Consider the following 142132-nt stretch of genomic DNA (forward strand, 5'->3'; position numbering starts at 1 on the left):
CAGAAACAGGTTTAAAGGTGATAGACAAATTAGTAAATGGAAAAAATAGAAATAAATCTAAAACTAAAAACATTTTTTTTATTTTCTTTTATTTCTGGTAGACTATATAGCTAGTCAGTAAACTGTAATATATGACGTGAGAACTAAGACTTGTGTAATCAATACATTTTTCTATATTTGCTTTTCTGAAGCTAATTCTCTCCGTATCTTAATTTGTTTAAAAAAAAAAAAAAAAAAATCTCATAGATTCTCATTTTTTGAAGTTGAAAAATGATACTATAATTTGAAAGTTTAAAATAACGTGTTTGAACATGTATTTTACATGAAAAACTCAAAATTTTGTAAGCGGATTCATTAAAGAAAAATCAAAAAATCAATCTAATATAGTACTATAACTAAATAATATTTTACGTTGAAGAAGATCTCTTAGTTACAATTAATGTGCATGACAACAACATAACATACTGAATGTCATTTCACAAGTAAGATCTGAACATGATGGAATATATATACAGACTTTACCCTTATCTAAGCCAACTTCGACAAATTCTCAACTAAGAAAACTTAACAATATATTAAAATGCAAATGTCTATAATTTCATCAAAAAGGGAAGTACAAAAACATAGAATATAGGGTTTCAAACAAATGTTTTAAAAAATAGCACTTAATTAAAAGACACATAACATGTAATAAGAAAAAAATATTGATAGTTCCAATATTTGCAAAGAGTGACCATAAAATAGTGACAGTTCAAAGAGAAGTGTCAACATCCCCTTCCCTAAAAAGGGATTTTAATCAGTCAATAAAGGAGCTAGCTACTACTATTATTATTTTTTTTAAATGTGGTCACTTTCTGCAAAAATACAGAGAATAGTACTTTTAAAAATGGTCCATATAATTAATTAAAGATAATTAATTGACATATATTTAAGATGATTGAATGATTTGTGACATGCTATAGTAACCTAATTCTGAAAAACCTAAACCCTAATTCAATAGGAGTCTATGAAAATGGTGTAGCTTTTTAGAGTAGTGTCTAATTTGACTTGTAACTTCATGTGTTGGAAGGGACAATTTGCTATAGTAGTGGTTATCCTTTCAAGTTTCATCTTGTTTGCTTATTGGACTTTTTTTAGAAAAATATTAGTAGTGGTAGGTTATTACGTAAAGTTTATTGACTCGATTAATTTAGATAGGTGTTGTATATGACTTATTAAAGAGGAAGTGTGTTTTTTGCTTGGAGTTTGTCTATTCTCGGACTTCATAACACAACCCAACTCAAGACTCGATCTGTGACCTAACCATGTGTTCTAACGCTCATAAGGTCTTCCTACACCTAGGACCTGACCCTGAATTTTTCAACCCGAACCCTGACTCGAGACTCGAAACGGGACTCTACCCTGAATTGAAACAGGGCCAATGCCCTAACCTCGACCCGAGACTCGATCTTGAATCAAGATAGAGTTGGTGTTAGGTTTAGGTCTTGGAGCTGGGTCTCTGGATCAAGTTCATGTCTTGGGGTAGGGCCTAGTGTTGGGGTTGGCTCTCGGGTGGAGGTCAAGTCAAGGTTGGGTCTCAAGGTCGGGGTTAGGATCTCAAGCTCGATCTTGGTATCGAGTTTTTAAGTCTCAAGTCGGATCTTAGGTTAGGGTTAGGATTGTGTCCGAGGTCAGTCTTGGGTTGGCATCTAACTATAAAGGTGAGGTCCTGCGTTGTGTCGTTACATGGGTTAGGGTCTAGAGTTATAGTGTTTGTTTAGATTATATACCTAAATGCCCTTGGGACTATATATTTTTCCTTTATTACTGAACACAAGAAAATAACTTGAAAAAATACTTATTTTCAAGAAAAACACTTTTTGTGGAATTTTTTTTATCTTCCTTTGTACCGACCATTGTCTAATATAATTTAAAAGAAAAACTAACTATTATAGTATATATTTTTTAATACAAAACTCAAACTGGTATAGTTTCTAACATCAATGTGCTTTAAGGAAAAGTATCTGAAATATACTCTAACTTTGGACGAAATTAATATTACGATATCAAACTTTATGGAGGACCTTTTACCTCCTGCACTATTTAATAGTGTATTTTAAAGGTATATATGTGTCCACTTGGACACATTAATATTTATAATGACACAATATTTATGATGTCCATGTGGGGCACATATACACTTTTAAATAGTGTAGAGGGGTAAAAGGTCATTTCCAAAGTTTGGTATTGTTATAACAAGTTCGGTCAAAGTTTAGATATATTTTAGACTTTTTTCCATTTTTTTTATTTAGAGAGATTATAACTTAATTAAATAATATTTCAATTTTCAAGTATCTTGATTTATTTTTTATTGTTGGATTCACCTAAGTAAAGTTTCACAAAGATATGCCAAATATCAATGACAAGACATGACATTGGCCTAAAATAAATTTGAGAATGATGTTACGTTGTATGTATTTCACGTACATGTCATAATGCATATATTCCTACTCATTACTCCCTCCGTCCCTATTTACTTGTCCATATTTCCTTTTTTGGTTGTCCCTATTTAGTTGTCCATTTTGACAAATCAAGAAAGGACAACAAATTTTTTCCTATTATACTCTTATTTACACTTCTTGAAAATTGTAAAAGTGTATGTTGTTTCCCTCCAATTTATTTCACTTTAATTCAAATAAGTGGTTGTAATTTTGAAGTGAAAAGTTGTCATAAGGGTAAAATTGTAACTTCACTGTGCTAATCATTGTTGTCTTAATCTGTGTGCTATTTCTAAAGTGGACAACTAAAAAGGGACGGAGGGAGTATTTCTAGGTCAATTGTGCTGTATAAATTATTCATTTCACTGTGACGTTTTTATTAAAGGGTGAACGATAAATGCGAGTTAAAAGAGAAAAAAAAACTTCTAGGTTGATCAGGTTCGTAAGAAGGCGTGTAGTCGTACACACATGAACACTTTATTGTAGCACAAATTCATATGATACTCCCATTTTTCAACTCGATCGAAGAGACAAATCTATGAAGTATGTTACTATGAGCATGTAATAATTGAACCAACTAAAGCAACACGAGATCAATTTCACTTACTTAAATATTTTCATAGTCTCTTTTTTTTTTTCAAATTTAACTCGTAATAAAATTTACAATATTTTTCAAACAACAAAGATTATAACATGTTGGTTGAAATTAATTATTTCTTTTTGTGAATACTCAAAACAAATCATTTCCCTACTATTAAGAACATCATAGGCCCATTCATAATCTGTGAAATGGGTTGGGCTCTAAATTTTGTTAGGCCCATATAGTAGTGGACCCATTTGGTGGCCCAAAAGAAAAGTACCAAAAAGTCAGCCCATTAACATAAGGAAGCCCAAAATATTATCTGGCCCACCACAAACAGTATGCCTGTCTCATACCTATATATTAGAAGTTTAATTTTAGACTCACAAATCTAAATTTAATTGCTAAACTTACAAATATTATAACTTTTGTTAGAGATATTCTCGTTGATATCGTCTTCTCTCATCGTTAAAATCGATGCAAGGCATTCAACTAGAAGGAGTGGACGTTAGGCACGAATAAAAGACGTGTACCTAATAGGTTAGTGGATGTCAAAAAGAACTACTAGATGCCCATTCTTGCATATATATTTTTTTTCATTTGCTTCACAAACATTTTATTTTATTTAGTAAATAAATTAAGAATTTTTAATAATCATATTCTTTTAGCAGAAAATGCAGAATCTACTTTTAAAAGTTTTTGGAATAATATGAAACAACAACTTGTCATTATTTGGCAAATAATTCAAATTCTCAAATACTAGAAAAATCTAGTATTTGGACCAAATCTCATTATTTGTGAGCTTTTAAAAATTCAAATTCTACACCAATTTTTTGCATGTGCAGTGGCGGAGCCAGGATTTTCAATAAGGAGATTTAAAATCTGAAAAAATTGACACACGAAGTAGCCGAAGGGGGTTCGACATCTACTATATATACCTAAAAAGTTATTTTAACCATGTATAAATTAATATAATTTTTCATCGAAGGGGGTTTCGGATGAACCCTTTATCTATAAGGTGTCTCCGCCACTGGTCATGTGTTTCGTCTACTTCATGATATATGGAATGATACTTGTTGCACTCACTCCAAACTACCACATTGCTCTAGTTTCATGGACACTACTTGTTATTTGTTGCAACGAAGATCCAATAGATTTGTTGTGAAAGTACTGATAGTTTTTAAAACTTATGGGTATAAATCATATTTCTTAAAAAAATGAAATATGTTTTTCAAATACTATGATCAATCACATGGTGAAATTTCATCCAAATTTTCACTCAAATAATATTTGCCAAAAATATTTGGAAATCTATGATCGAACGCTAGCCAAGGATGGGAAAAAATGGAAAATCCAAATAAACTAACATTTAAATAAAGTTTTAAATTTTAATATATTTTAAACAGTATGCCAATTTTATTTGTGAATAATAATATAAAACTTTAATTCAGCCAAAATTAAATAGGTATGAATTAATTGAAATAGGGTTGTACCATGAAATGACAGCCTACTAAAAGATCACTACAAGGAGTACAAAAATTTCTGATGTATCATGTGTGGTGTTTTAGTAACACTATACTGTTCTGTTTTTTTTTTTTTTTTTAATTATTCGTTTGATGTTCGATATTTTATTGATAATTTGATTTCAGATTCTGAATTTATATATAATATCGTTTATTAGTTAAAATGGAAGAATTATATTCATCTCATTACACTCCTAATTTTAACATGTACGCTCTTAATTCCAAAAAAAAAAGTTTGTTGGAATTAAATGATTTTAAGAAGGTGGAGTAATATGTATTAACTATATGATTAAATGAATATAAATTTATGTGTTTTATGTATATAAATATTGAACGTGGTAAGTATTTATCATAAGAATTAAGAATGTGTTTAGATATTTTGTTACACCTGATATTGATATCAAACTGTTTCAATTCACTATGATGATTACTTAATTATAATTAAGAAAGTAATCTTTTTTATGATCATGTACTATATATTTGATATGAAAATTGAATGCGACATATTTGCAATATCGAGCTTACCGATGACATGATTTTAAATAAAAGTTTATGAAATCAAAGATTATAATAAAAGATTAGGTAGATAATCAAGTACTTTTTTCCTTTCTCGTGGAAGAGACATGATAATAGTTTAAGGGAAAAATGATAAATATACCTCCGAACTATCGTAAATGGTATGCAGATACCCTCCGTCATACTTTTGGGACATTGATTCCCCTGTCGTCAAAAAACTAGAGCATATATATCCTTTATACTAACGGACAAACACGTGTCATAATCTTATCCATCGACCCGACATTTATTAAATATTGAATCGACGAATAAGATTGTGACATGTATCCCTGTTTAGTCTTCTGTTAGAGTGAAAGGTATATTATGCTCTAGTTTTTGGACGGCAAGGACATCAATGTCCCAAAAGTACGACGGATGATATCTGCATACCATTTACGATAGTTCGAGGTATATTTATCCTTTTTTCCATAGTTTAATTTGAAATATACCTTACATGTCCCTTCTTTTTCATATTAGTATTATTATTACTTTTTTGCTATCTTATTTTTTATTTTTGTTATTAAATGTTATTTTTATTTTGATTATAATTATTTTATTATTTTTGTGTGCATTTTTTAATTATTTTCAACATAACTTTTTAACTACTATATTTCCTTTTCAAATATGTTTTTTGTGTGTCTCTTAATTATTTTCAACATAACTTTTTAACTACTATATTTCCTTTTCAAATCTGCTTTAAAAGTCTTTTACTTGAACTAAGAATTTTATCAAATCGACTTCTCTGTCTATTTTTACACGATAAAAATAAGATCTTTATACATACGATGTTCGGAGAACGTTAACAAATCCCACAACAAAAAAGACTAACTTTTTAGAGTCACAATCAATGTTTCAGCTTTATTATCAGTATACATAACTACTCTTTTTCCCATACAGTTTCTTAACTCACTTCCACACTCAATGCACAAACCAAACATAGAATTGATAAAGAAAGAAAAAAGAAGATACAACCATCTAGTAATTAATGAAGTGAGAAGGGGAGGTTCGATATTCGATTTGATATTTAAAAAGTTTGATTTTGATAATTTAATAATGTAATAATTAAAATAAATATCAAATATTAATTTTTGAAAGTTTGATATGGTATTATAAATAAAATTTTAATTCGATAATTGTATAATGGGAAAAAATAATATATTTATAATTTGGAGTATTACATTTGACCTGTTAGCTTTTGAAAAAGTCACATGCTCTTTAAACCACTCATTAATGTTACTCGATCATATGTTAATGTTGTTGTTGTTATTACTATTATTATTATTATTATTATTATTATTATTATTATTATCATTGGGGAAAAGGGTTAAAAATCCCTTTAAACTATGTGAAAGGAATAAAAATGTCATCCGTTTATAGTTTGGCTCAAAAATATCCTTATCGTTAATACTTTGGTTCAAAAATGCCCCTGTAATCAATACTTTGGTCCAAAATTTCCCCTATAGTTACTAAATGGTCAAAAATGCCATTTTTCAAATACATGTATTATTTTTTTCCTTTTTAAACACATCTTCTTCATAATTAAAATATTATTAAAAAACCATGTTCTTGTTTTCTTTCTTTTAAAATCACTTTAACAAATAAAAAATGTAAGAAATATTTTTTTCTTCTTAATATCATTTTATCAATTAAAATAGAATAATTTCATATACCCTTTCGACATATTATATATGTCATATATATAAGATCATAGTATATCCATCATTGATTTATATTTATACAATGATAAAAAAAAATAAGAATTTTTTTATTTTTTATTTTATTTTCTGCATTGAAGTAAGATAAACATTTGCTAATTTTAAAAAATATTATTAGAAAAAAATGTGTTAAAAAGATAATAAACTATATATTTATTTGAAAGATGAGTATTTTTTACCTATTAAATAACAATAAGGGCTTTTTGGATCAAAGTATTGACAGTAAAGACATTTTTGAACCAAACTATAAATGGAGAACATTTTTATTCTTTTCTCATAGTTTAAGGGTATTTTTGACCCTTTTACATTATTGTTGTTGTTGTATATGACATGACCATTATTTATCATAAACAAAAGACAATTTTTTTAAAGGTAACATTTGATATTTGATTTAATATTTTAAAAGTGTGATAGTAGCTATTAAAGACAAATCACTCATTAATGTTATCCGGTCATATGTTAATGTTGTTATTATTATTATTAGTATATATGAAAAAGAAAATAGGGAAAATGCATAAATTCTCACTAAATTTGTATCGAAAAGTCAGTTACACACTTAAATTACCATGACGATCTATTACACACCAATGTTATTTAAAAGTGAATTTAATACCACCCTGTTATATGCAACACCACTCTCATAGTATGCGGTATATTACACTCGCTCCCACATCAGCGCTACGTCAGAAATTGTATTTTTTAATATCTTTTTTACTTTCTTTTCTTTATTAGTTAACTTTTATTTTATTAATTATATTTTACACTAATTAATTCCTAATCAATTATTAAAATTCTCTAATAATTATATCTTCTTCATTGCAAAATGGTAAAGAAGAGACTTTTAGCAATGACCGCCAAGGAAATTGCCCGCAATCTAGAGTTGATTCGTGGAGTGGAAGAATTCTTCCATTCCAAAATGTATCCATAAAAAGGTTGCTTCAGTTTCTTCCATTGATTGGCCATGAAAACTAAGCTTTCATTGTTATTTGTTGCGGCTTGTAGTTGTATTAGGTATACATTCTTTGTTATTTTTTCATGTTCTTCCCATTTTCAATCGATCACTCAATACTCAAAAGTGTCCACCGAAGCCTCACTGATTGAAACCTCCCAAATTTTTACTCCTTTTGGAAGTAATTATTTCTTGGTTGCTTCTTGTTATTGATTTGTTTTAAGCTTAATGGGGTGTGAAGAAGATGAGGAGGGTGGGGTGTGAAGAAGAAGAGATGTGGGGATGGGGTTTATAAGAAATATTATTTTTTTTAATTTTTTTTTTTTTACTTTAATAACTAGCTGGTGCGCATGTTTTTTTTTTAATTATTATTATTTTTCCATGTCAACTTTAGGGATAAATAAATTCACTTTTAAATAACAAATGTGTGTAATAGGTCGTCATGATAGTTTAAGCGTATAACTGACATTTCGGTACAAATTCAGGGGAAATCTATGCCTTTTCCCAAGAAAATATATGACATGACAATTGTTATCATAAATAAAAGATAATTTTTTTAAAGGTAATCTTTGATATTAGATTCGATATTTTTAAAGTATGATAGTCATTATTAAATGTACATATTTAAGCATTTTTTAGTTTTGAGTAAAATTTTAAAATTTAATTCTAAGTCAAAATAATAAATAAGCTAAAACCTAAAAATCAAAAGTTAATTCAAATAGACTATAAATATTGTACTTTGAATATTTGACCGGTTAATAAATCAAACTTAGTATGATAAATTCTAATTAATTTGATTCGATAATTTATAATCAAATTAAAATACAAAAAATTAGTAACTCATTTAATTTTTAACTAACTAATACAAGTTGCCGTAAAATAATTGAAGTACTTATAAAATCTGTCCAAATACAAGAAAAGACAAAAATAAAGGAGGGAAAAAAGTAATATCTTTACTAGTACTATGCTCTTTTTACATTCAAGCTGCTGCAATAATTTGATCTTAAAATATTTTTTTCGTTTTAAATTTATCTGATATAATTTATTTAAGTATGAAATTAAAAAATATATATATTTTTTAATAATATTTCAAAATAAATAATTTCTTTAATAGAAAAATATATCTTTGTGGATATTTTTTGCCAAATAGATCTAATATGAGTAAAATATTAATAATGTCTTTTAAGATTCATCAAATTAGATAATGTGTCTCTTTTTTTTAAGACAGACCAAAAAAATGATATCAATAAATTGGAAAAAAAGAAATAATAATCTGTCTTTACTCTTTTTATGTAAGTTAAGAATTTATTGTAATTTTTTTTTTTTTTTACACGAGTAAGATTGTCGTTTATATTCATAAAGTACTATACAAATATTAACTTGTAAAATTACATTGAGTATGTTATTTTATTATAATATTTTGTATAATTGTTTATATTTAGACTTAAATTTGATTTGAGACTTTTCTACTCAACTGACTTTTAAATTATTACATTTATTATTGATGTTGCACTAGTCCATAGTATATAATTTGGCATCTTATCAAGTGAAAATGACTGACTCTCAAGGAGGTACGCAACCAAATTCCAAAATATACCAAAAAGAAATGGTATACAATTAAGAGTCGTTTATTAGCGGGTTAAAGTTACATAAATATTAGTATTGAAAATTATTTATAAAAAATAAAAAATTATGTATTGTTTTATATAAACTTTCGTTATTCATTTATTAATGGTTAATGTTTTATTCTATATAAAATAATATATAGATTTCTTAATAACTTGTACATATATTGTTATTTCATTTTTTATTTCGTAAACAATAATTTTTCCTTATAAGTTATACATATATAATAGTTATGAGACAACAACAACATATTCAGTGAAATTTCATAAATGAGATCTGAAGATGATAGAATATAGGCAGACCTTACCACTACTTCTTGGAGATAGAGAGATTGTTTCGAAAGACCCTCAGTCCAGATACAATGAATTCAGGTACAAAGAAGAAGGACATATAATAGTTATACGAGTTTCTAAATTACCAATAGTAATTTCATATATAAATAACTTATCTCCTAACCAAATCAATAAACATGATATTATTAGTTAAGTAAAATTCAACACTTACCTAACTCACCTTCAAATCAATTACCAAACGGATACTTCTATTTCCTCAAACTTATATTTTTTGTTTTTCCATCTGATGTTTTGTATCTATATTGAAGTGTGATTAAATTCGAATTTTATACATCAGGGATACAACATTTTCTAACAAAAAAATAATTTTATATTCAGGAAAATGCGAACTCGAACATCTGATTAAGGATTAACAAATCCATTTGCTCAATCTTTTTTCAAACTTCACATGTTTATTTATTTATAAATTTATTATTTCTGTCTGAGTAATCAAAATCTTGTTCCTTTTTGTTTCTCTTCTTGTTTCTTTCTTACATACTTTAGCTTCTCTCTTTTCTTTCCCTCAAAAACTTGCAACCCCACAAAAGCTAAAAAGGGTACTGAGGTACTGAAGCTCCTCATATTACCCTTCATTTCAGGCGGATAAACCGGTGGTTTTTTCACAGATCCAAACTTTAGCTAATCTTTTTTTGAGGTCTTGTCTCTTTTAAAGACATGGGGTTTCTAATTTGTACATTTTCTTGAATGTTTATGTTCTGAATGTTACATTTCAGCTGAGTTGCAGCAAGATTATTGGTTTTTTCAACAAGGGTGTTTGGGAAATTTCTTGAAATGACTTATCTTGAAAGATTTTACCTTTTGGGAAACTAGTAATTGTTGTGCTGGTGTAAAGAACTAAACTTTCTTGATTTGTATATTGAGATTTATGTACAGCTGCAAAGAGGGTGGTTTTGAAATGAGTTTTTCTAAAAGATTTTAACTTTTGGGAAACTTATAGTAATTGTTGTGCTGGTGTAAAGGACTTGCCTTTCTTGATTTGTGTATTGAGATTTATGTACTGCTACAAGAATTTTCCACAAGGGTGTTTGGGAAGATTAGAAATGACTTTTCTTGAAAGGTTTTACCTTTTGGGAAACTAATTGTTGTGTTCGTGTAAAAAACTTACCTTTCTTGATTACTGTAGTGCTGGAAGAATTTTCATAATGGTATTTGGGAAGCTTAGAAATGACTTTTCTTGAAAGGTTTTACCTTTTGAGAAACTAATTGTTGTGCTGGTGCAAAAAAAATAAAAAAATCCTTTCTTGATTTGTGTATTGGGATTTTTCAAAATGTAAGGGTGTTTGGGAGTTTTGAAATGACTTTTCTTGAAAGATATCACCTTTTGGTATAGTAATTAAAACTGTTGTAGATTTTTTTTTCCCCTTGATTTGTGTATATTGAGATTTCCAAAGTCTATTTGGTTTCATAAGGGTGTTTGGGAAGTCTTGAAATGACTTTTCTTGAAAGATTTTTTAACTTTTGGGAAAGTAATTTTTGCTAGTGTAATTTTCTTTGAGATTTCCAAGATTTACTTGTTTATGGGGTTATTTAGAATTTTCATATAAGGATGTTTTGAGAAGTTTTGAAATGACTTTTCTTGGTTTTCTGGTTTTATTTAGATGTTTGTATCCTGATTTGAGCATTTCCATCAACAGGGTGTTGGTTAGTCTTGAGTGATGCTGATCTGTGTAGCCATTTGAATCTGTGGATTGTTTTGCTGGTGGCAATATGGTTGTGTAAAGGTATGTTCTTTATCTTTGTATGTTCTTGATACTTGATATTTTTCGATTACTTTGTTTCTCTTGTAAAGATTGTGACTTTCTGTTGTTATGTTACCAATTTCATTTGTATGGATAAATCTCTTCTTTTGTGAGTATGGGGATGTTTTTATCTTTTCAAGATTCAATTTTTATGGTTATTGTTAGCTCATTGAGTTGATTTTTCTTTGGTTTTGTACTAGATTGCTATGTTTTCACTACTTTTTCATCCTTTATACTATGTTGGGAAGATTTTGTGGATATAACTACTCCAGTCTTTTAGCTCCCGTTCGGCCATATATTTCGAAGTTGAAACTAGAAATTTGAGTTTTTGAAGTTGAATTGAAGTTTTGTGAGTGGAAGTTGGCCAGTTTTTGGAAACTTGAAAATATTTGAAGATTCAGATTTTCAAAATCTGATCAAATTTCATGGCCAAACAAATAGTTGAAGAAAAAAAATCAAAATCTATGGCCAAACGCTAGCTTAGTAGCTAAATTCTTGAACTTGCTTGAATTCTATTAGTTTTTGGTCATGTGTTTCAAATATGGAAATTTGGAATAACATGGGTGAATTGTATCAAACTTTGTGAGCTGTGGAACTTCTGTTCTCAACGTTTTTCATTATTATAGGAGAGAATCAAGAATTGAAATGGAGGAAGGATTCGAGTTTAGGCCGTGGGATGAATTGTTACCCGATGCACTCGGGCTAATATTTAGAAACCTCTCTCTTCAAGAGGTGCTAACTGTAGTTCCAAGGGTTTGCAAGTCATGGGGAAAAGCAGTAAAAGGACCTTATTGTTGGCAAGAGATTGACATTGAGGAATGGAGCAAAAATCGCTGCCCTGAAAACCTTGATCGGATGCTTCGCTTGCTTATTCCAAGAAGCTGTGGTTCCCTTCGTAAACTCTGTGTCTCTGGTCTATCGGACAAATCGAGCTTCGAATTCATTGCAAACAAGTTAGTATATCATCTTATTGCAGTTATATATACATCAGTTAAAGATACTATGCCTCATGTAGATTGTAATAATGCATTATGTAGAAGTTCAATTTCTTTCAACTCATTTTGTATAAATTTACCGTGTCAATGTACTGGATATGAGTCTCCATAAGGAAAGACAAATCCTTGGATGATAACAAAGAGTACATTTTGAATTTTTTTAAAAAAAAGAGGAAATATGGAAGTTCTATTGCATTCGAGTTTGTTGCTGATCTAATTGGAATTCAGTAGACTTGTCGTATAGCAATAAAGAACACTTTCTTATCCCCTCCCGTGTTTGTAAATATTTACTTGAAGTGAACGTAAACTTCTCTGTTTTGGTTGCTAGTGCCAAATCTCTGCAGACATTGCGGTTGCCAAAGTGTGAATTAAGCGACTCCGTAGTGGAACAGGTTGCAGGAACATTTTCCAACATTACGTTTTTGGATGTAAGCTACTGCATAAAAATAGGTGCAAGAGCCCTGGAAGCCATTGGGAAGCATTGTAAATGTCTGACTGGTTTGCGTCGAACTATGCACCCACTCGAGGTTATCGACAAGCTCTCACAAGACGATGAAGCCCTTGCAATTGCTACATCGATGCCTAAGCTCAAACAACTGGAAATTGCTTACATGCTGGTTGGTACATTGAGCATATCAGAGGTTCTTCAGAACTGCAGGCAGCTCGAGCTGTTAGACGTAAGGGGTTGTTGGAATGTGAACCTTGATGAGAACTTTGTCAAGAAATTCAATAAGCTAAAGGTTGTCGGACCCCTTGTCGTGGATTACTATGATAAGAATGGCTGGGACAACTGCTCGGACTATTCAGGTTCTTCTGGTTATATACCATGGGACTTTGTGGCTGGTGACATTGATGATGACTTTGACGATGATGAGATGTCTGATGGCTACTGGGAAGACGAGGAACATGTGGAGGATGTGGAAATGTGGTTTTACGATGACTTAAATGCTGTGGATGCTGGATATGATTGGCCCCAATCTCCTTGAGGTTTGATGAACTAAGTTCTGATTCAATTTCCAGTAGTTTTTCGTATACTATATCTTGTATCTGCTAATGACTCTGCTTATACTACTATCTAAATGAAAGTTTGCTTGCTTTCGAAGATGTAAATGTGATTTCTGTGTTCATCAGATTATATGTACTCCGCGGAATCATATAATAAAAAGTTGTCATTGTATCAATTGATTGAGTTCAACTATATACTTTTCAGCTTTCTCTTTGTTGTGTTCCTTGATGAATCCATAAACTTAACGCCTTATCAGGGCGATCTTAGTTGAAACACTCATCAGGATTGTCTCGAGTTGTTCCATACATTTTTCGTATGGGAAGCTATTGTTGAACTCATGTTACTTTGATACGTTACAAGGTGTTCTGCTATTGATCTTCCTTGTTCTATTATGTGTACATTGAATGTCACAAGTCCATGTTTTACCCATGTTTGAAGTTCATCCATTCCTTATCAATGGCTACAACTAATTGTAGAAGATGAAAAAAGAGCTTGAATTTTGGTCTCTTGTGTGGGATTCTCAACTTTCATTAGCTTAGGCCAAAAGATATGTTGCTCTGACTCTTCAAAAATGTTGACAGACATGTCCGATCCTCCAAAAATAGTGCATTTTTTGAGTATACGTTGTTGGTGCAGCTAGTGGCGTAGTTAGGAATTTGGCAAAGGGTATGCAAAACTAAATATGCTATCAAAATAGCTAACCATTAAACTCGTACACCACAATTTCCTGATGAAGGATTTGCACTGGACCACCTAGGGGCTTCGCCCATATGTGCAGCAACATTTTTGGAGTGTTTGAGCAATATCGACCAAAAGTACCTTGCTTTGGGAAGCAAAAATCTCAGTGACACTTGATGAGGAAATAAAGCACTTAAAAGAAGACTATTTTGAGTTGGTAAAAAGAAAACAAAGGAAAAAGGTGGTTTCTCAACTAATCCCAACACCAAAAGGAAAACATAGAGAAAGTTAAAATCTAACTTTGGTATAGTGAAAGAAAGATATAATTGAGATGGAAATTTTTCCTCCCAATTCCACCAAGAAAAAAGCAAAAATTGACCAAAGTGAAAGAGTGAACTTAAAGCCAAAAATACCAACAAAATATTTGACATCTTAAAGTTATTTTCATGGGCCCTCAAATGAGACATCTAAGGACAAACATGAAAAATAATACAATTGACTTTGTGTTAATAAAAGCATGTCTACTTTTTTTTTTTTATGTTTACTTAATGGACCACACAACATCTTACATCTTATTGAAGTGTTAGCTTGACTTTTTGTTTTCAAACATTTTATTATGTTAATGACACTTTTTTTTCGATGATCGAGAAATTCGTCTGGAGCTGAACGTAGTCTTTGAAACCTGGAAACGATGAATCTGACCCTCTATCCTTCTCTATTTTGACGCAAAGCTGAAACTTATGACTTAACTTTGTATAAGTTGATGATCAACGTAAATATTATCTAGCTATGATTAGAGAAAAAAATGAATTCAAAGAAGTGATATAACATATCCTGATTAATTTAGGATTAAGATATGGTTAATTATTGATTGATTGATCAAATGATATTTTTTTGTCAATCTTATAATAATTAGTGATTGATGGGAAGGGAATAAAAGAACTAATTGGATTTTCTTTTTGGATGGAAAAAGGAATTTCTACATTTGGGAATCGAATGTAACTATCATATTATCCCAATTGATTCTTGGACTCACTTTATTCTCTTATTGATGCCACTTATCTCCTCCTTTGGTGTCATTTTTTATTCCGGTCGCGTTCGAATCAATTTACACACATTTTATTTATTTCATTGAATATATGCTTTCTTTCGCTAGCAAAAGTATCAGATACATCTGTCTATTAAGGCTTAGGCATCTTAGAAAAGAATCATCTAATACTTTTTTTTATCTCGAATTATATGAATCTTGAAATACTCCCTTTGTACTACAGTAATAATTTAATTTAAAATTAATGTGATAGATGTATAGGACAGATTAAAACAGAAACTATAGGTCAATAATTTTTTGTATAAATTTTAGGAATCACATAGTTTTAATATGAAATTACAATCTATCCCTATTTAGTTTGTAATTACATTAATTCCTGAAAAAGTAAAACAAATCGGATACATAATATGTAGCTCGGATACATTATAAAATAAGCCGGATACATAATATGTAGATCGAATACATTAAAAACTAGCTCAGATACATTATAAAATAATTTAGAATTAGGAGAGAAATAAGGAATTTTAGAGGTTTTTAGAAATAGAAGGAAATATTAGAAATAAGGGAAACATAAGACGTGTATTTCAGTAATTTTTCCTAATTGGTATGGAGGGAGAAATTTTGTTTTGCTAAATAAAGATTAAGGCCAAAAATGAAACAAATACTACATGAAATTGACCATATTTCTAAATTATTAATAGTTTTTGGCAAATATAGAATGTAAAATGCCCTTTATGATTAATTGACATGAATGTCCAACAATGACTTTATTTTTTTCATGTTTTAATTTGAAAATCTCTTAAACAAACAATCTTTTATAGAAATGCATTTACTATTTATTTCCATCATGTATTTATAATTTACTTTATTTGTCATTTGATGTGAATGATGTGTATGTTGAACTGTTATTTTTGATAGATCATCGATTCAGGTAAATCATTACAAAATATGTTAGATCTTTAAAAAAAAACCTCTTTTTTAATCACCATACACGAAAAAGTTTTATAATAAATTATTAGATATTAAGGCATTGTCCGACCCTAAAATCAGGAATTATTGATCATGTCTTTTCTATAGAAAAAGGGAATCTCTGTGGTCCAATAAAAGTGATGTGAATTATTCAATAATTGATTTCGATTTGCTTCGTAAAAAAGAAATATCAAAAGAAAAGTTATTAATTTCAACACTAATGTTGAATATAAATTAACCAACCAACCAATTCCTCAGGGTAAATACTCCATCTTTAATGAGAGATCTTGAGTCTGAGACTTTGAGTCTTGAATATGAAATTGTCTTTGTTAAAAAACGCTTCACATCCATTGTGAAACTTCCCATCACGAATCCTAATCCTAATCCTAATTTAACCGACCTCAATGCGAATACCAGATGAAAAAAAATAAAATTAACCAGTCTAGAAGAAGTGAATAAACCAATGTAAATATGAAACCATAGTCAATATTGGTGTGAATTATTGTCATTACCCCCCCCCCCCGCCAAACAAAGTGATGTGAATTATTCAATAATCGAGATCGATTTGCTCCCCCCCCTCCCCCTCCACACACAAACAAATTAAATATGATATCTCCTTCGTTAAAAAGCATTTTACCCCCATTGTGTACTTTTCCAACACGAATCTGAACATAATCGATCTCGATGTGAATACCGAACACTAGATAGGAAAAAACTTTAAAAACTAAACCCTGCCAAATTTCTATGAAAAGTTCTTTAATCAAAAGTCTTAAGTTTGAATGGAGCTTGAATATGACAAATCACCCTTAGTCATAAATCTCATGTTTGAATTATGAATATGATATTGCCTTTATTAAAAAGTGTTTTACCTTCAATGTGTACCTTTTCAACACGAATCCAAAACTAAATCGACCTCAATGTGAGTACCGAACACCAAATAGAAACAAAAATAATAGAATAAACCAGTCTAGAAGAAGTGAATAAACCAATGTAAATGTGAAACCATTGTCAAAATTTCTATGAATTATTGTCATCACACATAGAAGTCAAACAAAAAAACATGAATTTTACAGAAATGGGGTAGCCACCCCATGTTAGAAAAAGGTGAAAAAAAGATTCCTTTTAATTGACTCATACTAAAGAAGAAGACAATAATTAAAAGCCCCACACCAAAAAAAAGATTTGTTTCAATACATTTGGTTTTTCTTTCTTGGCTTATTACTATTGCAGTGTGTGTAGCAGAAGCTGTAGGTAAGACTCTGAAGATGCTTTTTTGATAAAATGCCAATTCATGTCAGATCTTCAAAGAATATTTTGCATAAAAACATAAATTTTACATCTTCACTCACATGTTGAGTGTCCTCATTTTCACACCAGCACCAGTGTTGTTCCCAAATCCAAATAAATAACGTACAACGACAATAACATATCCAGTGTAGTTCCATAAGAAGGGTCTCGGGAGGGTAGAGTGAACACAAACTTACCCTTATCTTGAGAGGTAGAGAGGTTGTTTCCGATAGAGAAAATGCATATCAAAACAGGTCAGAAATACCGGAAGTGAAGAAACCATGACAAAGCATTTTGTAACCTTGTACCATAATCTGTGTCCACCACAACGAAATAAGTAATGTACAACAGTGCAAGAAAACAACCCTTAAAAAGAAAAAATGTTCAAAATACCATAACTCCTAGTTTTAGAACATGAAGTAGCAATCTTTTTTCACCTTTTTTGATCAATAAATGTAATCTTTTTTTCTTCAGATGGTGGTGTCTTGGTCAGCTTGTCGTGCACCTTGACTATTCTACCGGGTACATGTTACAGGTACTTGGTGACTCCGTCGCCAAGGCTTAGGCAGAAGGGAGGAAGAAATGACATAGTGTTTTTTTCTTTTTTGATAAAGAGTTGTAGAACATAAGTCACTCGTAGGATTACACTAGGTTTGTTGTTGTTTAGAAGTAGAACATAAAGTAACAATCTTGAATAATACTACCCAGCTAGCTAATCAGACGCGAGCCCCTCTTCGAGTGGAATGAGGGATCAAGAGACAAATAGGGAGGCTTCTATGATGGTAGATGGGGAGGATTAGATGCTAACCTCCAGATCGTCTTTTTTTGTTTTCGTTTATGCAGATTTACATTGTTTCAGCTGCCATTTTAGTGGTTTCTGGCTGGTAGGGCTTGAATGTTGTCGAGTATTCTGTGATGGCTTCGAATTCAAAACATCAGATCGATATAGTTCCTCGTCTTCAATAACAGAAGGTATACTCCATGTTCCAAGAGATGGACCTGACGTTTTCCCGCCTAACAATAAAAGGAAGCTAGTTAAAATTTGGGCAAATTCTAAAGGAATAAAGCAAAATCCTGATAATAAAGATCATAGGTTGAAGGGTCAAATAGTTGAAGGATTCGTAAAAAAAATTAATAGGCGAAAATATTACCTTCTTTAGTAGCTTCTTCACATCTCTTCTGATACTTCAGAGAGAGCTCGGGATCAAGAGCTTTCAAAAGACTATCATACTTCTCTTCAGCTTCAGTTATAACATTTGCCTGGAATTCGCTTCAGTTAGCTTCTACATTGAGAAAAAAACAAATCTCGAGCATTCTTTCTTTCACGGTTCAAGTACTTATTGCAACATTTTGTTGCAGTATGGTTAAATCTTAACAGTTAGCATCCCCTTGGAAGATTTAATCCGACATTTCTAAAACTAAATAGGTCAAATGTCCCCGACTCTCCTAAATACTTCACAAGTAGATGTTTTAATTGAAGGAAATACAAGAATATGTGATCGAAAACAACATCCCAAATGCACTCTTCACGAACCAGTCATGGACATTAAAGTCCCTATAGAAGGAACAGAAGCTCCAAAACGGATTATTTGTTTTGAAGACTCAAACCGGCCCATGTTCATAGCATTTATCAGAACAAACGCGGTTACTTACCAGCATGGTTGGTGCTGCAGAAGCCCCATAAATTCCGTTGAACATGCGCAGAATATTGAAACTATTCTCTAGTACATCGTCCTATGAAAAAGAAAAAGGAATAACTCATCTTCCCGCATGAATGACTTAAGAGGGTAAACAAACCATTGAAATTAAATGATTCACCTCATAATCAAACCTGGCATAATCCGGTCATTTAAGATCATCCAAATTTATCACATCAAGAAAACCAGAGAACCCGCATTAATTGGGAAGCACAAAAACTTTTCTCTATCAGAATGGAAATAATTAGCATAATTTACCGGATACTTACAAGTCATCGGATATCTCCACAAGGAACTCCGATATTGTCAAAAATTCCATATGCATATCATTGACCTGCAGAACAGTTTCAAAAGAAACACATGAACACAAAATCACAACATAAAACGATTAATGCATATGACTAAAAGCATTGTCAACTTATCGTTGAGAAAATTATATACATGAAATCAAGAACACGAACTACAACGTAAAACAATTGATTACTACACTACTCATTAAGAAATTCTACTGGGAATACTATGCATGGAGTACTTCACAACTAGTAACTCTTCTTGCCTTTTGCCTACACACCACCCTCCCCAGACCCATTGGTGAGATTACACTTGCTGTTGTCATCTCAAGAACCAATAGTTTGATATGAAAATGGTAAATTATAAACAATTTTAGCAACTCTTAATATACTTCAATTTATAGAGGAGGAAAATTATATTGAAGTTACATTTCAAAGATAAAGATATCAGAATGTTTCTAGTCAAAGCAAAATGTTAAAGAAACCAATGACCACTTCTTCCTAATGAGATATACCTTTTCATCTCTCAGTTGATACAACAGAAGATTCAGCACCCGGTAATCAAAGGACTTCAGATGAATTGCCTTCATGACATCTTCAACTGAAATCTGTTCACAGAATCATTGATCAAAACCATCCATGGAAATAAGATAGGGGCTCAGATAGGACATGAGTCACAGTTTAAAGGAAAGATCATAAGTCATAGCTAATCCTGCGACATAAAAATCAAAAGTACGCATTTCAGGCACTACAGGATTTCAGTTAAGTAATCTAGTAACTGAAACTGCTTTTTTTAACGTCCCAAAACACACGAAAGGATTATGACTCCATTGTTTAGTACACTTATCAAGACAATCTATCCCACAAATTTTCAGCTTTGGGTCACATAGGAACTTCGCCGACAATATGCTAGAATCCATAAAGGTATTTTATACAGCATGGATCTGGCAAATGAGTCTGTATATTGTATGTCTTTCTAAGAATTGCTTTGACGCCCTAATTCATGCATAGGTTAGAATTATTACTCTAATTCACAACCTAATGAAAATCAAGTAAAGAAAAGACCACAATTAATGTCTGTAAGAGGTCCATGGCATTGGAATAATTAGATTCAAGAAGACTATCCCCCGATAAATCTTAATCAGAAAGGAATATTAGATAAGAAACTTGTGAGAATTTGATCAATTTGTTCAGAATATGGAATCAATACCTCTTGTTTACTCCCAAGTGCATGACACAGCTTTCTCTCCAGAGACCAATATTCTGTTCCACTACTAAACTCTTCTCTTACCCTGAACAAAGTGAATAAACACTTAAAGGTCACAGCATAAGAACCACCTCACGCCATGGAAAGTTGACCAGCAAAGTATCTATAGAGTATTTTACCCTAGAAAAGAACTACCTTTAGCACAAAAACAGAAATCAAACTTCAAAGAGCATATACACAAAACGAGGCAAAGAAAAAGGAGAAGAGAGAAAAAGATGTGTTGTAGACAGATTCTGCCCTCTTTCTTTTGTCATTCCTGTGCAATCACCTTCTTCTGAACTTTCTATAGGGAGGACTACACGGGTGAGTAAGCAAGGTAGACAAATGACTTACTGATTGATAAAAAAGAACAAAAAGGAAATGTAAACAGTACAATGGATGTAACAAAGACAACAGTACAAGAAAGAAGTCAGAAAGATATTCTATGAGTGAAATGGTCTTCAAAAGATTTTTTGGAGAAGTTGTCAGTGAAAGTGAAGTAAGCAAAGTTCTTATTAAAATATTCCTAAGGAGATAAATAATTCTAGCATGGTTTGGAGCTTCACAAACAGAATGGAAAAGGATGAAAAGGAAAATAGCTATATGAAGTTAGACCTGTCTGTCAAAAGCCCATGCTGCTGAAGTAAAATAGAAAGAGGTCTAAACGGATCATTGGTCATCATTCTCACATATGTAAGCTCCCAGCTTTCTTCCTGCACATAATAAAACACACAGAAATAAGGAATTGGATTCAACTATAAGCAAGTAAAAACTCAAATGTTCCTAAAATATTATTTATGAGAATCTTATGTGCCTGTAGTACTACCACACTGTATTCACGATATGACAATTGAACCTTCCTCACTGATGGCTGCAGCAGTTTCTCATTTAAATTATCCAACTGCATCAAGAAAGATATACGAATTAGAAAGAGGTTGGGATGTTTCCCTTCTTACCTACCCAAGGGGAAAGAAATAGATCTTTACCCTGTAGTATCCTTTTTACCCAAACAAAGCAAAGGGGGACAAAAAGGAGTGAACAGCAGAGGAAAGAAGTCACGGTTGTTAATAAGGAAAGTATCTCCTGTCGAGAGCGATGCGTATTTTAACGAAATTCCATGATGTGTCATGTGCAACAAGATTTTATTGAAATGCTTCAACCCAAAATGATCAGCAGCCTGTTAATCTCCTTACCTGATAAATGTAACTTTCAGTAAATGAAAGTATTGGTAGGTATCTGAACATAGACTGAGGTTGGTGAGGATCCATTTTGTGAAACATAAAATAAGACCTGCACTGGCACACGAAACTAACATCAGCTTATTATTTCTACAAGGTCCTAGAGCAATAAAAAAACAGAAAACTTGGTCAGCCAACATCAATAATTTGATGCATGGTGTTAGAGAGAAAATAACCCAGTCTTGCAAGTCAGCAAATATGCATAATTTTCCAATATGATTTCAGAGTAAGGGCAATGGATGAATTTACAACAAGATAATTGAGAAATTAAGTAAATTTGGACGACTGAAACACAAGAGTTTAACTCAAGAGTGAGAGTTAAGAATTATAGTGGTTAAGAACATTACACCATTCTCAGTTCTTACAAGCTAGAAGGGGATAAATGACCTGCGGCAGGTATTATTAAGGTTAAGAACATAAGATCATTCTAAGTTATTCCAAGCTAGAAGGGTCTAGCATAAAGAAAGAAGAGAATTGCCTTCAATATATGCTTAAAAAGGTAGTCACCAATGCGAGAAGCCAGTTTGTTGGATTATCAATAATAGCTTACAGGGTAAAGTTCAAGTGCTCCTTTGGTTAAGGAATGTGAAGACATCAAGATGACTTACGGCAGTCATCCTGCCTATGGATGTAAAAGTGCAGGACAAGATGAATGAAATATTCTTCATTTCCATAGTTAATTTTCTTTTTCGTACAGTTCTTCTTATCAGATGTTGGTAAAAGGTTATTCTTGATTAGAATAAGAAAATAATGAGTAATAGTAGGAATTTGATTCCACATTGCATTTGGTGGACAGTGTGGAAGGAGAGGAATAGTAGGAATTTTGAAGATATATCCAATTCCATTCACAAGGTTAAATGGAATTGCATTGTATCTCTATATTTTTGGTGTAAAGAGATAGGATTAGAAGATTCAGATCAACTTTTAGAACTCTTAGGATCCTTGTAAGTATTATGCTTTTTGTTCTTTTCTGAATTTTTTAAAGGTCCCCAACATACCCTTAATGCTGAAGAATACAATGTTTACCAATTCTCAAAAATAAGAAAATAATGAGTACTTATCTTTTTTTCTTAGAAAGGTAATATTTTACTGGTTTTATTTATCCTTGATAATGTTATATATATCACTTATCAGCACTCATTTTTCCAGCAAGCTTCATACAATTCCTCCATTTCAACATTAATGCATGGGATATTTTAGTCAGCTGTCTTTATTAATCTTTATCCCATTTTAGCCAATATGAATGTAGGATAATTAGTAAGATGATATCCTTCACCTAGAGTCTCATCAGGCATTTACCACAACTAGGACAAATATTTATTTGATGAAGACCCATTTGCTTTATCCTGTTCATCAACCCAACATGCACTACAGTTAAAGCCGCCATCTTTTCATTTGTCCACCTTTTATTACTAAAATGAAGATAGTAACAAAGATGAGTTTGAAAACTACCAAATCACCCTATCTTAAGTCCTAAGCAGCATAACTTGTTCAGAGATGAGAACTACAATTGATACGACATCATAAGAAGTAGTGGAGTAATGTGAATCGAAAAAAAAGATGCTCCAACATGCAAACTACTTAGTCCTAGATTGATGAGATGTTCACTCGATAATCGAATATCAACTTGCCAAAAAGCTGATTACGCTGTTTTCCCCAACATACAAAAAGACAGCAAAAACCTTTGCGAATTTAATCATCAAAATCCTGTGTTGTTTGCCAGCAATATACAGAGACACGTCCAGAGACCAAAAATGGTATGATAAACAGCAATCCTTAAGATCCACAAGGAAAATAAATACTCACAAAATCTTCTAATGTAGAATTAGCTCGTTGCATAGCATCAAGTCCAATCATTGGCATATCTTCGGATCCCATTTTAGATGGATCCGGTATAATCTTATCACCACAATCAAGTGGACCGGTATTTTCCATTTGTTCAACACCTGCAAGAAAGTTAAAGGTGGAAACAAGCTAATTCCCTCTGCTCGGGTAAAAAGAAAAAGCAAGCTAATTCCAGGAAAGACAATACACTTCTAACATGAATACAGGCGAACTGGAAAATCTCATATATTTTTATTACTTCTGAAATGCCACCAGCTGATATGACAAGTTTGTGGTATTTTGGCTCATCGGATTTCAAAGTATTTGACAACCCCGTCTCCCAATTCCCACTACGTTTTCTCATTTGTGCTCATTTCATTAGCGAGTTATTAATGTAGGTTTATCATAAATCAACTATGATAGAAACCTCATGGTTCTGTAAGACATGACCAACTTTTTGAGAAATTATGGGGAGAAAGAGAGCAATAGATACAGATGTAAGGGGAAGGTCAAAGATTGACTTGTACTAGTAGCACCTGGAAATTGTAAGCAAATAAATTAACAAACTAATCCCATATTTGAACATGATATGTGTCATGTTGTGTGGGAGATCACCAAGGAAAAGGTATCAAAAGCCCACCACATTTCCATAAAAGTACATCATTTAGCAAGTAAGATGGAAACAAAATGATCAGATCTTTTGAACTCCCCTTTTTTTTTGGCTTTTTGGATCAGTAAGTTTCAGCATCTAGTCAATACAAGTCCTTTTATCAAAATTCCAAGGAAGAATCAATTACACAAATAAAAGGAACCAAATCTCAAGGGACGGAACAAAGAGAAGAATAACCAAAGAAAATGTATTGTGCATGACTCTGTCATCACTTCTGTAGAACACACCTTGCTCACTAGCACACTGCAATGCTTCCTCAAGGAAAGCATGTGAAAACTGCCAAAGAAACAACATGTATGTTCACTGCAGCCTCTCACACAATTGAAAGAGCTTCTAAATTTCGATGCAAACCTTTGGCACATGGTCAATAATCAATTGGCACTTGGCACCAATGTCAAGTTCACAGCATCGCGATACCTTCAGTGATATATGAATAATATTAGAAAGTGACTAGAAAGTAGAGAACAACTCTTAGTGTACATCCTGATGTAGCAATACCCATATATACCAACCAATTCAAAATCAGTACAAAGGATCAAAGAAAAGAGAAACACAACCAATTGACTGTACCACCAAATAATCAGCCCTGAAATATATCTGAAGGTATTAAAATGAAGGTTGCTCGTTGTTTAAGCCTTCTTTAGTTCTTTAGGGTTATAGGGTGAGAAGTAATTACTATTTCTCCTTCAGAGTCTTCATATTCCTCCCGCAGTCGGTAATTATCACTATCTACATCTTGAATTGATTTGAGTATGTATCAATTATCCTAGCTCCATAATGATTTGGTAGCTTACAAACCGCGTACAAAAGCACTCTTCTGCTGAAGAGTTACAAAGTCAATAATAATCAATCATAGCTACCAAGTTAGCCACATTTGGGGGAAGAATATATAGGGTCACTCTGTGTGCAGCTAAAATGGAACCCATAACCTCAATTGCTCTTCTTCTATGAAATGGCCTCAAATGGGCAATAAGCAACATACCACGATCTTGGCTTACTAGATAACTTTCTTGGTGAAGGAGAAAGAGTTAAACAAACTAAGAAAGTCTCATTGAAAGCAGGAACTCAAATTGTGACAAAGATTTTCACTAGAAGGGCTGAAGCTATTGGAGGTTACTTAGGCCTGCTATAACTTAATATCTAGCTGTAGAAGAAATGATCTCCCTGAAAACAGGAGGTTTTAGACATTAGTTCCCTTTACTTGATATTGAATTAGTAAAGTAACACCTAGCTAAAGGAGCCTGCTTTGGTGATCCTATAAGGAAGTGTTGCATAACTAAAAATAATAAAATGGTTTTAACGAGAACTCTGAGAGGGTGTAGAAATTTTGAACTCAGTACAAAGTAACCACATCAAAGCTCCTTTCTTTATTCACTTTGCAACTCCCAAATCCCTTCTTCAGTTTTTGTTACTGTCACTGATTGTCAGCATGTCTCAAAACACATCAATCTTGTTCCTACTCCTAACAACAACCGCCTCAATCAAAAACTAATTGGGATAGGTTGTTTTAATTCTCTATATCCATTCCACTTCATTTGGACAAGTTTCATGCTAATACAAGAAAATACACACTCCCTCCAATCTCCATTCCAATTTGATTGTCTAGTTTTGACTTGGCATGAAGTTTAAGAAAGGAAAGAATACTTATGAATCTTATGGTCTTAAACATACCACGTGTAAAGTTGAAAGTAAAGAGTTACTAAGAAATAGAAAGATACATTCTTTATGGAACGGACTAAAAAGGAAATTAAGACAATCAAATTGAAATGGAGGAACTACATACACACTAAAAAATCCGGTTTCAGTTTTTCATTACTGCCAAGCATCAAAACCCACATCAATCTTGATCCTAACAACAACAACGCCTCAATCCCGAACAAATTGGGGTCGACTATTTCAATTCTCTATACCCATTCCACTTCATTCAAACAATTTTCATCCCCATACAAAAAATAATATACACACATACTTAAAATTGAGCCTAAAAACTAATTCAAGAATCAAAAAAGAATGAAGCTTTACCAAAAGAAGGACTACATCAGCAAGAAAACGAAGAGAGCTGGCATTATGGGTGTTGCTAGAAGAACTAACGATACCGTGAGACTCCATCATTTGTATAATTTTCTGTACATTTTCTAGCTTCCTCAGTCCATCCATTCTTAGTTTTTGCTCTGTTCGTCTTCTTCACCCTTCTGGTTTACTGATTAAAGAACACCTCCAACACACAGAAGCACAGCAACGAGTGTGAATTGAGTATTTATTTGTTGTCTTAAAAAAGAAATCACAAAAACGGTCTTTCGTTTTTAGAGTAGGTTAAAAATAGTATTTTTAAGTACTTATTTTTTTTATGGTTTTTCATCTGGTGTCCGCTTTAAAACCCGATTAATCCGAATTCGCGCTGCCTAGGCTCCATTTGGTGGAAGCACTTTTGTACCTAGGCTCAAATATGTCATCGAACTTTGAAAAAAGACTCATTTATGTCATTGTCGTTTGAGAAAAGACTCATCTATTTTTTTTTCTGGTTTTTCATCCGGTGTTCATACCTATATTGAAACCTGATTAATCCGAATTCGCGTTGTCTAGGCCCCATTCGGGGAAAGCACTTTCATACAGCAAGTTTTCCGAAAGTGAACTGAATGGAATTGTTACTTTCCAAAAATCTTGCTTCAAATTAAAGAAAGAAGATTTATTTTCCCACGTAGTCGTCGGTCAAACCAACGATTCTCTTCTCAAAGTAATAAAGAGAGTCTTTTTCTAGTTAGACTTCTATCAATGGAATGAAAGAATCATCGGGTATTGTTTTATTTCCGTCAAATATTTACTGAACCCTTATTAGTGAGATTTCAATACTGATATCGATTGGTCTTAAGGTGGAGAATAAAAAAAAAAATGATTTACCATACATTGCAATATGTTAAGAGTCGAATCTAATCATATATATTCATAACTTTCAAGTGTAAGTTATTCTTTTGTGATGAGAAAAAAGATCTCATATAATCAAGTTAGCAAAATATTTACTATGTTTCTTGAAAATATTGTACTTTGTTCTTGAGTAATTGTTTAGCATACTTCTTTTAGCACATCATTTCAAAGATTAGAGAAACAAGTGGGATCTGGAGAAGGTAGTGTTCACGCAGAGCTTACCTCAAGTAAAAGCATTTCAAAGCAGTTCGAGAGGGAAAAAAAGTAAGTGAAGAAGCGACAAAACGCTAAAGAAAACATGCCAGAGCATTCTTGGCATTGCAATACCAGAACAAAATTTGACAACTAATGACCCTTTAGCAGCAGAACTGCAGGAGATAGAATGATCAATTGTGTTTTCTGAATACACAACGTTACGTTGTCAAATAAACGTGAACAAGAACATCGAATTTCACCTTTCTCCTCTCCCTCCCTACAGAGATATTGCTCAAAAAAACCCAGGAGAAAAGAATCTGCACAAGGATATAAGATTCCTCAAATATCTGTCAATCTTCAGCCATTTAAGTGAGACCATGCATATCAACCCTTTCGTCGTTTGAAGAAATCTTACTGGTCTATACTGAAAGAAACTAGATTCTGTCATTATTGGTTTCCCGCTGTCTCTTCAAAGCTTGAATTTGATTCACTCCCAACTGTGGAAATTCATCCGCGGCTGTATTAGACACATCATTTGTTTTTTTATTTGGTTCTTGACTAAGTCCTCGCTTGTTCTCAAATAACTTTCCAGTTTTCCCAATTGCAAGAATTAATTCAAGCTGTTTGTGTTGCTGGTCCTGTAGATGAGTAAATAACAAATAGGAGTCAGGTGAAGAAAACTAACACAACTTCTATGTAAATTATTGATGCTTAGAAATTCATATTAGCTCTATTTTTCATTACAATACTTTTACTGTCAAGATGCCATTTTAAATTTGGCAAGAGTATGCATATGCTAGATTAACACCAAATAAAAGACACACCCAGTGAAATCCCACAAGTAGGGTCTGGGAGGGTAGAGTGTACGTAGAATTATCCCAAATTCTTGGAGGTAGAGAGGCTATTTCTGAAGGGCCCTCAGATCAAGTTTAGCAAATCAAAGTAGTGATGAAAAGGAAAAACAATAGTGAACATGGTGACTAATAGGAAAGCAGTGCATTCAGGAAGGAACAGTAACATCAGCAAAATAGTGTGATCACCGAAACCTAATATACAACAGAGGATAACAGATAACAAAAGCAAGAAACTACATGAATAAGGCTAATACTACGACAGATACGGTGCTCCAGATTAGCACCAAGCCTAATCCCATTGAAAAGAAAGACAACGTTCTACTACCTACCAACTTTCTACCCTAATATGCGACCTCCATACCCTCCTATCTAAGGTTATGTCCTCAGGAAGCTGAAGTTGCACCATGTCCATGCTCGGGATGTCATTTTAAAAAGCTATCAAGAACACAGTTGAAATTATGGTCATTAACACTCCATGCTCATTGTTTTGACCCTCTCCATCATGTTTGGTATCATATTTGAATTAGGGACTCAACTCTCCTTATCCAATTTCACTCACTTTCCCGACAGCAACTACAACAATAAAATAAACTAATAGTAACGACTAATATGAAACGAAAAAACAAAGAGAGAAGGAAATAAAAGCAAGATCTATCTGAAAACTTGTTTCATTTCTAATTATACAACTGCAATGAACAGATATCATATTGGTTGGCAATGCTAGAACATATTCCCTTGCACCTTTGATATCATTCCTAACTAATAGCAACTTTCAATTCATAATATCTTAATAATCTAAAAGAAGGGGTGCAGATATGAAAACTTTCTTCAATAGCGCTTGTATTCTTCTTTTCTTGTTTCGAATAGAAGACTTGGATCAAACTATCAGAAAAAGTATGCAGGAACAGAAGGAAGATGGATAACACAAGGAGATAAGAGAAAAAGGATGCAAGTTTAATTAGACTTTGCAAGTAAAACAATGAATAGAAAACCTTCCATTCCAATATTTTCCTACCAGACTCGAAACATATTATTCCATATTTTAAGCAAAACTATGAACAGATGACCTTTTCTGGTTTGGATTGAGATTCTGCGTGCAATGGAAATCTACACCTGCTTAGGTGCGTGTCTGGAAGATCTTTGAGTAACTATACTTCCCTTTTATTTCTGAAGTTTTCTTCTTTATCTTTCCTGTTTATTATGTCAACGACACACCTTCACCATATATCAGTTCAATCAATATCATAGTTACCAACCCAACTTCTCTAGAGTTCTACTATACTAAGACCCACGGTTGAGATATAATATTTATTAAGTAATTAAAAGTGTGCTCTCTCTAATAGCTTGAACTTTTAGATAAGATGGTCATAAACTTCAACATGGACTAGAGCAGACAGAGGTCCTGGTTTCAAATCTCTACGCCACCCCAAAGAAAAGGCAAAAAGAAAAATGTTTCACGTGTTTGGCTTAGGAAAAAGAATCAAGCCCACGCGTGAGAAGGCGTGTTGACACATAACATTAATTAAGTAATTAAAAGAGTGCTTCCATTTTAAAAAAACTATTTCAAAGTGTGCTCTTGCTAACAGTTTCAACTTTTAGATGAGACGGTCACAAACTTAAATAGTAAAGAAATGAACCTTGGACTAACTCAATCCTAAAAGCTAGCTCATGAGGTGAGGATTTCCCAAGACCAAATAGAGCAAATCTACATCCCACAACCAATGTGGGACAACTTAACACCCCCACATGCCCAGGATTGCCAACTCGAGCATGGACAACATAATATGGGGGCTCAACATCTAGTTAACCAAGGGTTGAGATGGGTTTGCCTCGATACCGTGTAAAGAAATTGACATTCGACCTAATTCAACCTCAAAAGCTAGCTCATAAGCTGAGGATTTTCCAAGACCAAAATCCACATGTCACAACCGATGCGGGACAACTTACCAATCATCATGCACAATACTGTGTTGAACATATCATGAGTTGCATCTAAATGGGTTAACCTTTAGAATCAGACAAAAATGGAGATGTAAAATGGACCTAAAAGTAAACCCTCACATCTTATGCTAGACACAACCTAAAAAAAAATTGTCTGACGGAAGCATTCTTTTATCATCTTGAAGATGTAAATCCACCACAGAAAATTTTCCTGTAAAAAACAATGCCCCTTGGAAATTGGAATAAGCACGTGAATCTTGGAAAAGTAGTTAAACAACAGTTTACCTGCATTGCCAGCAGAACCTTTTGTATTTCACCAAGCTCCTTCTCCAGACGCTCGCCTTGCAATGCCAATGCTAGAGTGGCCTCAGAGTTCTTTTGGGCCAACATTGCAGCCTGGATAGAAAGAAAATGGAATCACAAGAAGGAAGGCTAGAGTATAAGATTACACAAAAATAGTATCTGCAAGAACTGACTCAGAAACTACAAGGCACTCAAGGCTTTAAGCGAAAAGTGAGAGGCAAAACCCATATTTTTCCAAGATGAAGTGTATAATTTACCCAAATACAAAATTACTTGTGAATTTGTTACTTATAAAGTCAACTTGCAATTAAAATTCCGGATTCATTAATTTCAATTAATCGGAAAAAGAATCAATTTGTAGCTCAGAATCAGAAGTGGCAAAAGAAAAGGGAGAGCACTCATATACTAGAAGAAGAAACGGTAGCTAAAAGAGAAAGTATAAGAAGAAAGAAATAAATCAAAAGTAGCAGAGAAACATAATAGTAGAAGAAGTAATTATGCACGGGCATAGTGCAAGTTCATCTACAAAATCTCTAATTACTTGTAACAAAAATAATAGTTGATGAAAAGGCGTGACATATACTAGAAGAAAAGGAAGACACTGACGACAAGAGAATGCTGAAATGTAAATGGAAAGGAGTCCTAATACTCAAATAGCAAAAAGGCCCTATATTTCCTCCTCTCTTTTTTCCCCTTTTAAAGTTAGATTTAAAAAAAAAAGTGATCGCTTCTTTATAGATGATTTTACGCCTTTGCACTTCATCGTCTAAAGAGAGGATCTCTAAAGCACATCACTTCACCCGTCAAGGTAGGCAAAGCATGCCCTTCTGAGGGAGCTTCATCTCTCTCTTAAATGCAAGCTAACCTTGTTTGGGAACGACGTCTGAGTATAGTTTGGGATACCCCTCAATAAGTTGTCTGTACTTTGTTCATATTTCCATAAACTATTCTATGGTTTCAATGGTCAATTAGTGTGTGTGTGTGTGTGGTGGGGGGGGGGGGGGGGGGGGGNGGGGGGACGGACTTTCAAATGGAAGAGCTCCAAGTAAGCTTGTTGGACAAAGTTACAGAATATGTAATCAATAAAATATGCCTCAATCCCACTTTTGATGGGGTCGGGTATGTGCTTTAGAGGTTAAGTTGTTAAATGAGGCAACTCTTAGTGAAAGGAAAAAAAAAGGTTAAGTTGTTATCATGATTAGAAAAAAAAAGAGGTTAACTTGAAACTTCAGTTTCAAAAATAAATAAATTATTATCATGATAAAGCACAAAATCCTTATTACGACTTTACAACTAGCATATGCCAAGTCTCTGAGTCAATTATTTTCTCAGGTTTTACGTTTTCCAAGTCTACTCTGATGTTCAGGTTGTTGTTGGTCCTACTTTATAGAATTGAGACACACTACTACAAATGGTTGTTTCACCTAATAATTTGATGGCTTACAAGTTCAGTAAGCAAGGAGCATTACATTACCTTTTCTAAAGAAAGTTCAGTAAACAAACAAACAGAAATACAAATGGTTTACAAGTAAGTTTCATCAGCAAACAGACAGATATACGATGAAGTCAACTTTTGATCGTTGCGAGAAAGATAATGTAGATTTCATTTTCTTGATAAGGTTATCATATCATCCAAGATAAAGCAAAGAATTTTATGAGTTTCAGGTTAACTTATTTAGATTTTATGAATTATATCAAATAAGAACATTGCAAACGTAAGTTCCCTAAATTTATTTTTTTTGCAAATAATCTCCAATCTGCTAGTATGGTTTTTTGATTCATTTTTCTACATATATGTATATAGTCACTTCTAACATTTATAGATCCAACCAAAGCATCCACCTTTAAATTCAAGCATCCACAAAGTTCTTTGCACTTCAGAATCGTTCATCTATTGATCAATCAAACTTCAAAATAAGAGAACTTTCTAGCACGCACGATGCTTATTAGAGATGACATCATGGAAACATCACAATCCTCAATTTATAGGATAATACTAACTACATTCATAAGATTAAAATGTTTTACTGATTAACAGATAAGTAAAACTTGCTCCAAATCCATTTCCCCTCATCATATGCTTAAAACAACATTATTACCTCAGTAATTGGATCTTTGAGAGTTTTTCTAGTAACCCGAAATCGAATTCCCAGTTTCTCAAGCTGTCTCGTTAGAACCCGAATAATTGTAGCTGAACTCCTCAAATCTTCCTCTACCTTCTCAATTCTTTCCAACAAATTAACCCCTTTTAAATCACTCCCAGACCTGGAAAACTTATTCATACAAATCCTCCTCCATTGCCTTCTCCTAATCACAGAACCAATGATCACTCCACCAACCAACACAACACACTGTGCAGCTAATACCCTATTCCCCAACCACTTCTGAGACCCCAAAACCCAAGAATTCACAGCAAAACCAATAGCTACCACAGCTGAAGATAACAAACACAAAAACTCAAGAATCGAAAGAAACCCATCAAAATTAAACTCATACTCAGCTGAAACTTGACCATTTACAGTTCCCTCTGAATCAAAGCTCTTAACTTTCCATTGATGACATTGCAAAAACTCAATTTTGTCCAAATGGGGTTTTTGTGAACGGAAAATTAAAGGGGTTTTCAAAGGTTTTAGATGTAATGGGGTTGAAATTTTTGGGTTCTTCAAGCAAAACAAATTGATACGAGTGTGTGGAGCTGTGAAAAAGTTTTGGGATACGATTGACATTATTTGGGGTTCCAAGAACTTCCCAAAAACTGATTTTTTTCAATATTTTGATATTTTAACTTTCAAGATTGATGAATTCATGGCTATGGAAGAACCCCAATTGAGAAAATTAATCAAATTCAGGTAGATGAGAACACTCACTCTGAGAATACGAGGATGTTAATTTACGCAGTCAGCGTACGTTAGTTTTCATTAGTGGTTTTGAGTTTAAAATGCGCCTAAAATATGAAATGTTACATTGTCATCCCATTTTTTAGAGTCAAAAGACATTATAGTACCTTTAACTTTCTTAATGAGCCAATATAATCCCCAAACTTTGGGTTTTTGCACAAAAGAAATGTCCCAAAAATATATCCCACTAACTTTATAGGGTTATTACTGATGGAGATAATTAGTCTAGTCCAGTTGCTTTCCTTCCAATCGTTTGCTAAAATTTTGAATAGGCGCTATTTTTTGTCTATCTATTGAGTTTCTTAGTATTGACCAAAAACATATCACTGTTAACTTTTTCATTTTTTTTTCTAACAATTTTTTTTTCTCCCACATGTATTTTACATATTTGTCTAGATACGAACAAGCCTCAAGCTTGAATGAGCTCTCTAATCGAAAATTTCTTTCACATTTTCAAAAATTCGAGTTTAAACATACATGATTTATTAATCAAACTATGGTTTGACTTTATTTTTGTCGGTTATGCCCGTATCTTTGACCTTAATTAATATATATATTATAACTTAATTATGATGACTAGTTAATCTATGATTTGACTTTATTTTTGTCGGTTATGCCATATCTTTGACCTTAATATATATATATATATATATATTATTTGCTTACCTTGCTTGATTTTAGGTATACAACAACTTACCTTTTTAACATGATTTTCCCCCTATAAATACGATTGATATATTTTTAGTTTCTCACAAAATCACATTGAAAAATAGCTTATTTTCAACTACTACCCTCTTTATGGTGCTTAAAGAAAACATTCATTAGTAAATAAAGTTGTGTGAATCAGTTTTTAGCGTTATAGTTGCAAGATATGTGGTCGAGTTTTCACATCAAACCAAGGCCATATAGGTACTAATGGTTCCACTAGTATATGACCTTGGTTCGACATAATATTTTGATGACATATTGTGCACCTATAACACCAAATACCTGAATATCACACAATTTTATTTTATCAATGAATGCTTTTTATAGGGGCAACAATAGAAGATTTATAGAGTAAGTACTTCTTTACTTTATTGATTTAACCAAAACTTGAAAAATATTATCAAAATTACATAATAGAAAAATATATAAAACGATAACGATGTTTGTATACTTGAAAATGCGAGCAAGGTAAGCTAGATGTATTGATTAGGGTTAGGGTAATATTGAATTTGTATTTTAATATTGCTCTTAAAATTTGATATCTATTACTTTTATAATTATTATTGTCTAATTTGATATAAAGATCGAATATGCAGATAGCAAACAAGTTCATGCAATTTAGGAGATTACTACCTTCATGGAACCTTCAAGGATCATTTGGAGTAAAGATAAATTGTGCAAAAATTAATATGTGTTATAGAGATTGATGATGTAAAAATTGTAATGTTTGAGATTAATAATATATAAATTGCAATTATTATAAGAATTGTTTTGTTTGCTTATTTTCAAAATGTTTAATACATGAGAGATAATTTGGCCATTTTGATTACTTAATACATAAACTTTATTAATTTTTGTATTTGTATTTGTATTTCACCTTTGTGTCGCCTAAAGATTAAAACGCGTATTCTTATATAATTTGTATAAATATTATTTATACGGATACTAAAAGTAATAACCATATATAATTAATATATTATGTATTGCTAAACTTATGCAAGTATCAAAAGGTAGCCAAGCATAGTATCATTAATGTGAAATTGTATGAAAGTAATATAACATTTTATATTCTTAATCAAACAAGTCCTTAGGTGTATAACATTATATTTTTATCCCAAATACTAATTTACTGCCACAAATAAAAAATCTTGCAATTATTTTACAGTGATATATTATTTTTATTGAAAATAATATAATATGATTTAAAAAAATCTAGTATCACTAAATGTCTCTTTTGTTATAACGATATAGCTAAAAAAAATTTATTATGACCCAAACTAGATAAGTTAAAAGGTGAGACTTAAAGTCTATATACGTAAAGGTGTGAGGTGGATTTCACATTATTTTCTTTTATTTTTCCTCTGGTGTTCGGAGTCTATGTTGGAGCTCTGATTAAATTTGAATCGCATACTGTAGGACTCATTCGGGGGTGATGCGATCCCAACAAGATTTTCTCCATACCAGTGCTCGAATCTAAAACCTCAGATTGAGAGTGAAACAATCTTACCACTACACCACAATTAATGTTGTTTTGATTTCACATGCTTGTGAGTTAAAAAGAAGCCTCACACAATTGTTGTCAAGAATACTCCTATTATCAATTGTACGAGGCACAAATTTAGAAAATTCAAAATTATTTTCTTATTTATTTTTACATTTGTAGTAGTATTAATAGAACACAATCCTTAAGGAACAATAAATAAAATGGCAATTTTAATTGTTTCACTCTTTGTATATAAAAATATAATGTTTTGAAAAATGCATTTTAAGAAATAAATATAGTTAATAATAAGAATAATAAATTAGAAACTAAGAGATAAATTATATTGTAATTTTTCAGACGAACAAAAGTAAATGTAAATCTATAATTTCTACGATTAACAACGATTGAGGTCACTATGACGCTCATATCATGAATTTTCTTATTGGACTTAATATTATAATAACTAGGGTCATAGGATATAAATCTATCGGATCTTTGTAAATTTAACTTATTAGTATTTGACACATTTGATATGGGTAGATTGAATATACGGTATAATGATATTAAATTTTCGGATATCTAGAAATTCGTAGTGCTAAATTTGATATCCAATTCAAAATTGATATATTTAAAAAATAAAATTCAAAGTTAAAAAATCCCATTTTTAAAAGTCAAAAGACATTATAATACCTTTAACTTTCTTAATGAGCCAATATAATCCCCAAACTTTGGATTTTTGCACAAAAAAAAAAGTCCCAAAAATATATACCACTAACTTTATAGGTTATTGACGGAGATAATTAGTCTAGTTCAGTTGCTTCCCTTTCAATCGCTTGCTAAAAATTTGAATCATGCTCTTTTTTGTCTATCTGCTGAGTTTCTTAGTATTGACCAAAATTGTCTAGATACTATACACGTGTTTAAACGTATATGATTATTAATTAATTAATGATTTGACTTTATTTTTGTCGGTTACGCCCATATCTTTGACCTTAATCATGATTGTTAATTAATCTATGGTTTGACTTTATTTTTGTCGGTTACTCCCATATCTTTGACCTTAATTAATATATATAACTTGCTTACCTTGCTTGATTTTAGGTGTACAACAACTTACCTTTTTAACATGTGTTTTTTCTCCTATAAATTCAATTGACATATTTTTAGTTTCTGACAAAATCACATTGAAAAATAGCTTCATTTTCAACTGTTTCCCCCTTTATGGCGCTTAGAGAAAACATTCATTAATAAATAAAGTTGTGTGAATCGAATTTTGGTGTTATATATGCAAGACTTGTTGTTAAGTTTTCACATCGAACTAAGGCCTTATAGGTACTAAGGCCTTATAGCATATGACCTTGGTTCGACATAATACTTTGATGACAGGCTTTGCATCTGTAACACCAAATACCTGAATATCACATAATTTTATTTTATCGATGAATGTTTTTTACTGGACAGGAAAATATAATAAAATGATAAAGATGTTTGCATACTTGAACGTGCGAGCAAGGTAAGCTAGATGTATTGATTAGGGTTAGGTAATATATTAATTTGATTTTTCATATTGCTCTTAAAATTTGATATTTATTACTCTTATAATTATTTTTGTCTAATTTGATATAAAGATCGAGTGCAAATATTTTAACATATAACAAGTCCAAATCTATATCCAATGAACATTGGACATAGAGATTGCAAACAAGTTCATGCAATTTAGAAGATTACCACCTTCATGGATCATTTGGATTAAAGATAAATTGTGCATAAATTAATGTGTATTGTAGAGATTGATGGTGTAAAAATTGTGATGTTTGAGATTAATAATATATAAATGCAATTATTACAAGAATTGTTTTGTTTACTTATTTTCAAAATGTTTAATACATGATAGTTAATTTGGCCATTTTAGTTACTTAATACATAAAATTTAGTATTAATTTTTGTATTTGTATTTCACCTTTTGTCTCGCCTAAGAATAAAACGCATATTCATGTATAACTTATACAAATATTATTTATGCAGACACTAAAAGTAACAACTATATAATCAATGCATTGTGTATTGCTAAATTTATGCAAGTACAAAAGGTAGTCAAGCCTACGCTAAATTGTATGGAAGTATTATAACTATAGTCAATAATAAAAGATTAATTATTAAGTAAATTTTCAAACAGAATAAATAAATATAAATATTTATATTTAATATAATGAACAAGTAAAAGTGAAGGTGAGTAATAATTACTTTATTACTAGTACTACAAATAATCACTATAGGAAGGAAATTTTCTAATTTAGGAAAATGTAATCAAGGATGTAAAATTTCTTATATTTTACTTGAAGTATATTTTAATTTCCTATTTTAGAAATTATGTAGATTTTAAAATATGCACGTAATTATATTTTTTTTAATTAAAAAAATGGCTTTACCAAATACCTTTTCATTGTCAGCATCCAAATCCCTAGTTAACTTTTCTTCATGTCAGCCCCATTTCTCCCTTTTTCCCGACCACCGATATGGGCGGCGCCACCGCATCTCCGCCGTACACGCGGCGGCGGAGCAAGAAAAATGGAGTCTTGGAAGTTGGAAAAACAAGAAGGCTCTGCAACTTCCTGAATACCCAAATGAAGAAAATCTTGAAATTGTGCTTAAGATTCTTGAATCAAACCCACCCCTTGTGTTTGCTGGTGAAGCAAGGAGTTTGGAGAAGAAGCTTGGTGAGGCTGCATTGGGGAAAGCTTTTTTGTTACAAGGTGGAGATTGTGCTGAGAGTTTTAAGGAATTTAATGCTAATAATATTCGTGATACTTTTAGGATTTTGCTTCAGATGAGTGTTGTTCTCATGTTTGGTGGAGAAGTTCCTGTGATTAAGGTAATAAAGATTTGATTTTTATGAACCCCATTTTCAAATTTTGTGTTTTGATGGACTTATATGTGTGTTATGATGTTTCTTAGTTCTCTTTTTTGTGTATTTGTGTGAAAATTGTATGTTTTGTATGCGTGTGTATATATATGTTGTGTGTGTGAGAGAGAGAGACTTTGAGTTAAGTGTTGCTTAGTGGTCAATGACGTGGTTGAGGGCTATGAGTATTTATGTTACAAAAATACTAGGTGATTCTTTCGATCTGTCCTAGTCTTAGTGGACAGAGTTACCTGGTACATGTTGCTGGTGGAAGGTGGAAGGTGGCAGGTATCTCCTGGAATTAGTGGATATGAGCGAAAGCTGGCCCGGACTCCACATTCGTAAAAAAAGAAGACGAGTGTATGAGACTTGTGAGTTGTGTAGATACATACATGTATTTGCTTTACTCAAGTGTTTTGAGTGTATGAGTTGTGGAATATCTAGGATCTTGAATAGGTGGAATGCATGTCATTATGATGAGTTTCTTGGTTGAAAAAAGATCATGACTGTAAGATTAAATTGTTTTATGGTTAATTGTAGGTTGGAAGAATGGCGGGTCAGTTTGCAAAACCAAGATCAGATCCGTTCGAGGAGATAAATGGAGTGAAGTTACCAAGTTACAAGGGTGACAATATCAATGGCGATACATTTGATGAGAAGTCAAGAATTCCAGATCCTCGTAGGCTTATTAGGGCCTACATGCAATCTGCTACGACTCTTAATCTTCTTAGAGCTTTTGCTACTGGAGGTTATGCTGCAATGCAGAGGGTTACTGAATGGAATCTTGATTTTGTGGAGAACAGTAAGCAAGGCGATAGGTATGAATATTGTAATCTTTAATGAAGGTCTACACAGATTCTATGTATTTTTTTGGACATTAAAATGCGATATTCGGAAAAAAAGTTGAAAAAAGGTGTTTGGAAATTGATATGTGTTTCGACATGCAATCAACTTGAAAAAAGTTGAAAGTTTATGAGTAGAAAAAGAAAATTCACTTGAAGATTTGGTCGAAATCACTTTTTAAACTCGAAACTTATGTTCAAAAAGGTTTTCAAAATATGAGTTCACTGGATAACCAAACATTGTTTTGAGTTTTTTTTTTTTAAAAAGCAAGTGAACATTTTGCACGGACAAACGTATCCTATGTCTTTTTCCGAGATGAAAATTTGGAAAGAGTTCCACGGTTATGCTTGATCTGTAGTACTTTTAACTCTATTCATTTTAATGACTTCTCAATTGTACTTGGGCCTGAAGTGCCAAGTTTTTGTCGTTACAACTTCAAATGTCAAATATTCTGCCGTGTAGTTTTGAGTCAAATATGTTGATATTGGGGAATGTTTTGCAGGTACCAAGAACTAGCTCATAGGGTTGATGAAGCCTTAGGATTCATGACTGCTGCTGGACTCACAGTTGACCACCCTATCATGTCAACAATTGATTTCTGGACATCCCATGAGTGCTTGCTTCTTCCTTACGAACAAGCACTTACAAGGGAGGATTCAACTTCTGGTCTTTTCTATGATTGTTCTGCTCACATGGTTTGGGTTGGGGAACGAACCAGGCAATTAGACGGTGCTCATGTCGAGTTTTTGAGAGGAGTAGCAAATCCGCTTGGCATAAAGGTATGGATAGCTGAAAGCAGTAAGTATTACTGATTAGCTTATTCGTTGCTCAGTGCAGTAGGTTCGACTTGTCTAAATACGAAATAAGAAGTAAAAGGAAAACAAAAATTTAGAACTTATGAATCTCCAATAATTCCATCGGTTATTATATATGTATATTTACCATTATAAATACAATTTCAGCTCCTTTTAACTCATTTGTGCTAATTTTGAGATCTTACGAGTTGTCTCAGCCAATGCTGTTTTGCCTGTTTATATGAGTTGCCTAAAGATGGAAGTTTTATTGCAGGTGAGCCAAAAGATGGATCCAAATGAACTAATTAAGCTCATTGACATCTTGAACCCTGCCAATAAGCCTGGAAGAATAACTGTAATTGCAAGAATGGGTGCTGAGAACACGAGAGTGAAACTTCCTCCCTTGGTCAGGGCAGTACGAGGAGCTGGTCAGACTGTGACGTGGGTTTGTGATCCAATGCACGGGAACACCATCAAGGCACCATGTGGACTGAAAACTCGTGCTTTCGATACAATCCTGGTATGTTTCATCTGTGCATCCTCTCTATGATTCTTGGGTAAAATCACTTTGGACAATGAAAGTTTTCTCAAGACTTGGGGTCTCCATTCATAGTGAAATAGATAGAAGTTGATGCTTCCCATGAAAATGAGAGATGCTTTTTGCTAGATATTAATCTGTTCAACAGCGTTTAGTAATAGATATTTGATTCCGTATAGTTTGAGGTTTAACTGGAAATGGTTTTATGAGGTTGAAACTTGAAAGTGTAATGTATTTTTCAGGCAGACTGCAATTTCAGTAGTTACTGTTTTTCGATCTCAAAGTTCAAAGCTTGTATCTGAATGTTATATTGTACTAAACTGGCAGGCTGAGGTCCTAGCTTTCTTCGATGTGCATGAGCAAGAAGGGAGCCATCCTGGTGGTATTCATCTAGAAATGACAGGGCAAAATGTGACTGAATGCATTGGCGGATCAAGAACAGTAACCTACGATGATTTGGGTTCACGCTACCACACACATTGTGATCCGAGACTGAATGCTTCTCAATCTCTTGAACTTTCCTTCAATGTAGCTGAACGACTAAGAAGACGAAGAATGACTACTCAACGCGTGTAGGCGTTTAGTCTGCAGTCTTGATCTCTTAGTATCCAATAAACTGAGTTACCATCCATCCCCTCATAGTAGTTTGAGTAGTGTTACTAGAACTTAAGTCTGAATAAATATAAGTGATTTTGATTAATGTTTTTATACACTTTTACTAATCTTTTTGACTTAGAAACTTGAAAAAGAAAATGAAGAGTTATTATATTTTCTGTTTTATATACCCTATGTGAATCCCACATATACAGAATACGAGAGACGTGTTGGGTATATAAGGAAGCAAGCCTTACAAGTTACACCCTTCCCCCTCTTTGTGTATATGTGGTTTCTCTCTAAAAGTAAAATATTGAAAATACTAGTAGTTGATAATAATTAGCTTAACAAATATTTTGTAGGTACTTATTACAAAAATGTGAATATCAGATTAATTTAGTTAAACATAATTATCTCCATAGTCACATGTATTTGGTCACATTATTGGTTAATGAAGTGACTAATATCCACTTATCTAAGTCCTAATCACATGATCACTAACCTAAGTATTTTTAGGTGTTAACTAATTTGCAAATGCCAGTTTTCTATTTTCTTGTGTTTGGAGAACATAACTTTATTTGATACGTGTTGCTTGTGATAGATAATACGTATCCTGTAAAATTAATCGGCGTATCCGTAAGCCGGCTCATACATATTGAAACCTTTTCAATGATTGAAAAGCCAAATAATTTAAAAGGGTAGTTAGATGATATATTCTTGGGATTATTCCAGATATGAGGACCATGACTCAACTGGTCCAAAAGACCTATCAACCACAAAGATACCTTATCAATCTTTATGATTTTATACTTTTTTTTTTTTTTAATATAATATGAATTAGGAGAATATTCGTAAATTGTCATTATAATAAATTTGATTATGCTTTATAGATATAGTTTGCATATTTATGGGTTGTAGCTATAGTTTAAGTTATCTCATTTATATAATTCGCGGGTGAATTTGTATAATTGAGCTATTTTTGTATAAATTCGAAATAAAGAACTGATACAAACACAAATAACTGAACTTTAAAACAGTTATACAAATTACATTATATAACAGTTATACACATTATACTATACAAATTTCGAATTATACAAATTCGAAACTTCAGCCCACATAATTATCATTAAATATTGATCGTGAGTGATAATTAGCAAAATATATATCTATGATAATTAATTAACTAGTATATGTTTGCCTAATCACGTAATTTTCACTATGAATTATGAAGGCAACTTTCTTGGTTTTAAGCAAAAAAATTTATTATGATTATTAATAATATAATAATAATAATTCAACATTGGAGAAATCTTCTTTATAGGACTGGCAAAATTTCATGCCAAAAAAAAAACGTGCTAATTATGACCCATTGGGGTGTAAAGTTTTGTCAGCACTATATTAACGAAAGATTTTTTCGGATTTTGCCTAAATTTAAATTTACTTTTCACAATCAAGAACGAAATACTTTTTTTTAAAAAAAGACATTATTTAAAATTCGAATTTGAAACCTCTAATTAAGGATGAATACATATTTATTATTCTATTACAATCCACATTGGTGGAGAATAAATATTCTAAATTCAAACAAATCTTAAGAAATACATACTTATTATATTCTCCAATCTCACTCCTTATATATTGTTCGAAAAATTATTTTATATAATAATTATATAGACATAAAATTTTAATAGAAATGATTGAATTTTCAAAAATTCACACTCGATACGATAGATTCACCCCTACCTACCTACCCTGTCCAAAAAATCTATGGAACTAATTATTACAACGTTGCAATATATTTAATCAATCAAATGTTTAGCTCAAAATGAAGGACACAATTCGTTGTCTTCTCTGGCAATGAAAAAGATGGGAGACACAAAAAGGACAAGAAAATTTGGACATCAACCACACTTCATTTTTTCGTATTCGTTTTGAGATTTAATTAATTTATATTTATTTTGTAAAATTTTATTTTGAAGAATAAACGTTTTCTTTATCAAAGATAACTATAATTTTATAAAACCTGAATTCAAGATCTTTAATTAAGATAAAAAGAAAACATATTTATCATTCTACTATAACTTTTTGGTATTCCTATAAAAACTCATAACCTAAAATCAACCTAAATATTCTATTGAACTAATTTAAGACTAACTATACCTAATGGAACATGTTCATAAAGATGATTGAATTGACGCAATATGTGATATTCATAAAAAAAAAACACTAGAGAGTAATTCTCTCTGCTATAACGTCTTTTCATTCAAACTTATCGTACTAGACTTGTATAGTAAGATTTATATTTCTTGTATGATTTGCAAGCTATTGCTTAAAAGCGAGTTTATCTAATACACAACCGATAATTAACGACTTGACAATATTATTAGAATCAAAACTAATATTTATTAATAATTGAGGTACCAAAAGTGAAATTATCACAAATGAGTTAAACAAAATACCAAACCGACTCTCCTATCTTTTGTGGTCCAATTTCACAACTTATTTACCAAAATGCCTCTCACAACTACCAATTCTACACCTACTCACCATAATCTCACTTGCAAAATAAAAAAAATACAATTTGATACACTAAGCTTTCGTTATGCATCGCTTAAAAAATGGTCGAAAAATAAGTATTTAAAATATTTCGTATCTAATCTTACTTATATTTTTGAAGAGCTTATTTTCACAATTTAAAACTCACGATATTCTAATCAATTACGTTAAGACTTTCGATAAATTATACTCACTCATTTCCTGAAAAGTTAGGTATATAAATATAAGCTTTCATTATGCATGTAATTTAGAAAATGATCGAAACATAGTAATTTATACCTAATCTTACTTAATTGATGAAAAGGATTATCAAATATATATTTTTATGATTACAGGACATTAACTTTATCAATTGCATCAAGACTGTCGATGGAATGTACACTCAAATTGCCCAAAAAGTTAGGAGTATAAATAATCCTAAAATGCCCCTTTAGATCTCCTCCTCCATTGATACCTCTTCCCCTTTCTCTCTCTAAAAAAGTTTGTCTTTTTTATAGTGAGAGAAAAAAGAGGATTCAAGAATCATCAAAAGCTAAAAAATAATCATGGCTTTATCAAACACCTTATCATTGTCATCATCAAAATCCCTTGTTCAATCTCATCTTCTCCATAACCCATTACCCCAACCTCGTCTTTCCCTTTTTCCGACCACCCAACATGGGCGGCGCCACCCCATCTCCGCCGTACATGCGGCGGAGACATCCAAGACTACAGTTAAGCAAGGAAAATGGAGTCTTGATAGCTGGAAAACCAAGAAAGCTTTGCAACTTCCTGAATACCCAGATGGGAAAGAGCTTGAATCTGTGCTTAAAACACTTGAAATGAATCCACCACTTGTGTTTGCTGGTGAGGCAAGGAGCTTGGAAGAGAAGCTTGGTGAGGCTGCATTGGGGAAAGCTTTTTTGTTACAAGGTGGAGATTGTGCTGAGAGTTTTAAGGAATTTAATGCCAATAATATTCGTGATACTTTTAGGATTTTGCTTCAGATGAGTGTTGTTCTTATGTTTGGTGGACAAGTTCCTGTGATTAAGGTAATAAATATTTGATTTTTATGAACCCCATTTTCAAATTCTGTGTTTTGATGTGCTAATATGCGTGTTTTGCTGATTGTTCCTGTGATTAAGGTGATAAAGATTTGATTTTTAAGACCCCAATTCCAAATTCTGTGTTTTGATGTGCTAATATGTGTGTTCTGCTGATTCTTGATTCTTATTTTTATGGGTCTGTGTGAAAATTGTGCTCCTATTGTACCTGTCATAGTGTAGTTTATGCTATATATTCTATGTCAAGCTAGAGTTCTGTTTGATATCTAGAGATTGTACAACTATAGTTGTTCCTACATAACTTGGTTCGTAAACTAAAGAAAACTCATACAGTTTTGATCTGAATGTGCATATATTTGCTATACTCAAGTGGATTGAGTTGTAGATTATTTAGGATCTTGAATAGATAAAACACAGATCATTATAATGAGCTTCTTGATTGAAAAAAGATCACGGCTTTAAGCTTAAATTGTTACATGGTTAATTGTAGGTTGGAAGAATGGCGGGTCAGTTTGCAAAACCAAGATCAGATCCGTTTGAGGAGATAAATGGAGTGAAGCTACCAAGTTACAAGGGTGACAATATCAATGGTGATACATTTGATGAGAAGTCAAGAATTCCGGATCCTCATAGGCTTATTAGGGCATACATGCAATCTGCTGCGACTCTTAATCTTCTTAGAGCTTTTGCTACTGGAGGTTATGCTGCAATGCAGCGGGTCACCGAATGGAATCTTGATTTTGTGGAGAACTGTGAGCAGGGAGATAGGTATGACAAATCACAATCTTTAATTAAGTTTTACTGCAGATTCTTTGCTTCAGCAGTCAATCTTGTTTTATGTTGCTGCCAAATGGCTTTTAGGAGATGAAAAATTGGAATGAGTTCCATGGTTATGCTTGGTGTATCATTTTAAAGACTTCGCCTGAAGTGTCCGGCTTTGTCGTGACGACATCGAGTGTCAATTTCAGTTGCATATTCAGCCATGAAGATTGGATTAATCAGACAATTTTAAGTCTAATATGTTTTATATTGGGGAATGATTTGCAGGTATCAGGAACTAGCTCACAGGGTTGATGAAGCCTTAGGATTCATGGCTGCTGCTGGACTCACTGTTGACCACCCTATCATGTCAACAACTGATTTCTGGACATCCCACGAGTGCTTGCTTCTTCCTTATGAACAAGCACTTACAAGGGAGGATTCAACTTCTGGTCTTTTCTATGATTGTTCTGCTCACATGGTTTGGGTTGGGGAAAGAACCAGGCAACTAGACGGTGCTCATGTTGAGTTTTTGAGAGGAGTTGCAAACCCTCTTGGCATAAAGGTATGGATAGCTTAAAGCAGTTGTAGTGCGATAGGCTAACATGAGTATTACTAATCAGCTTATTCATTGCTCAACGCATTAGGCTGCTCGACTTATCTAACAATGAAGGAAAATCTTAGTAGAGGAAAACAAAATTTAGAATTTATGCATCTCTAATCATTCCTTTTACTTTCTGATTTCCCCTTATCTTCTTGGCGCATAGATTTGAACTCACCAATTTTCACTCTTAAGCAAGAATCTTACCATTAAACCAAAATGTGAGACCCATTTCCATGCGTAACCTTCTAAAGCACACCACATTTATGTTTTATAAAATTCTTAATTGTGCCTTGGAGTTGGACATCTATGGTGACTGAGAAATATAAGCTGTGGCTATGATTTCTTCATTTATGCCTGATGTATCTATCTAAGCACCATTTTATGTTTACCTCTCGTAATATTAATCAAAATGATTTACCTGTTATTGTACATATGTATATTTACCATTATAAATGCATTTTCAGCTCCTTTTAACTCAGTTGTGCTAATTTTGAGATCTTACCCAGTTTCCTTAGCCAATGCTGTTTATGTTAGTTGCCTAAAGATGGAGGTTTTGTTGCAGGTGAGTCAAAAAATGGATCCAAATGAGCTAATTAAGCTCATTGACATCCTGAACCCTGCCAATAAGCCTGGAAGAATAACTGTAATTGTTAGAATGGGTGCTGAGAACATGAGAGTGAAACTTTCCCACTTGGTCAGGGCAGTACGAGGAGCTGGTCAGATTGTGACATGGGTTTGTGATCCAATGCACGGGAATACCATCAAGGCACCATGTGGACTCAAAACCCGTGCTTTCGATTCAATCCTGGTATGTTTCATCTCTGCATCCTTTTTATGATTCTTAGAAGTTATATGGATAGAGGTGGCTGCTTCCCCATGAAACGAGAGATGTTTCTGCTAGATATTGACCTGTTCAGAGACTCTTAGTAGAAAGTGTATGTACATGTGCTTGCCTGGTGGTAGATTGTTTGAGGCTTAATGCCACAATAAAAACTGAAAATAATTTTATGTGGTTGAAAGTGTCTTGTTTTAGACAGACTGAGATTTCAGTAGTTTCTATTTTTTCATCTAAAAGTTTAATGTTCATATCTGAATGTCATGATGTGCTAAACTGTCAGGCTGAGGTCCGAGCTTTCTTCGATGTGCATGAGCAAGAAGGAAGCTACCCTGGTGGTATTCACCTAGAAATGACAGGGCAAAATGTGACTGAGTGCATTGGTGGATCACGAACAGTAACCTATGACGATTTGGGCTCTCGCTACCACACTCATTGTGACCCAAGATTGAATGCTTCTCAGTCTCTTGAACTTTCCTTCATCGTAGCTGAGAGACTAAGAAGACGAAGAATGTCCACTCAACGTCTGTAGGCTTATCTATTTTACCTGTACTTTTTTAGTATGGATTCTTGTTCTCTTGGTATCCAATAACTTATATATGTGGCCTCTGGCCATTTGAGCTGCTGTTTGGATCCAATGTTGAACATGTTAACTAATAAACATGGCAGAGCAACTTGCCTATGAGGTAAATAGGTTTCCCGCAGAGATCAAAGGGGAAATGAACATCAAGTAATTAGTCGATTTATCCGGTATCTGTTCTGTTTATTTTAGTTTGGATTGTAAGTCGAGGGTATAAGGGTGTTCTTTTTCTTTCCTTGATGTATGAATGATACTTTGAGATACTGGTTTTGCTGTTTTAGTCTAATGTGTTTGCCTACCTTGTCTGTTTTAGTCTAATGTGTTTGCCTACCTTGTCAAGTTTTTCTCATCTTACTGTGATTTAGATTATACTTAACAATTTCTTCCCTAATTGTTGATGGCCAATTAAGTTTGCTACACAGCAATATAGATACCATATGAACATAAATTACTAATACAACAACAAACTCAATACAATCTCATAGGTGGATTTGGAGAGGATAGCGTGTACGTACACCTTAGTCCTATAGCTCTCAAGTCGTTTAGTTTATGAACCAAGTTATGTGGGAACACACGACTCTTCAGAAGGTAATTTTAATGTGGTCGATTTCCCTTCTTGTGCAATCAGTTTCACGAGTTATCTTTCATGTACAACCAACCAAACGTTGAGCATGTGTGTACACTTTACCTTCCTCAAACCTCACATGTGAGATTACACTGGGTTTGTTGTTGTTTGTACAACCAACCAAACATTGAACCATAACATACGCGGAATGTTATGCTGTGAATATCATTTTTTGTTAATATGGTAAACTGAATAACCTCTCAACATCCAGCAGGATCATTCTAGTGTTGAGCAAGAGATTTTGACCAAGTTCAAATGCAAATAGGAAGCATAAACTTATGCTAGATAAGCTACTACAATGTCTCAACCAAAACCTAAATGATACATTAGAAAAAAAATTTGAAATGGGTGGTCTCCAGATGATAGCATCAGTATTTAATTATGATTCTAGTGTCTGCATTCATCAGATTTTGGCATCTTTTAATAGTAAGACATGAATCTCCCAGGCCTCCTGAACCTTGGAACTTTTCTGCAAACACGCGAAATAGTAAAAAAGAGGTTGTATAACAGGGCTGTGAAAGGTTTTGAGATAATCAAAATTCTCACCCGTATCCATATGGAGAGTAGAAAATGGGGGCTGCATAAGGCCTTCTAGATCTGTAACCTCCTAAGTATGGATTGAAGCGCCCTGGGCGGAATTGCTTCATCCCTGGAACATTAGTCCTCTTGGGCATTACCTGTAAATTTGAAAGAGCAGCAGCATTAGAAGCTATGCACCACAAACACAAATACCAGAGGTATGATGAAGAACTGGGCATAAAGACGATATTTTTTAATTGGGAGGGGAAATACACCATACAACAGGATCATTTTACTATATGACCAAAAATATGCCAATAATGTACTCCCTCATGCGTCTCAACTGTTGCAATATATATATGCTACCTCCCACCAACAGATATACTAGGTAACTCTGCCGCCTAGGCTTATGCAGAAAGGGAAAAAATCACCTTATGTTTCTTGTAGCCGGTTGGAATTTGAACCCTAGTCTCCCAGAGTTCTCGTCCCATTTCATTACCTCAAATTTTATAAGCCATAAATGTAACTCGATGAAAAGATGACTTGAATATCTAAAAATATCATAACTATGTACATCAGAGTCTCAATTTTTTATTTTTTTTTGGAAGGGAGTTTAAATCTACCACAATATAAAGAAGTTCAACATGATTTTTCTTAGGATCGGAGCCAACTTATCTTTGAATTCCTTATAGAAGTCTCATGCTCCTCTTCTTGAAGTATTTCAAACGAATTTTTGAAGGATAGTCATTTTAAGATATAAACAACATAATGCAAACATCAGCAAGACACCTCAACAAATAACAGCAAGATCTTTTTAACTTGATTAACATTACACATAATAAACAGATAGGCCAGTTCAAGTTTCTTGCAAATCGTTGCTCCTGATTTTCCTGTTTTTGTATGTTTTCACTGCTTTATCTTCTTTTCCCATTTTGATCAGATGAAGAAATTCTATCCACGTAAAAGAAACGAATTTTACCTTCAACTGACGTCCATGCAGTTCAGACTCATTCAGCTGGAGTGCCTCCTGGATAGCTTCTTGTTCAATGAATTCCACATATGCAAAACCTTTGGGTTGGCCAAATTTATCAGTAAGAATGGTAACCCGATTGACAGTACCACATGCCTGGAAATGCTGCTGAACTTCCTCTGGAGTGCATGCATAGTCAACCTGTCAAATCAACATGAAGTACAAGCTCGTTAGAAACATTAGTCGTTATTGCATCAGACATTGTTGAGTAGGGACTTGACAACTTAAGCAACGGAAAGCTAATTTTTTTGCAAGGTTTGAATATTGTAAAAACTAATTCTCTAATCTTTAAGCAGCAGCAAACAAAAATTGGATCAGTGACATCCTTCGTGGAAGAAAATAATTGTTTTGAGCTCCAGGGCATTCTAAGTTTTAACTACAAAGAGAATGTCCATCCAGCACAATAAACCCCCTACCTTGGCTGTGCAACAACTCTTATGCTTCACGCTATCTATTGGGACACTATCCGAAAAAATTATCTGTCATAGCAACATCTACACCCGATAAAGCCCAATCAGACTGAATAGAAAGTAAGGCTGAATACAAAGTAATGACACCTCACCAAAACAGGCTTAATCAGCCAGTCAGACCTGAATACCACCATCCACCAGCTGCCAGCAGCAATCAGACTCGGCAACTAGAATTTGCATGGCAGTGACTAGGCTCTGCGACTTACAGAAAAATAGTCTTCTCGCTAGAGTTGAATCTAATGTACAAATACTCCAGAACAAAGTGATTTTCAGAATTCTTTCATATTACAACCCCATATATTTTTTTCCATGTTCTGTCTTTTTCTTTTTCTATGCCTCAAAGGGTTTTTCCAATTCTATCTTTTTTCAATGGGGACTTCGCTTTTTTTTTTTTTTTTTTTTTGGTAATCTATTTTCATGACTTTTCATCTTTCTTTCTTTTTTTCATTCTTTTTTCGATTAAAACTTTTCCACAAGTCAAACATGCAGTTACAAATGCTGCCTAAGTGAAACATATGTAAGATCTGAACTACTCTTGTCCACCATCAAAAAAATTGGTAAGAATGCCACTGCATTCAGAACACTGAATGTCCCTGCGATCATAGTGAGAGAAAGTCAAAGCTGGCTCTCAGAAGTATCAAAACCAAACCAAGATGAAGACAGCATTAAGAGAAGAACTGAACTTCCCAATAACAAGAAAATAAAATGAGAAGGAAAAATAAAACAAAAAAAGATAATGATACCGTTATTGCGCACAACAAATTTCTCTTGTATCCGGTAGAATCCCAACAACTTAAGGGTCGTTGAGTTCACATACTAGTTGTGCAGAGCTTATAGTGTCGGAATTATTTATGTGTTGATTAATAATGAAATGATTGTTATGAAGGATTAATAATGAGGAGATTGTTATACATGACTTATACTTTTAACGGGGCCTTTTTATCTTTAAATAGCTTAATCCTGTAATTGCTACTACATGTTTTGTTATTCCACATTTTATCCAACATAACATAATATAGAGATTTCTGCATAAATACACCAACCAGACGACCCCTTCGGTTAGTCTAAGATATATCAATGAAAAGGATAAGAGGTGCATGAAAAAAGGTCCAGATGAAGTTAGATAATTCATAATTTCATGCAATTATGGTGTTGAACCACACAGGTAATATACAGTAATTTCACGCAATAATGAACTCGCTCCATTAGAAAATCAAACAGATAAATAACTAACAAGCATAGATCAAGTTCTACAGAAACATGTTCAGCATAGCATGTCTGAAACATCAATCAGCAGTTGAACATTACGGATTTCTGGTTCTTACATTGCCAACAAATATTGATCTTGAATCAACTTCCTCCCGGTTTTCCTGTGAAGCAGCTGTACTTGCAGGATCTGCTAATCCAATGATTGGCAAAAAGGATCCCATTAGAATAGGACAAAGTAAAAATACACCTTTCAATTTTTTTCTAAAAACAATACAGTGATAACTAAGAACATTATTAACAGACTAGCCAACAAATCATAGGTTAAAAAAGGACAGAATGAAATACGTCGATTTATATTGCATGCATAAAATTGGTTAAACAAAAAACTTACAAATGGAAGAATCCATTTAATGCTATTTACATGGAAACACAATTGAAATGCTGAAATTTGGCTAGAGTCAAATAAAACAAGACATAATTTTTAGCAAAAGCCTACTGGCAACAGATGCCCCATGTTCTTCATGGATCTAGGAGTTCCACCCTCCCCCACAGTTCATTTGTGGGTAGAGGTGGAGTTGTCACTGAAACCATAGCTGTCATAGTTACCGGGTTCACAATTTATATATGTGTGTGTGTGTGTGTGTGTGTGTGTGTGTGTGTGTGTGTGTTTGTATGTGTATATATTTAATGGATTTCCTAATACAAATACATAATTTAACAAAACTACTGGGTTCATCCGAAGTACGAACTCATAACTAATATTCTCCCTCCGCCCTTGGGTAGGGTGGTCAATTTAGAGGGTGTCAACATAGCTCCAATGTGACCCTGCCCGAAGAAAACTTTAAGATATTGAAGTACCCTCTTGTCCATGCTACTAGTTTTCTCACTGATACTAAGATTTTAAAAAGTCCCATCAAGATAAATTGAATTGATAACCGACAAATATCCTACAGAGACCTGCATTTTAAGCACTTATATGTTAAACATTGATACTTTAACAAGTTATTAGGTCAAGGAAGAAGCACATCCAACCATACAGCAAGAATAGACAAAGAATCTTCAGAGGCAGAGGCGGTGGATGCTACCGCAGCCACAGGAATTTTTTAACACCCTATATATAAACCCCACACACTCCAACCAAATCCACATTCAAGGATCAGCTGATCCTCTAGATTTAACAAGTGTCATCAATAAGCGACAACAATAGTCACTTATAGTATCGTCTGCTTCATTTTATATGAAACTTAAAATTCTCAGTCATGTTTCTAAATTTGGAAGCTCTTTTAGATTTAAACTTCTTATTTTTTACACAATGATATACTCTCTTATAACCATAGAAATGTCATGGCATGTTTAAGACCATAAGTTCTAAGGTAACTTATGTTATATGCCAAAAGGCCTTGAAAATCCAATAAATGTTCAAACAGCAGAAACACAAGTTCTCCTCCGAAACCAAGAAAGACAAAAGCTCCCTGATCAATTAAGATAACAATACCTAAAAGATCACAACTTTGGTTAAAAAGAGCAAAACAATGTTCAATTTCTGAAAACCCAATGAAATTTCAGATAGCAAGAACTCGAAGCAAAGACGAAAGATCATTGGATCAATTAAGATGTCAAATATTCCAAAGATCAAAACTTTCTACTACAAGAACAAAATAACATCCATAGCTTAAAAATCCAATAAACATTTAGATTAGAGAAACACAACTACTCCTACCAAAACAAGAAAAACAATTTTTTTAGTTCAATTAAGATGGCAATTGGCAAAAACCCAAAGATAACAACTTCGCCAAAAACAGCAAAACAATATCCAACTGTTAAGAACCCAATAAAAGTTCAAATACCACTATACCAGAAACACAAGTTCTCCAGAAAAACCAAGAAAGACAAAAGATTTATGATCAATTATGATGGCAATAACCCAAAGATAAGAACTTCGTCAAAAACAGCGAAACAATATCCAATTATTGACAAACTCATTGAAGTTCAAATACCACTATACCAGCAACACAAATACCTCAATTGCAATTGCATAATACCTCAAAGATCACAACTTTTATCAACAAAAGCAAAAACAATATCCAACACTTGAGAACCAATAAACTTAACATAAATACTAATCAAATAGAAAGAAATTTCAAAACAGAAGACCTTGGACAGCACATAACACAATATCCAATTGTTGAAAGACTCATTTAAAGTTCAAATACCACTATAACAGAAACACAAATACCTCAAAGATCACAACTTTAGCAAAACAAAATCCAACACTTGAAAACCCAATAAACATAACATCAATACTCATCAAAAACCCAAAAACACAATTGTGAAAAACTAATAAAAAAACAAGAAATTTCAAAAAAGGACAACCTTGAACAGAACCCATCTCCTTCTCAACCTTAGCCTGCATCTCCCTAAGAGCTGCAGCTTCATCTTCCATCTCCTTCAATCTCTTCTTCATCTCATCCAATTCCTTCAATACCCCACACAATAAAACAAAAACCCCATCATCAATAACATCCCAAAATTCATATCAAATGCTTCTATCTACCCTCCACTTTTATCAACAAATTAAGAAAATACAGTAACAAGAACTGTCAGAGAACAACCTTAACAGCGTCATCATCGGCGGTGGCCATGTCCACGTCAGCACCGTGAGGTTCCATGTCACCTTCAATGGGGATTTCACCACCATAAACTTCATGCTCTTCTTCATCCATTCTCTCCGGGGGAATTCCGGCAGAACAGATTATACGACGCCGTTTTATATGCTTTGTCCCAAATCCCTCCAATGGGCTTAATTTTTACAATTGGACCTTGTTGGGCCAATTAAGTGCATTATTTAAGTTTTTGTCACTATATTTCGATAAACCGACTTCGATGCCTTTATTGAAGTGATAAACTTTGATGATGTATTTTTTTTCGTTGGAATTATTTGATTGAATCCTTAATGATGGTAAAACAATAATCGAATTAATTAGCATTGTAATTGATCTAAGATAGATAGAACTGACTAAGACTTGTTTCGACTCAATTAATAGAATTGTTACTGAAGAGTTATTGATGGTGAAATTACAATTGTTACTGAATATGAAAGAGGTTAAATGAAATGGAATCAAATTAATAGGATTAGATTCATCTTTTAATGATTGTTGAAGTGAAAGAACGAAATTAAGGATTGATTCGCTACTGATTTCACATCTCTATAGATGCTTTGTTTTAAAACTCTTTTCTAGGAGCTTCCACCACTTTTTGCTTCCTTGATGATTTTAACCTACAATCTCAAGGTTGGAGGTGGAGTGTGTTTACTATCCGACGTTCCTTCAATCTTGTGTTGATATATTTTTTCGAAAAGAAGGATAATGACAAAAAAAAGACTATTAATCGAGAATCAAGGTTAATTTTACGTATGATCACTTAAAAAATATTATATACAGAGTGAATTTTTAAAAGTACAATGAATTCAATAATAAAAATTTATATTTGTTCATTGTTTGGACTAGAAGGGGAAAAAACATAAATAACATAAATAGTATTCTCTTCAAAGAGTGCTTCCACAATAGCCAGGAAAAAAAAAGATTGTATCAATCCTCACTAAATAAGTTTAGTTTTATTTTGAGTCGAGTGTCTGTTGAAATAACTTCTTTATTCTTAAAAGTAAAAATATAATTTGCATAGATTTTATCTTTTCCGAGGATAGATGGCTGTTGGTGTTGTGACTAACCACGTTTAGTTATTTTAATTTTTAAGTCGAAAATATATTACATTAAAAATGATTTTTAGCGGCAATTAACTAACGGCGATAGCTTAATTGCCACTAAATATGTACTTTTAGAGGTAATTAGCACTCTTTGTATATGTTCCTAAAGCCTTTAGCGACATTAGATCCAATGACAATTAACTAATACTAATAAAGACTTTAACACTCATTGTTAATGTGTATATTTATTGCCGCTAAAAAGTGTTTTTATTGTAGTGATAAGGCATATATACAAGTTATCCCATAGGTGGTTATTTTTAGGTAAACTACCTTTACGTGCAGTTATAATTCAAAATTTCAAACATATATATAACAATATATTTCTGAGTATTTTTCTGTTTTATTTTGTTTGTACAATAGTGTGATGAACACATGTAGTTGAATCATGTGTTCGATGCGTTTGAGTTTTGCTTTTATATATGAGAGAGAGTTTGAGGTTGAAGCAAGCACGTCTTTGTTGACGTGTCTGCTTCAACACAATGATAAAAATTATTTCTTCTATTATATTTTAATATAATTAGTGTATAATTTTTTTGAAATTATGAGACCCGCTTTACTTTTATAAATCCTTCTTTTAGTTGAATTTATCTTTTTTTTTTCTTTTTAATATCATAAATTGTCCAACTAAATAAAATAAAGTTTAAAAAATTTCATGGCTTATAAGTTATCACAATTATTATTCTTATGTCTTAATTGCCCCCACGCTCTTAATAAACTATGTTATTGCCAATTTGCCAACATTTAACTATTTTCTCAGTATCAATTTATATGATGTAGTTTAACTATAAGAAAGAGAGATCCTTAAAATTTGTGGTCTAATATAAGTCATATATATTCGTGTAACTATAAATCATTTCTTTACATATAAAAATGTATCATTCTTTGAAACTGACTAAAAAGAAAAATGTTATATAAATTGAGATAAAAATTATATTTTTGCCTTCACCATATATTATGTTAAACCAAATTCCATCACTCTCCCTCTTCCTTAGAGTACACCTCATAAGCCTTCAAAATTCTTGAAATGGAAGAATATAACTACAAAAAAAAGTTGTAACAAGAAGGTTTTTTTCCCTCAGTGTTCAGTACCTACATTGGAGCCCGACTATTCTGAATTTGCACCAGGTAAGGCTCCATTCAAGGAAAAACGCTCCTTACCAAGGATTTTTCTATACACAGGACTCGAATCGAGACCGAAAGAGCAACCCATTGCATCACATTCTTTTTTCAACACAAACTAGTACTAACTTAAAATAAACCTTTGCATAAACACATAATATTTTGTATAATATTTAAGTATATCATAAAATATCTTAGACACACTTCCTCGTTTCTCTAACAACTATTCCCATTCTTTAATTTTCTTTCCTACCTCTCAACCTCCCACACATATAATCACCAAAAAATATTATATGTATATATATATACAACACACATACTTAATTATAGTGCCAACACACACACACAAAAAAAACTTAAAACATGGATTCTCCTATTGATGAAGTTCCAAAAAATATGTCAAAAAAGAAAGAAAGTGATCCATTAATTATGGCCACAAAAATTAATATTTCATCTGATTATAATGATAATAATGATGGAATTTATTTAAGTTGGAAGGATTTATGGGTAAGTGTGCCAGATAAAAAAGTTGGAAGGAGGCCAATACTTGAAGGGATAAGTGGATATGCTCAACCTGGTGAAGTTTTGGCTATTATGGGACCTTCTGGTTGTGGCAAATCTACACTTCTTGATGCATTGGCAGGTAATACTCCGTCTGTCTCTAATTATTTGTTCATTTCGACAAATCAAGAAAAAATAAATTTCTTTTTACCTATTATACTATCAATTAATTACTTTAAAAAAAATACAACTTCTTGAAAATTTTAAATTTTTAATTCATCAACTTCATAATTAATAGGGATAAATGGTAAACTTACTATGCCAATCATTGTTTTCTTAATATGTGTGCCAATTTAAAAGTGGACAAGTACGACTTTATATTGACAGAATAGATTGGGACTTTTCTAAACTTGTCGAGTTTTATTTAGTGCATAATTAAATTTTAGGTTGGTCAAACTAATTATTTTGAATTTGATAATTTGATAGTCTTGATCGATCTTTTTAAATGATGATGTGATAAAGAGCGTGAATATACTTTCTTGTAAGCGCATAAGAGAAAGGAAAATGGATTATTTCAGAATGTGTTTTTTGTTTTGGCCAAATTAGTTCTTAATATACATTGCTTATTTTATTCATAATGTGTTTTTATTATTTGTTTCAACAATGTTATGTTTCTTTTCTTTTTCTGGATTATGAAATTTAGTTGGAACTTATTTTAATTTAGCCAAATTAAGAGAAGGTCTAGCCAAAAAAAAAAAATGAAGTTCTAACATGGTATTTTCTATATATATATATATATAAGACAAACAAATTAAATTGTGCATTTTATTTTTAATGGAACGGCTATTTAAATTGGCACAAAATAACCAACTAACAAAAACAACACATTTTAAGGGATGAATGTTTTTATTCTCCAATTTAAGTATTTATATAAATCTATTAAAATCTTAACAAATAATAGATGTGAATTCATAACTTTAAAAGTAATGAGTTTGTTGATAAGAATTTTAAAAGTTGAACCTATTAAATTTAAATTTTAAATATGCTTTTGAAATGTAAAATATTTTGCGCATCAAACTATCTTTTTTTATTGATCTAAAATGAGCTTAAATGGAGTTATATGATCAGTAAGCTCGAGATAGTTGTGTGTAGTAGTAGTAGTAATTACGTTGTTGTTGTAGTCCAAATTCTTGATTGGAATATACTCAATGGTCCGACTAATATGAATTTTCACCGATTGTGTAGGCCTAACTAACAAGTAATTGAAATACTCTTCACTATGAGATTTTAAGTTATATATTTAGTAACGAGGTTATTCTTATCGAAAGAAAGTCAATTAACACCCTTTTATCGAACACATTAAACAATATGCTTAGTTGAAATGTATATATTTTAATCTCCTTAAAATGTATCAATTTGACAATCCGTCTAGTTAAAATAATGGCTCCACCATTATGTCCATTTCCAAAAAAAAGTTTTTATTTTCCCACCATATATTTATATAAGTGAAATTTGAATTAGTTTCTCTCCCTAGTATTAAGCATCTTTATTTTAAATCTTAATTAAGAAAAGATTTACTTTTTTATTTTAATTATTTTTTGGTGTAAGAGTAGAAATAATATTTGGTGAATTGGTGAGCTAGTCCAACAAAATTAAGCAGCTGATTATATGGTTGGTGACCAAGGTGTCTTACTTTAATATTTTACAAAAATATTTAAGTGTACTATAGTATACAAAATCAGTTGACAAATTTCCTAGTATCGATGAGGTGAAAACTATATATTATAATAATTTGCGGGTGATATCACATTCGAAAATTTAATTTAATTTAGTATACAAGTAGGTTAGCGGCTTATCTCCTAAGCTAATTAGTCATTACTTAATTAAGTAATTATAATATATAGTGATTGGATTATTGATCAATATCAAAGAAAACATGAATTAAGGACGGATAAATTATGTAGTCAAACATTAATTTCTTGCTAGTCATTAAGTTACACTGATCCAAGGGTAGTCACTCGAACATCTTTCATCAATAAAAAATAATACTGCATAGTGCGTACATTGGTCAAAAACAACTCTTTTGAGGTATATATACTAAAATTTTGAACATTTTAAGCAAAATTCCTAGTTTCGTCACTATTAAGTCATACTTAATAATGGATTAGTGATAGATTATATCGAATTATATTAGCTACGAGCTATTTATATGTGATTGCAGGTAGATTAGCTTCAAACACAAGACAAAGTGGAGATATACTTGTCAATGGACGCAAACAAGCACTAGCTTTTGGAACTTCGGTATGAATATTATTAATTATATATATTACACGATCAGTGTAGTTTAATCTATTATACTTTAATAATTAACATGATAATGTTAATTGTTTGTTTACATTATCGGTGCATATATAAAACTAAAATTTACTTCTTACGAATATAATTTAAGTTATATATGTATATAGTATAAAGATCTTTATTTACATTATCAACATAATTTAATCGATCAAAGTTCATAACATGTTACTGACCTATAACCATTTAATCTAGATTATAAGTTAAAGCTATTGGGATAATTGCATTTTTTATCACTCAATTATTGATAAATTATAATTTTGTTCCTTATAAAAATTGATTAAGCATATTCAACCTTCAAATTACTAAATAGTGTATTTTTGAACCCTTTATACAAGAAATATACCTTAAGAGGAACTTAAAGTACGGATTAATAATGCACATAGTATCTTGATATTTGAGGGATTAAACTTGCTAATTCCACAAAGCTATCGTACATAGTTACATGTAAGTATCTTTTAAACGATCTAAATCCTGATTCTAGTAAACATATTTTTTTATATTGTCGGTGCATAGGACTCAAGACTCTTTTTCAACTAAGGTCAAATGTGCTTAATATAACCAGAAATCACAAGGACCAAAATAGCAATATCTTGATATTTGAGGGACTAAACTTGCTAATTCCTCAAAGCTATCGTACATAGTTATATGTAATTATCTTTTAAACAATCTAAATCTCAATTCTAGTAAATACAATTTTTACATCGTCGATGCATAGAATTCAAAACTTTTTTTCCCCTTCCTATAGGCCTATGTGACTCAAGATGACACACTAATAATGACAACATTGACAGTAAATATACCTTAAGAGGGACTTAAAGTCAAAATTGGATTAAAAGTGCACATATATATCAATCAACTGAAGGTTAAATGTGTTTAATTTAACCAGAAATCACAAGGACCAAAATAGCAATATCTTAATATTTGAGGGACTAAATTTGCTAATTTTCCAAAGCTATCATACAAAATTACATGCAATTATCTTTTAAACGTCTTGAATCTCAATTCTAGTAAATACATTGTTTACATCGTCGATGCATAGAATTCAAAACTTTTTTTTTTTTTTTTGCTCCTTCCCATAGGCCTATGTGACACAAGATGACACACTAATGGCAACATTGACAGTAAAAGAAACAGTATACTATTCAGCTCAATTACAACTCCCTCAATCAATGCCATTACATGAAAAGAAAGAAAGAGCAGAAGAAACAATAAAAGAAATGGGATTACAAGAAGCAATGAACACAAGAATTGGTGGATGGAGTTTAAAAGGATTAAGTGGTGGACAAAAAAGAAGAGTTAGTATTTGTATTGAGATTTTAACAAGACCAAAATTATTGTTTCTTGATGAACCTACTAGTGGTTTGGATAGTGCTGCATCTTATCATGTCATGAATAGAATTATCAAGATTGCACAACAAGATATGAGGACTATTGTGGCATCAATTCATCAGCCTAGTAGTGAAGTTTTTGAGCTATTTGATAACCTTTGCCTTCTATCTTATGGTAAAACCATTTATTTTGGCTCAAGTTCCAAAGCAAATGAGGTATGTATGTGTATTGTTAGAGAACTTTAACCTTTAATATGTTTGGTACGACTAAAGTCATTTTCAAAAAAATATTTAATTCTGGTGTTTGGTTTTCGGCAAATTAAATGTTTTCAATCATAAGGGAAAATGACTTCACTTATGGCCTGAGGCGAAAGTCATTTTTCTTAGAACTATCTTAACTTTTAATTTTTCCTTACTTGTTATGACAATAAAGATGTTACCGTATAACATGTAGGTCATATATAGTTAGGAGTCGTAAAATCAATTAATGATGCTTGCGTTAGGGTAGATAAGACTAGCTGCATCACACTCTCTTGGAGTGTGTCCTTTCCGTAAAAATCTTGCTTGAACGTAGGATGCTTCGTACGTGGGCCATCCTTATTATTATTTTTACTCAAAGGTTTCATCAAAATGCTCTCGTACTTGCTAATATTTTTTTATTGTTTTTTTCATACTTGCTAATATTATTATTAATTTTTAGCATATATTTTCTCACCACATCTTTATAATTCATCAAAATGCTCTCGTACTTGCTAATATTTTTTTATTGTTTTTTTCATACTTGCTAATATTATTATTAATTTTTAGCATATATTTTCTCACCACATCTTTATAATTCACCAATTATCAAATCATTTTCATAAAAAAATGACTTCTGACGTACCAAACATAGTTGTTCAATTGTAATCTAATGGTACAATATTGAAGGATTTACTAATAGATCTTCACCTATTATTTTTTGCTCTTAGTTTTTTGCTGTCAATGGATTTCCTTGTCCATATATGAGGAACCCTTCTGATCACTATCTTAGAACAATTAACAAAGATTTTGATGTAAGTTAGTTTTTTTAATTACAATCAATTATGTATTTTTAAATAAATGTATTTTTAAATAAGGGAAAAAAGTCTGAAATATATCCGAACTTTGACCGAAATTGTTGTAACAATATCGAACTTTGGAAAGACACTATTTAATAGTGTATTTTAAAGGTATGTATGTGCTCACGTGGACATCAGAAATATTGCATCATTATAAATAGTAATGTGTCCACGTGGGCACATATGTACCTTTAAAATACACAATTAAATAGTGCAGGGGATAAAAGGTCCTCCATAAAATTTGGTATCGTAACAACAATTTCGGTCAAAGTTAGAGTTTTCAGACCCTTTTCCCTTTAATTAATTTAGTACAAGTTTTATGTCTTATTAATCTTTGAAATAAAATATTGTTTGTTTGATTAATTTAGGATATTGAGGAAGGATTTGGCAAAAACATAATTACCTCAGGCAAAGCAATTGACACTCTTGTTATGTCATATGAATCATCAGAAGCTTGCCTTAATGTTAGGCAAAGGGTTCTCACCATTTGTCAAAAGGTAAAAATATCCTCAAAATTCATCGCTAAATAGCTCGTAGCAAATTTTAACTTGTTTTCATGTGTCTATGTAGTAGAATGGACGATTGCTCGAAAATAAGGGAAGTCAAGCAGGGTTCATCACACAATGCAAAGTTCTAACGCAAAGATCGTTTATCAATATGTATCGTGATTTAGGCTATTACTGGCTTCGATTACTTATTTATCTTGCACTTTGCTTGTGCATTGGCACTATCTTTCATGAAATTGGCTCTGATTATGGTTCAATTCAGGTAAATATTTATTTACGCTATCAATATATTTTAACTAGTTATAACAAGTAAGGTAGTTATTTTCTTTTTTTTTTAGAAAAATACTACATTCATTTAATCTATAAATGGACAATTACCTATATATATAGTAATTGTTTTAAGTCTATCTAACTTATAGAAGTTGAACTCATTAAGTAAATTAATGAACTACTGTTTCCGTCCCAAAATACTTGTCGCGGTTTGTTATTCGAGAGTCAATCTATATGAACTTTGATCGATATTTTAAGATTTTTTTTTTCATCATCATATTTATATGATAAAAAGTTGCAACTTATAGTACTTTTCGTATCGTTTTTGAATATCTAAATTTAATTTTAAAATATCAAATTAATTAGTCTTATCTAATTTAGATTTAAAAATTAGTCAAATTAACTCTTGAGAATTGAAACGTGATGACTATTTTGGGACGGAGGGAGTAGTTAAGAAGCACCTTTAGCACCAAGAATTGTGGACCAAGGATCATGGTGAAATTAATGCATATGACTCCTCCAGGCTTAACTAGAAATTTCAAGTTCGAGCCTTAAGATGGAAAAAATTCCTGATAGGGAGTGTGTATGATGCACCCTTTTAATGTGACTTATCAAATAATCGAGATCCCAAAACAGATACTAGACATCGGGTGAGAAAAATTATATAATTCTTCCCCTTTGCAGGCTAGAAGCTCAATGCTTGTATTTGTGGTTGGCTTCTTAACATTCATGGCAATTGGTGGATTCCCTTCTTTTGTAGAGGAAATGAAAGTAATATTCTTTTACCCATCTTGTCCATTATTATTCCACATTATAACATGTTCGTTACGTTAGTATTTATATTCAATTATTATTAATTATACGTACCATAATGATCTGATCGTGTAAATTTCAGCTTTTTACGCGAGAAAGGCTAAATGGACACTATGGTGTGGGTGCATTTGTGATTGGCAACACATTATCTTCAACACCATTCTTGTTATTGATCTCTTTGGTTCCTGGAGCTGCGGCTTATTATCTTGCTGATGTTCAAAAAGGGATTGATAAATTTGCCTATTTTTCCCTAATGTTATTTGCTTGCATGATGCTAGTTGAGAGCCTAATGATGATTGTTGCAAGTATTGTCCCTGACTTCCTCATGGGAATTATAACAGGTAAATGAGCGAGTCGAGTCAAATTTGAATGAGTCACAAAGTTACTATCAGAAAATCGCTAATTTTAGACAGACGTCTCATCAGAATTTGGCTCGTCAATTAATATTGTAGAGGAGTCAAATTTTGATAAATATCATAAGAAATTAGTGATTTTCTGATAGTAAATATCATCAATAAACATAATATAATCCGCATTAAACTTGTTTGGGCAAGTCATATGGATTGGGTCTAAATGAAATAATTGAGTAGATCGATATAGTAGTTGTCATGAATTTCAAATTCCACGGGTGAAACTCTATAATAGTATCTAAGAGTTTTACCTGTGAATTTGAAACTCTAGGAAAATGACTATTTGTGAAATTTTACCTGAAAAAATAATGTGTCATAATGCAATTTTTGCAATAAGATCTAACTTTTTATATTAAAAAAAAACGAAAGCTAATGTATTTTTCTTAAATTCCAAAATTCCATATTTTTTTTGGTTGTATGTGGTTATTGTTTGAGTCTTGACCCGATTGTTTACGTTATTTTGACATGTTTCAATTCATCAATAGTTTATTGAGTCATTTCGATTTTAATCCATTGAACAAAGTCAAATAAACAAGTCATAGCAACTCATATATATTCTCCAAAAATACCACCAAATTATATTCATATATATATATCGACTTGATCCTTCAAATATAATGTACTTTTTGATGACTCGTTTGGAGCAATATAGATCATAACCAACCCTTTTAAACTCATGCATATAAATTAGACGAACTATTTTTAAAAATGAGCTAATTTTGTCATCTCAAAATTTACAGGTGCCGGAATTCAAGGAATAATGATGCTAAATGGAGGGTTTTTTCGATTGCCAAATGAACTTCCAATGCCAATTTGGAAATATCCAATGTACTATTTAGCCTTCCACAAATATGCAATTCAAGGTTTTTATAAAAATGAATATGAAACTTTTACATATTTTACTAAAAGTGGATTGGCTATAATAGTTACTCGTGATGAAATATTGAGAGATATTTTTCAAGTAGAATTAAATTATTCTAAGTGGGGAGATATTGTTATTGTTTTTGGGATGGTGATTTTATATAGGTTAATTTTTCTTAGTATTATTAAGGGTAAAGAAAAGTTTAGACCTATGGTAAGAGGTTTTAAATATTGTTGTACCACATAAAATAGATAAATAGTTTATCTATGGACTTGTAATTAGTGATATAATGTTTGAAAGTTTGAACAAGTTTAATTAGTCTTTAATTTTTACCTTTATTGCCTTTTTAATGAAAATATTCAGACATGTTTTGATTGACATAAGTTCTATAATGTTTTTATCTTCGGAAGCTGAAAGCGGCATAAATTATATAGTATTTTTATATTGAGTGTTAGAAGTGTACTGCGTCTAGTATAACTTGTGTTGATGTTGTGATACATATGCCTAGCTAAAGGTAAAACTTTGCCTAGCGAAATCTAAAGTTATGTCGCATCAAAAATATTTAAAGCATAAAAATTAAAAATTGACTCAAAATATAAGCATTATTTGTGCGAATGACCCAAAATTAAATTCTACCCAAATAAGATATCAACTGTGAGTAAGGTTTTGTCTTAATTTTTGAATGAACCATTTACTTCTTATTCTCAAGTTTTACTTAAATGTAATTTCATATAATTTTTCAAATTCTCAAATCACAAAATAAAAATACACAAAAATTAGAAACACAATGTAAAAATTAAGAATAATGTGCAGAATCAAATATCAAGTAATACCAACAAATAAAATAGAACTTAGAAAATCATATAAATTTGCAGTAAAATTAAAGAATAGATAATTAAATAATTAATAAAACTATAATGTTTAATATCAAACTAATCCTAAACCTAAACAAAGAAAAAGACAAAACACAGGGGACTGGGGGTAACATTAATTAGTTGGTACTTGGTAATAAAAGAATCCTAAATGTGGAAATAATAAACCTAACATAGAATCTTACTACCTCCGTCCACTTTTAATTGTCATAGTTTTCTTTTTATAGTCAGACAATAATAACTTTGACTAACATTTTACGTACTATGTATTTTTTTCATCATATTGATATGCAAAAAATTGGAATTTATAGTACTTTTCGTATAATTATTGAATTTTGTTTAAAATATCAAATTAATGTAATCTAATTTAACTTTGAAAATTAGTCAAATTGACTTTCGAAAAATGTAACATGACAATTAAAAATGGACAGAGAGAGTAGTTAGTTTTAGATTCTTAAATATTAAAAAATAAAATTACGAATAAGGAAAGATTTAATAATTAGTTGATTTTTAAGTCCTAAATAAATATTAGAAAACTTATTAATGACAATTTTATCTATAGTAGATTAAGGGCAAAAAAAATTATAAGGACCTTCATGTTTTAATATAATATAGATTATAATTATAATATTGAGCAGTCTTTTATTATCCAATAAAAAATAACTAAAATTTTCTTCTATTAATTTAGGTTCTTTTTTATCCCAAAAATAAAATAAAAAAATCCCCTGCCTCCCTTAAAATCCTCGTTCAAACCCTAATACCCAAAAGACATTCCTCTGAGATTTTCCTTATGCAAAATCAGTAAATAAGTATTGGAAACACTCTTAAACTTGACGTGATTAATCGTTTCATTCTAAACTACATGTGATTACTCGTTTTATTCTGAACCATTGACAGAGTTTAACTAGATTATTCGTTTTATTCTGAACTACTCTTTTAGAAGTGTGAGACTCTTGAAAAAAAAGCTTATCAATAGTTTAAAAACGAAACTAATAATTAACTGTGTCGTTCCTCTTTTACTACCGGAATTTAGAATTTTGGGACATAATAATTATTTTTTGTTATTTCAATTAATTAACACTTGACTCTGTTTTTCTTTTTCCCTTTCCCAATTTATTTCAGGTTCCTAAATTGAGTTGGTGTTGGATTTGCTTTTCAACTATATATAATAACACCAGTAGATTGAGCTTTCTACTTTGTTTCGTACTTTTGACATGTCGAATGCCAATAAATTGAAATATTGTTTTATGGATTACTGTGATCCAAACTGGAATGCAGAGATCAAAATTTGTCAAGAAATAAGTATCAATAACCATATTACTGATTCTCCGTCTAATTTACCCATATTATTCTTTAAATTTCGATTTGATACATTGTTTATTGGTCGAGTTGATGAACAAGAGCGAGTTCATAGCAGATCACTACAGATCAAACTTTTCCATTCAGCTACATACATGTCACCGGAAAAGTTCTACCGTGTTTTGGAAGATAATCTCTGCAAAAAATTATGGGGTGAAGTGTTTGATGAGAATGATCGTCGAGTTTTCATTGAAGATATGATTGAAGAAATTCATGAAATTATTGGCGATGAGTGTAACAGGGGTCGCCAACGCTTGGATGTGAGCGTTCATATGATTTTATTCGTATCAGACTTAGTGAAGCTGATATGAAAAATGGAGAACGATGAGAATTCTGATTGTATCATCTGTTTCGAAGAACTTGGAAAGGAGAGGGAAAGAATATGCATGCCATGCTCACATATGTTTCATGAAGATTGCATTACAACTTGGCTACAGATCGGACATTCTTGTCCGATTTGTCGTTATGATCTCCGAGCTATATAAGTATAGAATTTGAGCTAGAATAGATTCATATGAAATAACGTATTATTAATGTACTGTTCATTTTTTTTTTTATTTTGAAGCCACTTTTTTTATATTTATTATTCTATCGTGATATATGTTGTTAATTATGTTTCGATTATTGTTGTTTTTGCTCTCTTCTAGTAAGCTTTGCACTCTTTCCTCCTTACCTTGGGATCCAGGAATAAGTTTCGTGTTTAGGTTTCTAACAAGTTATACATTGTACACATTTTATAATACTCCAAGTTGTCTGATAACGTTTCCTGACTTTAACCTTGAGGATAAGGTTCTTTTTAAATATTGTTATACCACTTAAAATAGATATATAGTTTATATATGGACTTGTAATTAGTGATTTAATGTTTGAAAGTTTGAATAAGTTTAATTGGTCTTTAATTTTTACCTTTGTTGCTTTTTTAATGAAAATATTTTGATTGACATAAGTTCTATAATGTTTTTATCTTTAGAAGTTGAAAGCGGCATAAATTATATATTGAGTGTTAAAAGTTTAATGCGTCTTACATAACTTTTGTTGATGTTGTGATACATATGCCTAGCTAAAGGTAAAACTTTGCCTAGTGAGATCTAAAGTTATGTCGTATCAAAAATATTTGAAGGATAAAAATTAAAAATCGACTCAAAATATAAGCATTATTTGTGCGAATGACCCAAAATTAAATTCTACCCAAATAAGATATCAACTATCAGTAAGGTTTTATCTTAATTTTTGAATGAACGATTTACTTCTTATTCTCAATTTTTACTTAATGTAATTTCATATAATAATAAACATAACGTAGAATCTTAGTTGGTTTTAGATTCTTAAATATTTTTAAAAAAAATTATGAATAAGGAAAGATTTAATAATTAGTTGATTTTTAAGTCCTAAATAAATATTAGAAAACGTATTAATGACAATTTTATCTATAGTAGATTAAGGGCAAAAAAATTTTTAAGCACCTTCATGTTTTAATATAATATTAGATTATAATTATAATATTTAGCAGTCTTTCATTATCCAATAGCAAATAACTAAAATTTTCTTCTATTAATTTAGGTTCTTTTTTATCCCAAAAATAAAATAAAAAAATCCCCTGCCTCCCTTAAAATCTTCGTTCAAACCCTAATACCCAAAAGACATTCATCTGAGATTTTCCTTTTGCAAAATCAATAGGTAAGTATTGGAAACACTCTTAAACTTGACATGATTATTAGTTTTATTCTAAATCATTGACAAAATTAATATCGTATAACAAGTTATCTCAAACTCTTTTAGGAGTGCATGACTCTTAATAAATATTAGTTTCATTCTGAACTATTGACAGAGTTAATATCGAATAACAAGTGATCTCAAACTCTTTTAGGAGTGCGTGACTCTTAATAAGTATTAGTTTCATTCTGAACTATTGACAGAGTTAATATTGAATAACAAGTGATCTCAAACTCTTTTAGGAGTGTGTGACTCTTAATAATTACTCCCTATGTCCCTAATTACTTGTCCACTTTTCCTTTTATAATTGTCCCTAATTACTTGTCCATTTTGACAAATCAAGAAAGGACAAAATAATTTTACATATTATATCCTCAATTAATTACTTTTAAAAAGGTACAATTTTCTTGAATATCTTAAATTTTTAATCCATCTACTTCATAATTAATAGGGATAAAATGGTAAACTCACTATGTCAATAATTATTTTCTTAATAGGTGTGTCAATTCAAAAGTGGACAAGTAATTTGGGAGTATTAGTTTTATTCTAAGCTATTGACAGAGTTAATATCGAATAACAAGTGATCTCAAACTCTTTTAGGAGTGCGTGACTCTTAATAAGAAGCATCGTACGGTATATTTAAGGTTAGTTAATCAAGTAAAAGGGTGTTTTTTAAGGTTTTTACCTTAGTTTTCATTCGTTTTCCATGTCGAAGGCCAAGAAATTGAAATGTTGTCGTCCCGATTGGAATACAGAATACTGTACTCCTGACTGGAATACAAATATGAAAATTTGTCAAGAATTAAGTATCAATAACCATAATACTAATTCTACGCATAATTTACCCACATTATACATTAAATTTCGATTTGATACCTTGTTTACTGGACGAGTCGATGAACAAGAGCAAGCTCATAGCAGAGCACTCCATATCAAACTTTTCCATTCTGCTACATACATGTCACGTGAAAAGTTCTTTCGTTTTCTGGAAGATAATCTCTATCACAAATTATGGGGTAAAGTGTTTGATAAGATTGATGCTATGATGGAAGAAATCCATGGAATTATTGGCGATAAGTGTAACAAGGGGAGCCAAGCGTTCATATGATTTTATTCGTGTCAGACATAGTGAAGTTGTTATGGAAGATGGAGAAGGATGAAAGTGATTGTGTCATTTGTTTCGAAGAGCTTGGAAAGTATGAGGAGAAGCACAAGCAGGCGATGTGCATGCCGTGTTCACATATGTTTCATGAACATTGCATTACTACAAAATGGACATTCTTGTCCTGTTTGTCGTTATGATCTCCGAGCTACCTAAGTATAAAAATTTGAGCTACAATAGTTTCCCAGTTTTTGTTTGTTATAGTAGACTTTTATCTATTTATTTTGAAGCCTTAATACTTTTTATACTTATTGTTGTTTACTATTATTTTCAATAATCTATTCTGATATGTTGTTAATTGTGTTTCAATTATCGTACTATTTTATTGTGATTGGAAGCAAAAGATATCAAGGGTAGAATTATAAATTTTTATTTATTTTTTTGGACTATCGATTTTAATTGTTACATTGACATAAATCAAAAAGGTTAAACAAAATATCTTTATACAAATAGCTAGTTAAATTCATTATTTTTTTCTTAATCGATATACAAGCCTAAATAGGCATAACTAATTATGCATATAAGATATTTAAATAATTGGGTGTTCAACTATTTATATTGATTTTTCTTAAGTATGCTCTAATCAACTCATCACCTAGAACATGTTTGGAAGAGCTTATAATTCATAATTATAAATCAAAATTTAGAAATAAGCTTCACCATGTGCGTGTAGATTGAAATGATCTCGCGGAATAGGTCAATGGTAAAGCCAGCTAAAACGATGAGAAGCGTCTTAGAAATTTTGTGAAGGTAGAGACGAAAAATTCATATAAGATTTTAAGTTAGTGTGTCATGTGTTAAGAAGACAGAAATTGATCCAGACTTCGCCCTAATTTTCATCTAAGGTTGAATAATTTTAAATTAGTCTCATTAAATTCATTATCGAATAATTCAACCTTTTTTTTTTCCCATCCAATGTTTGGAGTCCATATTGGAGCTCCGACTAAATTCGAATCACGCACTACAGGGTCCATTCGAAGGTGACGCTCCCAACAAATTTTTTGACATACTTAGAGCTCAAACCCAAGACCTCTAGTTAAGGGTAAAAGCAATCCCATAAGCCCATACCAATGATCCCTTGTCTATACTAAAATGACAATAATTGGAGTTTTTTTTTTTCATACAAGTACAAAGTGACAGCAAGAGCTTAGTTTTCTTTTTTAAAATTCGATATTCGATATCTATATTATTAAAGTTTGACGAAATTTAAGTTTACGTTGAAAAATTTCATATTAATAGTAAAACCCCTTCTGATAAAAATGACTCTATACTCAAAGGACTTAATCCCGACATCTAATTAAACCTGAATGAACACTTATCACTCAACGACCCTTCCGAGGGTGACACTGTGACAGCAAGAGCCTAGTTAAGACACAGCCAACATTTGTACCCCTTTTGCTCTCTCTCTCTCTCTCTTGCTAGTCTCTGCACACTTTTCTTCTTCCATTTTCTGCTGATTTTTACACAGAAAAATTTCTTTGAAAAGGAAAAAAAAGATGGCAAGTGGGGGTGGGTATGGTGATGCAAGTCAGAAAATAGACTATGTTTTTAAGGTTGTTTTGATAGGTGATTCAGCTGTGGGAAAATCTCAAATACTAGCTCGTTTTGCAAGAAATGAGTTTAGTCTTGATTCTAAAGCTACAATTGGTGTTGAATTCCAGACAAGAACACTTGTTATTCAACGTAAGTCTGTTAAAGCTCAGATCTGGGATACTGCTGGCCAAGAAAGGTAAATGGGGTTTTGTTTTTTTTTGCTAAAGATTGAATCTTTTTTTAGTTTTGATTGTTTTGATGTAAGTATTGTTAAAGTTTACAACTTTTTGATGTTGGAAATGATTGAGGAAATGGGTGTTTAAAGAAAAAAGTTGTGATGGTTTTTGCTAAAAAAAATGAAATCTTTTTAGTTTTCTTGTTTTGCTGTAAGTATTGTTGAAGTTTACAACTTTTTGATGTTGGAAATGAATTGAGGAAATGGGTGTTTAAAGAAAAAAGTTGTGATGGTTCTTTGCTTAAAAAATGAATCTTTTTAGTTTTCTTGTTTTGCTGCAAGTGTTGTTAAAGTTTACAACTTTTTGATGATTAGAGAAGAATGAGAAGATGGGTGTCAAAGAAAAGAAGTTGTTTTGATCTACAAATATTAGTGCCATATAAAGTGCAAGAAAGGGAATACATTTCTTTTTCACTTGTAATGGTTCTTTTTGGCTAAAAAATTGGTTCTTTTTAGTTCTCTTGTTTTGAAGCATTGTTAAAGTCACAACTTCTGTTCTGCAAATATTAGTGCAAAAGAGAGAGAGAGGGAGTACATTTTTGGGGGTAGTTTTAAGTTGAGAAGTTTAATGAATTGTGTGTTTGTTGTTATATAATGCTGTTTTCTTCACTTTGATATGGCTTTTCTTGTTCTTTTGCTTTGTGTTTAAAACTGCTGATATCATAAAAGATATTTAGTAATGTGTTTGCCATATAGCAAAACTGTGTAGTGAGCTTTGCCTTTGCTATGAGTTTTTGTTGAATCACTGTGAGGAAAAGCTTGATATTGGTGCATTTGTAAGTTTGAACTCATATACATGCTGCTCAGAGATTCAGAATTGTTTCTCTTACTGTAGGACAGCATGAATTCCCCCCTCCATACTAAAGGATTTATACCACTATGAGTTTCGATATTCACCATCGTTGTCGCTTTTAACTGAACAATGAAATAATCTTGTATTAGAGGAGAAACCAGTGATGTCTATCATTGTTACATTACTTAAGCTGAAATAGAGGTTCCAAGCAGTTCCTGTTAAATCTTTTTGTCTTTCGATAACCGAGTGCATTGGTGCACGGTTTGGCAAGTTTCCACTTAAATACCTTGCTTTTTTCTATGGTTGGATTTGAACCCATGATGTGCTCTAACCCACACATTTCTGCTTCGTTCTTACCACTAAACCAAAGCCTGTGGACAGCAATTTGTGTAAATTTGTTTGCTTCCAGTTACTTCAGCTCTTACTTTGCTAGATCTTAAGGGGTAAAACCATCAGACATTTCTTTCTTTCCTTCCTTTTGTTCTTTTGGGGGTGGGGTGGGGGTGGTCATGTCTAATCTTCTTTTTCAGCTAGTCTGTGCTCCTTGGTTTACCTAAGACATTCCGAAAATCCCTTTCAGAACAGAGTCTTAACAGCTTATATGTCACTCAATCATTGCTTTGTTGTCATGAACAGATATAGAGCTGTCACGAGCGCGTACTACAGGGGAGCTGTTGGAGCTCTGTTGGTTTACGACATAACAAAACGCCAAACCTTTGATCACATCCCACGCTGGCTTGAAGAGTTACGTGCACATGCTGACAAGAACATCGTGATTATGCTGATCGGAAACAAAACTGATCTTGAAGATCAACGAGCTGTTCCCACCGAGGATGCTAAAGAATTTGCACAAAAAGAAGGATTGTTCTTCTTAGAGACATCTGCAATGGACGCCACAAACGTCGAGGATGCCTTCTTAACCGTTTTGACAGAGATCTTCAACATTGTGAACAAGAAGAATCTCGCTGCCGGTGATGATCAAGCAAATGGTAATCCTGCTTCATTAACTGGAAAGAAAATTCTTGTACCTGGTCCTGCACAAGTTATCCCAGAAAAGAAGGCATGCTGTAGTTCTTAAGATATTGGAATTTTTCTCAGTAGCCAGAAAAAAGAAGAGGATTTTGAGATATTGGGATTTGGAGTTTCTTTTTCATTCTTTGGGTGTTGTTAGATTTCAAAATTCATCTCATAGTGATTCTTGAAAGTCTTTTTGTTTATATATATATGTATGATGTTATTTTTGTACTGTTTTAATGAAGGGAAATAGTTATATGGTTTGCACTAAAGACAGTTGCAGCTGAATTCATAAATCTTTTTACTGATAATATTATATCTACTGATTTTACTTTGACTCGAGGATCTACTAGAAACAATCTCTCTATGTCATAAGGTGATCGTGGTAAGGTTGCGTACACATCATTCTCTCCTCACTTGTATTTATCACAAAAGTTGATTAGTTCAGATTAAGTTACATAACAAAAGGCCAAGTATTACCAACTTATCTCCAATTAAATCAAATTGTGTACACAAATTCTTGTTAAGGACAAAAAAATTCTCTAACATAGTGTTTACATACATCTATATAGTCACTTTTTAAATGTAAGGGATTGGTTTCAATTAGAAGTTCTCAAATTTTATAAATAAAAAGACCGTTAGACACATTGTCTATTGATATAATTTCGTCTTTAAAAAAAAATAGAGGACAGAATATACAAGATCTATGGGGTACCTAACAGAGAACCTATATACAGCAATGACAAAAAGGACAGCAAAGACTTCAGATTCATACATGTGAAAGATTGTCTATAAAGGTGCATAACTGAAGACATGAAAGTTGATTGCATCAGTGGGACCAATATGTTCCCCATATCAAATGATCAAACAACAACATACTCGATATAATCTCATAAAGTGAGATCTGAGGAAGATAGAACATACGCAAACCTTAGGTAGAGAGGTTGTTTCTGATACACCCTCGACAGAAAGTGGAAACAAAATTTAGGCTCAATGGTCATAACTATGGTGTACTTGAATAATTCAACATATTGACGAAAAAAAAAATCAAAAATACACTTAGAATTATCATTGTAGATACTAGATATATTGAATAAACTTGAGTAACCTACAAACAAGCAATTACTAAATTCACTATCATGGTACACCTATAACAACCTCCAAAATTGTTAAGTTTTATAATATGAGTGTTCTCATGGTTGTTCTGAGTTTTCTTTAACTTCATCTTCCACTGCTTCAACTATTTCATCTGCCTTGTTAGTTGATGGCATGATTTCTGGCGAGGACGCTTTTGTTTCCTCCTCCACGCCCATTGACATCCTTTCAAGAAGTTCTTGGCAATCGAGTGCAGTGACCATTACTGATATATTAGCCCTACCTCTCCAGCATCCTATGGCGATAGTTGATGGATCCGCTTGAGCCTCTGACAACGCCTTATTTTCTGCAGGAAACGATCAACAAAACTTAAATAGAAGCAAAGCAACGAGCATTCTTTCTAGGAAATGTGGAGGTGTTTGGCCAGTATTTGGTTGAAGTTGATCAAAGAGAACTTGAAATTGAAGTTCATTGAGAGCATTTGGAAGTTAATGTTTGGACATGAAAATTACATTTGAAAAAAGTTCGATATTTTTGCACAAAAACCATGATTTCATTTGAAATACTGAAATTTAGTATTTGTGAGATCATGGCCAAACACTAGAACTAACCTTTGTTCAGAACTACCACACAACAACCCATCAACAGCTGTGAGGCCTTTTCACCAAATTCAGCATCCACAAAATCACCCAATTTAATGCTCTTGTACTGCAGAAGATGCTTGAAGTCTGCAGGAGATGCGTATAATATTTGTTTTGTTATATGTGGCAGCATTAATGGCAATCCTTCAGATGATATGCGGAATATACATGGTGCAGATGCACCATCTTTTGATGTTTGGCGCTCCTGCAATGTGGAAATAACCAAAGCAAAAAGGTCACCTAAATGGTGCAATAGGCAGGAGGATACGAGAAAAGAAAGACCTTGCCTCTATCTTCTCGCTCCTTATCTTACTTCATCTTTTTAAGAAGAAAAAAAACACAAGGTGGGTTGGATTTGCCACTTTTGCTATTTTGCCTATCCCAACTACTAGTCTGGGACTGAGGCATAGTTATTGTTGGTGCAATTTTTACTTTTATGATACAAGCTCTACGAAGAGAAGTTACGTGTCGAATTTGACAAAAAAATCCAAAGAAGTGTCAAATGTGATAAAATCCCCACAAAGAGAAGTTACGTGTCAAATTGGAGAAAAATCGCTCGAAGAGAAATGAAGTGTCAAATTCAGATAGACTTACAAACATCTTGAGCCCAACTGAAGCTATTTTAAGCTGCTGACCAGCTAGAAAATTGAGATGCAAAACTTCCTTCACAGACTTTGAGACATAATAAATTCTCTTGACATGGTTCATATCACTATTCCTGGTAATCAAATGTCCTTCGAATAGAAAGGATTCCTTGATACCGTAGAAATCCTTTATCTTACTCACAACTGCCTCCTCCTTGTAAAATATAACCGGGTCAACCCCTCTCCACTTGCCTTGTATTTGTAACTTTCTTTTCCCTCTCACAGTCTCGGGCTCAGCTCTTGTATCAGTTGAAGGTTGAGTTTCCTCTTTCTCGGTTTTCTCCAATATTTCACTGGGCTCAGTATCCAAAGCAGTTTCATCTGTTCCATTGCCAGCCTCATCCATAGTCACATCTTCGCTACCAACAGAATCCACTGGCTTAACATCCTCGGTATTTTCATCTTCTTTGACCTTAGTTGTTACACTTTCAGCTTGAATATCAGCATCATCCATAGTCACTTCTTGGGTACCAACAGAATCCACTGGCTTGACATCCTCTACATTCACATCTCCTTCGACCTTAGTTCTTAAACTTTCCGCTTGAATAACATCACTGGAATTTGGCTTCCCTCGCGAAGACACAGGTTTCTTCTGCTGAAAGGCTGCAGCTGCAGAAACAATCAAATGTCAAATGATTCAATTTTCCGAGTAATGTACTAATGAACAGACAGTAAAACTTTAAACTCACCCGCCAAAGGAGAGACCTTTTGAAATACGGAAACAAAGAAGGCTCCACTATTCTGATCATGCGGCACTATCCTCATACAACGTTCCAGAGGTAGAGTTGAAACTTCCTCATCCAAGATCGTAGCTGCAGTTGCTGGATCTTCCAACACCTCAATGACATTGGCATTATTTCCATTATCAGACAATTGGTCTCTAGTTGCATCATCATTTTTCTCAGATGTATCCAAGTAGGTTTTGCCAGAGGGGAACATCCCTGGAACAATTGCATTTCTACGACCCTCAGGAACATCTTTATAAGAAGTCCACCACGCTCCTTTATCTCGAACCTGTGCATACAGATGAGCAAACAACAAATCAAATCATGCAGTATAAAGCAATGGAACCTGTCTAGCACAACTGGAATTGAAATGTTTTAAGAACTCATTTTAATCTTTGTTATGCTCCCGCCCACACAACTAAAAGATCGATAGAACTTATAAATACAGACAAGATCATTGAAAAGCTGTAGAGACGACTAAATGTTGTGATCACCTCCTAGCATTCTTGGAATCAGTACAACATCATACAGCAGAATTCTCATTGTATCAATCTGTTTGACACTCTTTCCTTTTTGTCCTTCCAAACGATTTGACATATTTCTATATTTAAAAACTAATTCCGTAATTTTTATATTCCCACTGTCACATTGACATGGCCTGCTCTAGGGTCCACTGGCAAATAGCTTGGTACTAGGAACACTTTTGATATTTCATGTATTATAAGACTGTCATCAGTCTTTGTATTTTTCTTAAACACCATGTCCAGTTAAACACCACCAAGCAAATTGAAATGGCAGGACTATTAAATTTTATATTCCACCCACAGAAGAAAAAAATAACACAGAGCTGTGTGAAACACACACAAAATATTCTTATGTTCTTAAAACAACTTTCACAAGATATCAAAGCTCCTAAGGTCATACTGATTACTCCCCAAATTTTCTCACCAGATATAGACTATTATCTGAGACTGATAGCATCATGAACTAGATAAACACAAAATCCCACAATCATGTGACATAAAGCTGAAAAAGAGATCATTTTGTGGATATACAATGCATCTTCAAACACCACTATATCTCCTTTCGTACATAATGGATTATAATGGACATGGCCCTCTGGTCCACGACATAACATGGGAAAAAAAATATGAAGGTTAAGGATGAACTTTTTTTACCACACCTTCCATTTTTTAAGACCTGGTCTGCGAACAAGTTGTGGAACCTCACTGGACACATCAACAAGTTCAACGGACTCCCCACATCTCCGTAAGATCTGCAATATCAAAAGACAGTTTGGGAGGAGGCACAACAAGTTTTAAAGTGCTTGCGAAATTAGAAGGCAACACACGTACATAATTACATATATTTGTGTGTGCACGTATGTAATGTATGTCTAAGCTCTGTTTCTCAGGAAAAATTATACTGATTAATCGTCAGCCATCCATAGTGTCACAAGAAGCAAGAAAACATGTTGCAAAGGTTGCAATACTTGGGAAAAAAACATTCAACTACCATGTTAAGAAGCTTTGCTGCAGTCTTTTAATCGTGTTAGAAATTTGTATGCCAGTAGAAAATGTGGAGAACTAGTGTTGGAGAAAATTAATTATTGAATATTGGATTGAGAAGTGCCTCGATGGAGCGACATTAATCAGGATTATAGAACATACTCTCACTAGCTTGGAATTGCAGCATAGTTGTTGTTGAATTAAGCAACGGAATGTTAATTGATATGCCAGCAATTTTATCCTTTTTAAAAAAAAAATAAGGGAAGAGCAAATATGCCAGCATTTTTCCTAATGAGTTACCTCAGCAACCACGGCCTCGTTCTCAATGGGATTCATTGAGCAAGTCGAATAAACCATCCTTCCACCTACTTTAAGCAAAGACAATCCTGCAATATATGTTTTAAAACAATCATGTATCTACAGAAGGCAACTCAGAACGGTAAAAAACATTGCATAGCATTGTATAACGCATATATAGAGAAATTATAACTATGCCTCAGTCCCAAACAGATTAAGGTCAGTTGGTTATATGAAACCTCACTGACCATGTTTCTCCATTAAATTCATGTCAGGCCAACATTATACAAAATAAAGGTAAATAGTGGCGAGTATTAGAAGTACTAAATATAGAAGTGCTAGAAGTATAGACAGAAATGAATAATTGATGAAGTTGTTACTTAGAACTAAGAAAAATTGTCTCTGAATGAGAGAGAGAGAGAGAGAGCAAGGAACCTCGCATTGCTATCTGAATCTGTAGCCCATGGAGACCGTTACCATTTCCAGCATTCCTGTATGATGCAAATACAGGAGGAGGGGGAAGGTGAACATCAGAAACCATCATACGCACTAAAATGAGAGTGATACGGACTACAATAGTATGTAATAACTACCATTTCCTCCATATATCAGGAGCCTTGCGCAGAGTGCCATCACCACTGCATGGAACATCACACAACACACGATCAAATTGAAGTTGATTAATATCTAATTCCCTCACTGTTTGCGTCTCAGAACCATTTGCAAATTTTCTATCTAAACGACAGCTCGAGAAGTGCTGCGCTTCATGGTTTGTGACGATCAAGTTGGCAGTAGACATCCTCTTTGTTTGGTGAATAAGAAGGTTACACCTTTGGACATCAACATCATTTGCTAAGACCTATATAAAGAGTTATTCCAAAAAGAACCAAGACGAAGTCACAAAAGTGCAGATAGTTCACATGAAAACAAAAAAGCTGCATAGGCATCCATGACTTGAAGAGAGAGCTAAGGAAGGAAGAAGACCATTCCACTAGGTAATGTCCCTGGTTCGGCCAAGTGGTGTATCATCTCAAGCAACTGAAATGTTTTTGAACCGGGAGCGGCGCACACTGCATGATTATAGGAACAGTCAAGATACAGAAAGCATTCAGAATGAATATGTGAAAATAACCCAATTAGAAGATAACATGCAATGGTAATTTAGAATCCGTAGAAAATAACTTACTGTCAAGGGCAAAATGATCGGGACGTACATCCAGGAATAGGGGAGGAACCTAAATCAAAACAGTTGCAAGATGAAGTCAATAAAAGGAGAACTATCAAACAAATCTGTGATGGTATAGTCCAACAGGGAACATAGAGAGATGAAGGTCAACTTGACAAACCATGCTAACAGCCTCCTGTCTCGTAATGTTTCCAATTTCATTTTGTAGCTTCAAGAACTCATGGAACCTGAAAATTTATAAAAATAACCTCAATTATTTATAAGAAACAATCAGAAGTTGTCCTCAATTATAGGTCCAGTCGTTTTTTATCAGAAACAATCAGGTCAGTATGCACTATGCAGTTCAAAACATAAAAGCAAATGTGCAAGCTTTATTAATTTCCATGTCGTTCTTCAACTATATCTATGAAATAATAAGCAAAATTTATCTTGATGGTAATGTAAGATACCATAGGTGCTGTGAACAATGAGTTATGAAAATTCTATACTCCAGTCCCTCCATCCTATTTTCTTTGAGCTACTTTCTGTTTAAGTTCATCCCAAAATATTGACCTCTTTATTTTATTTTATTTTATAACTGAGAAATCTCAGAGGGCCAATGGTGCCCCATTCGTAAATCAGTGGATGATGAGCACACCCCTCTACCCTTTTCCACTTAAATACAAGGCTCTTTCTGAAACAGGGTTCGAACCTGTAAGCTCATGAAAAACTAAAAGGCCAATATTGACCTCTTTATTTTATTTTATAACTGAGAAATCTCAGAGGGCCAATGGTGCCCCATTCTTAAATCAGTGGATGATGAGCACACCCCTCTACGCTTTTCCACTTAAATACAAGGCTCTTTCTGAAACAGGGTTGGAACCTGTGAGCTCATGAAAAACTATATGGCAGAAAAGCAGTAAATAAGTGACTTGGTTGAAGAATAAACAGTACAGAAACTTCGATGACTAAGGGGAACAACGAGTATTTTCACATCCATTTAGCAAGACAACAAAGTGTATGGAAGTAGAGAGCTAAGCACCAAGTTTAGCAGTTAGCACTTCACAATAATCATTTCGAGAAAGCCATGAGCTACTCTGTCACATACCTATAAATGATCTCTCACTACCCAATAGTTAATCGAGTCTACAGAAAGTTAAAACACATTAACAGAAAGTGCATTACTAACCTCTCAAGTATTTGGTTTTTCCTCAACTGATTGCGTGAAAAATTAGATTGCCAAGCAAGATTCTCTGGATACCAAGGTAATGGTTTTATTCCCTCGACCTCACTCCCATCTACACCCTGAATCATACTTGAAATATAGAAACAGTAAGGCATTGAATGATTATACTCTAAATACTGCATATGTAATGCAGGAAGATCATAAATGAAAGGAAAACATAATTCAGTTGATCAACCTCTGCCTGAAGAGATTTCATAAAATCGTTCTCCAACTTGGTACGAATATCCACATAGCACTGGGCACTGCAATATTAACAAAATGGGAAGTTCAATATAATTTAATTTTATCAGAAATTGCTTTCTTCTTAGAGTTATAAGATCTTCTAATAGGGTGAGGCTACAACAAACAAGTTTACTTAGTCTTTACATACTACTTGAAACTTGAAGCAGGAGGATTTGCTACATTTAACCCTTTATTTTAAATCAATGTGTTATATTTTTAGATTTCAAAAGAAGAACCTCACATAGTATTTAGAAAAGATGACATTAGATTATTACTGGTACATGCTAATAGCAGCACATAGCCATTCTGAACAAGGTGCACTTGTCATGCAATCGTGATAAGAGGAACATGTACACCCACCACCAAATTTGTATTATATTGTTAAAAGCCACAGTACCATCAGACAGGGGCAGAGGCAGCATATAATGAGGGGTTCATCCGAACCCCCTCGGTGAAAAATATTACTATTTATACATGGTTAAAATTATTTTTTAGGTATGTATAATAGATGTCGAACCCCCTTCCACTAGTTCGTGTGTTTACTTCTCAGATTTTGAACCCCCTTATTAAATTTTTTGGCTCCGGCACTGCCATCAGAAGCACAAGAATTGAAGCTTCACAGATTGTGCAATTAGAGCTTGCAAAAACTTTGCATATGAAAGAGAAGTGCTCAAAGTTCAAAACAAAATCAACATTTTTCTCACAATTTTTGTAATATTTAGCATACTTAGCTTCTCTTCGAGCAAAAAAAAACACATCAATCCAATCATGTTCAAATCTGATCAATTCTAAAGCAATAAAGACAAACAAAAAGGAAATAACAAACATTCATTAAGCTATACTTCAACTATAGTCAATCGTGTTCAAATCAAATCAAGTCTAAAGCCATAAAAGACAAACAAAAGGAAATAACAAACATTCATTAAGCTGTACTTCAAGTCTTCAACTATAGTCCTTACATTACCATCTAGATAGCAATCAAAACGAATTTCAAGAAGCAAATTAAGCTAGCGTTTCGCCATAGACTTTGGGAGTAAATTTTAAAACTTTATTCTTCAAATATTTCAAGTTCCCAAAAACTGGCACAGACCAGTTTTCGGATTTGCGAGACTTCCACTCACAAAACTTCAAGTAAATTACATGTTCAAACACAACCTCAAATTCCAAAACCCACAACTTCAACAACTCAAATATTCAAGTTTCAACTTCAAAATCTACAGCCAAACAGGAGCTTAAAGATTCAAATGGGGAAAATTAAAAACTCAAAATTGGATAAACATAAACCTGGAATTGATTCTGAATGCAGCAGGCAATGGAGTTCTAAGAAATCCAATAAAAGTATCCCATTCTTCAGTTGGCACTATTCCTTGCTCCTACAAACAAAAAATTACTCAAACCCCATCACTCAACTAAACATATAAGCAAATACCCACATCTCAAATAGCTCAAAAGACATTCTTTTTCAAAATCACTCAAACCCCATCACTCAACTAAACATATAAGCAAATACACACATCACAAATAGCTCAAAAGACATTCTTTTTTCAAAATTACTCAATCCCCATCACTCAACTAAACATATAATCAAATACCCACATCCCAAATACCCAAAAAAGACAACTTTTTTTAGTTTTTACCTTATAATACTCATCAAAGGCAAGATTTTGGGTGGCAAAAGGTTCCCAATGGCGATGTTCTTTGTTGCCATCATTAGTAGTAGTAACACTGTCTTGTTTCTCCCCTGAATCATCATGTTTACTGCGTTTCCAGACATTTTCTCTGCTCTGTCTAAAGTGTTTTCTTTGAGTTCGAGATCTTCCTCTGCCACCCATTTTTCTTCTTCTTCAGGCTGCTGCAAATTCGAAGAGAAAGAGGGAAACTGAAGATGTTTTTCGTGGGAGGTTTGATTTTAGCAGAACTGAAGAAAACTTGGGCTGCTAAAATTACTAGGCTTTTAGCCCACTTGTTTTGGACTCTCAGTCCAATGTGTACTTGGGCCCAAAAAATATGTTACGTAATTAGGCAAATATGTAATCATCATTCTATAGAAGTGGTGGTTCCTCAACTACTACCAAACCAATCAAAAATTGTCACGTGGGGCTAATTAATATTTCTTTCTTTTATACCAATCAAAAATTGTCACGTGGGGCTAATTAATATTTCTTTCTTTTATATAATATTTTCTATTTCTTTCTATTAATATTTCTTTCTTTTATATAATATTTTCTATTTCTACTTTCTATTTCTTTCTATTATATTCTATTTTCTATTCTACTTCTATCTATTTTTTTTATTTTTTTTTACTTATTATATATCATCATCATACTTCATACTATATAAGTGGTGGTTCCCTTGGACTACCAACTTACTATATATCATCATCATACTTCATACTATATATATATTCATCATACTATATAAGTGGTGGTTCCCTTGGACTACCAAGGGTATTCCCGTCATTTCCTTCCTTAAAAGAGCTCCTATCATACTATATAAGTCGTGGTTCCCTTGGACTACCAACTTACTATATATCATCATCATACTTCATACTATATATAATCATACTATATAAGTGGTGGTTCCCTTGGACTACCAAGGATATTCCCGTCATTTCCTTCCTTAAAAGAGCTCCTACCAATACTACCAAACCTAGCAAAAATGGCCACGTAGGGCTAATTAATATTTCTTTCTTCATCATCATATATAATAATCATCATTCATACTATATAAGTGGTGGTTCCCTTGGACTACCAACGGTATTCCCGTCATTTCCTTCATATACTGTATAAGTGGTGGTTCCCTTGGACTACCAAGGGTATTCCCGTCATTTCCTTCCTATACTGTATAAGTGGTGGTTCCCTTGGACTACCAACGGTATTCCCGTCATTTCCTTCCTTAAAAAAGCTCCTAACAATACTACCAAACTTATCAAAAATGGCCACGTAGGGCTAATTAATATTTCTTTCTTCATCATCATATATAATATTTTATACTATATAAGTGGTGGTTCCCTTGGACTACCAACGGTATTCCCGTCATTTCCTTCCTATACTATATAAGTGGTGGTTCCCTTGGACTACCAACGGTAATCCCGTCATTTCCTTCCTTAAAAGAGCTCCTAACAATACTACCAAACCTATCAAAAATGGCCACGTAGGGCTAATTAATATTTCTTTCTTCATCATCATATATAATATTTTATACTATATAAGTGGTGGTTCCCTTGGACTACCAACGGTATTCCCGTCATTTCCTTCCTATACTATATAAGTGGTGGTTCCGTTGGACTACCAAGGGTATTCCCGTCATTTCCTTCCTTAAAAGAGCTCCTACCAATACTACCAAACCTATCAAAATTGGCCACGTATGGCTAATTAATATTTCTTTCTTCATCATCATATATAATATTTTATACTATATAAGTGGTGGTTTTCTTGGATTACCAACGGTATTCCCGTCATTTCCTTCCTTAAAAGAGCTCTTACCAATACTACCAAACCTATCAAAAATGGCCACGTAGTGCTAATTAATATTTCTTTCTTTATCATCATATATAATAATCATCATTCATACTATTTAAGTGGTGGTTCCCTTGGATTACCAAGGGTATTCCCGTCATTTCCTTCCTTAAAAAAGCTCCTACCAATACTACCAAACCTATCAAAAATGGCCACGTAGGGATAATTAATATTTCTTTCTTTTAGCACTTTTTTTTTGCTCTCAAATGCTACCAAACCAATCAAAAATGGCCACGTAGGGCTAATTAATATTTCTTTCTTTTAGCACTTTTTTTTTGCTCTCAAATACTACCAAACCAATCAAAAATGGCCACGTAGGGCTAATTAATATTGCCCGTGCCTTGCATGGGCACCCTTATCTAGTATGTATATATAAGTATAACTTACAGAAATCTCATATAATTGGGGGCTAATTACATCTTATCTCGAAGGCTTCCCCAGTTACACAAATCACAGACTTTTCATTGCTCTCAAATACATTCATTGGTTGTCCAATACACTGCAAATGATACATTACTTAATAGGAGGGATGTATCTGAGAGGGGATAGGGATATATCAGAGGTGGGATAGGGATGTATCCGAGAGGGGGTAGGGATGTATCCGAGAGGAGATAGAGATGTATCTGAGAGGGAATTTTTGTTTTTTTTTAATGGTAGAAAATTTTAGAGATATGGTAACTTAATTGTGTATTTATGTAATTTTTCCTATTTATTATACATCATTATAGTTTAAAGAATTGCAATTTACAGCTATGGTTAGGATTTTGTAACTATTTTGTTTCTCCTCTCTTCCTCTTTCCTTTTTCCTCTCTCCTCTCTCTCAAACAATCAATTATATAAATACAAATGTTAACAGTCAATTATACAAATGCAAATAATAGCAATCAATTATACAAATACAAATGTTAAACTTGATACAATTTATTCATTAATACAAATTGTATTTGTTAATACAATTGTATTCATTGATATATATATATATATATTACAAATACTTTTCCGTCTTTCTCGCTCACACTTTCTCCCCCCTTTTAATCTCACTCACCTCTCTCCCTTTCTAGCATATAGCTACGAATCGTAATGAAGCAAATTATAGTTATTTTCCCTGATTGTGTTTCTATTCTTACCTATTCTTGAATTTGTCTCTTTTATAATACATGAAGATTGGGGAAAAGGAAATTGGGGTGGGAGGGGTTGGTTCTTTTGGTGATTAAAAATAGTCTATGTTTTAACTATTTTGACTATTATTACATAAGAAACATATAAAGAAAGAAGAAAGAAAGAAAGAAAGAATAATATTGAGATTTAAATTCACACACAAACAGGATTTTCGAGTGTTACCATCTAATTTTTTATCTCATTGAAAAAATCAGTATAATAGTAATTGTTTGGGTTACTAGGATATTTTGAGTCAATAGAAATTTTAGCAACACATTTAAAAGTAACATCACACTTTTGCTTCTAATTATTGATCCAAATGGTTCCATATCAACTCCAGACTCTAAATTTAGTATTCAATCTTGTTATACCCAATAACAATAATTTTTAATTAGATTCAACTCAAATCTTTCATAAATCAATAGATCCACTTTTGTCTTCTCCTACAAACAAGCTCAATTAACCTAATCATATTGTTGTTTCAATCAAAATAATCACAATTAAGCAATAAGTCTTCAATATATTTTTAATTGTGCATAAGGAGAAGAATGAGGAGGATAATGGGAAGAAAGAGAAATTTTGTCTATTTGTATATATTTATACCATTTTTAAATGAGATTAAACATTAAACATCAACCTTTTAAAAGGTCGTTTTGTGAAAATTTAGGAGACTCGTTTTGATACATCTAAGTTATAAGAGACAAAATTCAAAAATTGTCATTTTTCGTCATGTAATTAAAATATAGCTACTGTCACAAAGTTTGAAACTCTACAACTGAAATTTCAAAACTTTAAAAAATAACTCTTATCTTAAAGTTTCACGTCTCAAATTCAATATTTCATAACAATAACTATTTTTCAATTACATAACCAAAAATGACTATTTATAATTACTTTAATTTATCAATTAATCATAATAAATTATTATAATTCATAAAAACATCAAATGCGAATAAATTTTTAATCCATACATTGAACCATTTTTTGGTGGGGGCAAGAATCTCTTTTGATTTTTCAAATAGAAACAAAGTCTATCATCCTTTCCAAAGACAATTTTGTAGATCCAATTATATAGAGTTGTTTGTTCCCCATTTTCCTTACAATATGGTCCAATTATATATAGTCCCCTACATAGGGTGAATTATCAATCCTTACATAAACTTAATTTTTGGGAAATGTGTCACTCAATAGGTGGCTACATTTCCACAAATTCTCCACTGGCCATAGAGTACTAGTGATGGACATGTGTGATCCAATTTGTGTCAAGTATATGGTTATATTGAGTAGAATTTATACATATGTTGATTTCTTATGTTTTCATTATTTTAAGTATAATGGTGGGGGCACCTATGAAAGAAAATGATGGGATGACAAGTTCAAAATGTTTAAATATGAAATGTTTTAATTGGTGTGATTGATTTATCCTTAATCAGAAATTTCAAACTCGATTCTTGAGTATGAAATGAGCTCTGTAGCGCGCGATTTGCATTTTGATCGGATTTCAATGCGGGTTCCAAACACCGAATAGAAAAAAAAGACAGGTTTTAATTGAACACGTGAACTATGATAAAGTATTTCTATTAAAACACTTTCAACACAAATTTTAGAAAAGTGTTTACATGATATCAAACGTCCTTTATATAAATAAGATAACCACATAGAATATGTCATCTCCTTTGATTGTGTACACATCATACTCAACTAGAATAAGATTGTGTATGGCTTATTGAGATAGCGTGTAATTGAATAAAATGACATACTTTGGGTGATTAAATCATCTATATATATAATAGATGCTTGAGAACACGTGGAGAAGTTTTTTTCAAATTTTGAGCCGAAAATATCTAATATAAACACTTCATCATATGCTCAAATAATTAACCACTGAAACATGTCATAATTCAAACGTCTAAATAATATATAATGACAAATTTTAAAAGTTTGATGTACTTTGAATTAAGATTTAAAAATAGCATTTTTATTTTATTTTGCCAATGTTGTGTTAAACGAATTTTGTACGTAGAGGGGTAATGTTTGGTCAATTATTTATTTCTTTATACAACACAAGGATGTGTCACAATTCACAAACTTGTGTAAAATGACAGAGAGGGGGACCTCTTGCTGCTGTTTGGCTATTTTCTTCTTATGTAACATTAATTTTATTGACATATATAGGGCTACAAAGACCCTTCAATTTGGACCATTATATATTGAATCAGAGATCTCGAATTTGAATTGTGAAATTAAAAAGTGTCTAACATATATGAAGAGCTTCTCTTTTAATAAATTTTATGTAATACGAATTCAAATTAATTAACGTTTTATAAATATCAAACATAGAACGAGAAAAAAAAAAGAGACTAAGAAAAATAACAACTATCCAAAGTTAATGTTTATTTGGGCGGTGGTGGAAGAACTTTTTTTTTTGTTTTGTAGGGGTGAGAAAGACATATGGATAAATGCTTGATGGTAATTATTCATTGACAATATAAAAAATATTATGTTATCAAATTATTTGAAAAATATTTATATGAAACTACCTATAATAATATATAAGTAGAATTAGTTAGGAGAAAATTATAGTAGTAACATTTAAAGTATAAAATTGAATTACCATTTCCTGTTATATTAAATTAATATATTTAAAATATCTAATTAGCATATTATGATTAAATATTAAAAATGGAAAATGTTAAGTCAAAAGAAGAAAGATGAAAATATCCATACAAAGGTGTGAGACATTTTTACTTTTTTTAAAATTAATTAATTACATAATTTTTTATCTTTTCCTTTTTCTTTTTTTAGTTTCATTGCGCTTAAATATCATATGCACTAATTTATTGTCACGACCCAAAAATGGATGTGATGGCACTCGTCGTATCCCACTAAGACGAGTCAGCCTAAAACCCAATCATTTCTATAAAGTGCGGAAATAAAGCAAAGTTCAGTAACAATTACTATTACGAAAACAAGTCAACTTAATTCAATCCCCAAAACCTGGTTGTCACGTGCACAAGCCTCTAATGTAAATACTAGAATTGAAATAAAATACGCAAGTCTCAAATGATGTTGTCTTTCAAGTAAAAACAAAATCATAAACAGGAGTAAGGAGGTTCGCTGAGATGACAAACAGCTACCTCTCAGAATCTCCACAGAAAGCCTCGGAAACGAAAAGAATGGAAGGTATCACGAAGATCCGGGCTCGTAACCTACAAAAGATTGTAGAAGCAAGGGATGAGTACCAAACCACACGGTACTCAACAAGCAAACCTCTAAACACAAGCTAAGAGTACAGAATACGGGTACTCCTTACACCCCATCCTAACCTCCATAACTACAACCTGCATAAAACCAACCCAACCTAACAATTTACAGTTTACAAAGCATACAGCTCAACAATAGCACTCTAACATATCATATATTCTCAATAACACCTCAATATTCGTCAATAACAAATTTCACAGAAAGGCACTCACAAGATCAGCAACACACAAGATCAAGTTCATCAATAATAAAAAGGTGCAATGCAATGAAATGCAATGTCAAGTATAGTGATGCATGTCTGACCTAATGATACACACCCGCTGTCTCTCAGTCCGGGACCCATGGGGGACATATCTGTCCATGCATCCATCGCGGCGCGCGATACGTCCCTCGAAATATAATATCCGTCGCGGCGCGCGACACGTCCCTCGAAATATAGTATCCATCGCGGCGCGCGATACGTCCCTCGAAATGGTACATCCTCTTTAATTTCTTATTCTTTCTCAATGCACATAACACTTGTCACAATCACGTCTCAGAATAATGCAAATGACATGTTCACACAAATAATGAGGAGATGACCATTTTCATAACATTGCACAAATCACAACAACACAATCATGATACAACTTCAACAATGATTCAACAAGTCTTTTAACCAATTCTCAACACATCACAAGAACAATTGATCACATTACTCTCAACCATATACCACAAGGAAATACACGAATTTCATACGCTTAACAAGGGTTTAGAAATCCACTTGCCTCAATCAATCAAGAATTCACTCCAGGACTTGAGCCTTCCCTTTACGTTGAGCTTCCAAATCAATGCAATCTATTCAAGTACATAGTCACAATAAGATTTCGAAACTAACAACATCCATATTACTATAGGTTTAGCCTAGATCCATACGATCACCCAAATCTATAATCAAGTTCCTAAGTTTTAAGCTTAGGGTTAAGTTTCAACTCTTTTCCAATATCATAATTCGAATGGTATTTATATGATACGATAGATCTAATATTTAATTACCTATCTTAATATGCCAAAACTTAACTCATAATGTGATAATAATAAGAGATTAAGCCAAATTACCAATCATCCACAGAAAGAACACCACCTCCGAACCTAAGAACACATACGTCCTCACTGTATCTCCAATTCAAATTCCTAATTGCTAACCACACATAGTGTAGCAATCATTACCTATCAACTTTTCATATCCTCAATATATCAACTTGAACTATAATATGATAACTACAAACTTTTCAAAATCAAAACCAAGTTACGAAATCAATACTTAACAGTAACTAATGTGTGCTCGTGGAATACTTTTAGAAAGAATATTATTAGTGCATCTATTCAATAATATCACATCCCCTAATCAATGGTCATAATTGCCCTATGATATAGTCCCAGTTCTTGTCGGCAGTAACCCATAAAACAATACTTATACATTAATTTGAAACACCAATATTGGAGAAACTTAAAAACCAACTCGTTACACCCGTAGATCCTCACTATAGTTTAACACAATTTACTGTTAACTAAAACTTACCAATTATTAGCTTATTGTTGGCTATCAATATGTCTAAATATTTCCCACTCCAACTTATCCTTTAAAGACCAAATTCCAATGGAATACATAATTTAAATATTCAATTCTTTTCCTCCCATCAGAACTAACGCCACATACATGATTGTTAGTGGAAAAAGTTTGTTAACCAATTGGTTTTTAACTCTTTCACTTGCAAACACACACATATATATATATAATCATCATAAAAGCTTAGTTAGATTTCTTACTTGAAGGAAGAGGATTCACTGCTCAAGTCCTCTTTTTACTTTGTGACTTGATGCCGCACCAACTGTACGGTTCTCTCTCACAGTTTAGGTTTAATTTATTTTACATGGGTCACTAAATGGATTATGGACTTGACCCATTACCCAATAACTAAATAAATCAATTATTTAATAAATATCCATCAATTAAATAATCATATTTATCGAATAGTTTAAAATTATTAAAATCAACTTCATCGACTAATCATGAATGACTCACGACAACTATCGGGAGGGGTAAAAATGGTAATTTTATAAAAACTTCAAATATGACTTTCCAGGTCATTACATTTATTTATTATTTTTCTCCTTTATTTATTTTAAATTTATGTTCATGACTCATATTTAATTGTTGGTCTTAGTATCTATGACTTTCATTCTTTTCATATTCATAACTTTCAAATATTAAGAGATGCTACCTGAATTTCGATTGATTGTGTTAGGAAGGTGTTGTTAATAACTTGAAAAATTGTGTATTTATTTTGTTTTTCTTTTTCCATCTATATTGATATGATTAAAGTTTTAAGAAGAATGTCTATGTTGTGCTTTTTCCTTTTATGTTTTTATTTGTTTTTCCCTCTATTACATTAAAATATCATCCTCATTTGATGTTTTTTGTCACACTTTTAAGGATTTATTTAAAACTATTGGTTTTTATCACTCATTGGATGCATGCTTTTATAGATTTTAATCATTTTACGGATCTAATAAAAAAAGGGGCACACGTGTAAAATATGTTTCCGTAAACTAGTTACCATCTATACAAGCGAGGAAAAGAATGTATATTTAAAACTAAGCCTTAAGAAATGTCTTGTGTGAAATCTTTCCTCGCAACGATCGATATCTACCATGCACTTTTTGTTGAGTCACATCCTATTTGTCTTGAATTTTCATATGTCATTTCAATCTAATACGTTCACCTGTTAATATTGAGTCACATCTAATTTGTCATCAATTTTCATGTATTGTCTTACGATACGTCCAAATATCAATATTGAATCACATCTGATCTGTCTTCTATTTTTACGCATCACCATATGTATTTATTTTCATTGCACTTAAATATCATATGCACTAATTTATCAACTATTCTTTTTATTTGTTCATTTTAATTCATATTCATGACTTATCTAATAATAACTATGATTCTCATTCTTTTCATAGTTGTAACTTTCCATTATTAAGAGATACTACCTGGATTTTGATTGATTGTGCAAGAAATGTGTTGATTAGAACTCGAAAAATTATGTATTCATTTTGTATTTCTTTTTCATCTATATTGTTATGGTTAAAGTCTTAAGAAAGTCGTATATGTTGTATTTTTTCTTTTATGTTTTTATCTGTTTTTTCCTCTATTAGACTTCTTTAATTTGATTTTCTATGAATTCTCAAATGTCGTAATTATGTATGTTAAAATTAGTTATGTATGGCTTTATTTGAAGTTTGCTAACTACTAACTGAAGTTTAAATTTATAGTTATTAGCGTAAAAGGAATTAATTATAACATTAAAATACTATCCTCATTTGATGTTTCTTGTCACACTTTTAATAATTTATTTATAACTGTTGCGTTTTATTACTCATCAGATGCATGTTTTGATAGAATTTTAATCATTTTACGAATTTATAAAAAATTGCACGAGACACACGTACAAAACACATGTCCATAAACTAGTTACCATCTATATTTAAAGCTAAGCCTTAAAAAATACCTTGTGTGAAATCTTCCCTCACGATGATCGATATCTACCACTTTTGTTGAGTCACATTCAATTTGTCTTCAATTTTACGTGTCACTTTAATCTAATACGTCCAACTGTCAATGTTGAGTCACATCTGATCTGTCCAAATATCAATATTGAAGTACATGTGACCCGTCTTCAATTTTTACGTATCATAATACGCCCAACAATAAATATTAAGTCACATCTAATCTGTATTACCATTCAGTTAATTACATTTATATCAAATGACTCAAATTGAAACATTGAAAATTTTTGTTAATAATGTGTGCAAAAAGTTTTAATTATTTTTCTCCCTAGACTAGGAGTTGTTTGGTTTGAAGACAAGTTAAGCTGAAAATTGAAATTATCGATGCTGAAATTCATTATGGTGATATTATATTTTATTAATCATTTGATTCACTGTATTAATAATACCATGAATTACATAATTTTTAAGAAAAAATTGTTTGTTTTATAAAAGTATCCTTCATCTACCTGATTTAGTAGAAAAATGATTTGAAGACCTCATGGATATTTTTGTAATTGTCATAATTTATCTCAAAACAATCAATCTCGATCTATTATTTCCACCTTCTCACAAAGTAATATATCATGATACTAATTACTAGTCCTGGTATAATTTTTCTCAGAATCAATAAATAAAATGGAGATGAAAGAATACTGACTTTTTACCTTAGAACTGTCTAGATTCAGTCCTCGAGAATAAAAAGCTTCTTGACAAGGAGCGTGTTCAATAAATTTAAATTAATCTGATCAGTAAATTTCAAGTATACTGTGACTGTTGCATTTTATTACTAATTAGCTGCATGTTTTCATAGATTTAAATCATTTTACGAATCTATAAAAAATTACATGGAGCACACGTGCAAAACACGTGTCCGTAAACTAGTTACCATCTATACAAGCGAAGAAAAAATGATGTATTTTTCCTATCAAAATGATGACTCACATCATTTGTAAGTCTTGCTTTGGGAGTGCCGCCGTTGCCTCCACAAGGTACATCTTGCATTTATGAGCCGCTATAACTATATGAGTTTTTTCCCTAGTAGCGAAAATATCGTTTGGGGGTTGGGTGGGCGGCGGAGGGTTATAAATTCGATAGAAATATTTTTCTGTTAAACTTTTAGTAGTTGTTTGGTTACGATTTGGTTGAGATTCAAAAAATTAAAATTATTTTTGAAGGGTATTTTTGAGATTAAAAGTTCTAAAGTTGGAAGTTTTTTTTGAGTGAAACTTGAAAATACTCTTAAAATATATTTTTCATACTTAAAATTATGTATTTCAAACTTGATAAACAAATACTTATTTGAAATACTTCCAAAATATTAAGTATTTCAAATATTCGATTTATTAACAAACAACTCTATTAGATAAATGACAAGAAATTACTTTGTGTTTTTTTCGCCGCCCTTCAAATATAAGGAAAACAAATAGTACTTGATTAGTACCCTTTTGTCCCAAAATAAGTATACATAGATTTGTATGTTTTGCACGAGTATTTCATCATTTTACGGATCTATAAAAAATTACATGGGACACACGTGCAAAACACATGTCCGTAAACTAGTTACCATCTATACAAGCAAAGAAAAAATGATGTATTTTTCCTATCAAAATGATGACTCACATCATTTGTAAGTCTTGCTTTGGGAGTTCCGCCGCTGCCTCCACAAGGTACATTTCGCATCTATGAGCCGCTATAACTATATGAGTTTTTTCCCTAGTAGCGAGAATATCGATTGGGGGTTGGGTGGGCGGCGGAGGGTTATAAGTTTGATAGAAATATTTTCCTGTTAAAATTTTAGTATGTGTTTGGTTACGATTTGATTGAGATTCGAAAAATAAAAACTATTTTGAAGGGTATTTTTGAGATTAAAAGTTTTAAAGGTAGGATTTATTTATTTATTGAGTGAAAACTTGAAAATACTCTTAAAATATATTTTTCATACTTAAAATTATCTATTTCAAATTTGATAAACAAATACTTATTTGAAATAGTCCCAAAATATTAAGTATCTCAAATATTCGATTTATTAACAAACAACTCTATTTAGATAAATGACAAGAAATTACTTTGTGTTTTTTTCGCCGCCCCTTAAATATAAGGAAAACAAATAGTACTTGATTTGTACCCCTTTGTCCCAAAATAAGTATACATAGATTTGTATGTTTTGCACGTGTGTTCCATCATTTTACGGATTTATAAAAAATTACATGGGACACACGTGCAAAACACGTATCCGTAAACTAGTTACCATCTATACAAGCGAAGAAAAAACAATGTATTTTTCCTATCAAAATGATGACTCACATCATTTGTAAGTCTTGCTTTGGGAGTGCCACCGGTGCCTCCACAAGGTACATCTCACATCTATGAGCCGCTATAACTATATGAGTTTTTGCCCTAGTAGCGAAAATATTGATTGGGGGTTGGGTGGGCGGCAAAGGGTTATAAGTTCGATAAAAATATTTTCATGTTAAGATTTTAGTAGGTGTTTGGTTATGATTTGGTTGAGATTCGAAAAATAAAAACTATTTTGAAGGGTATTTTTGAGATTAAAAGTTTTAAAGTTAGAATTTATTTATTTTTTGAGTGAAAACTTGAAAATACTCCTAAAATATATTTTTCATACTTAAAATTATCTATTTCAAACTTGATAAGCAAATACTTATTTGAAATACTCCCAAAATATTAAGTATCTCAAATATTCGATTTATTAACAAACAACTCTATTTAGATAAATGACAAGAAATTACTTTGTGTTTTTTTTGCCGCCCCTCAAATATAAGGAAAACAAATAGTACTTGATTAGTGCCCCTTTGTCCCAAAATAAGTATACATAGATTTGTATGTTTTGCATGTGTGTTCCATCATTTTACGGATTTATAAAAAATTACATGGGACACACGTGCAAAACATGTATCCGTAAACTAGTTACCATCTATACAAGCGAAGAAAAAATGATGTATTTTTCCTATCAAAATGATGACTCACGTCATTTGTAAGTCTTGATTTGGGAGTGCCCCGCTGCCTCCACAAGGTACATCTCGCATCTATGAGCCGCTATAACTATATGAGTTTTTTCCCTAGTAGCGAGAATATCGATTGGGGGTTGGGTGGGCGGCGGAGGGTTATAAGTTCGATAAAAAATATTCTCCTATTAAAATTTTAGTAGGTGTTTGGTTACGATTTGGTTGAGATTCAAAAAATAAAAATTATTTTGAAGGGTATTTTTGAGATTAAAAGTTTTAAAGTTAGAAGTATTTTTTTTGAGTGAAAACTTGAAAATACTCCTAAAATATATTTTTCATACTTAAAATTATGTATTTCAAACTTGATAAACAAATACTTATTTGAAATACTCCCAAAATATCAAGTATCTCAAATATTTGATTTATTAACAAACAACTCTATTTAGATAAATGACAAGAAATTACTTTGTGTTTTTTTCGCCGCCCCTCAAATATAAGGAAAACAAATAGTACTTGATTAGTACCCCCTTTGTCCCAAAATAAGTATACATAGATTTGTATATTTAAAGCTAAGCCTTAATAAATATCTTGTGTGAAATCTTTTCTCGCAATGATCGATATCTACCATGTACTTTTGTTGAGTCGCATTCGATTTGTCTTCAATTTACATTTAATTGTCAATGTTGAGTCACATCTAATTTGTCTTTAATTTTCATCTATTATCCCATGATACGTCCAAATATCAATATTAAATCACTTCTAATCTGTTTTCAATTTTTATCAAATGGCTCAAATTGAAACTTTGCAAAATTTTGTTAATCATATAGCAAGATAGGGCATGTGTGCAAAAAGTGTTAGTAATTGTTTTTCTTCTTAGACTAGGGGTTGTTTGGTCTGAAGACAAGTTATGCTGGAAATGGGAAATTACTACTGCTGAAATTCATTATGGTGATATTATATTTTATTGATCGCTTGATTTATTAAATTAAAAATAACATGCATTGCATAACTTATAAGAAGAAGTTGTTTGTTCTACAAAAAATAATAATCCTTCATCCATCTTATTTAATAGAAAAACGTTTTGAGGACCTCATGGATATTTTTGTCATTTTCATCATTTTATCTCAAAATAATCAATCTCTATTATTTTCACCTTCTCGCAAAGTAATATATCCAGATACTAATCACTATCTTGGTATAACTATTCCCAAAATCAATAAATAAACAGGAGATAAAAGGATACTTAATTTTTACTCTAGAATAGTCAAGATTCAGTCCTCGGGAATAGAAAAACTTCTTGACAAGGAGCGTATTCAGTCCTCGGGAAACTTATTTAATTTTGAATTCAATAAATTTAATCTCGATACTATTATTTTTAGTTTTTCACCTTCTCACAAAGTAATATATCATGATACTAATTACTAATCTTGGTGTAACTTTTTTCAAAAGTAATAAATAAACAGGAGATGAGAAAATACTGATTTTTACCCTAGAATCGTCTAGATTTAGTCCTCGGAAATAATAAACTTCTTGACTAGGAGCATATTCAATTATAGTCAATAAATTTAAATTAATCTAGTCAATAAATTTCTATTCTAATAATCCAAATAAAAAGAAAAATACATCACCTATTCTACTACCAATGCAACAAGTAGGTCCAATTGATTGAAAAATCAGAAAATAAATGACAATAATACAGAAGACCATGACCCTACCCCATCCCACCCTACCCCACCCAACCCAAAACAAACTCTTCACAATTGGCCACTTTGTCTCAACCAAAAAATCCTCTATATAATGCTGACAACACATGCAAATTAGGAATTTCTTCCTTAAGAACCCAACCCATCTCTCTCAAGAACAAAAAAAAAACTAGTTTTTTCTTTAAAAAAATAAACCCCCAAGAATAAAGAATGGGTTATACCCTTTTGTTCTTCTTCATTCTTCTCCAAAGTTTGAATCTTTTTGCTATTTCTACAACATTAAAGCCAAATTTTTACTCTCACACTTGCCCAAAAGCTGAATTTATAGTCAAAGAAGTTATGAAAAAAGCTATGAAAAGAGAAACAAGAAGCATAGCTTCTGTTATGAGATTGCAATTTCATGATTGCTTTGTTAATGTAAGAATTTCAAGAACCCCATTTACCCCCCCCCCCCCCCCTTTATTTTTTTCATAAAAATTGATTCTTTTTGGTTGATGTTGTGTGTTCTTGATTTTTTCCCCATAAAAAATGATTCTTTTTGGTTAATGTTTTGAGTTTTTGATTTTTTCCCCATAAAGATTGGTTCTTTTTTGTTAATGTTTTGAGTTCTTGATTTTTTTGCCATAAAAATTGATTCTTTTTGGTTACTGTTTTGAGTTCTTGATTTTTTTCCCATAAAGATTGGTTCTTTTTGGCTAATGTTTTGTGTTGTTGAATTTTTTTTTTAGGGATGTGATGCTTCTTTGTTGTTGGATGATACACCAAACATGCTTGGTGAAAAGCTAGCTTTATCTAATATAGATTCATTGAGGTCTTATGAAGTTGTTGATGATGTTAAAGAGGCTTTGGAGAAAGCTTGTCCTGGCGTTGTTTCTTGTGCTGATCTTTTAATCATTGCTGCTAGAGATGCTGTTGTTCTGGTAAATTTTTCAAGTCTTATCTTTTAACTTACATTTCCTAAAAAAGGAAAAAGATCATTGTTTTTTTTATTACTTTTGTATGTGGGGGGTTGTGTGGTGGTGGTGGGGTGAGGGTAGGGGAGGCAGGGGAGAGGAGGATGGGGAGGGGGGTTCATTTGTAAGTCTTGCTTTGGGAGTGCTGCCGCCGCCTCCACAAGGTATATTTGGTGTCTATTAACCGCTATAACTATATGAGTTTTTGCCTAGTAGCGAGGATATCGATTGGGGGGTGGGGTAGGGCGGCGGAGCATTACAAGTTCGATATAAATATTTTCCCATTAAAATTTTTAGTAGGTGTTTGGTTATGGTTTGTTTGAGATTCGAAAAATAAAAATTATTTTGAAGGGTATTTTTGAGATAAAAAGTTTTAAAGTTTCTTTTTCGAGTGAAAACTTGAAAATGCTCCTAAAATATATTTTTCATACTTAAAATTATGTATTTTCAAGCTTGATAAGCAAATACTTATTTGAAATTATCTTTAAATATCACGTATTTCAAATATTTAATTTATTCATGAACAAACAACTCTGTGTAGATAAACGACAAAGAAATCACTTTGTATTTTTCGCCGCCCCTCAAATATAAGAAAAACAAATAGTACTTGATTAGCACCCCCTCCATCCCAAAATAAGTTGTTTTTATAATAATTCAAGACTTAAATTAGTAATAGTTTCCAATTATACCCTTACATCAATTCTCAAGAAACATCTACTAGTAATAAATATGCGCAACTTAGTCAAACAATCCATTATATTTACTTTTTTTTTTTTTTTAATGAGTGTGAAATGAGCTAAAGCGACTACTGATATTTGTTTTTATCTTTGTACTCATCAGAGTGGAGGTCCATATTGGGAAGTAAAGTTGGGAAGACTAGACAGTTTAACAGCAAGCCAAGAAGACTCAAACCAAATCATGCCAAGTCCAAGATCAAATGCAACATATCTCATTGATCTTTTTAGCAGATTCAATCTTTCAGTCCAAGATCTTGTAGCCCTCTCTGGCTCTCATTCCATTGGCAAAGGAAGATGTTTCTCCATTGTGTTTAGGCTATACAATCAGTCCGGCTCGGGGCGTCCTGACCCTTCCATTGAGCCATCATTCAGAGAAAAGTTAGACAAACTTTGTCCACTTGGTGGTGATGGGAATGTGACTGGAGATTTAGATGCAACACCTGAGCTGTTTGATAATCAGTATTTCAAAGATTTGGTGAATGGGAGAGGTTTTCTGAATTCTGATGAAACACTTTTTACTAACTCTATAACAAGGGAGTATGTTAAGGAGTATAGTGTTGATCAAGAAAGGTTTTTTAAGGATTTTGCTGAAGGAATGGTTAAGATGGGTGATCTACAATTGGGGCGTCCTGGTGAGATAAGACGCGATTGTAGGGTGGTTAATAGCCATCGACCCCGTGTTGAAGTCTTGTTTGAGACTTCACACAAAAAAGGGTAAAAGTAAAAATCGCTTTTATTATTTAATGATAAAGATAGTATAGTAAGTAGATTTGTTTTCTATGTATGTTTGATGGTTGGCTATTGGGGTGCCTTAAAAAGATATATTGTAACTTATAGAAACATTATTAGAAATGAGAAAAATAGGCCAATCACTTATTAATGTGTTACATTTTTTTGTTGTTGCAATGTTAACAATATGCAAAGGAAAAACAGGAGTCTAAATGAAACAACATGATAAGTGAGATAAGACGCAATTGTAGGGTGGCTAATAGCCATCGACCCCGTGTTGAAGTCTTGTTTGAGACTTCAAATAAAAAAGGGTAAAAGTAAAAGTCGCTTTTGTTATTTAATGATACGGAGAGTATAGCAAGTAGATTTGTTTCTATGTATGTTTGATGGTTGGCTATTGGGGTGCCTTAAAAAGATATATTGTAACTTATAGAAACGTTATTAGAAATGAGAAAAATAGGCCAATCACTTATTAATGTGTTACTTTTTTTTTTTTTTTGCAATTTAACAATATGTCAAGGAAAAGCAGGAGTCTAAATGAAATAACATGATAAGTGAGAATCATATAGACACTTCAGACTCGAGTTTGGAATTGAGACGTCGAGTGGTTATGAACATCTAATGGTACAAAAGTCATTACCGACAAAAAAAGGAGCATAGCAATTCTCACAAATACACATTTATCCAAACACGTAACTATTTAATTAAAAAATCAGTTTCTAACACTTAAAAGTTCTTCGTCAATACCCTTGGAATCATGGAGTGCCTGTTTAATTAATTAAAGAGGTTTAAACAATTGCTTGCTTGTAATAAGCTACATTACCTAGTGCATCATTAATAAATCACGCAACTATGATTCTGGACCAACATAAGATATATAAAATCCAAATTCAGTACAAACATTGACTATATGTGGATCAAATTATTATTATTTATCGGGATCTAATTTACTCGGCATAAGATTAAAGAATTTTTTCCACGCTTGATATAAATTTTGTAGGAGTTAAGTTATGAGACATAATTTATATTAAACACCGTCCCAAATAGAGACAGTTGTGCGATTGATTTGTTCTAATAAGGCTTAGAAGTGGGTTGGGCCTTTTGGGCCAAGTGATCATAATGGGCCTCCTCGTAGGTAGGACCTCAATAAAAAGCGTTATTTTTTTGAGCAACTTTTACATATAGCAAACATAAAAATTATATGTGTATGTTATAACTATAGTTTGTATAATTGCGCTCTATAACAAATTTTATGTTTGTTATGGAGCTTTTGATTTGTATAATTCGCTTCAAACATCCAATTTTATACAAATTGTTCAGTTTTGTATAAATTCATTTATACATTGTAATTTGTATAATAAGATCTGTATTTGTATAATTATAAGTGTATATGACGAAAATATATGTATTTGTATTTGTCTATACACTTTTCTCTCACTTTATACAAACACAAACACATTTTATATATTTTATACTGAAATGTATAAAATGACTAATTGTATATCGAAAATGACTAATTGTATATTGAATCAGATGGCAAAAAAAGGGGATGTTTGCTGCAAATTACAATTAACATAAACTATGGCTATAGCATTTAATTTGAATTAATAGTTTGCTATTTCATACAATTTCCCTTCTTTTTTTTTTTTTTTTTTTTTTTTTTTTTTTTTTTTTGTGAAAAGCTCTTTTGATAAAGAAAGTAAAAACATAAAGTTACAAGTTGTTTCATACTTTTTCTTATAAATAAAAACATTATTAACTCTACTATTATATATATATATATATATAAAATTATTTTGTTAATATTAATTTAAGTCCCTATCACTAAACGTTGAGGATGTTGTTATAAAGCTCAACACACATTCATAATGTTGTTTAATGTTTAATTATCTGATGTGCTGCATGATTGATGTGAAATTTTCCCATTTTCTAATGTCTCCCATGACTAGAGTGGCAAAAATGGGAGTCGGATCGAATATAAACGGATAAAAAATGAGTTAAATAAGAACGGATGTAATATTTAATTTATCTATATCTAATATTGATTAAAAAATAAGTTAATCGATGGGTATAACATGATCATAAATGAACACAAAGATAAAACTGAAAATTAAAAAATAACAAGTGAATAAATGAGTATTGTTATATGAATATCAGTTGTATATGAATCACTCACATATTCTTCTGTATTATATGTATTGGTGAAATTAATTTTAAAAAATAGTAGAAATACATTCGAATAATCATTTTTTATCAAAAACATTCCTCTAATGAATTCCACGAAAAATTTTCATATTACTCATTTGAATATTTATTCTTTAGTAAATTTATGAATAATATCTATATTTGATCTATTATCATTACAATAAAAATAACTTTTAGCGATAATAAATATGCATATATATTAACAAATAGTGCTAAAGTCTTTACTAACATTAGTTAATTGCTATTAGATCTAATGTTATTATATGTTTTAGGGACATTTATAAAGAGTGTTAACTGCCTCTAAAGAATATATTTAACGATGATTAAACTATCATCGTTAATTAATTATCGCTAAAGATATTTTTGATGTATATGATTAGTTATCCAATCTTACATTTAATAGGTCAGATTATTCTATTTTGTCAACCCTATCCATTAACATTATTATGGGAAACTTCAAGATCTAGCAAGCCAAAGAATCAATAATTAAAGACAACTATTATAGCACAAAATTGTTACTAACTTATATATAAGTGGGACACACATATCAATTATTGGGAGGACACATAAGAATTAATAGAAGCAGCACAAAAACATTATCCTGTTTTTTTTTCAAAAATATATACCCTGGAAATCTTGTAACCAATAAAAAAAAAGAAAGTTAGTCATTCGAAATAATCATTAGATAATGGATGTGAACATAGAGCAAGCAATTGTGTTCAAGTGACATGTAGGTATAATAGTATATATACTCTTATTGTAAGGTTAAAATTTTCTCGATTTAGTTGATAGATTTATTTGAATAATAACAATTGTGCTTCGTTGAATATCAGTTAGGATCGGATATATGAATTATCAGACATTAACAACAAATTCTTTATGCATTTTATTGGTCTAATGCACTTGTGGTTCATAACATAAGTACAACTTGTAGTGTTTATATACAATTACAAGAATGTTATATATAATCAAAAGGTTCATACATGATGAATATTTCAACATGGTATAATCTTATAAAGACCTTCAACTTCTTGTCAAAATTAGAGAATTTCATAAACACAATATATATGAGATTAAGTAAAAGGCAAAAAGCCATAGAGTAAAACTTAAAACCACTATGCTAAAAAGGGTAAATATTTATCGACAACAGGCGTTTTCATCGAATCAAGAAATTTTATCTTATACATAATTTTGAAGTAAAGTGAAAATACATATCTGATATCACTTAATCATGGTTAAACAACCATAGGAAAAAAATATCATTTTCATGGCTAAAGAATGATCATCATCATAGTTTTGACTTTGTCCTTCATGACAATGCAAAGTAACACTCATATTCATAAAGAACCTTTAATGCACACACTAAAGCTTTCATTATACACAATAAAATTCAAGAAACAATCGAACCACATCAAATCTACACATGTAACACTCATAATACAAAGATAAAAAAAAAACATGCACTCATCTCTATCTTATAATCTACATCAATCTCCTGCCATACGCAAACCCGATAAAGAATCTGATCACATCGAGTCTATTATACACAAGCTAACACTCATAAAGCGCAAACAAATTCCCCACTTGTCTCTATCTCATCATCAGTATCATCATCAATATCTGAATCATCATCATCATCAAGATCAATGCTACTACTTATTCCCTTGACCAATAAATCACAACCTTTGGGCCCTTCTCCTGGTTTTTTTGCCTCTTGAATTATAGCTAACACTTCATCAATACTTTGAGTTGGTTCATTTTCTTCTTTCATTTGTAAACTTGCATCCTCCCCTTCCATATATTCTATAGGCAAATCCTTTAGAAACCAAGGATGTTTTTTAATCTCTTCAATAGTTATTCTCTACATATACAAAAAGCATACAACACAATTAGTTGCTTATCAACAAAACAAAAAACAAGAGAGAATTGTTGAAAATACTTCTAAACTTGATGCAAATCATTAGTTTCATTCCCGAACTATTAACAGCCTTAAAACACCCCTCTACTTGACTAACTAAACTTAGACACACCCTTGATCACCCCTGCTCTGCCACATGACATAGCAAGTGGTCTCAAATCCTTGTAAGGGCATGGAGATCTTAATAAAAAGCCGACAGAAGTGTTGAAAATACCTCTAAACTTGACAAGAATTTAAGGATGTAATTCACTCATATTGCAAGATGGGGTATGTATTTAAGTTTAGTTAATCAAGTGAAGAGGTATTTTTAAGGCTGTCAATAGTTCGGAGATGAAACTAATAATTCACGCCTAGTTTAAGAGTGTTTTCAATAATTTTTTCCTCCAAAAACAACAAAAAAAAAATGTACAAATTTGAAGTGAAAATACAACTACAAACCTTGCTAGGGTCAGCTACAAATATTTGAGATAAAAGAAGCTTACACTCCTTTGAAACTCGAACGTAATAAGGGATTGAATACTGAACGCTTAATATCCTCTGTCATAAACCAAAATTTCAGTTATACCGAGTAACGTTCAATGACCATACGTGAAATTAACGTGTAATTTTTCTAAAAAAAATATGAATCATAACTTACTGTTAATGTTTTCCTGAAATTTCTTGGATCTTCAGGATCTTCAAAAGGATAAGCACCAACAAGCATCACATATAATGTTACCCCACAAGACCAAACATCTGCTAGCTGTTACATCCAAAATAATGACATTTAAGCCATGAAGTTCAAGTCAAACAAATAATTAACGAACAAATTTAAGTTATATATACTGACAATATACGATCAAAACTATTACTCAAATCGTTATAATTGTACCTTCCCATCGTACTCTTTTCTCAATAAGACTTCTGGGGCGATATAGGCCGGAGTTCCAACAGTAGATTTAGGTTGAGAATGCAAGACTGATGACTACACAATGAATTATAAGTACAACAATTAGAAACTATTTTGATGAAAAAACAATCAAATTTCAACATAAGAGTAGAGTTCAAGATCATTGCCTTGGAGTAGCCAAAATCGCATATTTTAAGACGCGGTTTTGAGCTACCATCTAAGAGTGTATTTTCGAGCTTGAGATCTCTATGACAAATTTGCTGCATTCAAAAAAATATTTGGACATCACAATGCATGTCATAGAACATGAGTATCATATAAGAATTGGGAAGCATCCCGCATTAGCAGAGCTCAGAAAAGGACCGCACTTTGAGCATCATATAAGAGTTAATAAAGAATAAATTAATTCAAATGAAGTAATAGGTCTAAATTTTACCATTGAGTGACAGTAACTGACTCCTGATATAAGTTGTTGAAAGAAAAATCTTGCCTGAAAAATATAACAAAAAACAGGACAGATAACATAAAAAAAAGAGCTCAAAATACAGTGACACTAAAATTGAATTATATATTTGATAAAACAAGTTGGGCCTTTTAAGCAAAAAAATAATAATTAAATAGACAAAATTAAGCTTAGTTTTGATAAAAGGAGGGATGTAACACAAGAACTTAATTCCTAAGGAGTCTCCCATCCCAGTACTACTCTCGCTCAAGCATGCTTAACTTCAGAGGTCTGATGAGATTCGTTGCGTTAGTGCTGATATAATTACATATGTATTCGAACTTCTAAAAGATGGATCAAAATTTAAAAATAGACACGCGTATCTCAAATTTCCAAGAAGAAGAGGAATTAATTTGAGTGCTTATCTATGTTTTGCTCAGACTCTTCAAAAATGCTATAAGGTGCGTGTGAGATCTTCCAAAAGTAGCACAGTTTTACGACACAAGTGGGGCAACATTTTTGGATAATCCGAGCGACAATTTATTTTTTTTAAATGTGTGTGTTACCTCATCTTCACTGAATCTACCAGCATTGCATATTCTTTCAAAAAGCTCTCCACCAGCAGCATATTCCATCACTATGGCTAGATGAGTTGGGGTAAGAAATACCTACACAATAATGAACAACATGCTTTAAAACTTTAGTCCATCAAACGTGAGAGAACGTGTTGAAAACATAATTAAGTGAATAAATGTGTGGTGCACTCTCTTTTTTAGTTTAAGCGTTTAGACGAGACGTTGACATAGGTAATTAATGCATCATTAATTAATTACCTCCTTGAATCTAATGATATTGGGATGCTTCAAGGACCTATGATTTATGATTTCTCTCTGAACATGCTCATCAATCTGCACAAACAAAATAAAGTAAGAAAGAATAGCAAAAATGATTTTTTGTCAATTAACAAGATCAACTTTACATACTCCATAACTACCACATGAATTATGAATTACTCAAAAAATTTCCAGTTCTAGATATGAAAAAAATCCTGGTAGGGAGCGCGCTTCCCCTTTTAACATGCCTTACACAATGCGAATTAGGCTTAGTTAGGGCCCAAAAGTGGATACCGGACTCCAACAACAACAACATATCCAGTCTAATCCACAAGTGAGGTCTGTGGAAGGTAGAATACACGCAGACCTTTACCCTACCTTTATGGAGTGAAGACTATTTCTGATAGACCGTCAGCTCAAAATAAAAGTATTCTACGCGGGATTGTAAGAAAATAAGACGGTAAAATATAAAAACACAAAACAACCAAAGTAATAAGTAGTAATACACATTAAAGGATAAGAAACTACACGATAACTAAATAATACTACTAGAAGGAGATAAGAAGGAGGCGAGCACTCTACTTCTCCCACACAACAAGCAACAACAATCAGCTACCTGCTAACCTTCTACCCTAATCCTTGACCTTCAAATAGATACCGAACTCCAAAAAGGAAAAAAATGAAACAACACAAACCTTTTTGCCTCTCTCAATATACTTGACAGCATAAAGCTCATTTGTCAACTTATCTTTGACTAACTTTGCTACACCAAAATTACCAGAACCAATATCTTTCAAAATTTCATACCTTTCCATTATATTAATAAAAAGTGTATAATTTGAGTATTTGAAAACAAAAAAACATAATACATGTAAGGCACTATTTATAATAACTAAGGTGAACTGTTGATCAAGTCCTACTTGACAAGAACATACACTAGAGAATGGTAGACACGTGGCACTGTTCCAATGGATTGAATTTTTAGTATAATTAAGATATGTTGAATCTACCAACGTGGTGTATTTAAATGCCTGAAACTAAAAAGAGAAAACTAACATTAAAAAAATGACAAAAGATCAACGATGGCTCAGGATTTTTAGTAAAAGGAATGTAATTTTCTGACGAAGAAGGTCCAGAGGTAAAATTGTCCAAGTTTTATAAAGAGGTCATGATTCCAATGTGGGACATTCCATTCATAGTCCGATTTTTTAGTCTACATCGTGACTCTGATACCATGTTAAATTTGGTTTGGTTCCTAACTTACGTCCCAAAAATTAGCTCAAAAGGAAGAGATATTTGAACTGTTATAAGGATCCCAAAATTCTATTCATTCACGTATGTGAGACTTTCTATTCATCAAGATGAACCCCTTCTACCTTTAACTACGCCCATACAAAAAAAAAGTGATGCGATGAAACGAATGAGATTCTTCTTTCTTTTTTTCCAGTAATACTTTAATATTAATGGTATAGCAGAAAAATCAATATATAATCATTAATATTGCAATAAAGAGATAGTCTGAACCCATAATTTTAAAAATATGAATGCAATACTAAGAATCTTAAAAATCGAATCCACATATTTTAAATACTGAATTTCGCCTTCGTGTGACTGGGGAGCTACATTAGTGATACAAATATTGTAAATTCTTTGCAAAATTGTGAACTAAAATCTTGAAATTCTAAAGTCAACGTGATTTTTCTAAGCTTATATTATATGGTTTTACTTAGTTTATATGGATTATTTAGCAAATAGTCTTAATCAATTTGAATTTATTTGTTTTCATAAAGGACTCAACTGGACGTTACATTAGGGTTGACAAAATGGTTAAAAAAACAAGTAAACCATCTAATCCAATTCATTAAATATGAGTTGGATAACTGATTATTTAAAAATGGACTTAATACAAATTAAATTGGATATTGATGTTATCAATACTCATTTGTCTGCCCGTTATTTTTCACGAGTTTCGTTTTTTTTTTTTTTAAAGTCTAAGTTTATTTTAATTTTTAGCTTATGTTCTCACTTGACTATTTTTAAAACCATAAATAATATGGATATCCACATCATTCATCTCGATTAACCATTTTCTATCTTTATTAAATAAATATAAGCTAATCACATATTTTTATTTATTTTTATCTAGTCTATTTTGACCCGTTCATATTCAATCCGACCCGGCTCCTTAACTAAGTGAACTGTTCTAAGTGTTGGAGCTACTCTTCAAAGAACATGATGTTGTGAATCAAGTCGACTTTATACGGGCTTATGTGTTAGACCATCTCCAACCCACCTCTATTTTACTCTCCATTCTCTATATTTGGAGAGTAAAATAGAGAAAGGACACTCCAACCCATGTCCATATCACTCTCTATTCTTCATATATAGAGAGGTGAATAGTAGTTCTCCAAATTTGGAGAACTACTATTCGCACTCTCTATTACACTTTTTGATTATTTTATTATTATTTTTATTACTTCTAATTAACATATTATTTTACATATAATGTCATTAATTAAATATCTAATATTCACAATTCTTTTTAAATTAAATGTAATATAATATTTTAAAATATATATTATTTAATATATACTACTTTCATCCCGAATTAATAGTATTTTAATTTTTTCTAATTTTCGTCAATAATATAATTTGATTTTACTATTAATTTTCACTATAAAGAATACACAAAATTAAAATGATAAGATGAAAATTTTAGTTTGAAAATACTATACATAATATGATAATTTAAATATAAGATAACAATACAATACATAACATAATAATTTAAATACAAGATAAAATGCAATACATAACATAATAATTCATTCGTGATTAAACAAGAATTATGCCGAAAAGATGTTGAACGTGCATTCGGAGTTTTGCAATCACGTTTTGCAATTATTACAAGACCGTCATGTTTTTGGAGAAAGGAAGTGCTACATGATATAATGACTACATGTATTATACTGCACAACACGATAATTGAGGATGAACGTGATTCTAATGCACCAATTCAAGATGTCGTAGAGGCTCCAACTCCAACGACAGAAATGGTGGTTGATGAAAATCTCCTTTTGAACTCCTTAATGCATTAATAGAGAATTTATGGGCGCAACATAATAATTTCAAAAATTGAGTATTTATGTAATTGTATTTCACGTTTATTTGAATTTGTCCATTAATTTGTATAATATATAATATTTTCTTGCAATTTATGTTATTTAAAAATTTAGAATAAAATATAATTTTATAATAAATAAAAAATTTGAAAAAATAAAATTTATATCACATGAAAATTATATAAAGTAATTATTGGGAAAAAAATAAAGGATTTATATATGAAATAAGAAAATAAAAATGAAATAGAAATAATAATAAAATATTGAGTAGAGAGAAAAAAATTCTTTTTTAGAGAGTAAAATAGAGAATTGGATCTGAGTTGGTTGTTTGAAAGAATAGAGAACTCTATATTTAGAGAGTAAAATATAGTGTAGGGTTGGAGATGCCCATGTAGCGAATGAGGCTGATTTGGATGGGATAATTGGACCGTGTAAAATATTAGAGAGTTTTATTTGGGATCCAGTCCCAATTATCAATTGGTTAAATAGGAATAGGGATTAGACAGAAAGGTTATACATATTATGAAGAAACTGTCTTTTCATCTCATCTTCTTTCTAGAGTCTTAACTTCTCATCCTCATTCTTATCTTTATCTTTAGTTACTTGTTATTTTATTTATACTTTTCTTTATAATTCAAGTGTTGTTATTATAGTTTGATTATCAAATGGATATAAGGTTTATGTATTAATTCGGTTTGTTTCACATGACTACATGAGTCCTACTTGAAAGGAACAGAAAATGGTGGACATACACGTGACACTGTACCAATGGTTTGACATTTGAGTATAAACTAATATATGTTGAACTTGCCAAACGTGGCATATTTAAGTGCCTGAAACTAAAAAGAGAAAATAACAGTATCGTGATAGGACGATTGAGATTTTTTTTACTTTTAAACAAAAGGTTAAGTAGAAAAAACGGACAAAGAAAACATGATAAAGATAGCCACTCGGTATATTCCCCCTGATATTACTTTCAATGTTTCAGTTTATGTCATACTTTCTATATTTTGTTCCCAAAAAAAAATCATATCATACTTCTTTGTTTAAAAGTAATTTAATTTTATGTTTTTATTTTATCTTTTATGAGATGATTTATAATCGTTCAAAAATTTAATGATTATAACTTGTTTTCGATATAAGTTTCAAAATTTTGTTTTTTTATTTACTATAATGTTGTATCAAGTCAAATAGCTGCATAATTAGGGGTACAAATATTCTAAATTCTTTGCAATATTGTGAAATAAAATCTTGAAATTCTAACTCAAACATAGTCTTTCTAAGCTTATCTTAATATATAGGTAAGGTTTTTACTTAGTTTATATGGAATATTTAACAAATTGTCTTAATCAATTTGATCTTTTTTTCTTCCCTAAATGACTCAAATTGGACCACATACACCTTGACCTTCACTATTAAGTCTACCAAGGGAAGGAAGGTACTTTAAAATTGAGAAAATGACTATTATCAGGTTGAATGAAATTTCTCCACTTTTAGTTAGAACATACGAATTTAAACAATGAAAACTAAAAAATTATAAATTTTATATATGACGTAAATCTGAATTAATCAAACCTGAAATTGAGACCCTCGTCATTGCTAGCCTTGCAACTTCACACCCCCACCCCCGCTCCCCACAAACCCCCTTTATAAAGTTTAGACAAATCATGAGTAAGTTGTCAGCCATATAAAGTGCAAGAAAGTTGGTAAGATAAGAATAACCATATCCTTACAATTTCCCTCCTTTGTCACCATTGGAGTATTCCCTCCTTTTCAAATTTATTTCAGAAAATATTTTCAAATTTTCTAGGTTTGGTTGATTAGAATTTTTTATTTAAAAAGTTGATTAAAAATGAAAAAAGTATATTTTTAATACAAGTTTCATAAGCGATATTTCAAGTTTATTATATCTTCTCACCTATTCAACATTCTCACCGCTTGACCATCCCAATATATCCCACCTCATAGTGTGTTTGCTTTTCCTGCTTTCTTTTCAAATACTAAAAAATATTATCTTTGCTTCGCAAGAGTTATTTGTCCATACATATATGTTATTTTAAATTTTATCCTATAATATTATCGAATCAATTGATATGTAATCATTTATGCAATGATTAATTTGATATAATCGCATCATTACCTTATATTTATTCTCAATTTGTCCTTATTTATATAAGGATTCTATATTGCCTCTTAATAATTTGCCACATATACTACTTTCTCTTTATAATTATATTATTAGCTTATTCTTCAAAATTCTAATGCATTAAATTATAAAACGACAAAAAATAAAATAATTTATTAAAATTAACATATATATACATATGTTTTAATATAGAGCATAATATAATATAAAATATTATAAAAGAAAATACACCATTAATAATGTATTTATTGAAGCATTTTGACGTTTCTCACAGCATGTATGTCTATTTTGAGATAGTAAAAGGTGTATTTTGGAAGAAGGAAAATGTTTTTCTCTAAAGATATTTAAAAATTTGGTTATTTTTTGACATTTAATAAGTAAGCAAAGAAATATTATTTCAGAACGAAGGTGAAGCAGGTGGGGTTCTGGAGATGGGGATTGGGGATGCCAAAAGATGATCAACTAAGTACATTTTGTTGGGTTTTAAAAGGTGTGAATGAAAAACAAAGAGTTGTAATTTTTATGAAGAATTGTGATTTTAATGAAAAGTTATAACTTTTACGAAGAATTGTGACTTCTATGAAAAATTGTGACTTTTATGAAAGATTATGACATTTTCGAAAGATTGTGACTTTTCCAAAAGTCTGTGACCTTTCCGGTAAGATACAATAAGAGCCTTTTCACACTACCCTTTGTTGTCTATAAACAGAGGGATTTCCTCTCATTTTATGAGAACCAATTTTCTGGACTTCTTCTACTACTACTAAAACTAGTATACTAAGTGTACTTTACTGCCGTTGAATGGTTCGCTGACACCGTGGTTATAGGTACCGATACACCGATGAATAAGATAGTTCTATCCTGGAAGGATATATTCCATGAACCTCGGGTACTTGAGAGAAATAATTTCCTTAAGGGGACACTGAACATTCAGTGGACTCGATTTTCTTCTTTGAGAAAAAACATTTGTGTATTGTTTCTAATTTGTTTCTTATTCTATATTTTGTCTACTATTGGTTTTATTTTCTAGTTTTGAAAATACTCTTTAAACTTTATTATTTCTTGTCAAGTTCTTCAAAGTTTTTGTTCTAAGTATCTTAAGAATACAGGATGAACAACTGTCGGATGAACCTCCTAGACTTCATGTAGCTCCACCCGTATTCAATTATCTCTCTCATATTAGCTCAGATTTAACAAAAGAAGCATATAATATACATTCTGATTGCAAATATTCAAGTTGACCTAACCACGTTTGTATACTGCCTGTAGTCAATCGAATCAATTGTCAAATTACTAGCCACGTTAAAACCATAAAAGGGCTCAAAGTCAGCTTAATATTATAGCACAATGAATATAAAAATAGTAACTTGCAGTAAAATATTTCTTAACCTTGCAAATTGCAATAATCAAAACACAAATTCAAAGTTTAATCTACATAAATTGATCACCAAACTCCATTAATCATATACCATCATCTTGCATAAATTTGCTAAAGAAACTAGTAATAGTATATACTTAGCGCGAAAAAAAAAATGGCAGAGAGTGCTGTTACCTTTCTGGTACATAAACTTTCAGCTTTGCTCCATCCTGGAAAAAAGTTTCTTGCAAATTTTCAAGAAGAAATAGTTTATATCAGAGATGCATTTGAAAAAATGAAGGCTTTTTCAAGGGTAGCCGATGCAAACGAAGACGAAGAAGATGATGAGTTACAATTATGGATCAAGCAAGTACAAGATCTTGCACATGATGTTCAAGACATTCTTGAAAAACATGTTGTCACATGCAGCAATTATCAAGAAAAGGGAACATGGACATGGAAGAAACCTGATCATCATTCTTTAATGTATGAGAAGAAGTTTGAAGTTCAAAATGATAACCTTTCGATGTTGTTGGAAGGTATCGAGGCCCGAGTCATCGTCATTTCTGCAGGACATAGAACATTTCTTCAGAAATATGGTGTTATAACAGGTGATACATTGTGTAATAGCAGCCATGAAGACGTACCTCTTGACGATGATGCAGATCTTGTAGGCGTTGAGGATTATAAATCAGTGCTTCTTGATTGGCTACTTTCCGATGATCCGGAGTGGAAATTGTATTGTGTAATTGGAGCAAGAGGTATAGGGAAAACCACCCTGGTAAAGAAAGTCTATGATGATGCTTCAGTGAAGAAGCATTTCAATTGTATAGTGTGGATTGAGGTTTCAAGGTTTTCTACTGTTAAGGAGCTATTAAGGAGTATAATTACTCCAGAAAATGACCAATCTCGTCGAGCAATTGACGCCATGGATTCCGACATGTTGGCAGAGTTCATTCAAGATGTCCTTGAGTCATCAAGGTACTTTGTTGTCCTTGATGATGTCCCTGGTGTTCGCTCGTGGAGGGCGCTCAAAGGCATGTTTCCTATTGAAAACTGTGGCAGTAGGGTCATCATCACATCGCGTAATGCTGATATACATACCATCTGTTTAGAACCTGGTTGTCATAGTCATTTCTATAAAATGAACCCTATGTCTGAAGAAGAATCTTGGATTCTTTTCTGCAGAAAGGCATTCTCAGGCAGCCTACTCTGTCCTCCATCATTGGTTCAAGTCTCCAAAGACATCATAGAAAAATGCAACGGTTTGCCAATGGCTATCTTGGTGATTGCTGGTGCACTGGCTACAAAACGGAACAGAACAGAGGCGTGGGAGATGTTTTATAACAGCCTTGTTGACAAGCTACAAGGTAGTTATAGCAAAGACGAGCATATCGAAAGGCTACTCAATCTATGTTATCAAGATCTGCCTTTCTATCTCAAGTCTTGTTTCACTTATCTGAGCATATTTCCAAAATATTATGTCATCGATAAGGTGAGACTGATTCGACTGTTGGTAGCACAAGGATTTGTCCTTGAAAGAGAAGATAAAGCAATAGCACAAGTTGCTGATAGCTATCTCAACGAACTCGCAAACAGAAGCTTGATCCAAGTTGCTGAAAGGTACTCTAATGGAAGATTAGACTCCTTCACCATCCATAACTTGTGGTATGAGATCATTCTTTCTAAATCACCAGAAAGGGTCACAACAACTACAGCTAATGGTGAAGAAACTACAAGGAAGCCTCACAAAATCAGACATCTTGTAATCCATGATCAGTTGGCTAATGATATACAAGGCATTGATCAGTTTAAGCATCTTCACTCTCTAATAACCCTCGGGTCATCGGATTCTGTCTCTAATTCATTCTTGCAGAAGCTGTTATCAGGCAGTTTTAAACTACTCAAGGTGTTAGACTTGACAGAAGCCCCGTTGACGAAAATCCCTGAAGGAGTCTTTGAATTGTTTCATCTCAAGTTTCTAAACTTGAGGAGTACTAAGATAAAACACCTGCCAGGATCAATAGGGAAGCTAGAGAGCCTTGAGTTCTTGGACCTAAGGGACACATTGGTAGAAAAATTACCTGTTGAGATACTCAACCTTCAGTACCTTTGCCATATCTTCGTTTATCGACGTGGTGCTGGGTTTTTTCATGGTTTCAAAGCTCCTAAGAAGATAGGGACCCTGGTGTCCTTAGAAGCGGTGAATCTTATCAATGCCACAACAACCACAGTGATCGAATTGGGAAAGTTAACAAGACTAAGAATGTTATTCATCGCGAGGCTGAGAAGAAAACATGGGAGGGATCTTTGTTCTTCCCTTGACAAGTTGATAAATCTTCAGCAACTAACTATCTCATCTTATGGGGTGAGTGATATTATTGATTTGCACTATCCCCTTTCCTCTACACACTCATCCCTTCGAACATTAATCTTCGAAGGTCGTTTAGAGAGGTTTCCACAATGGATGACCACTCTTCATGCCTTAACCACTGTTACTCTAAAATGGAGCAAGTTAATGGACAATGCACTAGACATTCTTCAAGATTTGCCCAACCTTATGAACCTCGTGCTAGACCTGGCCTACGAAGGCGAAGAATTGAGGTTCAGGGCAGGTGGATTCAAGAAACTGAATAAACTATGTATTTGGAACTCTACAAAACTGAGACAAATGAAAGTGGAAAAGGGTGCAATGCCTTTTCTTGAAGAGCTTCAACTGCGCAACTGCAGATTAATGGAGGAGTTGCCCTTTGGGATTGAGCATTTGAGCAAGCTTCAGTATCTTTCACTTGAAAAAATTTCTAAAAAGTTGTCAGTAACTGTGCAGCTTAAGAGCAGTCAAAGTGGGGATTACTGGAAAATTGCTCATGTTCCCAGAGTTTATGTAGAAGACTAGTAGAAAAGATGGAAGGCAGATAGGAATAAGATATGCAACAGAAGAGAAACAGTGTCCTATTGATCAAGTACCATATTTTCTAAGCTTATTTGTAGTTCAACATATGTATTTACCATGTAATAATCTGAGTTCACCACGTTTTCTCTTTAATATTCGAAGAATTCAGAGGCAATATTACTCTTGCTATTCAGAAGAACACAAAATATGTAGCAGAATGCATAGGAGCAGGCAAAAGGGGTCGTTAACAGATCTTAAAAAAGTGGTACATAAACATCAAATATATACAAGATTCGTGTTTGAATAGCGTACTAGTATTTTGTCACACCAGGAATCAAGAGAGTATTACTCCACTTTCCACCCTTTTGATTGACCTTATATAAACTTGCAGTATGAAATTACTACTTTGCCTTCTTTTTTCCCCTTATGTTAGCCAAACTCTCTAAACTCAAAACAAGATCAGTTCAAAGTTCATAGCCTGGGAACCTGGAATTCTTCGGTGCAAGTAAGTCGAACAAGAAACAAGCAACACCACCTAATCCTTGGAAAAGGGAGTAGGAATGATCTGCTTCATTGCGATGCCTTTCGTTCATGATCGTTCTTGCATTTTGATACAAGCAGCTTGCAAAAGCTTTTGCTCTTTCTTCGTATATACTCTCCCCAGTTAGCCGATACAGGGAAAGGAACGCGTAAGCATTTCCAGATGCACCATCCGCAAGTCCCACTCTCTCGACCAACCCACTTTTCCACACTACCTCTCCACCTTCTATTGCAGCACCACGAAACTCCCTATCATCTGATAGTACCTGCGGCAGAAGAAAAAAAAATATAAGTCATTGTTCATCGTCATTCTTCACTACTTTGTTCACTAAATTGTAACAATATGATACTCTTTCTTGTTCTCCTTTTCCCGGTCATAGTAGTAGAATCAGAAATTCTAGCAAGAGGATTCAGAAAAATGCAAGAGTACCACGCTTAAAATTCAAACTTGCAACCTAAAACAATTTTTAATCACCTTCATATGGCTCACTCTGCCCTTTATGCAAGGAATTTAACAGATATATGTACACATATTGTCCACAGCATAATTTTCTTACAAGGAAATTTAATTAAGACCCCTTTGCATCCATCCACCTCTATCCCTGGCTCGAGCAGCCCAAGAGACGGGATGCTTCTCCAACTTTTCAAATAAGAACCTTAATAGAAACCCAATATTGGTTTGGAGAAGTCCAGAAAATCCCAGATTGAACACAGGAAAAGGGAATAAGAACATGCTTAACATTTTTGTAGTTAATTCTTATTTTCTTTGAATATGTCACTGATTATAAGTACGGGGTATAAGTATAACTAGAAAAAGCTCATTGCCTCAATCTAACAGGTACTAACCTCAGATACTTTGCACATAGTAATGGTAATGCCTGTGGCACCATGGGACCATTGTACCAGCTTGTCTCTTGGATTCCCTTCACTGACAGGATAATTACCACTGTGGGGAAACCTATTGCTCATCATGTACCTTAAGGTTTCCTTAACATCTTCAAGATCTTCTTGAGAGAGAGGAAAATGAAGTAATACGTGAAGAATACCAGCAAGGCCGTGAGCTGCACCCCAATACCTTGTCCCGTGCCATCTATACATCAGAGGGCATGCGGGGTTATCAGATGCCCCTGCTCTCCCTCCTGCTAGTATTGCTTCAACCACAGGCATAAGATAATCTTCTGGTACTGACTCCACTCCCAAGTACTTCCTGATAAACAATGCTGCCCATAAGAAGCCAGCTCGTCCATAAAGGAGGTCATATGACATTCCAAAGCCTCCATCTTCAGGTCCAACAGGAAGGGCTCTCTCTTGTGCTACCTGAAAGTAATAAACAAGACAGATTACAGTAGCGGAGAGGCATCTGGACGTAGATGATGTAGAGGCTAAAGCAATGACAACAACATAATGAGATATATTTTTGCATTAGATGCTGAAGCAATCACCATTACATTATGTGGTTCCACATGGAAGAATAAACCAGTGCTAATGCTGAGGATTCTCCAGTGCATTTGATTTGCAAGCATATAACTAACCACGCAAGCATGTCTCTAGAAAATATTTTCTTCCTCACCAGGTCAAATGTTTTCCCTAAGCAATTACCAAGAACAAGTATTATACATTATATGCCATCCTTAGAATTTGTGAAATCCTTTACAAGTATGATTTGGTCATGTTGGCCTTTACCAGTTTACCTAGTGCAAGTCATTTATATAAAACGATCTTCTAAGTTAACAGTTTCTAACCCCTCTCAAAATAAAATGAATGGCTGCAGAGAACAACCAGTTACGAGCAGACAATGTTAATTCCAATCATCTCCAATTGGAAATTACCAATCCAATAAACATAAATAAAGAAGTCTCTCCTGCCATTCAGGTTTACTTGACAAATTATTCATCACAACTAGGATAAAGTTTGCAGTGCAACAGATTTATAACTCTTCACATTGTCATTTTCAGTTTATCCCTCTATGGCAAGGGAAACCTTCAGGAGTGTCCCTAATATCCCATCTACATTGTCCCAACTATCTAAAGGACGTAGAGCATTCTCTGATGAACATGGCATCCCAAAGTTGAGCAAAAATGATCTATTGCTGATATTAAGTAATAATTTACATCTAAAAGTTAAGAAAAAAAAAGAAATACAGATAAAGTTTATTTAGATTTTAGGTCTCTAATTATGTTGAGTCGCCCCTAAACATTAGCTTCCCAAAATTTACAGTAACATGCCATTTACTCTTCCTGTCTCCCCATATCTAGTGAAGCAACTCATATGAAGTCAATTAATACCAAATGGATATGTTTTAAGAAAAGCACTTCATAAAAAATATGTTTGGTAAGCTCAATTATCTTTACACCGATCGAAGGAAAAATGACGAAATCATAATAGGATTGTGTTTGGTACCTCAAGGAAATGGTTCAAATACAAGTCACGTTTGTGTTGGTCCCCACAATAGTTGGCAGCAACAGCACCAAGAGCATAGACCCCTCCTCTTCCACACAGAAAAGTCACATGTCTGGTCCCAAAAAAGTTCAAAGATAAGAAACATTTGAACTATTAGATATTTAATGACCCAAAAATAAAGACTTAAAGTAAATGAATTCTACACACTAAAATCATAGCTCCAAACTCACAACTAAATTCGATTTCAATCACTAGTGGGCTCCCAAAGATCAAAAGATCAAGCTCGCGTATGATACATGTACCATATCGTTCAGTATTCTATTATAAGTACTATACTATTTTCTTTGTCCCAATTTATGTGATACAATTTTCATTTTAGTTTGTCGCAAAATAATGACTTATCTATATATTAAAAACAAATCAACTTTCATTCTTCCATTTTATCTTTAATAAGATGATTTTATAGTCACACAAATATCCAGATTTATTTTAGACCACGAGTTCAAAACGTTTTTCTTTCTTCTTAAACTTCGCAACCAGTAGCATGAATGGAGAGGGGGACAGAGGGAGAGTTCCACAAAGGTGTAGACTTGATTGCTCCACGTTACACATCTCATTTAATAGTCACACAAATATCCAGATTCATTTTAGACCACAAGTTAAAAACGTTTTTCTTTCTTCTCAAACTTCGCGACCAGTAGAGGGGCGGAGGGAGAGTTCCACAAAGGTGTAGATTTGATTGCTCCACGTTACACATCTCATGCTTCAATATTTTAGCATGTGTCTTTTGGAGATATCTTAAGGTATATCTTTCAAAAATGCATCTGATTCTCAAGTTCTAGGGAGTGACGGCGACAGTTCTTGCAAAGACCAAACTAGCATGATACTATTATCCAAGATGTGATTCTTTTGTCTGTACAAAATTATATCTAACCCAGTTGTTCTCTTTTACAATTTCCACAAAAATAGACTTTACTCATCAAAGAACCAGTCGTCAGAATTCAATTTTTGACAAAGAAAGCAGTAGCAGTTTCTCATTTCATTAATACATGTTTGGAGCAGCACAGAGAAACACACTAAAATATAAAGCTAAGAAAACAAGGAATTAGAGTACATTTTTTCCTAGCATGCTTTGTCACTATCTAGTCACCATTAATAAGTCTGAAAACTCAGAAGAAACTTTGTATTCAGCCTTCCCATACATTTCATAGTACTATTCGTAAATCATTTTTGTTGGAATTTTAGCTAGAAAAGCTTGACTAACTTTAGATACCGCATATTTAAAGTTGTTCCGAAGTAATTAAACGTGCATTTTTTTTATTTACAACCTAAGACATAACTTAAATGGGTATCTGTTCACTTCCCCTATTATTTTCTCTAATAAATCGGCCCTACACCAACTCTTGACGTAGTCTTATAGTTTAAAAAGATATTCCTTTGTTCCAGAGTAGCAAATGAACGTTCTTAAGTTCAATTAACATCAATTAATTACTCATTCAATTGAGTAATAGGATTAAGTTGATTTAAAAAATTAAAGGAGGAAAAAGTAGGAACCTCGTGACTGTGCGTGCAAGGTCGGCACACGCGTCAACTATCTCCGAGCACAATTCCAAGTCCTTCCGATCACCGGTGGCCTCGTACGACCTCAAACAGGTAAACGCCGTCCCTAGCAAACCTGTATACATCGTCGGATCTGTGACGCTGCCGGCACTCCTTCCGTTTTCTTTCCATGTCATTTCTACTACCTGAATTCATCACAGAATCACACAAAATTCAGCATTCAGTTGCCAAAATCGCCCCGCACTACGCAAATTTACACCGGAAAATAACTATTTCCCGGCGTTTTTCGACAGGAAAATGGATATATACAGTAGTTCTCATGAACTTCTCCGTACTATGACAATTTCCGGCGGATTTTCCGGCAAAATAAAATGAGAAAGTCTCCGATCTCCTTAATTTTAGTTCAGTTTTCACGAAAACTAGAATTTCTCAATTTTCCTAGCTGAGGAAAAAAAATCCGCTACATAAATTTAGCAAAAGATTGCTGATCTCAAACTCAAACTCAAACACATTATTACAGTATATTTTACCAACAATTAGCTCAAATGATCAATAAACACAGTTGCCAGAAAAAAATACTCTATTAATTGCTCTATCTAGCACCACATTAACAACAAAATTCATAACCGAATCCAGTTTTGTCTTGTACGGATATATTACAAAAACTTGATCGCAACAAATTATTAAAAAATCCTACTAATTACTCTAGTTAGCTACAAAATTCGTAACTAAATCTAGTTTTTTCTTGTAGTTATATTACAAAACTTGACAAATAAGCAACAAATTACCAAAATATTCAATTAATTACCGAATCTAGTTTTTTCTTATACTGATATTACAAAAAACTTGATCCATTAGCAACAAATTATCAAAAAAAACTCTATTAATTACTCTATTTAGCTACAAATTCACAACTGAATCTCGTTTTTCTAAGCTTGATTAATGCAAAATCAATGCACGGTATCATATAAGCAAGCAACTACAATTTTCAAGCAAATCTCAACTGATAATAACTCACCTGATCTTTGAGAGAGATTGCAGCTTGGAGAAAAGTTTCAGAAGTGTGAGAAACATTGTGAGCCGTAGGCTGATGATGTTGATCAGAATCAACCCGTTCATTTCCATCATCACTGTTGTTTTTCTGTGAAGCAGTTAATTGCACTACTGAAGAAGACATATTTCTGAAAATGGAACTGAAAAATTGTTATTATTGTTCTTCAAATTAAATTTTTTTCTGTTACGTGGATGCCTTTTTATAGTGGTGAAAAGCGGAATACATGCGATTGTAGGAGATAAAAGGGGTACACGGTGATGCGGTGGACACGTGCCACTTTATCAGAGGGATAATAATGAGTAATCAAATTAGTGAGAGAGTTTAAGAGGTAGAAGAGTTGGCAGTGGGTCCCATCAATTAAGTGAACGTCTTTTAATTTGGCCTCAACTGATGCTTATGCAGTGTAACTTTGAATGTGTATAAATCGACATTTAATTTATATAAAATTAAATAAATGACATATTTATATCATACATGACAATTTATATATTATATCAATTTTTATAATAATAATAATATTATTTTAATTTTTTTAAAATATATAATATAATTTTACCATTTCTATTTCTCCACTCCTGCACCGTCTTTGTGAGTGACAGATAGAAGGTAAGGATGACACTACGCCACCTGTGTGACATCAATGAGAAACCTCATGGGATAAGAAACAAACTTTAAACGTGGTCGTTTATTCGTCTTAATTTATGTGAAAGATTATATGATTATAAATTATTTTGTTAACAGTAAAATAAAATATTGGAGTATTAAGAAATCTTTTTTCTAGTACGAAAAGATTGGAAAGAAATACTTATTCATAATCGTGCTCACGATATTAGATAGTCAAGTGCAGAGTGAATTACTATTGAAAATATTTAAATAGTAAGCCCACCAAGCCCTCCTATTTCGACTTTTCTAAAGCTTCTTATAACACAGTCGAAATAATGATAAATTTACTACCCTGTGGAGATAGAGCGATATATCTATTGGATATGATAAAGTTGTGGGGGCTATTTGGTAAATGGGAATTTGAGGGTACAATTCTGAAATTAGGCATGTGAGAAAAGTGGGTGGGTGGGATATTTTATTTGTGGCTATTAATGCAACAAAAAAATGATTATGTTTGGATTATGTTTTTATGGGGGGGTACATCATGCATTTCACGTGATCAAATTGGAAAGCTAAAATACGATATTTATATATTTTTATAATAATTTTGGATAATGATTTAAAGGTGAAAATATACGATGAAGTTGTGCATAATAATAAATATATAACAAAGTGTTTTGAAAGGAGTTAATTGGTGCATTTAGAATTATGTACCCTTTTTTTTGGTTTCCTATTGATATCTGGAGTTCACAATAGAGTCCGATTAAATTCCTAAATTCGGATCGCGCACTACAGAACTCATTCGAAGGTAACGCTTCCAACATGATTTTTTCCATATTCAAGGCTCGAACCCGAATTCTCTGATTAAGGGTGAAGCAGTTCAAACACTGCACCACCATTTGAGGGTGACGCTTTCAACGTGATTTTTTCTATATCAAGGCTCGAGTTTGAGACCTTTGGTTAAGAGTGAAGCAGTCTCCTGCACTACACAATCCATGTTGGTAGAATTATGTACCTACCATATTGTTACACATGATTTTTTTCATAAAAAATGAAGGATAGATACCAAATCATGTGTTGAAATCTCTTAACCTCAAATTAAACATGAATTTTTTGACCTAACTATATATGGATTATATACAAAAAGGTTCTCTATGTGTGAACGGTACAAAGTTACAAAATCAAACGTCATTAGTTTACTGCAATTTATCATAATTATTTATTCTAACTATGGCTAAGCTTTATCAATAATCTCAACGTGTTTCTTTTTATCTTAATATATCATTATAATTTGAAAATTTTGTAGTAGGTTAACAAAAGAACTAAGTTGGTAATTCACACATCTGGGCATAAAGTTTTTCTTTTATTTTCACACTCGTTTGATATTCACATTGAATCCAATTAAATCTTAATTTATATCGACATACACATAATTCAATTTTGAAAATTTTAATTAAACATGAAAAAATACTTACTGTTCCATCAGAACCTTGTTGGTATCAACATAAGTCTGTTCTTATCAAAAGCTTGTTGGTATCGACATAAAGTTTGTTCTTATATCTTTACCTTAAAATATATCTATATTATATTCTTAGAAACTGTCTATTCTTATAAAACCTACTACTCTCTTCATTCACATTTAGCTTCTCGAGAATCAAAGTGTATGGATTATGACCAATATTTTATGATATTTGTTCATCATATTAATATGAGAAGGATTGCAACTTATAATATTTTTCATATAGCTTTCAAATATCAAAATTCTAAATAATGAATTAATCTAATTCAATTTATCTCCGAAGATTAGTCAAATTGAATCGTAAATCAAAACATGACAAGTAAAAGTGAGCGGACGACAAAAAATATCGAAATTCTGTTAACTAAGAGCTCAATTATGTTCAAAATAGTAACAAGAACTTAAGGAAATCAAGAGTAACGCAGATAAAAAACTGCTGTTAACTTCTAAATAATGTATTCTATCACAACAGAACAAATTATAGTTCCAGGTAAAAATAGTCTCCAGAACATATACCACTTCTGGCAGAAATTTCAGTTCTTGGCCCTAACAGAGTTGTTTTCCTTGATCCTAGCTCGGGTATCCAGCTTGACAAAACGTTTGAGGTCATCGTAAGGGAGAGACTCGAGATTTTTCCTTCTCAGTTCACTAAGTGCCGGGCGTTTATCCAGCAGGTGCCACAGCCAATCAGGGTATTCTGAGTCGGGCAACACTTTTGGATCGGCTCCATCCTTGAGAATATTTGCCCCGACTACTGTACTGGCCTTGACTTCCTTGCTAATTGTTGATGCCTTTGGACCATCTCCAGCTGCACCACCTTTTCCACCTTTCTTTTTACCACCTCCAACAGCAAATGTTCTACAACCTCCTATTTGAATAACCTCATGAAAGTTAACGTTTCTCAATGATCTGATGTAAGTTAATGCCATAATCCTTGCCCCTGCAGCATCAACCAGTATAAATAGTGTCAAAACGTAATTTTTTGCGCTGTTACTAACTCAACATTTGTCAAATTCAACAAAATGCCCTAATAAATAGGGAAGGACAAAAACAAACTCAATAATAGCTCAAGAGAACGCTTGCATGTTAGAAGGGGCAAAAAACACTGACGAGATTGACCACTTAACAGTTTAATGCAACCAAAAACACAGCCAGAGGAATGTATTGATATTTAAATATATCTGAGTCAGTACAGAGAAAGAATATACGATAATAAGCACAGTAGACCTCTCAAGACGCTGCTAGTCCTTGCTTGCTCCTACAAAATCCTCAGTGTCTTCCATGGAAAACTTTACCTAATCTAATACTCAACAATGTCCAGATTTAGTCCATAGCGCTAAGCAATTTCTTGACAATAAAGACTATGTACACTGTTGCACTAAATGCACTAGTTGTTGCCTGACGTGTTATAACTTATAAGGCCTTCATGAGGACCTTGACTGAGAGCTGTTAGGAGTAAATTGCTCATGTATCAAAGACCATGTAAAGCACTAATGTTTTTCTTCACAGAGACCTTAGGTTCTGTTTGGTTGCAAAGATCTTTCGGTTCTCATATTTATGTTTTCACCACAAAAAGAGAGGGAAAAGTAAAAGCCCTACTCGGAATCCTTCTTGAGAAGACAACTATGCCTTAATTCTAATATCGGTGAGCTAGACAATATGAGTTCTCATTTTTCATGTCGCTCCAGTTAAACCTGTCTCAATCCAACATTTGAAAATTTAAGTTCTGTAGCATGAGAAGTTCTACACATGTTACTGACATATAAATTTCTAACAACCTAAAAGACTCTTATCATATATTGGACCAAATGCAAGAGTACAACGATGACGACGACAACAACAACAGCAACAAACATCTCAGAGTAACCTTAGGTTCTATTTGCTTGCAAAGATCTTCTGTTCTCATGTTTATATCTTCACCTACATAAAGAAGAGAGGGAAAAGTAAAAGCTGAAGTAAACACCCCACTTGGAATCTCGTGAGAATAGAATAACTACGCCTCAATCCCCGTCTAGTTAGGCTCAATTATGGAATTCTCACATTTATGCTCCATTTAAACCCATCTCAATCCAATATTTGATGGTTTAGGTTCCCTACTATTAGAAGTTTTCAATGACACAAATATCCAACAAGACCAAAACACTTGTATTGGACAACCAGTAAACATGTACCAACTTAACTAAAACTTAATCCTTCCAAATAATAGTGTGATGGAAAGTTATCAGTTAAAATACTCAACAACAATAATACAAATCAGGGGCTGCATTTTTCAAGAAAATATTAGGCATACTTCCAGACCACCTTTTCTGTTACCCAGTGTTAACAAACAGTAAGGGCTCGTTTGGTGTGAGGGATTAGTAATAATAGTGAAGGGATAAAGAAATAGTGATGGAAAAAAAAAATTATGTTGTTTGGTTGCCATGTTTGGGATAACTTATCCCACCATTTATATCATAGTGATGGATAAGTTATCCCATACACATGGTAGGATAAGTTATCCCAGGATAGCTAGCCCCAGGATAACTTGTTTCCAACCAAACGATCCCTAAGATTCTCCTGCTGGAACTCAATCTTCAAAAAAATAAATTATCAGTTAAATTCAATCTTCAACTTGAGAAGCTTCTATCATCACAAACTTATGCGTAATAAGATATTACACCATAAAAGTTGTTGCAAACTGAACACCAAATAATAGTAGCAACTCGATCTCTCTTGCTGAACTACAGTATAAACATAAAAAGACCGAGCATGTGAGAGATTTAGTACTGCATTGATGACAAGAGATTGATATTTGTTTGTATAGAAGAAAAAAAGAAAAGCAAAAAGGGAGGCATATTTTGAACACAGAGGAATATAGTAATCGACAAGACCTTAAGCTTAGACTTCATGAAGCAAGATAATTAGAAAATAAGGACAATCTTTTCTTATATTGAAGTAAGTTAATTAGAAAATCAAAAATGCATATATAAGAAAGATATATGCTATAGATTTCTAGGAGGAACATCGTTTGCAAGATCCAGTCTTAATGAGAGAGTCACTGCAACACCAACTTCCTTTCTGTGTCTCCACTATCTTCTCTTTTGTATGTATATGTTTTTGTATGCTACCGAGTCATTTCCAAAATAGTAGGAAAAAAACAAAGACAAAATAATCATACAGAACTCACTTTAACGGCATCTAGTCTTGGATCATAAAGTTTCCAGAACTGAAAAACTGTGTTTCTATAGTTGTTGGCATTGACACCAGATCCAATGAGCTCTTCACAGAGGAACCACATGTGAATATAATGTTTTCCTTCATTACATAGTGTTACGTATCAACAATTTGAATGATAAACCTATAGAAAAAGTAGGGTATGAGGTAGAGCTACCTAAAAAAGTGGTAAAAGATAAAATAAGCCAGGAAGACAAAGTGAGAAAAAATAAACAAGGTAACGATGTCATCGCACCAAATTGGTTGTTACACAAAAATAAAACTTTTCGTTGTTCTCTAACATTGATTTTACAATCAAAACAAACACGCTGTAAGAGAAAATATATGCAGAAAAGATTACTACTTTGCAGCCATTATCACATGGAGAAAACAACACAACACATTATATGTAAAATTCATAAAGTAGTGTCAAATCCCGGAGCTCAAGGTTTATTTATACAATGAGAGGAAGCACACAGAACATTACAAAACTCAATTTAAGTAATCAAAACTCAATTTACTTTTTGGATTTAATGGTTAATTAAACAAATTATGAATTGGGTTGTAATGTTCTGTGTGCTTCCTCTCACTGTATAAATGAACCTTGAGCTCCGGGATTCAACACTACTTTATGAATTTTACATATAATGTGTTGTGTTGTTTTCTCCATGTGATAATGACTGCAAAGTAGTAATCTTTTCTGCATATATTTTCTCTTACAGCGTGTTTGTTTTGATTGTAAAATCAATGTTAGAGAACAACGAAAAGTTTTATTTTTGTGTAACGACCAATTCGGTGCGATGACATCGTTACCTTGTTTATTTTTTCTCATTTTGTCTTCTTGGCTTATTTTATCTTTTACCACTTTTTTAAGTAGCTCTACCTCATACCCTACTTTTTCTATAGGTTTATCATTCAAATTGTTGATACGTAACATTATGTAATGAAGGAAAATGATGCAATTTATGCAAATGTTATATTCATTATAACAATACAGTACGATACATAATGAAATAATACTAAAATTATCCAAATAGAGTGTTAAAAGAAGGCAATAAAACATGTTATTTTTAAAATAGTGGTGTCCAGTCACCTTGACTATTGCGATGGTTCCTGTTACCTCCCACAAGAATAGGTACTCATAAGATATGAATTTTTTATAATAGTATTGTGAGTTTTCAGCACTCCTGTTTGAACCACCACAGGTTCTAAGTCAGTTAGTGAGTCGTTCTGGTTATCCTAACAATCAATGGTTCCAAGTCACTGATGGATCCACAGTGTAACTAAAGGTTCATGGGAGCCCAACCGCTTTTACTATAACAATTGACTAAATTACCATCACCGTAATCAACCAGTAGAATCAAAAACCCCTAAATACAGATTTCAACAATAAAACCAGTTCAAATGCAACAACAGAAACACAGAAACGGGCAAAACAATAAAGAAATGCAGTTATCAATCAAACCCTCAAACCCCACATACAAATTTCAAAAACAAAACACAATATTAAGGAAAAAGATCAAATTTTGACTAAATTGCAATCAAAGGAGAACAGAATCAATTTCCTAAACTACAATCACAGTGATCAACAAGTAGAACCAAAAACAAAAAACCTAAATACACATTTCAACAATGTCATATAAGGAAGAAAACTAAACCAGTTTAACATATCAACAAAAACACAGAAATGAGCAACACAATCAAGAATCGCAGTAATCAATCAAACCCTTCAAACCCCACATACAAATTCCCAAAAAAAAAACACAATAAAAAAGAAAAAGATCAAATTTTTACTACATAATCATCAAAACAGAACTGAATCAAATCAAGAAAAGTCGAAAAGTAGCTTACCCAGATAGGGACGGAACCGGAGAAGGCGAAAAAACGAGGGTGGGTGGTGGGGGAAGTGAAGGGGAAGGCGGAGGAGAGCTAGAAGTGAATCAAATTACAGTGCTGGTAGGGTTTATATATGCAGAGGGTTTTTTAAGCAAAGAGCCTTCTATGGTAATCTACAGCTTTTGATTGGTTCAATACATCCATACTCTATTGAGGGCATTTTGGGAAAAGCATAAACTTAATCAACATTAACATTTCTATAATTAAGTTTAATTATGTAATTGGGAAAAGAATAAACTTAATCAACATTAACATTTCTATAAGTAAGTGTAATTATGTAATTTGCTCTGTTCATTTTTATTGTTCAGTATTTGATTTAACACCCCTTTTAAAAATTAGAATTCTATCCTATTAACATTTGAATATGATAAATTTGAATATTTTGAAAACTACTATGGTAGATAATAACAAAAATAAATTAGAAATTAAATGATAAATTTTTTCTTATTTTTTTGAAGTAGGCATGAGTTTTTAGTTTATTGAACAAATACAAGTGAACCGATCAAGTAATCGTGTAGGTTGTGTTTTTTAAATATGTGTTATTATCTTTTTGTTATTATGTTTCTTTGTTTGCTTAGTATCTTGCAATTTTGTTATCATATTTTTTTTACTATAATGCTTTAAACTATGACTATAACATTTATTTGAATTAATAATTTGCTATATCATACAATTTTTCCTTAATAGTCTAGTAGTATTGATGAGTGTTTTCTACTTAGTAAAAGTGATTTCGTTTGACATTCACAATATTTTTCACAAAAATAGGACAACATTTCTAATGAATCATGCTAAATCAAGCATAGTTGAAGTTAAGGTATATAACAACAATAATATCATAAGTAGGGTTTGAAAAAGTGGTATATATGTAGTCTCGCCCCTTACCTTGTGAAGATAGAGAGTCTAGTAGACTCTCGACTCAAGTAGAGTATACTAAAAACAAGTATGAGAAGGAAACATAGTAATAAAGATGCCATGTGAAAATAAAGAAGAAGAGATACCGTAGTCGAATTAGAAGAACCAACATATGATAGTAAAATCAAAGAATAAGATTGTAAGAGAGTAATAATTGCAATATTGATCAAGAAAATTGAATGACTTTCGATTATCTACTAATCTTCTACCCTTATCTTGAATCTATTTAAGGTCATATACTTGATAAGTTGCGGGTTTTGTCATGTCCGCTCTATATCCTCTGACCCATTTGTTCCGGGTCATACCCGTTTTATTAGTTAGGGTTTTAGGGCTTCTCATCAAAAAACCTCTACATCATTCCTCCAGCTTCCAAAAACCCAAACTTTCTGTGAAAGCAAAAATATGGGTAGCAACCAAGCAGCAGTATCATTCCTCACGAACATTGCACGCGCCGCCTTCGGTCTCGGCATCGGCGCCACCGTTCTCAACTCCTCCCTCTACACCGTTGACGGTGGTCAACGCGCCGTCCTCTTCGACCGATTCCGAGGAGTCATCGATGATACCGTCGGCGAAGGTACTCATTTCCTCGTTCCATGGCTTCAAAAGCCTTTCATCTTTGATATCCGTACTAGGCCCCACACATTCTCCTCCGTCTCCGGCACGAAGGATCTCCAGATGGTCCACCTCACCCTCCGTGTCCTCTCACGCCCGGAAGTTTCACGTCTTCCCTATATTTTCAAAAACCTAGGTCTCGAGTATGACGAGAAGGTTCTCCCGTCGATCGGTAACGAGGTAATGAAAGCCGTCGTAGCTCAATTCAACGCTGATCAGTTGCTCACTGAGCGTCCACAAGTCTCAGCTTTAGTTCGTGAGAGTTTGATCCGTCGTGCTAAGGATTTCAATATTGTGCTTGATGATGTGGCGATTACGCACTTGTCGTATGGTGCGGAGTTCTCTAAGGCTGTGGAGCAGAAGCAGGTAGCTCAGCAGGAAGCAGAGCGGTCTAAGTTTGTGGTGATGAAGGCTGAGCAAGAGAGGAGAGCAGCTATTATTAGAGCTGAAGGAGAAAGTGAGTCAGCTAAGTTGATTTCGGATGCTACTGCAGCTGCTGGGATGGGGTTGATTGAGCTCAGGAGAATCGAGGCGTCGAGGGAGGTTGCTTCAACCTTGGCTAAGACTCCCAATGTGGCTTACTTGCCTAAGCAAGGCAACATGCTTCTCGGTCTCAGCCCCACACGTTGAGTAGGTAATTAGGTTTACTATGTTGAGTGTTTTTTGAAAATGATCATGTACTATTTAATTTGCTTCAATAGTTACTATGAAATGTGCTGAATGGGATCAAGAAACAATGGAATATAAAGTTAGAGAATCAGGAGGAATAAATTAAGGTCATTTCTCTTTCGGAAAGCTGCCAAATTGTGCCTTGTATGGTAATGTTTGGATAATCTTCGTTTGAGTTCAGATTCTCAGGTTGTATCTTTTGATAAGTTCGGAAAAGCTGCCAAATTGTGCCTTTTGTTTCATTAATTGTATGGTAATGTTTGGATAATTTTCGTTTGAGTTCAGATTCTGAGGTTGTATCTTTTGATGAGTTCAGAAAAGCTGCCGAATTTTGCCTTTTGTTTCATCAATTGTATCGTAATCATTACGATTTGGATAACTTTCGTTTTTGTTCTGATTCTGAGGTTTTATTTGATAAGTTTTATTTTGGGAAAGCTTAAAATTAGATGTCTTTGTTTCTTTTGATGTATCCCCAGCTCTACTACTTCTGTCGAGTAAGTAACTTGGTGGCTCAGTGCTTTTACATATTGATAGATAAAGCTTGTTTGGATTTTTAGCTTAAATGGTAGTGTTGGATATAGCCAAGTTTCCGATAAAGTAGAACTGCAATGTTTATAGGCTAGACTGTCTGAAGAAGGCCCTTAATGTATTCATCTTGTTTAAGATTGGAGCTAGGGCACTGTCAAGGAAGGTGTCTAAATTCCAATGTAACTAAGAGCTTCATAGTCAAATCTTTAAGGCCTTTAGGGAAGAATTACCTTCTTTTTCCTGGTAGAATGAGAATGAATGGGATGATCTATAACAGTGTGAGAGAATATTGTAATACGAAGGTGTAAGTAAATAAATCGTTGTCATATTGATCAATTTTGGTTAAGTAGGCAGGCTAGATCATGTGTTAGTAAGATCATCGTAATGGCTAGCATGGGAATTAGGATGCACGAAATCATGGTACAGTCTGGGGAAGTGACTCATTTGTTTTGAGATAGACTGATAGCTTTTATATGTTTTACTTACTATAACTACTAGCTCATTTAGTTTTGCAATGATTCGGATCTTTGCATAAGTGGTTTACCTTCCTTTGCTCTACTGACTATGAAGGTAATGGCTTTGGGATGATGTAGTTTCGGCTAGGGATGAAATATAGTTAATATCATCCATGATATTGTTCATTTTAGCTTTTTCGGCTAGGTCATATTCCGTGTTGATGCCTTTCTACATCAGTAGCTTTAGCTCTTTTACAGAAACAGGCTAAGTTATGCCCTTTTCTTTTGTTTATTAATCAAAGGGGTCAGCGCGATGTTCTTACACTATGCTATGCACTTGTCTGAGGTGCATTCTGGGATCACTGGCATAAGATTCAGTTCAAAGATCAGCTTTCTACTTGGTCTTACTGCTAATGCAACTTCAGTGATACTGTGGTTGTTAGATACCTTTGTTATCTTTAATCGTTATTTCAACTTCTTCTATATCAGTTTGGGTGTTTATAATTGTTATTACTATTTGGAGCAATTGTTGTTTAATCTTGGTAGTAGTAATCACTACATTGGTGCTTCACATACCAGAGACCTGAATTCTCAAGGCAGAGCCATAGTTTGATATTTATGGCGTCTCCGATAACCATAGATTGACTTTGGTCTAGCGGTAAGAGCACCTCAAGTGACTATCTCATGAGTTGTCTTTCTAGTTCCAGCACATTGTAGCGTTTTGCACCAATGGTATTTGCAAATTTGTTCTTATAACAATGTGGGTATCAAGAAACTAGGGATTGAAAGAGAGAATTGGATCTCTATTTTTACAAATAAGAGATTTGGAAAGGTCTATTTGTTTTTTCTGTTCAATTTGGAAATGATTGTACATATTGTGACGATTATAACAATTGAAGCATAGTTTAAAGACTTGCCAAAAGTTGTTTCTCCTCGAGAAACCATTTAGAAAATGGCATTTGTTGTCCATCAAATAGGAATTAAGTTTGCTTATGAGGCGATATTTGGGATACTTTAATATAGTGTGTTTTGTCTCCGCTAAAATTTGTACTAGAGATCTCATGATTTTCAATCGTTTCACTGAACACATTACAATTGGAACTTATGCTTGATAGGCAATAAATAACCGAGGTCAAAATTTGAAGACCACTTTTTATATGCAATTTCTTAGTTATTTCACGTTGATGTCATCTAGTTCAAATATTTTTCTTCCGCGACTCTCTTAATCTTTGTATTCAACAAATGAACATTTGGACTTAGTCTTACGGTAAGACTCTTACCCTATCTTACGGAGAAGGGTGGAGAGAGATTGTTTTCGAAAAAAAATAAATTCATACGGAAGGAGCAATTATTAAAGGAAAAAGTAAAGTAGTTTGAAAAGTGCAATGAAATTGCTGTGTCTTATTGGACCACTACTAGGCCCACCTAAATAACCAATCTATAAAGGAAACAGCCCACTACCCATTTCGCACGCACAAAAAATCAAATTGTAGGAGAAAGGAAGAGAATTCTAAAAACCGCTCTTACTTTCTCTCTCTAGAAAAACAAAAAACTCTCTCTTTCTCTCTCTAATATCAATGGCGTCGCCACGCGAGGAAAACGTGTACATGGCGAAGCTCGCCGAGCAAGCTGAGCGTTACGAGGAGATGGTAGAGTTCATGGAGAAAGTTGTCGCTGCCGCCGATGGTGCCGAGGAGTTAACCGTTGAAGAACGAAACCTCCTCTCCGTCGCGTATAAGAATGTGATCGGAGCACGGAGAGCTTCATGGAGGATCATTTCCTCCATTGAGCAGAAAGAGGAGAGCCGTGGTAACGAAGATCATGTTGCTTCCATTAAGGAATACAGATCTAAGATCGAGTCTGAACTTACCTCGATCTGTAATGGAATTCTTAAGCTGCTTGATTCTAAGCTCATTGGCTCTGCTGCTACCGGTGACTCTAAGGTGTTTTACTTGAAAATGAAGGGAGATTATCATCGTTATTTGGCTGAGTTTAAGACTGGTGCTGAGCGAAAAGAAGCTGCTGAGAATACTCTCTCGGCTTACAAAGCTGCTCAGGTAAGAGTTTTCATTTTTGCTTATTGATAAACAAATTATTCGAATTCTGGAGAAAATATTTGCTTAATTGTCATGTTTGATCTCGTGCTTTCAGGATATTGCTAATGCCGAGCTTGCTCCTACACATCCAATCCGATTGGGACTTGCTCTCAATTTCTCTGTGTTTTACTACGAGATTTTGAATTCTCCTGATCGTGCCTGTAATCTCGCCAAACAGGTATGTGTTTCATTAACTTTTTATCACAATGCCTTTGATTATAGTAGGAATAGCTGCTAATTACATGAATGTGCCGAGTTATCTTAATGAATGTTACCATAATTAGTTGTAATTAGTACTATTAGATACAGTTCTGTTGAAATTGAATCAGTTGCATTTGATATAATGATAGTTAATCTTATTAAATAATAATTGATATTGTTGATTTGATCATATGTAAGGCCTTTGATGAGGCAATTGCGGAGTTGGACACATTGGGCGAAGAGTCCTACAAGGATAGCACTCTGATCATGCAGCTTCTTCGTGATAACCTCACTTTATGGACCTCTGATATGCAGGTACATATATATTTCTTTCTATTGTTAATACGGTTTTTTCTTGTTTCATTTGTAGAACAATTTTATTGATCTTTGCATCTTGCTTTATTCTTGTTCAGGATGATGGAACTGATGAGATCAAAGAAGCTGCACCTAAACCAGATAATAATGAATGAGCAGCAGTAAAAACTGGTGAAATTTCTTTAGGATTGAAATATGCTATGTTGTAACTTCTTTTTCATTTGTCTGGATTCAGCTCTTTGTTAGTTCTAGATCTTGTGATTTGTAATACCTAAAATCAACCGTTTCTTGTTAATTGTTGTTCTTGTTTGTTTCTATGTTGATTTCTCTTGTATTCGGATTATTTCCTTTTTCTCAAAGGAATGACTTATTGGGAAGTTGGATCTACCTTTTAATCCACAAATTTGTTAGCTTCTCCATTTCATATTACATGGATATAAATTCAAAAATTTTGTGCCAAACTAGGCATTGTGTCTAGATTGAAGTTTCTGAGCTTCTCCATTTCATATTTACATGGATATATGTTCAAAAACTTTGTGCTAAACTAGGCATTGGGTCAAGATTGAAGTTTATGAGCTTCTCCATTTCATATTTACATGGATATATGTTCAAATACTTTGTGCTTAGCTAGTCTTTGGGTGAAGATTGAAGTTTTTGAGCTTCTCCATTTCATATTTACATAGATATATGTTCAAAAACTTTGTGCCAAACTAGGCATTTGGTCAAGATTGAAGTTTATTAACTTCTCCATTTCATATTTACATGGATATATGTTCAAAGACTTCGTGCCAAACGAGGCATTTGGTCAAGCTTGAAGTTTCTTAGAAACTCAATTCTACTCTTGCATCTGAAAATTGACATTAAACTTTCATCTTTCTTTAATGTTTAGGTAGGTATGATAACTAAGCTAAGCATTATATTTACGTAACAACCCTTGTGAAAAACTCTCTGCTCTGTTTCTGGGTTGTTTAATGTTTGTTTGTTGTACTCTCTCCATTCCAAAATACTTGTCATGTTTCCCTTCTCGCGAGTTAAACTGGATTTAGGTTAATATCTTAAAATTGGGATATTATAAAACTATCGGTTAGTACTATAAGTTGCTATGTTTATATTGGTCGTGAAGTATACAGTTTGAGTTTCGAGAAGGGAAAATAACCAAGTATTTTTAGACGGGAGGAGTAGTAAACAAGAGTCCTCCCTGCTTTTGTTTGTCCCATCTGAAAATGACTTGCCTATGGCAATTGACTTGGTCATAAAGTGTCTGTTCTACTAAATATTACTCACTTTTAATTATGCCAGCAAGGTACCACTCACTTTGTTCATTTTTCTCACAAGGAGGGACCTACTCTTTTCTTTTGATTGTATTAAATTTTTAGAAGGGGTGGGGTAACTCATTCATATCATTAACTAGCTGTCTACTTTCTTGTCGATTCTCTTATGATGTCTTGGTTTGAAATTTGAAACCTATCTAGTGCTTTAGCCTTTAGATATTGCTCCTTGGTGAAGAAGCCATAGTATAAATTACTCAGATTTGGATAAGGCCCTTTCTTTAGTCATAATCATTAGTTTTGTCTGTTCCTCTTTTCAATATCACTTGTTCAAACCTTGACTGTAAAAAGGCAATAATATTGCCTGGTACCCATTCATTACCTCAACTGCTGTGCTTTAAAGCATTCTTCTTAATGAGTATAGTTGGCACTAGACACTTTTTGCTCCTGTTTTTTTCAAACTTTACAGTTGGATTTATGGAGGCACTTTTCTGTAGTTAAATTTAATTGGCACTTTACCCTATTGCTGCTTTTGTATTCTTGGTCCTTATGAGGTGCATGATCTAAATCAAATTTGTTGCTTGTTGCTTATTGGTGAAAACAATTAGAGACATTTTCCAATTTGGCATCGTAGTACTAAGCTGAGAGTCTTTCGAAAACAACTCCTCTATCTCACAAAGATAGAGGTAAGGTTACATAACTTCTTACCCTTCCCAATTACACTAGATATGTTGTTGGCAATATAGTATTGGGGTATTAAATCATATGGGTTGAATGGATGTGATGTAATGTAATACTCCCTCCGTCCCATTTTATGTGAGGTAGTTTGACTTGGCACGAAGTTTAAGAAAGAGAGGAAGACTTTTAAAACTTGTGGTCCAAAATGAATGATAGAAATTTGTGTGGCTGTAAATCATTTCATTGAGGGTAAAATAGATATTTTATAGTTAAATTGTTACTTAATATAGAAATGTGTCATTCTATTTGGGACTGACTAAAAAGCAAAGTAAGTAATATAAATTGGGACAGAGGAACTATAACATATTGTAGTATGTGCCTAACTGATAACAACTTTTCAATTTTGTCGTGTGTGATGTGGATGGTTTTTTCCACGATGTATCCACGTAGGACATAAAGAATTTGAAATGCCATCTAATAATGTGATAGATAGACTTGTAGAAATTGGTAGACTAATTGGAATCCAATATATCATTTGGTGGTTCAAAAGGTCGTTCGTTAATTGAATGGTTTGTGGTTGGCTGCATGTTCCTTTGAAATTGTAAAAGTGGGGTAGGTCTGAGTAGATTTTCATTCTTATCATGCACAATTTTGATTTGCTGTCAAAGATTCACCAAATTATTGAAAGTAGAAAAGAAGGAGAAATGAAAATTTAAAAAATGGGACGGTGCGGCTGAGTATAGTTTATTATCCAATGGAGAATCATGTATTTCTTTCGTTGACATGAAATTTAAAAAAATATGAGAAAACTTTGTAATATTCTTCAAAAAAAGTCTTTCCAGTTGAGTTAATAAATGGCGGATTGTTGACCTGCTTAAAATAATGTTTTTTCCTCTATAAATGTTCAGTAAAATGAAGCATGAAGAATTCGTAAGAAAAAATTCTTATAAAAAGTTCTATTTGACAAAATATCGTGGAGTTTGATGGTATATAATTTATTGACCCGACTAATTTCAATTCGCAATGGAAAGGACTACAGCGGGAGTAAAATATACCATGTTTCCAGTGTTCGAGTCCGATTGAAAGGTACCCTAGTTCCTCGAACGAGGATAATAGAGGGATTACAACTATCCACCACACCTCCCCAATAAATACTATCTACTCTATCCCACGGTCTTACAATTCTGAAAATCCATATTTCTTTGAAAGCAATAAAATCTAAATTAATTGACCATTTAATATTTGATATTCACTATCTCAATTAATTTGAATTTGCATTAGGATAGACCACTTGTGGAGTAACATGCTCCCTCTTGAAAGTTACTTTGTTCTAGAGACTCGAGCCCTATTGAAAAGGTACTATAGGGCTCAAGCGGACCTCGGTCAAGAATAAAGGGATTGCAACCACAAAACTTCGAATATTCCCACGTAAAATACATGTCCAAACACAACTTCAAGTTCGAAACATCATAACTTCAAAAACGGTTTCAACGTCAAAAATTTATTGTCAAACTGAAGCTATATTATAGGATAATAAACAAACAAGAGAATGGAATTTTTGAGGATGCAATTTCTTGTATAACTGAAAACACATTTGTACAGCATAGTAACATTGTTCAGTAACTGTACTATTCAAGCTGTATTTATATATATATTACAAAAGGCTTTCCTATTCAGAAATTGGTTCTCTCTTAAACATGGAAACTTTTCCTCATTATGAGATCACCAACTTTTCGAAACAAAGCTTTTCTTCTACTACTAACATTTCTATCGCTATCTGAATCCTCGAAAAGATTTGCATTTGGTTTTCCTTCCTCGTCTGCTAAGGCAGGTGAAGACGCTCTTCTACAATGAGATAAGGAATGTGGTGTACGATGCTCTGACTTTGGCGTGATTGAAGTTGGATCAAATATCGATCCCTTAAGTGTCTCGTCCTTTTCATCATCCTTGTTTTTTTCAAGTTTCAGCTCTGTAAGATCAGCCCTGAAAGCTTTCCTGCCTTTATGATCATCTTCATGTTCCTCGACCATTTCACTAGGTACATTGACATTGTCATGAGAAGCTGCATGCCCGTTGATTCTTAGTCGTTCATTTTCTTTAGTGATGAAATGCAGGGCTTCTTCTTTCTCGGACAGACGATCTTTGAGTTGAGAATTTTCATCTCTAGCTAAGCCAGCTGCAGCTTTTGCTGCATTGGCTTCATTTATAGCCTGTTTCAATATGTCCCTCAATTTGAACTTTTCATCCTTGGCTGCTTTACTCGTATCCTCGGCTGCTTTAAGTGACTCTGCAAGCCTTTCTGTCTCGCGTTGAGCCAAACTTCTTTCCTCATCAGCTCTTTTTATACAAGTGATGAACCCCATTTCTTTCCCGTTCCACGCCAAAAGTGACTCCTCGTTCTCTAGTCTCAATCTCTCTGCTGTATTTCTGTATAGGTCTGCTTCCTTTTTCGCCTCATCCAAGAGCTTGTGATACTTAGCCTCGGTGTTTCTGATCATCTCTTTCAATTTTCCCTCCTCGTCTTTCACTTGTTCTAACTCTAATTGAGTAGCACCAAGTTTCTCCTTAGCCTCGGAGGCTTCAGTAGCAACTTCCTTCAACGCTAACGCTAAATCATCCATCGCCTTTCTGCTTTTCTCCTCTGCTTCGCTAGCAAACTTAAGTTCATTTTTAAGCAAATTTATCTCATCGTTCAAATTCTTAACCTTCGACAATGCAATTTTCTCCCTCTCTTGTGCATTAGCCACGTCCTCCTTTCCCAATGCAAGTTCAGAGTTAAGGCTTTCAAGTTCCTTCTTCACAGAATTCGCAATCTCCCCATTGCTATTATAACCATTCAAACGCCCACTATTACTTCTCTTCGATAAAGGAGCAGAAGCAGAAGCAGCCTCTAACGACTCAATCTTCTTGTGAAGTGAAGCCATCTCAACCTTAGATTCTTCAAGTTCAATCTTAGCACGTTCAAACTGCCTCGTCTGTAACTCAAACGAATCATACATTTTCGACTCAGACAACTTCCTATTCTCCAATTCAACTTCCAATTCTTCAATTTTTTTCTTAAACACAAACAATTGTTCCGTGGTTTTAACTTCAGACGCTTTAACACGACCAATCTCCTCTCTCAATCCTCCTAACACGACATCTTTTTCAGCTAATTTAACCTCATATTTCTTCACCCTTTCGAGTTCCACCTTCAACGACTCGATATTCTTATCTTTAATCTTCAAATCTTCTTGTGTTTTAGAATGAAATTCCCTCAAAACTTTAAGTTCTGCTATTAGTTCCCCTGCCTTTTTAGGTGACAATCCTTCATTAGCCAACTTTTTCATTTCTCTAATTTCAAGAATTGCTCTATCTTTTTCACCTTCAACAAAATCTAGTTGCTCTTTTGTTTCCCTTAACTCCTCTTCAACAAGTCCCATTTGCTCTTTCATAACCAAAACTCTATTATTCACTTGATTCTACAAACACCAAAAAAGAAAAAAAGTCAAAACAAAAATTTAATCCTTCTTTTATGATAAGGGAAACTCACAACCGCTACCCTTTGGGTGCGCACAGAATAAAGCCCCCGTTCTTACGCAATAGCTCGCAAACCATCCAGGAGAAATAACTCGCACTAGGCAAGCCCGGTGCGTGCACACAGGGTAAAACTGTCACTCCTATACAACAGCTCGCAAATCACATAGAATGAGAGGTAATCCGCACTAGGCAAGCTCGGTGCGACGAGCTCGACCCCAAAAGACAAACCCTTTGCTTTTGCTTGTAAGGGGTTTCGAACTTGACATCTCCAACATAAAAATCTCAAGCTCAAACCACTTGGCCACCCTTTGGGTCAAAATTTAAATCTTTTTACACAAAACCCAATTCAAAAAATCAAATAAAAAACACAAAAAATAAATAATTACCTCAATTAAATTGTCAATCTTGGAGGGTTTTTTTCTATCAATAGAAACGACAGCGTTTGAATCAATTTGACAACCCAAAGCATCACCTCCACAAAGCTTTGATGCAGAAAATGTTCTTGAAAATCTTGAAGAATGACTTTTTTGTCCAAAATCAATGGACCCAGATCTACAAATTCCTCAAAAACATCAAAAAGATTCAATCTTTAATTATAAAAAATTCAAAAAAAAAAAATCAAATTTTTTTTTCAAGAGAAAAAAAACCCCAAGAATGGAAAAACCTTAACAAACAAATCCGAGAAAATCTCTCAACTTCAAATGAATTATATACACACAATATACATACATCAATTTAGAAAATATCGACACCCCAAATAAAAATTGAACAATTATATAATGATAATAACAATGAAAAATTATTTTTTAAAAAAATATTAAAATGGGGTTACCTTGATTTTGAACGTAACATTTTTTTCTTGGTTACGTGTTTGAATCTCTTTTTTTCTCTTGGAAAAATCAGCACAAAAAATTAGAAATATTCTAACTTTTTTTTTTTGTGTGTGTATTTTTTGAGAAAAAAAAGTTTGTTTTTGAAGGTTTGATGACAAAGTCCGAAGTTGGCGGGGCTTTCGTTTGGTAAAAATAATGTAACGGAAAAAGGTTTTGTAAGAATGAGACAAAGTGAAAGGGACCTATAAAAGGTTAGAAGAAGAAGAATTAGAAGATTTTGGTTGAAATGGCAGAAGATCTATGTGAATTGACTAAATTGCCCTTGGTTAAGGTCAACTTTTGAAAATTTAATGAGTTAATTAATTAGAGATAATAGTTAATTACATGAAGTTTTCAAATGTTTATTCTCAATCCATTTACTTTTAGGTGTCACTTTTAACATATTAACAAGTACTACTAATTATTTTTTCCCTTTTTTCTCCTTAGCAATTAGCATTAATTATTTATTCTTCAAATTAATATGGGTATTATGGTCAAATATTTATGTCAATTGTTGTTGGTTAAGGGCATGCAAAGTTTAAAATGAATAAGTAAAAGTGAGCGGATAAAATATTTCACTTGCAAATATTAAAGTTATTGTTTTTGTTATGATGACTGTGGTGTTTGGGAATAGTTTAAACGTATCTTGATTGGTTTTATGAGATATCGATTACTTCTCATCAGAAGAATAGAAGAAGTCTTATAATGTATGTTGTGTATGTCTTAAACGACAACATATTTCATTTCTAATCTTAATAAAAAACAGTTGAAAAAAGGAATGTTGAGGAAGAATATATGTATATATAATACAACTTTTCCAATCGATCAACGATCCTTCCTGTGTGTTGATCATAAATAAGACATTCAAAAGATTAAAAGATTACACGAAGATGAGTAGCTTCAAGGTGGACCGGTGGGTGGAAGATTTTTGCATACATGGTTGGGTTCCGTGTGAATTGACTAAATTGTCCTTGGTTAAGGTCAACCTATGAAATTTATGAGTTAATTAATTAACACAACCTCCACCAAAATATTTTTATAATTAATTACATGAAGTTTCAAAGGAGTTTACGTTTCATTTGCAAATACTGAGGTCATTATTTTGCAAGTTGAAGTGTGGACATAAAATTTTGAGTTACTAGTGGATGTACTATTTGAATTTCAACACTTTGTATAGATGATTATTACAAATTGTTTCATAGTATATCATATTAGAAAATTTTAAATAAATTTTATAGTGTTAAGAGTTAATTAATTTTTATCCTTATTCTTTTTTCGAATTACAAAAATTCCTTAAATTTAGTGGAGTTTAGATACATCCCACAATGTCACGATACATCGCATCTCGATTTTGGATACATCACTCAACGTTCCGATACATCGCGTACATCCTGATACATCGTGTACATCCTGATACATCGCGTAAAGTGATATATTTGACCAATACATTGCGTAAAGTTATGTATCCGAGAATACCAAAGAGTAGGGATTTTGGTAAATTTTTCAGATGGTAAAGAATTTTAGAAAATATGATAAAAGAAGTTGTGTATTTAGGTAATTTTTCCATCATATTAATATTGTATTATATAATATTATTATGGTGGATATAATGTTAAAATAAATTATATTATTTTATGTCGATACATAAATATCTCATATCAACAATTTGAAAGATAAACCTATAAAAAAAGTAATATACAAAATAGAGTTCCTGTATTGATGAGAAGTTTGATTTTTCACCTTATATTATTGTCCTCGAATATCCCCTACCGGAAAAAAAAGAGGAAAAAGTTTCAAGTTTATTACATAATAGAAATGATGTATGGAACGGGTAATTCAATCAATATAAAACCATTTCATGTGACGTATAGAGTGAAATGTGAATAGTTGATA

The 142132-nt window shown here is 32.6% G+C and overlaps 16 protein-coding genes and 3 pseudogenes across 27 annotated transcripts; 10 read left to right on the plus strand and 9 right to left on the minus strand.

Moving 5' to 3' along the window:
* Positions 1–10193: 10193 nt before the first annotated feature.
* Positions 10194–13693, plus strand: LOC125845207 (F-box protein FBW2-like). 4 transcript variants are annotated; one of them, XM_049524662.1, is made up of 4 exons: positions 10194–10412; positions 11413–11499; positions 12147–12470; positions 12841–13693. In XM_049524662.1, the coding sequence occupies exons 3-4, from the start codon at positions 12163–12165 to the stop codon at positions 13496–13498; spliced, it is 966 nt and encodes a 321-aa protein (XP_049380619.1). In that variant the 5' UTR covers positions 10194–10412; positions 11413–11499; positions 12147–12162; the 3' UTR covers positions 13499–13693. The 4 variants fall into 4 exon arrangements, with proteins under 4 accessions (XP_049380619.1, XP_049380618.1, XP_049380621.1 ...); XM_049524661.1 differs by having other exon boundaries at positions 10196–10412; positions 12144–12470; XM_049524664.1 differs by having other exon boundaries at positions 10234–10322.
* Positions 13694–17723: 4030 nt separating this feature from the next.
* On the minus strand, positions 17724–26716 carry LOC125845223 (uncharacterized). The gene is made up of 14 exons (XM_049524685.1): positions 26488–26716; positions 24817–24882; positions 24693–24741; positions 23778–23917; positions 21927–22028; positions 21560–21634; positions 21349–21446; positions 20698–20779; positions 20003–20095; positions 19467–19531; positions 19319–19331; positions 19154–19234; positions 18652–18760; positions 17724–18514 (listed from the first exon to the last, which is right to left on the minus strand). Exons 1-14 carry the CDS (start codon positions 26620–26622, stop codon positions 18336–18338), a joined length of 1287 nt encoding a protein of 428 aa, XP_049380642.1. The 5' UTR covers positions 26623–26716; the 3' UTR covers positions 17724–18335.
* A 967-nt stretch (positions 26717–27683) lies between these two features.
* Positions 27684–33563, minus strand: LOC125845209 (uncharacterized). The gene is made up of 3 exons (XM_049524666.1): positions 32780–33563; positions 30663–30773; positions 27684–28220 (listed from the first exon to the last, which is right to left on the minus strand). The coding sequence occupies exons 1-3, from the start codon at positions 33404–33406 to the stop codon at positions 28017–28019; spliced, it is 942 nt and encodes a 313-aa protein (XP_049380623.1). The 5' UTR covers positions 33407–33563; the 3' UTR covers positions 27684–28016.
* Positions 33564–38076: 4513 nt separating this feature from the next.
* Positions 38077–48124, plus strand: LOC125845197 (phospho-2-dehydro-3-deoxyheptonate aldolase 2, chloroplastic). Of its 5 annotated transcripts, none has more exons than XM_049524648.1 (5): positions 38077–38640; positions 39211–39488; positions 40016–40292; positions 46967–47212; positions 47523–48124. In XM_049524648.1, the coding sequence occupies exons 1-5, from the start codon at positions 38155–38157 to the stop codon at positions 47769–47771; spliced, it is 1536 nt and encodes a 511-aa protein (XP_049380605.1). In that variant the 5' UTR covers positions 38077–38154; the 3' UTR covers positions 47772–48124. The 5 variants fall into 5 exon arrangements, with proteins under 5 accessions (XP_049380605.1, XP_049380606.1, XP_049380607.1 ...); XM_049524649.1 differs by lacking the exons at positions 46967–47212; positions 47523–48124 and adding exons at positions 40582–40827; positions 41173–41592; XM_049524650.1 differs by lacking the exons at positions 39211–39488; positions 40016–40292 and adding exons at positions 45532–45809; positions 46089–46365 and having other exon boundaries at positions 38446–38640.
* A 471-nt stretch (positions 48125–48595) lies between these two features.
* On the minus strand, positions 48596–54487 carry LOC125845217 (polyadenylate-binding protein 2-like). Of its 2 annotated transcripts, none has more exons than XM_049524677.1 (6): positions 54285–54487; positions 54046–54148; positions 51789–51859; positions 49943–50134; positions 48991–49121; positions 48596–48913 (listed from the first exon to the last, which is right to left on the minus strand). In XM_049524677.1, the coding sequence occupies exons 1-6, from the start codon at positions 54393–54395 to the stop codon at positions 48865–48867; spliced, it is 657 nt and encodes a 218-aa protein (XP_049380634.1). In that variant the 5' UTR covers positions 54396–54487; the 3' UTR covers positions 48596–48864. The 2 variants fall into 2 exon arrangements, with proteins under 2 accessions (XP_049380634.1, XP_049380633.1); XM_049524676.1 differs by having other exon boundaries at positions 51789–51862; positions 54285–54434.
* Positions 54488–56917: 2430 nt separating this feature from the next.
* On the plus strand, positions 56918–64985 carry LOC125845190 (ABC transporter G family member 1-like). Its single transcript, XM_049524636.1, has 9 exons — positions 56918–57197; positions 59277–59356; positions 60493–60957; positions 61710–61793; positions 62207–62335; positions 62412–62606; positions 63299–63385; positions 63510–63768; positions 64578–64985. Exons 1-9 carry the CDS (start codon positions 56918–56920, stop codon positions 64943–64945), a joined length of 1947 nt encoding a protein of 648 aa, XP_049380593.1. The 3' UTR covers positions 64946–64985.
* Positions 64986–66785: 1800 nt separating this feature from the next.
* On the plus strand, positions 66786–67415 carry LOC125846066 (probable E3 ubiquitin-protein ligase RHY1A; annotated as a pseudogene).
* A 1934-nt stretch (positions 67416–69349) lies between these two features.
* LOC125846067 (uncharacterized) lies at positions 69350–69961 on the plus strand (annotated as a pseudogene).
* Positions 69962–71157: 1196 nt separating this feature from the next.
* On the plus strand, positions 71158–73691 carry LOC125845216 (ras-related protein Rab11D-like). The gene is made up of 2 exons (XM_049524675.1): positions 71158–71534; positions 73003–73691. The coding sequence occupies exons 1-2, from the start codon at positions 71302–71304 to the stop codon at positions 73442–73444; spliced, it is 675 nt and encodes a 224-aa protein (XP_049380632.1). The 5' UTR covers positions 71158–71301; the 3' UTR covers positions 73445–73691.
* Positions 73692–74461: 770 nt separating this feature from the next.
* LOC125845188 (uncharacterized) lies at positions 74462–82811 on the minus strand. 2 transcript variants are annotated; one of them, XM_049524632.1, is made up of 15 exons: positions 82561–82811; positions 82208–82296; positions 80877–80943; positions 80645–80760; positions 79637–79703; positions 79477–79525; positions 79275–79360; positions 78884–79149; positions 78726–78781; positions 78294–78379; positions 77669–77761; positions 76450–76774; positions 75711–76363; positions 75087–75321; positions 74462–74821 (listed from the first exon to the last, which is right to left on the minus strand). In XM_049524632.1, the coding sequence occupies exons 1-15, from the start codon at positions 82753–82755 to the stop codon at positions 74574–74576; spliced, it is 2631 nt and encodes an 876-aa protein (XP_049380589.1). In that variant the 5' UTR covers positions 82756–82811; the 3' UTR covers positions 74462–74573. The 2 variants fall into 2 exon arrangements, with proteins under 2 accessions (XP_049380589.1, XP_049380588.1); XM_049524631.1 differs by having other exon boundaries at positions 75711–76369.
* A 14445-nt stretch (positions 82812–97256) lies between these two features.
* LOC125845205 (peroxidase 17) lies at positions 97257–100018 on the plus strand. The gene is made up of 4 exons (XM_049524659.1): positions 97257–97546; positions 97858–98049; positions 98923–99533; positions 99859–100018. Exons 1-4 carry the CDS (start codon positions 97340–97342, stop codon positions 99887–99889), a joined length of 1041 nt encoding a protein of 346 aa, XP_049380616.1. The 5' UTR covers positions 97257–97339; the 3' UTR covers positions 99890–100018.
* A 3091-nt stretch (positions 100019–103109) lies between these two features.
* On the minus strand, positions 103110–106692 carry LOC125845204 (serine/threonine-protein kinase SAPK1). The gene is made up of 9 exons (XM_049524657.1): positions 106531–106692; positions 105836–105910; positions 105569–105670; positions 104997–105050; positions 104728–104820; positions 104543–104635; positions 104309–104413; positions 104110–104208; positions 103110–103614 (listed from the first exon to the last, which is right to left on the minus strand). Exons 1-9 carry the CDS (start codon positions 106648–106650, stop codon positions 103312–103314), a joined length of 1044 nt encoding a protein of 347 aa, XP_049380614.1. The 5' UTR covers positions 106651–106692; the 3' UTR covers positions 103110–103311.
* On the minus strand, positions 105212–105334 carry LOC125846152 (5S ribosomal RNA; annotated as a pseudogene).
* A 5943-nt stretch (positions 106693–112635) lies between the features above and the next one.
* Positions 112636–115097, plus strand: LOC125846068 (disease resistance protein RPM1-like). The gene is made up of 2 exons (XM_049525523.1): positions 112636–114828; positions 114972–115097. The coding sequence occupies exons 1-2, from the start codon at positions 112636–112638 to the stop codon at positions 115095–115097; spliced, it is 2319 nt and encodes a 772-aa protein (XP_049381480.1).
* Positions 115098–115577: 480 nt separating this feature from the next.
* Positions 115578–121077, minus strand: LOC125845200 (lanC-like protein GCL1). Its single transcript, XM_049524654.1, has 5 exons — positions 120872–121077; positions 119848–120038; positions 118294–118405; positions 116740–117210; positions 115578–116159 (listed from the first exon to the last, which is right to left on the minus strand). Exons 1-5 carry the CDS (start codon positions 121028–121030, stop codon positions 115818–115820), a joined length of 1275 nt encoding a protein of 424 aa, XP_049380611.1. The 5' UTR covers positions 121031–121077; the 3' UTR covers positions 115578–115817.
* A 2278-nt stretch (positions 121078–123355) lies between these two features.
* Positions 123356–128220, minus strand: LOC125845222 (54S ribosomal protein L37, mitochondrial-like). 2 transcript variants are annotated; one of them, XM_049524683.1, is made up of 2 exons: positions 128070–128220; positions 123356–123966 (listed from the first exon to the last, which is right to left on the minus strand). In XM_049524683.1, exon 2 carries the CDS (start codon positions 123953–123955, stop codon positions 123560–123562), a length of 396 nt encoding a protein of 131 aa, XP_049380640.1. In that variant the 5' UTR covers positions 123956–123966; positions 128070–128220; the 3' UTR covers positions 123356–123559. The 2 variants fall into 2 exon arrangements, with proteins under 2 accessions (XP_049380640.1, XP_049380641.1); XM_049524684.1 differs by lacking the exon at positions 128070–128220 and adding an exon at positions 126193–126217.
* A 1156-nt stretch (positions 128221–129376) lies between these two features.
* Positions 129377–130395, plus strand: LOC125845212 (prohibitin-3, mitochondrial). The gene has a single exon (XM_049524668.1). It carries the CDS (start codon positions 129429–129431, stop codon positions 130266–130268), a length of 840 nt encoding a protein of 279 aa, XP_049380625.1. The 5' UTR covers positions 129377–129428; the 3' UTR covers positions 130269–130395.
* A 2368-nt stretch (positions 130396–132763) lies between these two features.
* Positions 132764–134379, plus strand: LOC125845213 (14-3-3-like protein 16R). The gene is made up of 4 exons (XM_049524669.1): positions 132764–133347; positions 133442–133564; positions 133786–133902; positions 134001–134379. The coding sequence occupies exons 1-4, from the start codon at positions 132868–132870 to the stop codon at positions 134055–134057; spliced, it is 777 nt and encodes a 258-aa protein (XP_049380626.1). The 5' UTR covers positions 132764–132867; the 3' UTR covers positions 134058–134379.
* A 3035-nt stretch (positions 134380–137414) lies between these two features.
* LOC125845189 (putative WEB family protein At1g65010, chloroplastic) lies at positions 137415–140321 on the minus strand. 2 transcript variants are annotated; one of them, XM_049524633.1, is made up of 3 exons: positions 140200–140321; positions 139754–139919; positions 137415–139309 (listed from the first exon to the last, which is right to left on the minus strand). In XM_049524633.1, exons 1-3 carry the CDS (start codon positions 140217–140219, stop codon positions 137540–137542), a joined length of 1956 nt encoding a protein of 651 aa, XP_049380590.1. In that variant the 5' UTR covers positions 140220–140321; the 3' UTR covers positions 137415–137539. The 2 variants fall into 2 exon arrangements, with proteins under 2 accessions (XP_049380590.1, XP_049380592.1); XM_049524635.1 differs by lacking the exon at positions 140200–140321 and adding an exon at positions 140032–140133.
* Positions 140322–142132: the final 1811 nt, after the last annotated feature.

This window comes from Solanum stenotomum, chromosome 11 (genome assembly GCF_019186545.1).
Source record: "Solanum stenotomum isolate F172 chromosome 11, ASM1918654v1, whole genome shotgun sequence".
Classification (NCBI taxonomy): Eukaryota; Viridiplantae; Streptophyta; class Magnoliopsida; order Solanales; family Solanaceae; genus Solanum; species Solanum stenotomum.

Excerpts from the sequence above, each read along its gene's own strand:
- LOC125845207 (XM_049524662.1), top strand. The coding sequence starts at position 12,163 with ATGGAGGAAGGATTCGAGTTTAGGCCGTGGGATGAATTGTTACCCGAT. Across the intron at positions 12,471-12,840 it reads TTCGAATTCATTGCAAACAA|TGCCAAATCTCTGCAGACAT; the intron begins GTTAGTATATCA and ends TTTGGTTGCTAG.
- LOC125845223 (XM_049524685.1), bottom strand. The coding sequence starts at position 26,622 with ATGGATGGACTGAGGAAGCTAGAAAATGTACAGAAAATTATACAAATG. Across the intron at positions 21,447-21,559 it reads CATATCGTGAATACAGTGTG|GAAGAAAGCTGGGAGCTTAC; the intron begins GTAGTACTACAG and ends TATTATGTGCAG. Across the intron at positions 18,515-18,651 it reads TGAAGAAGCTACTAAAGAAG|GCGGGAAAACGTCAGGTCCA; the intron begins GTAATATTTTCG and ends TTTTATTGTTAG.
- LOC125845209 (XM_049524666.1), bottom strand. The coding sequence starts at position 33,406 with ATGTCAATCGTATCCCAAAACTTTTTCACAGCTCCACACACTCGTATC. Across the intron at positions 30,774-32,779 it reads TCAAAGATCCAATTACTGAG|GCTGCAATGTTGGCCCAAAA; the intron begins GTAATAATGTTG and ends CTTTCTATCCAG. Across the intron at positions 28,221-30,662 it reads AGGTTCTGCTGGCAATGCAG|GACCAGCAACACAAACAGCT; the intron begins GTAAACTGTTGT and ends ACTCATCTACAG.
- LOC125845197 (XM_049524648.1), top strand. The coding sequence starts at position 38,155 with ATGCACGTAATTATATTTTTTTTAATTAAAAAAATGGCTTTACCAAAT. Across the intron at positions 39,489-40,015 it reads AACAGTAAGCAAGGCGATAG|GTACCAAGAACTAGCTCATA; the intron begins GTATGAATATTG and ends AATGTTTTGCAG. Across the intron at positions 40,293-46,966 it reads CAAATCCGCTTGGCATAAAG|GTGAGTCAAAAAATGGATCC; the intron begins GTATGGATAGCT and ends GTTTTGTTGCAG.
- LOC125845217 (XM_049524676.1), bottom strand. The coding sequence starts at position 54,395 with ATGGATGAAGAAGAGCATGAAGTTTATGGTGGTGAAATCCCCATTGAA. Across the intron at positions 51,863-54,045 it reads GGAGATGGGTTCTGTTCAAG|CAGATCCTGCAAGTACAGCT; the intron begins GTTGTCCTTTTT and ends TCATTGGATTAG. Across the intron at positions 50,135-51,788 it reads GATCAATATTTGTTGGCAAT|GTTGACTATGCATGCACTCC; the intron begins GTAAGAACCAGA and ends TTGATTTGACAG.
- LOC125845190 (XM_049524636.1), top strand. The coding sequence starts at position 56,918 with ATGGATTCTCCTATTGATGAAGTTCCAAAAAATATGTCAAAAAAGAAA. Across the intron at positions 60,958-61,709 it reads CAAGTTCCAAAGCAAATGAG|TTTTTTGCTGTCAATGGATT; the intron begins GTATGTATGTGT and ends TTTTGCTCTTAG. Across the intron at positions 63,769-64,577 it reads CCTCATGGGAATTATAACAG|GTGCCGGAATTCAAGGAATA; the intron begins GTAAATGAGCGA and ends CAAAATTTACAG.
- LOC125845216 (XM_049524675.1), top strand. The coding sequence starts at position 71,302 with ATGGCAAGTGGGGGTGGGTATGGTGATGCAAGTCAGAAAATAGACTAT. Across the intron at positions 71,535-73,002 it reads GATACTGCTGGCCAAGAAAG|ATATAGAGCTGTCACGAGCG; the intron begins GTAAATGGGGTT and ends TGTCATGAACAG.
- LOC125845188 (XM_049524631.1), bottom strand. The coding sequence starts at position 82,755 with ATGGGTGGCAGAGGAAGATCTCGAACTCAAAGAAAACACTTTAGACAG. Across the intron at positions 82,297-82,560 it reads CCTTTGATGAGTATTATAAG|GAGCAAGGAATAGTGCCAAC; the intron begins GTAAAAACTAAA and ends TTTTGTTTGTAG. Across the intron at positions 79,361-79,476 it reads CGATCATTTTGCCCTTGACA|TGTGCGCCGCTCCCGGTTCA; the intron begins GTAAGTTATTTT and ends ATAATCATGCAG.
- LOC125845205 (XM_049524659.1), top strand. The coding sequence starts at position 97,340 with ATGGGTTATACCCTTTTGTTCTTCTTCATTCTTCTCCAAAGTTTGAAT. Across the intron at positions 97,547-97,857 it reads TTCATGATTGCTTTGTTAAT|GGATGTGATGCTTCTTTGTT; the intron begins GTAAGAATTTCA and ends TTTTTTTTTTAG. Across the intron at positions 99,534-99,858 it reads GAGACTTCACACAAAAAAGG|GGTAAAAGTAAAAGTCGCTT; the intron begins GTAAAAGTAAAA and ends CAAATAAAAAAG.
- LOC125845204 (XM_049524657.1), bottom strand. The coding sequence starts at position 106,650 with ATGGAAAGGTATGAAATTTTGAAAGATATTGGTTCTGGTAATTTTGGT. Across the intron at positions 105,051-105,568 it reads GTAGATTCAGTGAAGATGAG|GCAAGATTTTTCTTTCAACA; the intron begins GTAACACACACA and ends TATATTTTTCAG. Across the intron at positions 104,209-104,308 it reads ATTTCAGGAAAACATTAACA|AGGATATTAAGCGTTCAGTA; the intron begins GTAAGTTATGAT and ends GGTTTATGACAG.
- LOC125846068 (XM_049525523.1), top strand. The coding sequence starts at position 112,636 with ATGGCAGAGAGTGCTGTTACCTTTCTGGTACATAAACTTTCAGCTTTG. Across the intron at positions 114,829-114,971 it reads TAACTATCTCATCTTATGGG|CAAGTTAATGGACAATGCAC; the intron begins GTGAGTGATATT and ends TCTAAAATGGAG.
- LOC125845200 (XM_049524654.1), bottom strand. The coding sequence starts at position 121,030 with ATGTCTTCTTCAGTAGTGCAATTAACTGCTTCACAGAAAAACAACAGT. Across the intron at positions 117,211-118,293 it reads ATTTGAACCATTTCCTTGAG|GTAGCACAAGAGAGAGCCCT; the intron begins GTACCAAACACA and ends TATTACTTTCAG. Across the intron at positions 116,160-116,739 it reads CTATGTGCAAAGTATCTGAG|GTACTATCAGATGATAGGGA; the intron begins GTTAGTACCTGT and ends CTTCTGCCGCAG.
- LOC125845222 (XM_049524683.1), bottom strand. The coding sequence starts at position 123,955 with ATGGCATTAACTTACATCAGATCATTGAGAAACGTTAACTTTCATGAG.
- LOC125845212 (XM_049524668.1), top strand. The coding sequence starts at position 129,429 with ATGGGTAGCAACCAAGCAGCAGTATCATTCCTCACGAACATTGCACGC.
- LOC125845213 (XM_049524669.1), top strand. The coding sequence starts at position 132,868 with ATGGCGTCGCCACGCGAGGAAAACGTGTACATGGCGAAGCTCGCCGAG. Across the intron at positions 133,565-133,785 it reads CCTGTAATCTCGCCAAACAG|GCCTTTGATGAGGCAATTGC; the intron begins GTATGTGTTTCA and ends ATCATATGTAAG. Across the intron at positions 133,903-134,000 it reads TATGGACCTCTGATATGCAG|GATGATGGAACTGATGAGAT; the intron begins GTACATATATAT and ends ATTCTTGTTCAG.
- LOC125845189 (XM_049524633.1), bottom strand. The coding sequence starts at position 140,219 with ATGTTACGTTCAAAATCAAG. Across the intron at positions 139,920-140,199 it reads ATGTTACGTTCAAAATCAAG|ATCTGGGTCCATTGATTTTG; the intron begins GTAACCCCATTT and ends AGGAATTTGTAG. Across the intron at positions 139,310-139,753 it reads AGATTGACAATTTAATTGAG|AATCAAGTGAATAATAGAGT; the intron begins GTAATTATTTAT and ends TGGTGTTTGTAG.